Genomic DNA, 144,179 nt, shown 5'->3' with positions numbered 1-144,179 from the left:
GAACACCTAGAGGTAAGTGCAATCGCTACACTCTGTTTGTTGCCCAGTTACGATGTGTAGAGTAGGCCAGGGAGATTCTGACAGAAAGTAATCAGCAAGACAAGTCAAAAAAACCAAAAACGTCAGAGATGGTGCATGTGTTAGTTACTAGTGTCAAAATGTGCCTCTCGATCTCAGCAGAGTATGGATGAGTGCTTAGATTCTGAGACATTCAATTCTTAGTGTAAAAAATGAGCGGCAACAAAGCAACGAAAATTGGATGAGTATTCAAGCAACCCATACAAATAATGTTATTTTGGTCTACATTTGTATATACCGTTAAGTGGCTAGCCGACAATTTTTAAAACGGGAAGCTAAACCTCATTCCGCACGTACGCTCCTGGAAATGGAAAAAAGAACACATTGACACCGGTGTGTCAGGCCCACCATACTTGCTCCGGACACTGCGAGAGGGCTGTACAAGCAATGATCACACGCACAGCACAGCGGACACACCAGGAACCGCGGTGTTGGCCGTCGAATGTCGCTAGCTGCGCAGCATTTGTGCACCGCCGCCGTCAGTGTCAGCCAGTTTGCCGTGGCATACGGAGCTCCATCGCAGTCTTTAACACTGGTAGCATGCCGCGACAGCGTGGACGTGAACCGTATGTGCAGTTGACGGACTTTGAGCGAGGGCGTATAGTGGGCGTGCGGGAGGCCGGGTGGACGTACCGCCGAATTGCTCAACACGTGGGGCGTGAGGTCTCCACAGTACATCGATGTTGTCGCCAGTGGTCGGCGGAAGGTGCACGTGCCCGACGACCTGGGACCGGACCGCAGCGACGCACGAATGCACGCCAAGACCGTAGGATCCTACGCAGTGCCGTAGGGGACCGCACCGCCACTTCCCAGCAAATTAGGGACACTGTTGCTCCTGGGGTATCGGCGAGGACCATTCGCAACCGTCTCCATGAAGCTGGGCTACGGTCCCGCACACCGTTAGGCCGTCTTCCGCTCACGCCCCAACATCGTGCAGCCCGCCTCCAGTGGTGTCGCGACAGGCGTGAATGGAGGGACGAATGGAGACGAGTCGTCTTCAGCGTGAGAGTCGCTTCTGCCTTGGTGCCAATGATGGTCGTATGCGTGTTTGGTGCCGTGCAGGTGAGCGCCTCAATCAGGACTGCATACGACCGAGGCACACAGGGCCAACACCCGGCATCATGGTGTGGGGAGCGATCTCCTACATTGGCCGTACACCTCTGGTGATCGTCGAGGGGACACTGAATAGTGCACGGTACATCCAAACCGTCATCGAACCCATCGTTCTACCATTCCTAGACCGGCGAGGGAACTTGCTGTTCCAACAGTACAATGCACGTCCGCATGTATTCCGTGCCACCCAACGTGCTCTAGAAGGTGTAAGTCAACTACCCCGGCCAGCAAGATCTCCGGATCTGTCCCCCATTGAGCATGTTTGGGACTGGATGAAGCATCGTCTCACGCGGTCTGCATGTCCAGCATGAACGCTGGTCCAACTGAGGCGCCAGGTGGAAATGGCATGGCAAGCCGTTCCACAGGACTACATCCAGCATCTTTACGATCGTCTCCATGGGAGAATAGCAGCCTGCATTGGTGCGAAAGGTGGATATACACTGTACTAGTGCCGACATTGTGCATGCTCTGTTGCCTGTGTCTATGTGCCTGTGGTTCTGTCAGTGTGATCATGTGATTTATCTGACCCCAGGAATGTGTCAATAAAGTTTCCCCTTACTGGGACAATGAATTCACGGTGTTCTTATTTCAATTTCCAGGGGTGTATTTTGCAGCATTAACATAAGGTACAAGCGCTTTATATTTCGACACTACATACGATTCAGAAACAAAGAAATTAGTTTAGGTTGTTTATTCCACTTCATTACCGAATACCGAAATCATATTTTGGAGGAACTCAATTTACAGAGGTAACAGTATCAGAATACAGAAGCGTGTCGACAGAATTGTATGTGGATCTATATGTACTATGTTCTACAGAACTTCAGATCCCTGTAGCACAGTAGCTCTCAAACATAAATGTTTAGATTCCTAAATCCACAACCACTGTGGACATACTTATCTTTAGGATGCCATAGTTTTTGTCCATAAGTGCAGAATCGAAGCTTCTTTTGTTGTTTGCCATACATGTGCATTACGAATGAACAGAATAATGTGAAATTTGTTTTTTTTATTCACTTGCAGCTCACAAACATCTAAAAGATTAAAACACACACACACACACACACACACACACACACACACACACACACACACACACACACATACACACACACACAAACACGAATAGTAGAGGGAAACTGGTGGTACGTACACAATCAATCGTCTAAGGCCAAGGTCAAGAATCACAGTCCTGAGAGCTGTCCTCCTTATCTTCAAGGTTGTGGGTCAAAATCGTGAGGCAGTTGTCCTCCTTTAAGGTCATGGGTCAGTTTTCTGTCTGGGTTGACAGGTCCATTATTCTCTACGTGTCAGCCACTTGCCCTCATCACTTTTACTAATGTCCTCTCATAATGCATATATTGTCCAATTGGTGAAACTAAAGACATATCACTTTTATAAGCATTACTGATGACCTGTCACTTTCATCTGCATTAATAATGACCCAGCACTTTCTCACTTATTACTTGACATCGATTTATAATGATTTATTACACAAAATAATGATTTTTATGCACCAGTGCAGCCATCAGAGTGACTTGCCACCTGAGTTCTGTATGCAGTTCTGAGAGCATCATACTGACGCCTACTCATCTACACCACACTTATGTAGTTTGGTTTTTTTTTCAGTCTGCAGTGCCCAATGACATTCCTGCAAGCACTTATCGAACAGTCTTTCTCAATCGATATCTCCAGTTCTGGAATTATTTGTTACATATTTACTAATTTTCCAAAACATCAGAGCTTGTTAGTAAATGTTTAATAAACAACACCGTGCGTTATTGAAAACATTTACAAATTTAAATAATTCACAGTCTCGTATGGTTTTGGAAGTTAATACTTAACTGCAATTTCGTGTAAATTAACAAAATGCTTAGTAGAGTGCAAAAAAGGATAAATGAAATAAGACCAATGATCCTCACGCTAACAACATCTTCAAGAGAAGTGTAGAATTATTATGTACTTGTAAATAACGGTGGGAATAACAACCTTTCTACAGCGATGTCACACATACACACACGCACAAAGTACATATCTTTTACTATTGGGATAAGTATGAAGGAGGAGGTATGCACTGTTTAAAATGTCTTTTATTACATGCTTGACATTTACATTATGGGTCGTTGTAAGGTAGGAAGGGTACAAAGTTCTTATTGCGTAGACCAGCTGCCGATCCGGTCAGTGTTCTGCATACCTCTGCAGTTGGAGACGCACTGAGCGATTACGCCAAACGCCACTGAATGGTTCCGCCAAAGAGGATGGCTGAGGCAGATAGCTTTCTGCCCCAATTAATGCCCACCAGCAAGATAGACTTTTCTCTGCACTTCCCACCAGGAGCTTCTCCGTCCACTGACTAGACTGTGTACGAACTAGCCGGACCTACACCACAACTGCCCCCGCTTCCTATGCTCTCCAACAATGTGCTGATGTCACAATAGATCATGGCTCCCATCCAGAATAGATCGCCCATAGTGATGGAGACGATAACTATAGATTCGTCATTGCTCTTAAACCTATGAAACTAATTATTGGAGTGAATTTGTTGCACTTTTAGTGGTGTGCAAACTATATTCTGACAACAAGAATCTGATCACCTGCTATAAATGCTACCATTATTGTAGCGGTCGGAAATACAGCGTACCTCTCACAAAGGTACGAAATGAGGGTTACTATACTTGCAGATACCTAGTTTCCTCTTCATTTCAAGGCCATCGAACTAGATATCAGTTAACATCTTGTCAAGATCGTCATCCAAGGACGCATGTAGATAATCTTAATTACGGGACTTTAATGTTTCACCAACATCTGGCGTGGTTATAGTAAGAAGAATAGATAGACGTCTGTTGGGAGTTTGTTATTTGCACTTCTGGAATTTAAACGTTCTGTGTATGTTTCAGAAGGTAAGCGCGACAATTTTGAATCGCTTATTTTTCGCGCTCAGTCTTTGGTAAAAGTAGCAGTGTCGCTAGAAATGTGGCAGTTTCCTCATTGCTGCTTGGCAGCGGGATGCGCAGGAACTCTATCGCTAGATTATTGGCGACACCGACGCCGAGCAGATGACTCGTGGCAATGTAGACATAAAGTTAAGTGCACCTGTGTTTAAGTAAAATGATTCGTGTTTGAATATTGTGAATCAGAGGAGAAAGATTTCATTAGTGATTTAGAATGAAATGAGATTTAATGAGTGTAGAAAGGAGTATGAAGAGGAATGAAGGTAATATTTTTTATTTAGTGGCACTGCAGTCATGCCTAGATAAGAATCATTGTTGAATCAGACATCCATATGAGGGAACTTAAGATTTATCATTAAAGATCGAGTAGTTTTCGCTGTAAAGATTTTTTTATGTCTAATAATGATTTGTCTAACATTTGTGAGAGTAAGATTTTTGTACCAATCTTGCCTTTTCTCAATGTTAGTAAGTGTTGTAACATGAGTTATTTCACTTAAGAGAATTGTCCACATCCTCGATTCAAATCATTTTTATATAAAGGAATGTCTCTCTCAATAATGTGTATGAAATAGTTAACATCTTGTCTCGAATATTGCACTAAGCTCTCAGCAAATCTAGTTACTAATTTGCAGCTGGAGCACAGTGAGCAGCAAGCACCATGTTTCCAAGCAGTTACACTATGACATACGATATTTTCATTTCAGGATCAGTTTGGTCTGAAAATTACCAATGCACATGGACCATATCATGAACAGCACTAGCAGATAGATCATTCAAGCTAAGCAACCACTTTCCTTAATTAAAGAGATTAATAGTAAACTTCAGGATATAATCAGTTGCACATTTTGTTACAAATATTGTAAAATAGGACCAAATTCATGTTGTATTCCCGGCAGACAGAGAAATTCGGTTTCTATAGCACTGAAATGCACAAATTCACCTAAAGCGACAGAAAAGCAAAGTTGCAACCAACTTACCAGGCCAGTAAGAGTTCAAAAATCAAATCAAACAGAAATTTATTTTTAAAAGAAGCTTTCGCTAGTTTCCTCTACATTTCAAGGTCATCAACCTAGAGACTCAACAAAGTTTTTCGACATCAATTAACATTTGGTCAACATCGTCATCCAAGAATGAATGTAGATAATCTTAATTACGGAACTTCTAACGTAGCAGACTATAGTAATAGTTCAGGAACGTTACTTATCTAAAACAAAACACAGATCGAACGCATACCACTCCACTGCTCAAACGCTGACAGGAGCGTCCTTGTTGGCTGGACGGCACCAGTTTAGATACCTCACCCCATTTCTGATGGCCACCGCTACTAACTGAATTCGTTATTACGAGACATTGTGATGTCGGGCATGCTTGCCAGTTCTGCCTGCAGCGGGAGCATTATTGTATTACTGTCGTTCGACGAGCCAACAGCTGCCAGTTTAATTAGAAAACTTATTTGACAGAGCAAGTGCCTTTTTTTTAGGTCATCAGTCATTTGACTGGTTTGATGTGGCCCGCCAGGAATTCCTATTCTGCGCCAACCTCTTCATCTCAGGGTAGAACTTGCAACCTATGTCCTCTATTATTTGCTGGAATTATTCCCAAATCTGTTTTCCTCCACTGTTTTTGCTCTCTACAGCTCCATCTAGTTACATTCAAGACATTCCCTCATGTCTTAACACATTTCCTATCATGCTGTCTCTTATCCTTACCAGTGTTTTCCACATATTCCTTTGCTCACCAATTCTGCGCAGAGCCTCCTCATTCCTTATCTTATCTGTCCATCTGATTTTCAACATTCTTCTCCAGCACCATGTCTCAAACGCTTCGATTCTCTACTGTTCCGGTTTTACCACAATCCATGCTGCAGTCCAAACGTGTGTTCTCAGAAATTTCTTCTTGAAATTAAGACCTATGTCTGACACGAGTAGACTTCCTTTAACCGGGAATGCCCTTTTTGCCATTGCTAGTCTGCTTTTTATGTCCTCCTTGCTCCTTCCGTCATTGGTTATTTTTCTGCCTAAGGAGCAGAATTTTACTACTTGTTGACCATCAACCCTGGTGTTAAGTTTCTCACTGTTCTCATTTCTGCTATATTTCATTGCTGTAGTCTTTCTTCGATTTACTTTCATCATCCATATTCTGTACTCATTACATTATTGATTCCATTCAGCAGGTCATGTAATTCTTCACTTTCAGACAGCATAGCAATGTCATCAGCGAATCGTATCATTGATATCCTTTCACCTTGAATTTTAATTCCATTCCTGAATCTTTCGTTTATTTCCATCACTGCTTCTTCGATGTAACGATTGAACAGTAGGGGTGAAAGACTAGATCCCTATCTTACACCCTTTTCAATCCAAGCACTTCGCTTTTGGTCGTCCACTCTTGTTATTCCCTCTTGGCTCTTGTACATACTGTATATTACCCGTCTCTCCCTGTAGCTTAGACTAATTTTTCTCAGAATTTCGAACATCTGGCACCATTTTACATTGCGGAATGGTTTTTGCATGCCGACAAATCCTGTAGTCTTGCTTCCATTATTAACCGGAACGTCAGAACTACTTCTGTCGTGCGTTTAAATTTTCTAAATCTAAACTGATGGTTATCTAGCGTATCCTCAGTTTTCTATTCCATTCTTCCGTATAGCTCTGAACCTGATTGTGTAATAATTCTCGCACTTGACGGCTCTTGTAGCCCTACGGAAATATGTGGACGGCATTTTTCAAAAAGCCAATGGTATGTTGACCGACTCATACGTTCCACACACCAACGCGAATAGCCGTTCTGTCGCCACTTTCCCCAATGACTTTAGAAATTATGAGGGAACGTTATCTATCTCTGCTGCCTTATTTGATCTTAAGTCTCCAAAGCTTCTTCAAATTCTTCTAAATCGACTCCTGTTCCTTCTTCTATCACATCAGGCAAATCTTCCTCCTCATAGAAGCTTTCGGCCTATTCTTTCCACCTATCCGTTTTCTCCTCTGCATTTAACAGTGGAATTCCCATTGCACTCTTAATGATACAACCCTTGCCTTTAATGTCACCGAAGGTTGTTTAGACTTTCCTGTATGCTGAGTCTGTCCTTCTAACAACCATTTCTTTTTCTATTTCTTCACGATTTTCTTAGCTTCCCTACACTTCCTGTTTATTTCATTTCTTAGCACCTTGTATTTTTGTACTCAAGATGGTTCAAATGGCTCTTAGCACTATGGGATTTAACATCTGAGGTCATCAGTAGCCTAGACTTAGAACTACTTAAACCTAACTAACCTAGGGATATTCATGCCCGAGGCAGGATTCGAATCTACGACCGTAGCAGCAGCATGGTTCCGGACTAAGGTGACTTGAACCGCTCGGCCACAGTGGCCGGTGTGTATTTCTCAACTCGTGAATTGCCCTGAACATATTTAGTCTTCCTTCCTTCATCGATCAACTGAAGTGATTCTTCTGTTACTCATAGCTATCTTCTTTGTACCTACGTTTTTGTTTTCAGCTTCTATGATTGCCCTTTTTGAAGATGTCCATTCCTCTCCAACTGTACTGCCTACTGAGCTATTACTTATTGCTGTATTCATAACCATTAGAGAACTTCAAGCGTGTCTCGTCATTCCTTAGTACTTCCGTATCCCACTTCTATGCCTATTGATTCTTCCAGACTAATGTCTTAAACTTCAGCCCACTAGTCATAATTACTTTTTTGTGATTTGAGTCTATACTGTTCCTGGATATGCCTCACAGTCCGATCCTGATTTCGGAATTTCTGCCTGACCATGATGTAGTCTAAATGAAATCTTTCTGTATCACTCGGACCTTTCCAAGTATATCTCCTACTCCTATAGTGATTTTTAACAGAGTATTCGATATTACCACCTGAAATTTTTTAAAAAACTCAATTAGTTTTTCTCCTCTCTCATTCCTTGTCCAAAGCCGATATTGTCCTGTAACCTTTTCTTCTACTACTTCCCCTACAACTGCATTCCAGTCCCGAAAGACTATTAAATTTTCATCTCCCTATACGTACTGTACTACCCTTTCAATATCCTCATATAATTCCTGTATCTCTTCATCTTCAGCTTGCGACGTCGGCTTGTATACTTGAACTACTGGTTTCGGCGTTAGGTTGCTGTCGATTCTGATTAGAACAACCCTATAACTGAACGGTTCACAGTAACACACCCTCTGCCCTACCTTCCTATTCATAACAAATTTTACTCCTGTTATACCACTTTCTGCTGCTGTTGATATTACCCTATAGACATCTGACCAGAAATCCTTGTCTTCTTTCCTCTTCACTTCACTGACCCCTACTATATCTAGACTGAGCCTTTGCATTTGCCTTTTGAGATTTTCTAGTTTCCCTACCACGTTCTAGGTTCTGACATTCCATGCCCCGACTCGTAGAACGTTATTCTTTTGTTGATTATTCATTGTTTTCTCATGGCAACCACCCCCTTGGCAGTGCCCTCCCGGAGGTCCGAATGGCGGACTATTCAGGAATCTTTTGCCAATGGAGAGATCATCATGACACTTTTTCAGTTACTGGCCACATGATCTGAGGGTACAAGTTATGTGTCTTTAATGCATTGGTTTCCATGCCTTCAGCATCCCCATGCCGTTGATCATTGCTGATTCTTCGGCCTTTAGGTGCTGTTTCCTACCCCTAGGACAAGAGATTGCCCTGAGCCTCTGTCCGCTCCTCCGTCCTCTTTGACAAGGCCGTTGGCAGAATGAGGGTGACTTCTTATGCCGAAAGTCTTCGGACGCCATTGCTGATTATTAATCAAATCTTAATCGGTGTCGGGTTTCGAACCAGAAACTGAAGACGTTTTGGTTACTAATCAATGGCGCTGTCCCTCTTTTCTTTATCTCATTTTACACAGGTTTTTTTTTATTACAGAGGGCAGCTAACTCTCCGATCGAACACACTGAACTACCGTGCCGGTCCCCTAGACTACGTTTGCCCTCAGTGATGTGTAATCTACATTTTGCACATGCTTCCCAGTTAAACTGTCCCACCCTACACCACGCGACTGCCGTGCCTACCAACTGCACCAACATTGTCTCTCCAGATGTGCGATAACACTAACAACACCACCTCCCTCTCCCAGTCTACCGAGCAGCACACAAGTGGAGAAAGAACGGACTGCCAACTCCCCTCTCACAGCACACCCCGACTTGAACAGCAGCCAACGTTTCCCTAGGTGTTAGTATCACATTTATATGAAATTCCGGTTCCAATAGTCCCCAGCCAAATCACAGTCTGTGCTAATTCTCTTAGAATATGATCACATTGTGATAGCACTGTTCCAGTTGATAGAAGACTGTCCAGTCCTGTTCCTATGACTGATTATGTAAAGAACCATGACAACAAGAAAAAATAGTGCACTAACATCCAGAAAAAATTCACGACCATGAGCGATTTCCTGTCACAGATCCATAAACCTAAAGTAAATGAAAACAAAAGGGGGTCAGATCCCACAACTTTTTTGGTTCTTGGCAGCAATACTTCTTACTATATTTAAGAATACATATATTTAAGAATATATATAAGAAGAATGGGTAGCTCTGAGGGATGAAGTAGTGAAGGCAGCGGAGGATCAAGCAGGTAGAAAGACGAGGGCTAGTAGAAATCCTTGGGTAACAGAAGAGATACTGAATTTAACTGATACAAGGAGAAAATATAAAAATGCAGTAAATGAAGCAGGCAAAAAGGAATGCAAACGTCTCAAAAATGAGATCGACAGGAAGTTCAAAACGGCTAAGCAGGGATGCCTAGAGGACAAATGTAAGGATGTAGAGACTTATCTCACTACGGGTAAGATAGATACTGCCTACAGGAAAATTAAAGAGACCTTTGGAGATAAGAGAACCACTTGTATGAACATCAAGAGCTCAGATGGAAACCCAGTTCTACGCAAAGAAGGGAAAGCAGAAAGGTGGAAGGAGTATATAGAGGGTCTATACAAGGGCGATGTAATTGAGGACAATATTATGGAAATGGAGGAGGAAGTGGATGAGGATGAGATGGGAGATGCGATACTGCGTGAAGAGTTTGACAGAGCATTGAAAGACCTGAGTTGAAACAAGGCCCCCGGAGTACACAACATTCCATTGGAACTACTGACAGCCTTGGGAGAGCCAGTCCTGACAAAACTCTACCGTCTGGTGAGCAGGGTGTATGAAACAGGCAAAATACCCTCAGACTTCAAGAAGAATATAATAATTCCAATCCCAAAGAAAGCAGGTGTTGACAGATGTGAAAATTATCAAACAATCGGTCTAATAAGCCACAGCTGCAAAATACTAACACGAATTCTTTACAGACGCATGGAAAAACTAGTAGAAGCTGACCTCGGGGAAGATCAGTTTGGATTCCGTAGAAAAATTGGAACACGTGAGGCGATACTGACCTTAGGACTTATCTTAGAAGAAAGATTAAGAAAAGGCAAACCTACGTATCTAGCATTTGTAGACTTAGAGAAAGCTTTTGACAATGTTGACTGGACTACTCTCTTTCAAATTCTAAAGGTGGCAGGGGTAAAATACAGGGAGCGAAAGACTATTTACAATTTGTACAGAAACCAAATGGCAGTTATAAGAGTAGAGGGACATGAAAGGGAAGCAGTTGTTGGGAAGGGAGTAAGACTGGATTGTAGCCCCTCCCCGATGTTATTCAATCTGTATATTGAGCAAGCAGTAAAGGAAACAGAAGAAAAATTCGGAGTAGGTACTAAAATCCATGGAGAAGAAATAAAAACTTTGAGGTTCGTCGATGACATTGTAATTCTGTCAGAGATAGCAAAGGACTTGGAAGAACAGATGAACGGAATGGACAGTGTCTTGAAAGGAGGATATAAGATGAACATCAACAAAAGCGAATCGAGGATAATGGAATGTATTCGAATTAACTCAAGTGATGCTGAGGGAATTAAGAAATGGGACACTTAAAGTAGTAATGGAGTTTTGCTATTTGGGGAGCAAAATAACTAATGATGATCGGAGTAGAGAGGATATGTAGACTAGCAATGGCAAGGAAAGCGTTTCTGAAGAAGAGAAAATTGTTAACATCGAGTATAGATTTAAGTGTCAGGAAGTCGTTTCTGAAAGTATTTGTATGGAGTGTAGCCATGTATGGAAGTGAAACATGGACAATAAATAGTTTGGACAAGAAGAGAATAGAAGCTTTCGAAATGTAGTGCTTCAGAAGAATGCTGGAGATTAGATGGGTAGATCACATAACTAACGAGGAGGTATTGAATAGGATTGGGGAGAAGAGAAGCTTGTGGCACAACTTGACCAGAAGAAGGGATCGGTTGGTAGGACATGTTCTGAGGCATCAAGGGATCACCAATTTAGTATTGGAGGGCAGCGTGGAGGGTAAAAACCGTAGAGGGAGACCAAGAGATGAATACACTAAGCAGATTCAGAAGGATGTAGGTTGCAGTAGGTACTGGGAGATGAAGAAGCTTGCACAGGATAGAGTAGCATGGAGAGCTGCATCAAACCAGTCTCAGGACTGAAGACCACAACAACACATATTTTATCATAGAGAAATTTCTACCCCTTTTAACAAATCAATGGCTGTTAAACGTTATACGCCATTCGGCAGTACCCACCATAATAAAGACTTACGTAGCAGGGAGGGGTGTGTCATAACTGTAGTGATGATTCTAGATGCCCATAACTAAATTACAAATTTGTGTTACTTCTCTCGGAACCCCACCACGCTGTGACAGCACTCTTTCAATTAAATGGGCCTCTACCCATCAGTGGGTACGTAGAGATCTACCACAATGAAACAAATGGATTACTAATATACATAAATCAATAAAGAATGATATCATAGGGTGAAAAAAGAAATATTTCCTTAGTGCACACAAGTGATCTTCATTGCCGTATTTTTTACACTCCTGCTAATAAACCATTGGCTGTTAAATGTAAAACACCATCTGGCATTTTATATTATATTAGTGGCATTTATGGCTGCGAGTGAGGGTAAGGTTTGGATTGTAGTGTGAAGAAATTAATATCATCTCCGTAGAGTGATACAGATTTCTTAAGTCAGGAGACCCATATCGGAGCATTTTATAAGATCAGTAAAATGATTACATGGTGGTAAATGTATAAGTCTTCATTTCTCCATTTTTCCTTTAAAGACATGTACTGTGTTACTACCAGTGTGAGTGGTAGGTAGGGTAGAGAAGTGGGTTGGTGTTTTATTACAGTATTTAGAAGTCTTAGTTCAGTTACGCAAATGTCGACAGACTGCTAAGACATCGACAGTACCTTGCACAAACGCTGCACCAAGTGCCACACCCGCTATTACACCACACTGATATGTACTTCTATTCATCTGTCAACCATTACAGCTGCCAGGTCCAGCACCAAGAGTTGCAGCAGCTTTTTCTACGTCTTTGGGTAAGCGGAATGTTACTTCCTTGTGACACCAATGCAAATTAGCAGGGAGTGCACGGTAAAAACATGTTGGCTGTATAGGATCAATTACTGTACCTATAAAACCATAGCCCCCAAACTGGTAACACAAAGTTCTTTAGTCAACAAGACATATACGAGGGCACTTTGTAAGACTTTGGTAAGTTAACCACAAACTCGTAAATAGTAGGTCGTTTTAGAATTTTGGTACAGCAGTGAATAAGAAATCAAACGTTATTGTAAAAAAATCTTTATTACTTTTTCACATACACACTGCACCCAGAAAAACACTTTTATTTATTTTTGGTACATATAACTTATAATGGTCGCCCAGTAGTAGATATTTCTATAATCGCACTCTTTCACTCCCAATTACGGAGCTTGTTACCACTTGATGTTAGGTTGGCGCCATTAAAATGCATTGTGGTAATCGCGGCTGCTTGCTGGATCGCTGCTGTGTCTCGATGCAAATGCTGGCTCTAAATCTAGTTGTCTATGGGTAAAAAAGATGAAGTCCCGTGTTTTTGATGTGCTTTTGATGATAAATAATGAGCGAAACCAACAAATATTTAAACCTCAAATACTTATTACTCTGGTGGCCATCTTGATTCCACTGTTCACTGAAGACAATGACATAACACAAAGCAGCGCTTCGTTTACATGTTCTTTGCAATGTTTATCCACCTCGAACGATAACAGACCTATACATTCAGACTCCGCTTTACACTCAGGCTCCGCTCACAACCCTTTTTGCTGCTTGTATTTTTAACCTTGTCAAAAACTACTAAAAAGAGATATAGTTTATAAGTCACATGTACATCTGTTATCGTAATTTGTGCAGAAAAGTTATTAATTTATATCGAATGACATAATTTAACAGGTTATTAAAATGACAGACTGATTTGTTGACTTGACAGAATAATTCTTTGTTACAAAAAGGCCGTTTTTTAGAAGTTTCTCAATTGACTTCTCTAATTTGCATAAATAAGTAAATAACATGAATTATTAAGAATTTCATTGGAGTGTTTACGTGAATACTGAGTGAAAACGGTCCTGGTGAACAAATTGGTTTCACTGGGTGATTTTCATTTAAGGAGAACCAAAATAAATTGGCCACTGTTTTTCGTACTTCACATTAATTATTTTAGATGAACTTAGTGTTTTTACATGATGACGTTTGCTGTATCAGTGATCAAGTGGTATTAACTTTTGTGTGGCTCAGTTGTTCAGTAGAATTTAATTGGTTGACAGTTTATGGAGACATGTTATGCAATCAATGTTAACACACACAATAACTTTTCTATAATCATAAATACTCGTTAAACTGGTTGAATTTGGAGGGTATCGCATACTTCGGTAAAGTAAAGCCTTTAATAGGTTCTGTTACAAACTATAATAGTATTTGCCTCAATTCCTAATTTATAATTTAAGCCAACGTCTAAACCATTTCCTTGAATTTCTAACCAGTAATTTAACAAATAGAATTCTAATATGTATATGATTTCTTTCCTGTAAATTCTTTTATCTTTTCATGATTCAACTCTGTTCCTCCTAGCAGTTGTTCTAGCAGAGAGCATTTGAGAAATTCAATTTAGCCCCTTATCTCCTGGATTACACTACTGTTAACATGTTCCACATCTCACTGGGTCTTTGCAGACAACTCTTATGCTCCACATTTTTGCGGAATTTCTGTATAGAACTTTCAATTTACAGCTTTTGCAAACAAATTACTGTGATGGATTTAATGTCTGTCAATTGATGTTGTGCTGCTAGGTACACAACACCGAGTCCATCACATTTAGATTCGATGTATCCATCTTTCAAGCAGACGTAAGTGCGAATGGAGGTTTATATATAGATTTATGATGCTTTCTGCAACATAATAAACGTTCTCTAATTCATGGTTCTATTCTGCTAGTACTCCTACTTATTACTATTTACAGTAAATCTTAATATTTTACATTCTCTACTCGTATCCTAATTTTTCTATACGCTGTGTTTAAAGTTATTTGCAAGCTATGCCTACACATCTGGAATGGGTGCTTGTTTTCGTCCATTAGGTTATATTCCTCCATTATGCCAACTAAATCCACCATATACTCCTACAGTAGAACCCCTCTAATCCGTCACCTTCAGGACCGGGACCATGGTCTGAACGAGAAAAAGGTCGGATTATCCGAAAAACATAATATTTATTGCAAAAAAAATATAAAAAGACATATAGTACAAAAATTAAACGATTTAAGAAACGACAAACAAATTTTAGTACTGTGTTGTACATAATAACGTATAAACGAGATATATACTGTAAACTAAAAAATTTTTTACAAAGGAATAAACTACTGTATGTATAAACTAAGAAATGATTATACTGTATGCATTGTTTTTACAGCAAAAAGTAAACAAATTACTTGGAAAAAAAGTCTGGGATACATTTTTGACGAGTTTTCCAAGGATCAATGCAGCTTTTACTGGCAGCAAATTTATTTTCGGCTTCCAGTTTTTTGTGCAAAACTATCGCTTTTTCTTTGACATTTGCCCCGGATATTGGAGTTCCTTTCCTTCTGTCTTGACAAAACCACATCCACAATGCGTTATCATGCAGTTCAAGTTTAGGCTTTTTTCATGTTTTGCGATTCTTCAGAGTGTTTTCAACATCAACCGTAACTATATAGGAGTCAATGTCTTTCCGATTCTTCCTCCAATCCTTAATTGTCGTAATACCTACATTCAGCTTCTTTGCAATTTTTTGGAGCGAATCTCCTTCGTCCAGTCTTTGTAGCACTGCTAATTTTTCATTTTGTCAAAGAGCCACGTGTTTACGTTCGAAGCCAGACATGTTGAAAAACAGACAACTGTGCACCCAGTGAATCTACAGTAATCAGTACGGTAGAGAACACGGAATAAATCAAACAACTAAATTTTTGAATCCGAACAAAGGCTAAAACTGCACACTAACGTACAGTATAACAATATGCACCCCTCTAGGCACCGCAACAATGGCCCGACAGGCGTCCAGTCAGTGACAAGTCGGCACAGGCTCGCGAGCCTCATCATGGTCGGACTAACCGGACCATGCAAGGTCGGATTAGAGGGGTTCTACTGTAGTTTTTTTGACATCATTCTCTTGTATTTCCAGTTTTCTTTTGTGCACATGTAACACATTAACTGCATTAAAAGGAGTAATTTCTTTACTAGGAAATTGATTAAGTCTTTGCAAAATTTTAATCTGTTTCTTAAGACCTGTGAAATACTGTTAATTATGGAAACAGCTCCTAATTTGGTAATATGGGTATTTGTTGATATTATGAAGAATAATGCACCAGACTGAGAAATATGTATCTCCCTCGCTTTGATATAACACTTCGGTGTTATAGGTATTTCGACTTCGTTGAGGTCTCTGTTAAGAATCTCCATATATCCTGCAAGTAAATATTCAGAACTAGAGGCAGACAAAACATAGTTTATGATATTTTCTTGGTCTTCATTGTCTGGACGTTTTACTTGTACACCAGTCAATTGTTAGGTATTCATATTATTCCAGTATACAAACTTCTCAGCACTGTTAAACAACAGACAGCAACTGTTCTGCAAACTGTTCGCTGGTTTATACCTCATGGAAGCGTTTACCACAGAGTACAGTGTACCACATTCTTAAGTACTGTTTACTGGTGCTTAATACACTCATACAGTCTTCCATGAGTTCAGACACACAATAGATTTAATTGATATAAATTGAAGTTTCCAATCTGTTAAAAACACATTGTTTAATCAAGGAAAAGAACAAAGTTTCTCGTAGTCGCAAGTCTCGGCATTTCATGAAATCAGTTAAATGATTACCGATATCTTTATTCACACCAGAGCTTGTGATTTGACATAAATTTGATACTTGTCTATTCTACAACTGGAGTTTCTCCACGCCAAACAGCCTATTCCATCTGGATTATTCTTGTCTACAATCACATTACTGTTCCCTTGGTATTATCCTTTCACACAAGGGTAGTTGTTTGATGTTAGGTAATCACACATCATTTTGTTAAAAATCCCAGAAGAATAATTTGTATCCAGATCCACAAGGTGTAGTCATCTACACTGAGTAGCTGAAACATTCCAGTTAGTTGAATAATCAGAAGGTCTATTTTGGCGTCAGCCGAATCCTATATAGGGTATAGGCACAAAATTTTTATATATCTCCTACATCCTCTACATTCCTTCCTTGCCAATTTCTTCCATTACTCAGCTTGCCGTAGGATTTTAAATGACATTTTTGCTTCGATACAATGTCTCACGTAGATACACTTTCAGAATTTACTGTGTAGATACAATTAAATGAGCCGCACATCTCCTTCTTTAATACTATAAACCGTCCCTTCCTAATATTCCTGGCAGTACACTTGGTAAGACGTATTATCTACCGTAATATTGTCTCAAAACTTTTATTTCGTGGGTATAAGAGCATTTAAATTTTAGTTGCTAAGGAGCGAGCCATTTTTAGTGTAATACTACCAAGGTCAGCGACAAGATTGTGAAGTTCCCTAATAATAGACATAAACCGATGTTTTCGTCATCTAGGCTTGTATGTGTCCCAAGAAGTCGAGGGACATTAAAAGACACTTCTATTTACTACACAAGACTGATCAGTTGCGGCTATCAACCCTTCGTTTACACACTAAAATCTTAGAGTTTGTGGTACTTTTGGTCATATGATCATAAAGTCAGTTCTTGTCACACCTCCTAAGTTTGCCTTTAATTGCTTACCAATTGTTAACTTATAGCCCAAATGCATTATTTTGTATGTGACGGGATGTCTGTGGAAGCAAACGAATTGTCGTTAAATGTTCTTATTCCGTCAGTTTTAAACTCCACAAACAGGTTTTCAACTTGTAGATGAACAATGTTACGAACCACCACATGATACAAAGTAACGACCATTTTTAAGGAGATCTCTAGAGGAATGGAAGTTTATAAACTGATATTTTTTGCATATGTACTCTAATGTGGTAAACAAGAATTAAAATCATTTATGTTTGTATACTTTTAAGACAGTCTTTCATGGAGTCCAACATACTGGAGTGTAAAAATGAAATGTATGAACTGAAAAGAAAGGGAAATGATGGGTGGGAAACTGAGACGACCGCTCACAAAGCTGATTGTGATAACGGAATAGCAAAATTTGAAAATTTGTGTCACACGGGACTCGAATGAGGATTTTCCACCTCTGAAGAACTGTCAGTGTGCGATAAGTTGGAAATCTGAGTGGGTCAGGGACTGTGTCCGGATTGTTGTAGCGTTTAAGGGAACCGTTTATGAAAAGAAGTAAAGCTGGGTTCGAGTGTCAGCTGTGGCATCACGGGTGATGTCTGTTCTGTCGGACAAGTCTGAGAGAACAGGCAACACTCAGATGTATACCTACTGGAGTGTTGCGGGGAAGGAAGTTGCAATGAATGGAGGAAGGAGAGGTAAGGAATTGGGCTCTAGAAAGTGATAGTCTTACAGAAAAAAATTTGTTTTATACACTAGATGCCACCACAAAAGCAGTTTGACGGAATTTAAAAGAATGAATTTCGGATAAAAGTTAACAGCAGTTTAAAAAAAAAAGCAAGGCCCCTTTAAAATTAAGACAGTTTGAGTCAAAGAAGTTTCAATGAACGTATTATACTTACAGGACAGACTGCGAGGAAATTTGACAAAATTTAAAAGGAAACCAATTTGCAGTTGATAATCAAAGCTACTTTATGATTAGCACAATGGACGGACAGAATGACCCTTCAGAGTTTGAAAGTAATAACTGAATCAGAATCTGCTCGTCTGTAGTAAGCCCACTGATTCAACACATCGATCAAGGTTGGCTCCTTAGAGGTCAGCGTGTTATTTATAATTTCCAAAGCCCACTCCTAGCAATCAGCCACTTTATTACAACATAAGGAAAACAGAACTATATTCATACCACACATTTAATTGCATAAAAGAATACACCGAAGAGTGAGCTCTGGAAATCGACGTCTGCGATAAAAATAATTACAGGCTAAGCAATACTCGACACGCCATTGCACATGAAAACCATAACATTTATTTGTTACTGATAACCACACAAGAAACGTGACGTAACACCACAGACAGGACTTGACCTTAAAAATAATGAGTTTCTGGAGAAATTGGCACCATATGGAAAACACCTTATTATACCCTTGATAATGTTTAAAATTTTACTCTATTTCACCAAAGCACAGGAAGAGATATTACAGTAAATTGGGTCTCCAAATACAAAACCATTGCTTCAGATTTATGAATTGAAGTCTCAGGAGATTCAACAAAGTCCAGTTGTGGTCCACCACAGTCTAACCCACATAGAGTATCAACACTGAGTACGATCCAACCATCAAGCCATCAACATCAGCCTGCATACAGAGCAAGACAGTCTAGCACAGGCGCGTCTGGCGCTAAATTTTCCTAGCCACCCATTCGCATTCCCCCTAGAAGAACGACATGAAATATGTCACAAAATGACGAAGTTATAAAGTTTCCGCCACCACTCGTAACTCATTGGTATGACCTGGTGCACGGCTCAACCTCCCGACCTTAATCTGATATCAAGGGAGGGCGTACCTATGGGCTTCTTCTGAACCTGAAATAGTTATATCTTTCATTTCACTCAAATAGGATCTCATTACCTTGCATAAAACCGTGCTCTGTACCTGAAAAGGTCTTTAAAAATTTACAAGAACCCACAAAATGTGGCAACAGTGCTCCCAAAATTGTTTCTACCGCTTTACTGTGGGAACGCATATTTTTACAAATATTAAAGCGCCAAATCAACGCGGCATGGCGTGTTTCCAGGTTTTACCTCCTAGCGTCTCTCTGGTGTATGAGCCGAATATTTATCAGTGCCATGGACCAATTTCTCTTAACCATCTTGGGATTCATTTTCTCAGACACTATAGGTGAATTTATCTGATAAGCTGGTATCAGTTTTTTTCAGAATAGTGGAACAATGATGTGAGCCTACCCGTAACCAATCTCTGCGGCGGATTAATGGCCGTGGGCTGATAGAACGGCCAGCTTGAGTGTGGTTTTTAGGCAGTTTCTCACGCATTTTTAGGCAAATACTGAATTGTTACCGAAATTCCGCTGCAGCAGATACAATTCACAGACAGTTAAAATATAGCATACAGAACAACGAACCCACGACCGCTGACAGACGGCGCACACGACTCTCTCCTTCACTTTACGTTGACGACTGTGGTGACAGTAAGCTCATACAGCCACAAAGATAAATAATAATAAAAAATAAACAAATCCTGATAAAGCGATCCCTGAGCTAGGCAAGATAGACACTAGAAAGCAGTAGAATGAAGAAGAAGAAGATGTTAAGAAAAACTGGTGGAAAGGAAACCAAATGCGAAAATTCGAATCATACAATGAAAAAATAGTAGATCTAAGTGAATCGTTTTGACAAGGAAACTTATGTACGGGGTGTTTGACAATTCATGTTACACAATTATAGAAGTTCTAGAGATTGTACATCAAGTTTCACATACGAACCCTTGTCCTGAAACGGTTCGTTTCCATGTTACAAAGAAAACTAGATGTACAGATTTCACTCATATCTACTGTGATATTACAACAGCTGTTCGATATGACGGCCACCACGTTCGGTGCACACACTGTACGTGCGCAGTGAGTTCGCATATACTCTGTCCAGAATGTGTGGTGTATGGTTAATCACTTCTACTGCACCGAACTTCCTCAGACTGGATGGGGATCTCGTAAACAAGACTCTTCATATGGCCGCACAAGAAAAGGCCCAAAGGCGTTAAACTGGGGATCTTGTTGGAACACCTCGACCAGTCCACCTTTCCCTGAACACTATGTTCAGATCGTTTCGGACGCGAAGTACAAAAGTACTGCTGCATAATCATGCGTAAACTACAATTGTCCAATGGCACATCATCCAAAACTTCCCCAGCATTTGTTGCAAGAATATCAAGTACCTGGTACCCGTTAGGTGGGGAGGAAGACGTACGGTCTAATCATACGACCATCGCAGGTACCTGTTCCTGCATTGACACACAAGTTTGTAAGCTTTCCATGAAAAAAGGTGTCTGTATGTGAAAAAAACTAAATAACCAACATTGATTTCAGAAGCTTTCTCCTCCTACAATGCTTACTTTAGGTACCGTGTTCAGTGGCTGAGAAAAACTGTTTGATGGCCCTGTGTTGAACAAGTGAACACTGTCGTGAAATAAAACTTTAAATTTCATGTAACGCAACATTTGAAACAAAGGAAATAAACACAATTAAATGTTAAAAGAAATTAATAGTGGTAATGTAATGGTTGAACCGTGTAAGCATTCACTTGAGCACGAACAACTGCTACAATTCCGCACTGCACTGATAATGACCTGCCACAAGTCGAAATCCTGCGTTGTGACTATAGATGTCATATTAAAGCAACTTAATTCTACGACTGATTGCTGCTCTATCTAACCCAATATAACCACAGTAGTTGCATGCACCCACCCCATGGAGGGCAACCTGATGAATTAATAGTGTGCTATATGACTAAAACTGAATACCGAAGTATGTTATGAACGTTGTGTGACATAAAGTGCCATACATGGCTTGGACTATCCACAAAAATAAATACTCGTAACAAAATAACTATTTGAAATTACCAACACTGTTCACTAAAATTCAGTTTGCTTGCTACCACGACCCCTACAATCCAGACTATACACAGTTTGCTAAAGAATGCGAGGTAAGATCAGAACTAAAATATAAAGTGGCTAATCTCTTGTTCATCATGTTGTTTTTGTGTCTGGAGTGCTGACGTTCTCGAAAGCAAATACAATTCAACAGCTAAAGGAAAAGAAACTACTCACTACCAGTTCCATTCTTTTGGCTTAGCAGAAACAATCTGTGACTATCGAGTGGCGTCAAGTGCGATGCACAGGCGACAAAATATTAAAAACTTTACAATGAATCATGCAGGTGGGCTTTCCCTTAGAGAAAATTGTTCTTGCGAAATCAAATTCTGATTATTGACAAAAAGATTGTATAACATAAGAAGACTAACAACTACCAAATTCTCTCATTACATAAAAACTACAAATATATCAATCAGATGAGCTATTTGTGACGCGATAAAGCAGAAAGATATTAAATTAACACTATTCATGAAAATCATTAGCTACCTGAAAGATAAGGATTTCCCTTAGTTAGTACTTCTGACAAACAATCATTTCATTTTTATGCATGCCATCGTTATGGTTAAAGTTCCTCGAAAATCTACTCCATAAAAATAAAGAACTGAAAGTATTACAAATAAGTTTTCGTCTCCATAATGAAGTATTCGAGATAGCTTCCCCCAGACTTCTCAGTCTCCGGAAAACCAAACTGCTCGCTAAAAGCCTCAAATAAGAATGCTCCAGGGCTGCATAACTAACAGACTAGCATGTCAACTACGGATAAAACTAAATATGGAGTCAATGATCTTATTCATTACTCATGCAGTGTGCTCATTGATCTTTGCCTCAATACAGTAAAGCTAAATTATTTACAATAGTAGAAAACACACAAAACCTTTCAAGGTGTGCTGAAATCTTGGTGTACAACTGGATTTGGAGTTTTCAAATTCCAAGATGTGGCTATTTCGATCATTGAAAACACCTTCCCTGTTAAAATATGCTTTTTAGGTTAACAAAATTCACCTTTGAAACTGAATAAAATCTACACAACGTTGCAAAAACCAAATACGGAAATTGACGCGTGTCACAAAATTCTCAGAGGGAATTCTGAGGATGATACGGGTGGATCTGTGTTCATGCAGAACACGTCAGGCAGGTTAATGAGACACATGCATGACACGTGCAATGCCTCGAGTATTCGTCGATGGTTTCTCTTCATCTTGATAGCATTTCCTCTTCCAATGCAACAGTGCGCGCCTTCTTGGAGCACCACCGTTTTGTTCTATAGCTTGTGAATTTCCTACTTTCCCACAGCCGTTGCTCTCCTCTGGAAAACATGGGATGAGATGGAGTCACATGATTAGGAAAGTACTCGTCGAAGAGACGCTGAGGTTCTCTTCCACTACGGCGAGCATCACCGTAAATGAACAACGTATTGGAATACTCTGCCAACGTGTACACAGGCCTCCAATTACTGCAGTATTAGTCACTGTAATGTCAACTGACGCATCACCAGGAAAATTTGGAAATTTGTAGTAAGGACAATGGGACCAAAACTACTGAGGTCCTCGGTCCCTAGGCCTATACACTAATTAAATTAACTTTAACTTACACCAATGACAACACACAAACCCATGCCCGAGGAAGAACTCGAACCTCTGAAGGGGGGAGAGGCACAAACTGTAACAAGACGCATCAGACCGCACCGCGCATCACTAGGAAGTATGGAAACAAGACAGATGGAAACAGAGGACATCAAGTGACTTCGGGTCATCGTAACTATGATGAATGTGGGTAGCCTACCATAACAGGGGAACTGTGTAGGAAGCATTTAGCACGCGACTGAGTAGCTCTTGTTTTCCTTGTAACATTGAAAAAAACCGTTTCTGGACGTGAGTTCCTGTGTAAAGCTTGATATATTAAGTCCCCTCTGCAACCTCTAGAAGTGTGTAACATGAATTGTTCACCACCCTGTGTAATATCAAACAAATTTATGTTGCAGAAGAAAGTGTCGATACGTTATATTAAACATAAAGTGGTAATTTAGTATGAACAAAAACTTCCAGTCTGATGTAATTAATTAGATGTCGTGTTAGTGCCTAGAGTCGATGTAATTGAAGGATGGATTAATTCAACAGATCTGTATAGCAGACCTCTCTATAGGACTTGAGATTCCGGCAACTTTTTCGCAATGCGGTAAGTCACTTATCATTACCAATATCTCTTTTTACAAAAAAAGAAAAAAATCGAATTATCCACACAAAATCAGTATCAAAGAGAACCTCTACAAAGATATCATGGGTTTGCTATAAGTACAGAAGGGAGCCAGATAGTACATATAAATTTAAACCAACTACCTGAGTCTATAGTGGTTATTGTGGATAATGAGGTGGAATTTAATACTCTAGTAACGCATTCTATCTGGAGCAACTCACACTACTCTACTGAAAGATACCTTTCCAACCATTGTTTAATTTATTGTGTTAGGTTATGCTGTAATTAACATTATGCAGAAAACTTTGTAAGCAGGCTGTTTACGTTTTCTTATTGGTAACGCCACCGCCATGTAGCGCTCTGTGTAAAAATCACTGGCTGTGCCCTGTGCAGTCTGTGGCTGGTTTGCATTGTTGTCTGCCATTGTAGTGTTGGGCAGCGGCAGCTGGATGCTAACAGCGCGTAGCGTTGCGCAGTTGGAGGTGAGCCGCCAGCAGTGGTGGACGTGAGGAGAGAGATGGCGGAGTTTTGAAATTTGTAAGAATTGGTGTCACGAACTGATATATATATTATGACTATTAAGGTAAATACATTGTTTGTTCTCTATTAAAATCTTTCATTTGCTAACTATACCTATCAGTAGTTAGTGCCTTCCGTAGTTTGAATCTTTTATTTAGCAGGCAGTAGTGGCGCTCGCTGTATTGCAGTAGCTTGAGTAATGAAGATTTTTGTGAGGTTAGTGATTCGTGAAACGTATAGGTTAATGTTAGTCAGGGCCATTCTTTCGTAGGGATTTTTGGAAGTCAGATTGCGTTGCGCTAAAAATATTGTGAGTCAGTTTAAGCACAGTCTTGTATAAATTTTTCTAAGGGGATGTTTCATATATCGACCCTTAGCCAAGGATACCTCACTGGAATATTCAGATTTTTTCTTGTAGTTTGTGTAATTAATGTAGATTTTGTTTATTGCTAGCGCGTAATTGTAGAGAGAATCTCCTTTGTAGTTGTAGTCTTCCATTGTTGTACAGTACAACAGTTGTAACATGCATGTAGAGTTGCAACAAGTATTTCGCAGCTGCGCTTGCAGTTAACTAGATATTATTTTCTATGTTAATGTATTCTCGTATTTTTGCTCTTCAAATTGTTTTTTTTTTCTGTGTTGTGTGAAATATTGTGACAATAATGGCGTGTGAAAAACGTAATACTAGGCTCCAAAGTAAACTGAGAAATGGCAGTGAAGACGAAAGCAGTGTGTTAGCGCCACCGAGTAATGAATTAACTAATGTTCAAAGTAGTAATTTGGTAATTGTTCTTAGGGAAATGGAGCGGGCTGCAAACAATGCTGTAGACAGTGAAATAAGTAGTGAACAGGGAACAATTATCGATCGATCAGTCAGCAACAGCTCGCCTCAGGATTCCGAAATGACAGGAGACATTCTTGCAAATACTGTAGAATCAGGTTTTGCGTCCTCACCGCTTCCTCAAATAAGTCAAGACACATTTTCTGTTTTTCAAACTGCGAATATTGCCGGTTCAAATGCATTGCCGAATAGCACTAAGGAACATGTTTCAGACACCAGTGCATTGTTATTACAATTAATGCAACAAATGGCACAAAAGCTTCAAAAGTTAGACACAATGGAACAAAATCAGAGACAAACACAGCAAAAGCTTCAAAAGTTAGACACAATGCAACAAAATCTTCAAAATATAGACACAATAGAATAAAATCAGAGACAAACACAGCAAAAGCTTCAAAAGTTAGACACAATGGAACAAAATCAGAGACAAACACAGCAAAAGTTAGACGCAATGGAGCAAAAGCTTCAAAAGTTAGACTCAGTGGAACATACGCTTGAACAAACACGTGAAGATTTAACTACTGAATTACATAAAATCGAATCGAAATGTCAAAAAGTCTGTAATGACGTAAAAACACAAATTTGTGAGCATTTCCAACCTATTTTTTCGCGGCATGAAAATGCATTACAGAATCACGAAGCAGCCATAAAAGAACTGCAAACAATTGTTCATGAAAATCATGAGACCTTGCAAGCTAAAATTGACTCTGTTGCATCTACCGATTCGGTTACGCAACTTGCAAAAACTCAAGAAAACTTAAAGGACATAGTAGATACTCTGAAAATTGGTTCAGAAAGACACATGGAGGACATTAGTTCATTATCAGAGAAAGTAGTTGAACTTTCGGATCAGCTAAATAATTTATCTACGAAGGTAGATGATAATCTGAATGACACAAAACCGGTAGTCTTTAATGACACAGAGGAGTTCGAACATATTAGGAAATTCAAACAAAATCAGAATCAAATTAATACGCAACACCAAAGAGAAATCCGGGAAGTACAAGATCAGCTGACACAGGTAATATAAGAATTACGTATTTCAGAGGACACTCGCACTCCAATACGGGAAGAGGGACATAAAAATACGGAACTGCCACAAAATAACAACACAGGGCACTTTGGAGATTATGAAAGAAATTGGCAAGGTACACCGAATTTTGAGATGGAACCGCCGAAACGACGTAACAATGACCGATATGCGACCCGCCGACACGATGATTTTGACTATAAGCTGTTCATTACTACACGTAAATTCAAAACATTTAAGAATTCTGGCAACGACATTCATCCACAAGCGTGGCTCCATCAATTCTCTCATTGTTTTCCTCCCAACTGGTCACTAGCGCACAGATTAGAATTTATGTGTGGCTACTTAGAGAATGAACCAGCTGTAAGAATGCGATCGGTCATTCACGATTGCCACAGTGAAGGAGAATTTTACCATGCCTTCCTCTCAGCATATTGGTCTCAAGCTACACAAGACCGAGTAAAACATAGCATAATGATGATGAAACACTTTGAACAATCTGAATTTTCCAGTTTTGTCAAATATTTTGAAGACATGTTGCATAAGAACTAATATCTTTCAAACCCTTATAGCCCTTCAGAACTCATCCGCATTTGCATAATGAAATTGCCTGAACATTTAAGGAATATTATTTTGGCAGGGCGTTGCAAAGACGACACTGAAGCTTTTCAGGGACTCTTACAAGAATTAGAAATTGACACTGACAATCGCGGAACGCGAAAACAGGAACACAACAATTACAGGTCACATCCGTCGCAATTCCGCGATGAAAGAAATAATAACTGGACACGACAAGGCTATTCTCACAATACAAATCCTGACCAAAACAGACACCACCCGTATGACAACCACTGGCACAGTAATAGTTACAGAGAAAGACCGCATTTCCATAGTAATCACTAACACAGAGACAACCATAGAAGCAGACAATATCGTAACCAGAACTATTATTATCAAGGGAGACAGAATAATTTCAGACACAACAGTTCAGCGCGCAGTTACGATTCCGGGAGAAATTCCCCACCACATGACCGACAATCAAGAAACTATGTAAACTACCGACAAAACGACAGAGCTGAATTCCATCAGAGCTGGCGAGCTTCAAACAGGTCAGGGCCTTCTCGTCAAGGTGAATTTGTAGAAGTTAAGTCTCCTAATCCCAATAACGGCGCGCGCCAACAAAGAGACAGACAATGACTCCCACCGCTGGCAGCCGCGTGCGCCGGCGGGCTCAGAGAAAAATAACATAAGCTAACCTTGAGAAAAATTCCAGTGTTCCTTACCGACGTAACCACATGATAATTGCTTTTCAGTTGACAGTCTGCGTACTAGGAAGAGTAAAGGTTTACACCACATTTTACATGTAAAACCGTTTATTAAGAGATAATCTGCTTTTTAAGTTTGTCTTTCCTATAAAAAATTTCACTTAAAATTTCTAGTACAATTTGTCAGACTTAGAATCTGTTAACATGCAACCATATTTGAAGTTAAATATCCAGTCAAGAACCAAGAGAACTTATTTAAACAGAAATTACGAATGCATTGTTATTGTGAACAGACAACACAGTGTTGTTATTTGTACATTCTTGCTTGTTAGTTGCACGATTACGTAACGACTATAAGGCTCACATACTTAGAACATTTACCAGTATTGCTAATGAGATTTTAATCCAACATTTTGGTTTATTTGAAAATACATTCTGGATTTAAAGTACTTTCTGTGAGATACCAGATGACACAGTGGCTAGTTTATGTGACAGCTACACGATTTTATCACGACGCTACTAATGAGTGACAATTTACAATGTTGCTTTTGCAGTTTATCTGTTTTATATCTGCACAGTTTTTCTGAATTATTCTGGAAAGTAAAACATGTTTTAGTAGTAACTTGGTGGTATAGCTACAATGAGACAGCCTTTTCTGTAGCACAACAATACGTTACAGTACAGTACTTACTTCATCACGGCAATAAGCGTAGTAACTAAGATATCTATACGCAAAGCATTTCAATTTCGTTTATCATGAGGTAAGTACGAGGGTCAGTCAAAAAGTAATGCCTCCTATTTTTTTTCTACGTTTAATTGTCAGGAAATTTAAATGCAATTACATAGGTTGAAAACCACAACATTGAGGATCATTTTGTCATTTTTCAATGTAATCTCCGCCCATCTCTACAGTTTTGGTCCATCTTTGAACAAGGGCATGTATCCCAGCACGGTAAAAATCACAGCTCTGCTTCCTAAGCCATTGACGCATGGATGTTTTGACGGCCTCCTCATCTTCAAAATGAATCCCACAATGAGCTTCTTTTAGTGGCCCGAACAGATGGAAGTCTGATGGTGCCAGGTCAGGGCTGTATGGGGGATGAGGCAAAACTTCCCATCCAATTTTGACAATCTCGTCAGAGGTGTGACGACTGGTGTGTGGTCTTGCATTGTCATGCAAAAGAAGAACATCTGCCATTGATTTTGTTGGGCGAACTCGCTGAAGACGTGCTTTAAGTTTTTTGAGGGTTGTGACGTATTGAACAGAATTTATTGTGCATCCCTGCTCCAAAAAATCAACCTGAATCACACCCTCTGTATCCCAGAAAACTGTTGCCATCACTTTCCCTGCCGATCGCACAGTTTTGAATTTTTTCTTCCTCGGCGAGCTTGTGTGACGCCACTCCATTGACTGCCTCTTTGATTCGGGTTCAAAAAAATGCACCCATGTTTCGTCCCCGGTCACAATTTTTTTCAGAAACTCATCTCCCTCCAAACGGAAGCGCTGCAAGTGTTGGGAGGCTATTGTTTTCCTTGCCTCTTTATTCTGATCGGTTAACATTCTTGGAACCCACCGTGCACAAACTTTTGAGTACCCCAATTGTTTAATAATCGTGATCACACCGCCTTTACTAAGAGAAATAATGCGACACACTTCATCTGCAGTCACCCGACGGTCACCACGAATGATGTCATCAACTTGCTGAATGTTGTGTGGAGTCACTGCACTCACCGGCCTGCCGCTCCGCTTTTCGTCAGTCAACAGTGTTTGCCCTTCAGCTTCCTTACAACGATGAACCCATCGTCTAACAGTGCTGACATCCACTGTCACAACATCATACACCTTCTTCAGTCTTTCATGAATGCGTATGGGCGTTTCACCTTCTGCATTCAAGAACTCAATCACACAACGCTGTCTCAAACGAACATCGATGTCGGCCATCTTACAAACTTCTGCTGTGCTGCCACCTGTTGACACAGAAAGTTACTACTGCAGTGGATTGCAGAAGAAGGTTTGAGGAATGGCGCCAAATTCAAATTTTTCACTTAACTTAATTTTTTTCAGTAGAAAAAAATGGGAGGCATTACTTTTTGACCGACCCTCGTACATTGACTTCTGCAGAACTTAGCTTTCGGAGGACAATAACTACGACACTCCCACAGAGATTGCCTTACAGCAAGACGCAAGACGCACATTTAGCGCTACAGGACACGCATTAAACTATTTATTTTTCAACATATTTGAATTACAAAGAAAGTTTTCCGTGATACATTTCATTCCATTGCTGTAATTTGTAACACCTGAGGATACAATTACATTAATCCTCAGGGAGGTACACGTCTACTTTGTGTACCATGTGTTTGGCAAGCACAAGGAGCCCTGGCTAATATGGTATTTGCTTATACAACTTTACACATCGGTACCATATTTCTCTAACACATAAATTACACAGCTATCTGATCATTTAACTGAGGAACAAACATTTTTTTTACTGCACCAGTGACAGATGTTTACGTAATTACACAGTTGGATAACTTCACACTTACGAAATTGTATTTTGTCTGTAATTTGAGAACTGTTCATATTTTTTCAGAACCATTGTGATACTATAGGTGCTTTGAATGACATATTTGGTATGAGATCATGATTTTTAAAGTACGTTTGAGGTAGATGACACTTTTGACATGAGCAGAGATTTTTTTTAGGTTTTGAAATTATTGGAGGAAGTTATGACGATTTTGAGAATTGACTGAGGTGTTATGATGTTATTTTTACGACGACGATGTGTATTATGCTGCTGAGGTATGTTAAAGCTGATGCTATATGAGTTATTCGGTTATGCTACGTATCTGTTATGATGAAATATTGAAGAATTGTCGACGAATATGTTTTTGTGTAATAAGGTAAGGAATAATGAGTAGTGATTAGCGACTCTGGTTTGTGAAAAAGGATGTTGGAAACCGAGAATCGTACTTTAAGAGTTATGAAATGTGTGTAAATGCGTGATTGTATTACAATGCCGACGAATATTTTTTGGACACTTATATCAATTGGATTTTGTTTCTACAGATTTGTAACGCAAATTCTTGACCTGTGAATTTTTTTTGTATAAGACTTTCACTGTAGCGGAAACTGGTGTCGTAAATATTTCTGTAAGGAAGTTAAATGACCACCTGCAGGTAATGCGTCGTGGTCGCCCAGCTGGGCGACAGCCACCAGGAAACAAGCCATTAGTGTGTGGCTTTCAGAGGCACAAGAAAAAAAAAGGGAGGCCATTATCCTCGCTATTGACATTCCTTTGTAGAAAGCATCGCAAAAACGACACGCTCATTACTTGGAATGATACTTTCTTACATCTGCACACCTGATAATGACAAGCGTCTTTCTACGAGAATTGAGAGAATTTCTATTAACTTATGAAATGCCACATCACTATTGAATGATATTTTTATTCTTTTTACATAAATGCTTATTTCATTTGATATCTGTTTTCCAGCTGTGTTGCAGCATTGGTTTTATAAAATCAAAGTAAATGCATTTGCTAATGTGAAAACTTTCTGTCAACAGATCTGTTAAATAATAATTTTATGATCCACATTCTTCAAAAAAAAAAAAAAAAAAGGAGCACTTGGAAAGGAAAGAACAGTAAGAAGGGACTAGTAACAGGAACTGCATACATAATTTTCTTTTCAAGTACTTGGTAATTTGTTGTAGCATTAATTTTTGTGGTGCACCACTTTAATTATATAGAAATTAAGATGTGAATATACATTTCCCTTATCTGCATTGTTGTCTTTAGTGTAATATTTTTTCTGCTTGAGCTATGTCATGTTTAGATATATGTTGTTGCATTTTCTGCTGCTGTTTGCTAGGCATAGTCCTACTAAATTTCACTTTGCATTACTCTGTTAAGCCAGTTTTACTACTGATTTATTTTTTCTTGTTTGCTGCGCATTGCCTTATATTAGTTGTAATATTGCTGCCTTTTTTTTGCCAATTTCCATTTTTTTTCATTGCTGTTTGTATTAATTGTTTTGTGCTGCTACATTGCCTCGTCCCTTAGTTAAGCATCTGAGCTCAGTAGATTTAAGTTAGCTTAAGAGGGGGTAGCCTATATAAGAGAATGCGATGAATTTGAAGAAATGCACTCTGAGGTTATATGAGAAAAGTACAGAGAGCAGGTATAGATAGGACTTTTTGGAAATAATGAAGAACGAAGGGAGATCTCCGAGAAGTAAAGAAAGTTTTGTTTGCAAAATACTGCAGTAAAACAAAGCCTGCCCTTTCCTTGTGTTATCGCACTATGTGTTTGTGTACCCTTGTGTATTTATGTTCTTCCTGTCTTTATATGTTCATCTGATAAGACTTATGTTGTAGAATTTTCTAATATTCAGCTACATTCACTATGATGAGGAATACTGTTATCCTCAAATATAATTTACATCGATAATATGTTATTTACTGTGTAGAGATGTTTACACATTATTTATTCTGTTTTGTTCTAATGCTCACGTGTGAAGTTGATGTTTAAAAAGTTATTCTGATCTTTTATGTATGTACTTTCGTCGTAATTTTTGTAACACTGATGTATTTGCTATTTCGATTCTTTTGTAAAGCCTGTACTACTGCAAATGTTATCTGTATTGTTATGTTCTTTAAAGATGTATTTTGTACCTTTGTTATTGCATTCTTATGTTATAAAATTGTAACTGACACCAGTTCATCAAATTAAGTAACTTGTAAATTACATTTCACTGCACACATTTCTGTTGGTCATAGTATATGGACAATATGTGAGAATTATGGACTGATAGTGTTTGCATGTGTGTTAATAATTCAGTAAGGGACTGGATAACAGCATTGCTGGTTGTAAGGACATTTCAAAAACAATTTTTCTGAGTGCACAAGTGGTTGTTATGGACTTGTTATATTATCCGCAAGACTCTTCAATGGTGATTGTGCGCCTGCACAGTCAAACAGATGGCTGCTGGCCATCTCTACAAGGACTACAGTGGGTCTACACCTTTGATGACCCACCAATACCATTATTTCTACAAGAACTGCAGTGGGTCTGCATCTCTGGTGGCCCACGAATAGTAATCTGTACCAGGACTACAGTGGGTCTGCTCTGTGTTGACCTACCTACCGATAGTCTTCAACGTTGACTGACTCTGCTGTGGCCCATTACCTGTCTGCATGTCAAGAGTCAGCACTATACGTCCGTTGGAAGGACAACACTACTTCTTCCAGACTGCATGGAAATCCACTACTTCCGTGTGCATTTTCTTTTACTACTCAGACTGAGAAAAACACTGCAATTTTACTTTGATGAACGATCAGGACTGTCTTTATGGACTGTGAGAATATTTTAGCTTTTGACCAACATTGTATCGATAAGTATGTGCAATTCATTTCTTTGTTATTGTAATTATGAAAAAAAATTTCAAATCTGTATTGGCCACTGCCCAAAACAATATGTAAATTTTTTGGTGGGGAGCATGGGGGCTATGTAAGCAGGCTGTTTACGTTTTCTTATTGGTAACGCCACCGCCATGTAGCGCTCTGTGTAAAACTCACTGGCTGTGCCCTTTGCAGTCTGTGGCTGGTTTGCATTGTTGTCTGCCATTGTAGTGTTGGGCAGCGGCAGCTGGATGCTAACAGCGCGTAGCGTTGCGCAGTTGGAGGTGAGCCGCCAGCAGTGGTGGACGTGGGGAGAGAGATGGCGGAGTTTTGAAATTTGTAAGAATTGGTGTCACGAACTGATATATATATTATGACTATTAAGGTAAATACATTGTTTGTTCTCTATTAAAATCTTTCATTTGCTAACTATACCTATCAGTAGTTAGTGCGTTCCGTAGTTTGAATCTTTTATTTAGCTGGCAGTAGTGGCGCTCGCTGTATTGAAGTAGCTTGAGTAACGAAGATTTTTGTGAGGTAAGTGATTTGTGAAACGTATAGGTTAATGTTAGTCAGGGCCATTCTTTCGTAGAGATTTTTGGAAGTCAGATTGCGTTGGGCTAAAAATATTGTGAGTCAGTTTAAGCACAGTCTTGTATAAATTTTTCTAAGGGGACGTTTGAACTTTTGCAGTCAGGGCTGCCACAGGCAGGACGTATCATTCTGAAGATAAGACTTCTTTAGCTGTAAGTACTTCATTTACGAGCCACGAACGGTTTAGCGGCATTTTAACTGCATCATCAGGCGCAAAAAATGAGGTCATGTTCTGATCGAGAAAAAAGAGCTTGATGGGCTGTTCCAGAGTTCATAGTAGGCAATTTTTAGGTAAATAGCTATTTTATAAGTGACGTCCGCTACACAGAGAAAAATTGCTCACCATGAGCGTTGGGTCACTCGATGGCCTCATGATACAGCTGAAATGCTTCAAAAACCGGTCGTTCTTGTAAATGAAGTACTTACAGCTGAAGCAGTGTTGCCTTAGAAAGCTTAACACCAATTATGAAATACCCATCCCTCATAATAATATGTCTTTTCAGTGTATTGTATTTAAATAAAATGCCAGATACGTCTCTCTGCGTATTGCAAGGAATACGATTCATGTAATGTAATGAAACTTCCAATCAGAGTCTTCGGTCAGTCAAATAGCGCGATAGGATGACTGTACCGCTGTGGAATAGTTGTAGTGATACTTTTATGCAACCCTACTCGGAGCATATAGTGTTTCACTTACTTGAAACAAAATATTTTTTTGTGCATCTCCTAATAAACAAGTACTGTGACATTTATCAATTATGAGAATGAAAATTTCCGTAAAGAAAGCCGGGGAACAAATTAAAAAGTAAACAGATGTACTACATAAAAATTTGCGTCCACTATTCTGAATGTTTTCTTAGTCCCCATGATAACTGTAGTAACCAATAATGCGCAGTTTAAGGAGAGATTTTTTTACTCCGTCGACGAATGCTTTATCGGATCCCTTTGTTGCATGTATTATTAATAACATTGTATCACCTGCGTTATATCCATTGCTCATCATCGGCAGTAATACGTTCGGTATAAAGAAAAATCGTAAAACAAAAATTATTTAGTTTTTGTTTGTTTAGAGCTGTTCAGAAGTGGATATTTATGGCAAGTGTAGTACTAACACGAAAGAACGAAGTTCTTTATCTTTGTTTTAATTAGGAACTGAGGAAACAGTATTAAATCAGAGGCTCCTGATTCTTGTGCGAAATATTTATATTGTATGACGATTGTCTTATTTGTTCCACATTTTCCATAGTATTTACATTGTTCGTTTGTAAGTGAAATTTTGAAACTAATATGATGGAATCCATTGACATCAATGACACTTTCCGCAGACAGTGTGTTACGTGCATCCAGCGGACCTCGCTCAAGCTCGGAACGACTCCAGGCACTGCGTGGACAACGATGGGGCTGTTGCCTCCGCAGACACTTGTGTTGCTGTCTGTCGTCGTGTTTTCTGCCACAGGCGTGGGAGCTTCCAGAAGGCCGTACAGAGACGCTCGAAGTTACGACTTCGTGGTGGTGGGTGCGGGATCCGCTGGGGCCACTCTAGCCAGCAGATTGAGCGAGAACCCTAACTGGACGGTAAGATTCACCACGACTTATTCAGTAATCACATAAGTTTGTGTGTGTGTGTGTGTGTGTGTGTGTGTGTGTGTGTGTGTGTGTGAATGAGAGAGAGAGAGCGAGAGAGAGAGAGAGAGAGAGAGGGAGAGAGAGAGAGAGAGAGAATATTCTCTATAGATACAACGCACGATGTAAGTTACAAGACTAACACATTTAAAAAAATTATTAGAATCTATGGAATGTCTAAAACACACAAATAAATTTTCCGACCGCTGAGCTATCAGATTGATAAGTCTTTGACTGGGCATTTGGGCCGATCCTACCCTAATATTAATGATTTGCCGCGAGCTTTTAAAAATCTAATCGGCTGTCACTCGGAATGGGTAGTCAGTATGGAACATATGTCACATTTGAAACTCCTTTATTACTTCCCAGGTACACTACTGGCCATTAAAATTGCTACACCAAAAAGAAATGCAGATGATAAAAGGGCATTCAATGGACAACTATATTATACTAGAACTGACATGTGATTATACACTCCTGGAAATGGAAAAAAGAACACATTGACACCGGTGTGTCAGACCCACCATACTTGCTCCGGACACTGCGAGAGGGCTGTACAAGCAATGATCACACGCACGGCACAGCGGACACACCAGGAACCGCGGTGTTGGCCGTCGAATGGCGCTAGCTGCGCAGCATTTGTGCACCGCCGCCGTCAGTGTCAGCCAGTTTGCCGTGGCATACGGAGCTCCATCGCAGTCTTTAACACTGGTAGCATGCCGCGACAGCGTGGACGTGAACCGTAAGTGCAGTTGACGGACTTTGAGCGAGGGCGTATAGTGGGCATGCGGGAGGCCGGGTGGACGTACCACCGAATTGCTCAACAAGTGGGGCGTAAGGTCTCCACAGTACATCGATGTTGTCGCCAGTGGTCGGCGAAGGTGCACGTGCCCGTCGACCTGGGACCGGACCGCAGCGACGCACGGATGCACGCCAAGACCGTAGGATCCTACGCAGTGCCGTAGGGGACCGCACCGCCACTTCCCAGCAAATTAGGGACACTGTTGCTCCTGGGGTATCGGCGAGGACCATTCGCAACCGTCTCCATGAAGCTGGGCTACGGTCCCGCACACCGTTAGGCCGTCTTCCGCTCACGCCCCAACATCGTGCAGCCCGCCTCCAGTGGTGTCGCGACAGGCGTGAATGGAGGGACGAATGGAGAAGTGTCGTCTTCAGCGATGAGAGTCGCTTCTGCCTTAGTGCTAATGATGGTCGTATGCGTGTTTGGCGCGATGCACGTGAGCGCCACAATCAGGACTGCATACGACCGAGGCACACAGGGCCAACAGCCGGCATCATGGTGTGGAGAGCGATCTCCTACACTGGCCGTACACCTCTGGTGATCGTCGAGGGGACACTGAATAGTGCATGGTACATCCAAACCGTCATCGAACCCATCGTTCTACCATTCCTAGACCGGCAAGGTAACTTGCTGTTCCAACAGGACAATGCACGTCCGCATGTATCCCGTGCCACCCAACGTGCTCTAGAAGGTGTAAGTCAACTACCCTGGCCAGCAAGATCTCCGGATCTGTCCCCCATTGAGCATGTTTGGGACTGGATGAAGCGTCGTCTCAACGCGGTCTGCACGTCCAGCACGAACGCTGGTCCAGCTGAAGCGCCAGGTGGAAATGGCATGGCAAGCCGTTCCACAGGACTACATCCAGCATCTCTACAATCGTCTCCATGGGAGAATAGCAACCTGCATTTCTGCGAAAGGTGGATATACACTGCACTAGTGCCGACATTGTGCATGCTCTGTTGCCTGTGTCTATGTTCCTGTGGTTCTGTCAGTGTGATCATGTGATGTATCTGACCCCAGGAATGTGTCAATAAAGTTTCCCCTTCCTGGGACAATGAATTCACAGTGTTCTTATTTCAATTTCCAGGAGTGTATTTGCAAACAATTTTGGTGCATAGCTCGTGAGAAATCAGTTCCCAGAACAACCGCCTCTGGCTGAAGTAACGGCCTTGATACGTCAGGGCATTGAGTCATACAGTGCTTGCATTGCGTGTACAGGTAAAGCTGCCCATGTAGCTTCAGCACGATACCACAGTTCATCGAGAGTAGTGACTGGCGTATTGTGAAGAGCCAGTTGCTTGCCCACCATTGACCAGACGTTTTCAGTTGGTGGGAGATCAGGAGAATGTGCTGGCCAGGGCAGCAGTCGAACTTTTTCTGTATTCAGAAAGGCCCGTACAGGACCTGCAAAATGCGGTCGTGCATTATCCTGCTGAAATGTAGGGTTTCGCAAGGATCGAATGAAGGGTAGAGCCACGGGTCGTAACACATCTGAAATGTAACAGCCACTGTTCAAAGTGCCGTCAATGCGAACAAGAGGTGACCGAGACGTGTAACCAATGGCATCTAATACCATCACGCTGGGTGATACGCCAGTATGCCGATGACGAATACACACGTTTCCAATGTGCGTTCACCCCGATGTCACCAAACACGGATGTTACCATCGTGATGCTGTAAACAGAACCTGGATTCATCCAAAAAAATTACGTTTCGCCATTCGTGCACCCAGGTTCGTCGTTGAGTACACCATCGCAGGTGCTCCTGTCTGTGACGCAGCGTCAAGGGTAACCGCAGCCATGGTCTCCTAGCTCATAGTCTATGCTGCTGCAAACGTCGTCGAATAGTTCGTGCATATGGTTATTGTCTTCAAACTTACTCCATCTGTTGACTCAGGGATCTAGACGTGGCTGCACGATCCGTTAAAGCCATGAGGATGAGATCCCTGTCATCTGGACTCCTAGTGATACGAGGCCTTTGGTATCCAGCTTGGCGTTCCGTATTACCCTCCTGAACCCACCGATTTCATATTCTGCAAACAGTCATTGGATCTCGACCAACGCGAGCAGCAATGTCGCGAAACGATAAACCGCAATCGCGATAGGCAACAGTCCGACATTTATCAAAGTCGGAAACGTGATGGTACGCATTTCTCCTCCTTACACGAGGCATGACAACAACGTTTCACAGGCAACGCCGGTCAACTGAAGTTTGTGTATGAGAAATTGGTTGGAAACTTTCCTCCTGTCAGCCCGCTGTAGGTGTCGCCACCGGCGCCAAACTTGTGTTAATGCTCTGAAAATTTAATCATTTGCATATCACAGCATCTCTCTGTAAAATTTCGCGTCTGTAGCACGTCATCTTCGTGGTGTAGCGAATTTTAATGGACCAGTAGTGTATAAATTGCTTCGGCTGTAACAACATCTCCAGCGTAATGATACTAAATGGCAAGTGGGGTAGTCTTACAACTGATTCACATGTTACTGAGATTCAATGTAGTGTCTAAATTTACCGTCGTTGCGCCGAATGAGGATTTTGCAACAGTTGTATTAAAAGCAGATATTGTTGAAAACAATTTGGGTCCTTACTTATTTCATAGTCATTCAACACCCTGTGTCACCGTTGAGTAATTTTCTGAAGATAATTACAAAAAAAGATTTTAGTGCAGGAAAAATATCATGTGCTTCCCTTCCAGCAAGTCTTCTTTGAAGTAATTAATGCAGAAGCACTTTGTCTTGAAGACGTTACACCTAAGCTGATTTAGATGCAATGCGTTTTAGGCAAACAACGACAGACGACTTTAATGAAGTTTTGTAGAAACTGAAGGAAATTAGTTTAGTTTAATGATTTCGCACGAAAAGATGATATAATGATAGTGCAGTTGACTGCAAGTGAGTTACGGGTAAATGTTGGTACAGTTAGCTTGGTTATATTAATTTTATGTTTCTTTCAGTGAATGACGAAAGGAACCGAAAATAAATGTGTTGGGGAGAGGGGTGGGGAAAGGGGAGAGGCAGTGTAAATATGTATGAAATTACCTTCTTAATGTTGTACTCATAATATAGAATTCCTTTACTTTTGATTATGAAGTAAATATTCTGTTATTATTTTTACTATGACTATTATTATTATTATCATCATCACCTTGGAGTGTGGTGCGTCAAAGCAGGAAAGAGAATGCCTTGTGTTTTCATGCCCTATGTGTTTCACATTCGTTTATTTACGAAGCAGTGTGTTAGGGAATGACATTTCCTGTCTGAATGCCAAGAACATGTAAGGAATTTATAAGTATGAAGCAGCCTATCTGCATTTACTGCACACCTAACAGAGCATAAACATGAACCAATTAGCAAGGAACAAGATACTAAAGCCTTCATAATGGACATTCGAAACAGAAGATTCGTAACTTTACAGGAAAGTTTTCACATGTATAGAGCCCTTGTAATGAGAGATAACTTAGTAAATATCCATATTAATATATCAGCTCACTGGGAATGTGAGCCTCCAAACCAATAACAAGCCGAGATTCAGAGATAAACAAAACTCTAACTCGTTCAGTCTGCCGTCCAGAGATATTTCCATCAAAAAATACAAAAAAGAATAATTCCACGCAATGTCACGCACCTATACGTATAACAAACAAACTTCATACAGTCACCGCTGAGTAAACAAAAGGCAAATCGAAAAAATACAGCAGCAGTTGGTAGCACTGTAAACAGTAAACACAAATGACACATGTTTTAAATAAAATCACACATCAAAAGTGAAGTTTTAAATTGAAATGTGCTCTCAAGCGCTGAAAATCGGTCATCCTGATGCTTACGCAGATACAAGTCCATGGCAAATAGGTGATAATAAGCTCACGAAAATCCGTAATTGGAAACAAACAATAATTTGACCTTTCGAAGTTTGCGCTCCAAAAAGTTATTTCTTACCTAACGATACAAGAATAACTTAAAACTATAGTACAACAACATAGCTGGAAACATTATGAAACATTAAGGTGTTTGTCATATACGTACAACAAATATGTACCACCGGCCACTTCGTGAGTATTAGAAAGCGAAACGTATGTAGAATAAACATAAACAGACTTGTATTTAATTGCTGTTAACAACCACATCTCCAAGAATAGTAATAGTATAGAAGCAACTAAGAAATTCTTTATGTAATTTAAGTAACAAATAATAATTCCGGCAAGTAAGGAATACCCTTAGGTTTGGTATGAGGCTTGTTGAATAAATAATATCGAAATTTGTTTTGAAGATGTAGGTCGATACCGTAAAACAAATTTGAAGACGAGGTACAAATAGGGTTACGTACGAAAATCATTCACTGATGACGATGTCAGTGGAGACAAAGCACAAGCTCGAACAATACACTGATTGAGAAGGATGTCTGCTGTATCCTCTTGACAGAAACCGTCACGGTATTCACCCTAATCGATTTAGGAACGATATAGAAACATAAGTCCGTAAATAGCAGCAGGGACTTGAATCCCACTCTTTCCGGTGCCTGTCTGTTGTGCTAAACACTGCACCACCTCGCTAGGTGCCTTCAGTACGACGGCAATAGGGAAATCATTCTGAACATCTACCGCAATTAACAGAATCCATGCAAATGTGTTCCACTACAAATAGTTCTTAGTCGTTCAATGAATACTATGCTATGATTTTTCTCCCAGACGATATTTATTTTTAAGAATTGGAGTCTGGTGATTTGTATCAATCAACCTTTGACATGCAGTATTTTCATACATAGTCTCCATCAAGTTCCATGGTCTTAAGGCAGCTTTGTGTTAGAGTGTGTGTTCTCTGTTGGTAAAAGCTAAAAGGTAATGTACCAAAGTTTCGTCACCTACCACGATCCACCACAGAAAGGCATCTCCATTGGTCTCAAACGGTGTCAACATTTCGGATGAAATGACTTTTCTTTGAATCTTGTGGTTTTTGTGAGCATTCGTGTAATCTGTCTTGCGGGTACCTTTGATTATCTAGGAGTCTCAGTCATTGCACAGACACTGCAATGGTTATCGCCTGCTGTACACCAGTTAGTAGAGTTGTGATGCGTTAGAGTGGAGAGCAGCTACGAAGGCGGGTCAGGTTCGATTGCTCAGGAGCATGAAGAAGTGTACCATGTGACTCACAGCCAATCACATACCAGTGACAGTTTTATCTTCGTTCTATGTAGGTCGTTGTGTGTTCTGAAGTTCTGTTTATTCCAGTCATAGTGTTCCGTGCTGAGTGCTGACTGCCTTCATAGTGTTCATTATGAGTGATGGTAAGCAATCACGCTAAATGCTACACAAACAGGCAAGAGGGATAGCGTTCCATATCTACCAATACTTAAAGAGATAATCTTCCGCTGAATCCACCCGACAGAAGACGCGTGTCGCGCCGATGCTAAATGTCAGGCGCAGACAGCTGAAGCGTGTTTTGTTGCTTTGAGGACCGTTCAGAGAATATCCAGCGAAGCTACGACGTCTACGGAGGCCGGCGGCTCAGCTGTTTCCAAATCGTGGAAAACAAGTGGGTGAGATAGACGTATTGTGGTGCATAGTGTTCAGCATGTATGCTCAAGGCGAGTTGCCAACAGCAGAGAATCTAGTTTCGCGTATGAAAGAAGTTCAAAATTTTAACACAATAATACGGATCATGTTGAGGGCACTGAAAGACATGGGGTTCAGGTATTAGGAAACGAACGATGGTAGGAAATTATTAATGGAACGAAGCAATACTGTAGCTGCAAGGAGTGTGTTTCTAAGAACAATGCAGGTGATCAGAGAAGCTTGCACATCTCGAATTTATTACTTACATGAAACTTTTGTTAATCAGAACCATGCAAGTGCTGTTTGCTGGAAAACGAGCGATCCTATTGGCAAGGGTAACAGAATTATAGTGCTTCATGTCGGATCAGCAGATACTGGCTTTATTCCCCAGGGGTTAAGCTGATTTTTAAGGCGGCAAAGGCTACGAATTCTGAAGATTATCACTCTGAAATGACGTACAATGTCTTCAAAAGGTAGTTCACACTACAATTATTGTCACATATTCCTGCGTCTTCAGTTAGAGTCGTGGACAATGCGAGCGTCCACTCAGTGCAAGTGAACAAAGCTCCAAATACGAACTCCAAAACGGCAGACACTACTGCATGGTTGTCATCTAACGGAATACGTCGTAACTCGTCGCATACCAGAGCAGAATTGCTGGTTCTTGTCAATCAACACAAGTCTGCATATAGAGTTTATGAGATATATGAAATTGCAAAGCAGTATGGACACCGTATCGTTAGATTACCCCCATACGATTGCCATTACAACCCATTCGAGCTGATATGGGCTAAAGTGAAAGCATATATTGCGAAAACAATAATACATTCAAAACTGCAGATGTTGAGAGACAAGTGGGTGAGCTAGACGTATTGTGGCGCATAGACAGCATCTCAACATCTGTATGGGCAGCTTGCCTAAGACACACAGAAAAACTACAAGATGAAGATTACAACAGCGAAATTGGCAGGGAAACAGTTATGGAAGCATTCGTCATAAATCTTGCCGAGTCCGATTCACCTACGTCGGACAGCGAAGCGATTTCGTGGATTTTTTGCTGTGAAGTATGTATATACCAATTACTGCTATTTACGACTATTTTTCGGGTTTTCCTGTAGCAGCATAAAAAATTATTAGTAGCTCAAGTTTCATCTTTGACCTCGTAACAATGCCGGTTTCCTCATAAAACATATTTCGGTCAATGAAGTACACATACTATAACGCCGTAGCAGGTTGCACAATGAAAGAGAATTAGGTTTTACTAACACATTAAGAGATCTCTTTCTGATATCCTTATGGTCACAAATTATTAAAACTTAAAAATGCTTTAAATTTATTGGATCACTGTGGGTTCCTAGTGTAAGCAATGCCAAAATTCGTTTGATTAACGAAACAAATCGTTGCTGTTCAAAAGACGGAACGTTAAACATTGACAGAATTTGAAGAAAGAATTAAGCTACAGCATGACTACTGACTAAATAGTGCGTGTATCGTTTTGATGTTAAAGCTCTTCCGTCTGTGTTTGCTTTACAAATAAACATCTCTTTTGGAAGGGATTGTCTTGAGAAAAACACACCTGTTTCTTCTTGTGCTATCACTCAAAGACGTTTTGTTAAGATTTCAGCATCATCGCTGGGCTTTCATTTGCATTCTGTTATGCAGTAGGAAAAATATTCGTTAGAGTTTGTAAGGAAGCTTTTACAAATCTGAAAACAGCATATAGTTTTGTATGTATACATTGTTACCAGAAGCAGTAGTTTTCCCGTTTTTTTACGTTTTTCTATAAAGCTCTTTTGCTTTCAGAGTCTATCGTCTTCGACCATATAGCACCTAATATAGGGAAATAATTTATCTACATGTTTTATACGACTGCGAATGTTGTGACGGAGTTCAACATTAATTAATTGTATGTGGAAAGTTGGATTCTCTTCTATGCTGCTCTCTACATCTGGCAACGACGGTCAAGATTCCACATTTCGGTCTCTGCCGATATTCGTTATTCGTGATACGCTGTCTTACAAAAAATTAAAGCAAATTCACAATTTAATTTTTCTTTCATCACTTGATAAAAAAAAGAGCCAACCATACTACATCGGAAACAAGTAAACGTGCGGCTCTTTAAATCACTCCCGAGTATACAAATTATTTTTAATTGTAAAAACCACTTTCGCTGCCAGATGGCACAAGGCAATATTACTAAAAGAAGAAGCGTAAGAAAAGTTTTGGTTGTCGCTAAAACTTTTAAAAAATTTTAAACTTCCATAATAATTTAAGTACTTTAGTTTGTGTAGTTGAAAGAGTGAGGGACAAGTCAGTGACTCGGAGATATAATAATATCGGTGAAACTATCAAAAACTGCAGTAAATTTTAGTGCCTTCTGTTTTTCGATGCTTTACTTTGTCCATTATATTTTCTAGTTTCGGTCTTTTCATTTACTTCAGATTTTAACTTGTATGAGGCTATCTATTTTAATTTGTCTTTCAAGGTGTGTCTCTCTAGATAAAACTCGGGGGCAGCATTTCCATCGAAAAGCCGGTTTTTTGTCAGTCTCTCATACCTATAGTATACAAAGTGAATCACCTAACGCTACCACAGATAATGTTACTCATCCGTGAGATAAGTAATTAATGTGCTACTTATTAAAGTGATTCACTTGAATGATAGGTTCCGTCAAGGTAATTTCACACTTCAATAACTGAGTTAATGTCATTATCTTGCTTTTGTTTTAAAAACGAAGGCCGAAAATGTGTTAAAAGTTTTACTGCGACAAATGCCGAGCGGGACGTCCTCAACTACCTTCACAGAAGTTATAACTCAACATTTTATCCTTCACACCTGGGATATTTGTCCACAAACAGGATAATTAGCGATACGAGTAAACCGTCAGTAGTTCTAGGGAAAAGTGAATTTTTAAAACGCATTTGTAGCTTTAAATGTGTGCGTGCGTAAGAAATTAAATAATAATATGAACCTGTGAATAGCGGAACCTAACTAGTTATCTAATGACGACATAACTGTCGATAATCTGTCAGTTATAAACAAATGTTAATGGAAGAAAGTTGCTTTTAACCTTTAGAAACTAAACTTTTCTGTCAATGAAGACTTTCATGAAAAATTTTCTTGTTTTTGAGGAAGAAAAAATATTTTTTGTTTTCTGTTGGTACTATTTATTTATGCATTTGATTATAAATGATTAAGTGATACAGTATGTATTATAAAACGGCAGGTGCATTTAGCCTATTTTACAGTATTTAGAAAGTTATCTTAATTTTTAAGCAGCCTTTCATGGAAGAACGTTGCGATCCACTAAAAGTACACTGTGAAAAGTACATAGCAAAACATCCGCTCACCCAAACACCGAACCCTCCCCCCCAAACACGCACACAGGTTGCTTATTGCAATAGCGGCTATAATAATTACAGATTTCTTGTCACGAAAAAAATAATAATTTCTCAAAATACGTAAGATTTCGGCACAAAATACATGCAGCACTAATCTCATAATTTAATTTTTGTATAACATAGGTTTCATATTGGCACTCCCCATAAAATTGTACGATATTCACTACTTGTTGATGAGCAAAGAATGATATCTGTACTGCACTTTGCAGATGCAATAAACTCTTAAATTATATATTTACACACCTAAATCGTCTGTATTACTCATCAGATCCAGAGGGCTCACATATACGCAGTAGTTAAGTAAATTGTACGTTATGTGACGATTTAGACCGCATTAATTGTGGAACTTTCTTGGCATTCCAGTCCATTAGATTGTTTCAATGATGTGTGTGAATGAAATTTCGATCCTTTCTACAGCATCCCGCACTGAGTATGAAACTCCACTCTGATCTATACTGGCCGCCCGGGATTAGCCGAGCGGTCTCAGGCGCTGCAGTCCTGGACTGTGCGGCTGGCCCCGGTGGAGGTTCGAGTCCTCCCTCGGGCTGGGTGTGTGTGTTTGTCCTTAGGATGATTTAGGTTAAGTAGTGTGTAAGCTTAGGGACTGATGACCTTAATGGTTAAGTCCCATAAGATTTCACACACACTTGATTTTTTCTGATCTATACTCTTTCGATCTGTTCCACTCCAGTCTATTCCGTTCTGATCTGTTCCGTTATCGTTTACATTGGAATTCAGTTAGACTGGAAAATGGTTTCGGTGAAGAATTCTGTCATTGGAAAGGTTTCAACTTGAAAACAAACACACAGGAAATTATTTACACTGGGAGATGGTTGTATTGGAGAATTGTTACACTGTGCAGCAGTCCTCATTCGCTGACGCCCATAGGACATGTAGATTGCCAGCTACTTGAGACATTTCCCTTATCCTCGCGTGGTAAGATTAACGCGCGCACTGAATTTAACGATAGTGTAGGCAGTAAACAATTAGAATATAATGACCGAATCTGAGAGAAAGTAAAACGAAACCTAACTGACGACGTTCTGTTGGACTTAGCGCACTCTGCTGATACTGACCTACCAACGAGTATTGCGTCCTTGAAGGCTACTTGCATATCTACAATGTGTCAAATTCACCTGACCTTACCTCCGTTGCTGCGATCAACACACTGGGCTGCAATAAGTGAAATGTGAATGCAGGATTTCTCGGCGAATCTTGATGATAAAATCTTCTCGGGTTGACAGCCGAGTCAATGCGTTGCCCTCCAGCAACGTTTCAGCAAGTTTCTTACTTGTCATCTTCAGGCGAAGTGTCGGGTTCACGTCTCGTCCGGGCATCTCTGCATCCTTGGCGCGGGTCGGGCCAATCAGGCGCGAGCGGAATCGGCGCGGCGGCGCGTGGTTGGGGGGGGGGGGGGGGGGGGGAGCCGCGGGCGCCGGCTCCTGGCGTCTCGTCTCGGTGCGGCCTGTTTATTCCATACGCCGCCACCGACCTACCTCCATCGGAGCGCTTTCGTCTCATTCGTGATAATGTATTCCACGCGCTGCTGAGTTGGAAGCCACTGTCCCGATTGGCCAGGTTGTCACTAACCCGTATCTCTACTGCCTCTTTAATAACTGAGTCCCAGAAACCTTTCGCTCTACACAGTCTCTTGGTTTCTTCAAACTGGAACGTGTGTTCTTCACTGAGGCTGTGCTCCGCTACCGCTGATTTTTCTTTTTGTCGGAGGCGGGCACTTCTCACATGTTCAGAGATGCGTTGCGTTATGCAACGCTGCGTCTGCCCAATATATTATTTCCCACATTCACAGGAAATACTGTAGACACCAGGAGTTCTTAGACCCAAGTTGTCCTTCATTGAGCCCAGCATATTTCTGATTTTTGTTGGAGGATGGAAGATGGTTTTTATCTTGTTCTCCTCCAGTATCCTGGCAATCTTGACCGTGGGTGGTCCTGTGTACGGGAGGAACGCCAAACCTTTGTTGTTCGCATCTTCCTGAAGGTTCTTCTCCTTCTTCTTCTTGTTCATATGGAGAGCGCGTCTAATCTGCGTTTCGGAGTATCCATTCATCTAGAAGGTTTTCTTCAGGTGCTGAATCACAGCAGATAAACTGTCGTAGTCGCTTATGTCGTGAGCTCTGCGGACCAGGGTAGTGAGCACGGATTTCCGTTGTGCTGGGTGATGGCAGCTGTTGGCGTTGAGGTACAGGTCTGTGTGCGTTTCCTTTCGGTAGACCGAGTGTCCCTGTGTGACGTCTGTTTTCTTCTTTATAAGGATATCGAGCAAGGGTAGGCGGCCATTTTCTTCCATGGAAACTTCCCTTCATTAAAAGCCGAAACATATGTAATCAACGCTAGGAAGATTCAATTAATGCTCTTTGCGAGTAGGACTTGCCACACTTTGCTAGGATAGTTAGGCAATGCTGGAACAAATTAGTTATTCTCCAAACTGAAGAAATTCCACTAAATTACGAGTCACGACCAAACAGTCGTCAGCGACGACACTATGACAACACGTGAATAGTTAAGAACTTGCACGAACTTAGCGCGAAACCTACATACATACCTGGGAGTGATGCATCGCACTTAACGTAAGCTTCCCTCACTAACTGCCTGCGCCTAAGCCTCAACAGTTTGTCACCAGCAGAATTCTACTTAAATGTCAGCGTCCCAACATGAACGATAGGAAAGCTTACTGTGCAACCAAGTGGTAGCCACACTCGTCACACAACTGTCCTGTTGGTCTCCGAGCGGCGTCTCTCTAAACAATGTCGTGTCGCTCCATTGCTGAAGATTCTTGGTGGCAATGACGTCAAACAATACGGTACACCAAACATTAACTAAACTTGTAATTACATCATTCGCTATAGTTGACTGACAAAGAAAGAAAATCTAAACGGTAATTTAATAAACGCTGCAAGGTCTCTACTGTCCCTATGAACAGATTTTAACGAGGACAATTTTTTCCCTAGGCTCGGTTAAACTTACGGACTTATCCACAAGATCCAAAGTGAAGGGGTGTCTGCTCCTGGAAATTGGTCTTAGCTTTTACTTCAGATTATTTTTCAGTATACCTGAGGCTCGTCCTACACTTTCCAGACCGCACTGGGTTCACCTGCCATTCTGACAGACAACTGGGGGCAGCCGGTTGAGTCTATACCAGAACACAGTCTTGCCTCGTTGCGTTTCAGCCGCCTCCATGTAAATTCTGGGAAGCCCGCTGAATACAAACTCAGATACCTCAACCATACATACTCCATTCATTATTCTCTTTTACCATTGTTATTTTAATAAAATACGGCATTAGGTAACATGTTTTTTATCGAACTACTTTTCTTAGCGACTGTGTCAGATTGTGTAATTTTTTTATGAATTTCATTTCGCACAGTGTCATGACAGTACTCTGGTACGTCTCATACGGGCGCTGAAACACAGTTTTAAGATCCAGTAGCCGACATTCACTGACAAGGCATGGCACATACGCTGTTAAATTACGGCACATACACCTGAGCTTCTAGATTAGGATACTGCTTCACTACTGAATGCCTATTCGTGTCAAATATCACTTCACGGCATGCTTGGTTTTGTAGTACCCACCGTGTGATAGTATGAGTTAGTGATATCAGCAGAAGACGTGCTCTACTCCAAGATAAAGTTAATACCCTAACAAGGGGTCGCTATAATGTTGATTGGTTTCGTAACTGGGTGACTGAAAACACAATGCTCGCTCCATAACTACACTCCTGGAAACTGAAATAAGAACAACGTGAATTCATTGTCCCAGGAAGGGGAAACTTTATTCACACATTCCTGGGGTCAGATACATCACATGATCACACTGACAGAACCACAGGCACATAGACACAGGCAACAGAGCATGCACAAAGTCGGTACTAGTACAGCGTATATCCACCTTTCGCAGCAATGCAGGCTGCTACTCTCCCATGTAGACGGTCGTAGAGATGCTGGATGTAGTCCTGTGGAACGGCTTGCCATGCCATTTCCACCTGGCGCCTCAGTTGGACCAGCGTTCGTGCTGGACGTGCAGACCGCGTGAGACGACGCTTCATCCAGTCCCAAACATGCTCAATGGGGGACAGATCCGGAGATCTTGCTGGGCAGGGTAGTTGACTTACACCTTCTAGAGCACGTTGGGTGGCACGGGATACATGCGGACGCGCATTGTCCTGTTGGAACAGCAAGTTCCCTTGCCGGTCTAGGAATGGTAGAACGATGGGTTCGATGACGTTTTGGATGTACCGTGCACTATTCAGTGTCCCCTCGACGATCACCAGAGGTGTACGGCCAGTGTAGGAGATCGCTCCCCACACCATGATGCCGGGTGTTGGCCCTGTGTGCCTCGGTCGTATGCAGTCCTGATTGTGGCGCTCACCTGCACGGCGCCAAACACGCATACGACCATCATTAGCACCAAGGCAGAAGCGACTCTCATCGCTGAAGACGACACGTCTCCATTCGTCCCTCCATTCACGCCTGTCGCGACACCACTGGAGGCGGGCTGCACGATGTTGGGGCGTGAACGGAAGACGGCCTAACGGTGTGCGGGACCGTAGCCCAGCTTCATGGAGACGGTTGCGAATGGTCCTCGCCGATACCCCAGGAGCAACAGTGTCCCTAATTTGCTGGGAAGTGGCGGTGCGGTCCCCTACGGCACTGCGTAGGATCCTACGGTCTTGGCGTGCATCCGTGCGTCGGTGCGATCCGGTCCCTGGTCAACGGGCACGTGCACCTCCCGCCGACCACTGGCGACAACATCGATGTACTGTGGAGACCTCACGCCCCACGTGTTGAGCAATTCGGCGGTACGTCCACCCGGCCTCCCGCATGCCCACTATACGCCCTCGCTCAAAGTCCGTCAACTGCACATACGGTTCACGTCCACGCTGTCGCGGCATGCTACCAGTGTTAAAGACTGCGATGGAGCTCCGTATGCCACGGCAAACTGGCTGACACTGACGGCGGCGGTGCACAAATGCTGCGCAGCTAGCGCCATTCGACGGCCAGCACCGCGGTTCCTGGTGTGTCTGCTGTGCCGTGCGTGTGATCATTGCTTGTACAGCCCTCTCGCAGTGTCCGGAGCAAGTATGGTGGGTCTGACACACCGGTGTCAATGTGTTCTTTTTTCCATTTCCAGGAGTGTATATAAATGTGTAGTACCATTATTCAACATGCTATTTGTGAAACCCGTTTCAACAGCTCCACCTTCCCAGAGGTTTTTGATACTAATAAAAGAAAATGGACAATTGCTGTTATACATATCAGCGAAAAAAATGTTGCTCTGCTAAATGCATTCCAGATATGAAAAGACGTACAGATGTATGGTGGGGTAACTGAAGCTGAAATAGCGGGCATGAGACATTGTCAACACCAACATCGTAATTACTTTAGCAATTCAAGGCGAAACAAATGCGCTTTAAGCTTTGAGTGAGATCACCAGTAGTATCCATGCGCAGTTTTCACTTTATTATTTTTAGGTGCTTCGATTAATTTTGTATGTGTTACAAAGACCGCAGGACGCTCGTAGCATAACACACAATTTATTTCGGTTGCGCCAGTAAACAAAGGGAACAGAAAAAGGAAGAAGTGACACTGGTATGTAAAGCACGCTCCGCCACACATCGGAAGGCTGGTTTCAGAGTATACATGTAGATGAAGATGTGTGTATTTTAATGAGTAATAAAGGTAATTTAGATGTAAAAATATTCAATTTGTTGGTCCATTGTGTCTGCAAAGCATAGTGTAGATAACGAACAAGCGCAGCTCAAATTACAAATTTTATCAGTTTTGCCATTATAAAAACCATTTGCATTTTAATATCTAATACAACAATTAAATTATGACAGCTGTGCCTCATGTGGTTTGTGGTCGAAGATGTACATATCTGGAGAAATAACTTTAATTTTGGTGAAAAATTCGAATTTTAAGACAATCTGAGATGTGCAGTTATAGTTGCATAATCATTCCTGTAAGTTACATGTGCCTGTATGTGTGTGTGTCCTTGTACTCAAAGTTTTCACTTATTTTGATTTATAATTTTATTTACATTCAAAAATCGTTTTTTTGGAGATACATCTACATCTACATGACTACTCTGCAATTCACATTTAAGTGTTTGGCAGAGGGTTCATCGAACCACAATCATACTATCTCTTTACTATTCCACTCCCGAACAGCGAGCGGGAAAAACGAACACCTAAACCTTTCTGTTCGAGCTCTGATTTCTCTTATTTTATTTTGATGATCATTCCTACCTATGTAGGTTGCTCTCAACAAAATATTTTCGCATTCGGAAGAGAAAGTTGGTGACTGAAATTTCGTAAAAAGGTCTCGCCGCGACGAAAAACGTCTATGCTGTCTTGTCCAACCATTGTCTTTGTCAACGTTTCATCTCCCTACACTGTCTTCTGCAATGTTGTGTTGTACGTAAAGGTTTCGCATTATGAAATTTTGCTTGCGAAGTCCCAAGGTACGTAGTTTAATCGAGAAATCGCAATAAATATCAAGTCAAAATATTTTATTGCCAGACTGTAACGCAGCTTGGCCATTTCGTTTGGCCGTTGTGTGTTTTTATATGTCATACTATGGCGCATTAGGAATAAATTTTTGGTTTTATTAGTAATCATGGGAAATACAGATTTGGACATCAGTGACATCATAGTTCCAATGAGTAAATGTTGCCTTCTTTTAAAGTTGTTTCGTACATAAACTCGAATAGGCCAATATCATTGTTAATAAAAAGCTATAACACCCTGTAAAATTTATGTATTGTAGTCCTCTAGTGTACGAAATAAGGCCTCAGATCGAATATAAAAAACATTTAACATATCTTCGGCACAGCGTTTGCATAGTAACACTTCACAAAATCCTTTTGTTTGGTGTGTGTGTGTGTGGGGGGGGGGGGGGGGTTGGGTGGGTGTGTCTGTTCTGCTGCTGTATTTTAGATGTGGAAAAACTGCAAATTACTCGTGCATCAACAGTTACGTAATTTTCGAAATAACTACTATCGTACATTGTGCAGTAAATTTAGATCACTTGTGTCGTTCAGAGCACAGCCAAAAGACTGCTCTGGGGCCCCATTTTGATTGACTGTTCCGTTTTAAGTACTGCTGAAATAGTGCACTGTGACTGGAGGAAAGGAGATATGACTTTCTGCAGTCTTCATATGTGACGTAAATAAATAGAGACATGGCGTGCCCCAAAATAGATAAGTGGGGTACGGCTTGTGATGTGTGACGGACGTGATATCCACGTGCCTACCTTCATGATCTTCAGCGAACGTTTAGAGGTCAAAATATGCTGGAACCTCCACATGATACTCATGTATGAATAATATTTAAAATTTGTAACAGCATTCATTTGAGTAGATACCTAACAGTTATTTTAAGTGTCGAAAGACATGGAAGCGATAGGTCAGGAGGTAGTAATAAAAGATTGTAGCCTTTCGTCGATGTTATCTGTCATACTGAAGAAGCAGAATAGAAAACCAAGGAGGAATTCGGAAAGGGAATCACAGGTGAGGAAGAAGAAAAAAAGTTTGAAGTATACTAATGCAATATTAAATATGAAAAGGTAACGGTTTGAAAAGGGTTTGTGGAATGAATAACAATAAACGTAAAACAGAAGTAATGGATGGTAGTCTCATTAAGTTAGGTGTTGGTGAGAGAATAAGATCAGGAAGTAAGCAATGTCATTGGTTGAGACCTGTTATTTGGCATGCAAGATAATTTATAATGACCATAGTAGGGAGTATACAGAGGGTGTTACAAAAAGGTACGGCCAAACTTTCAGGAAACATTCCTCACACACAAATAAAGAAAAGATGTTATGTGGACATGTGTCCGGAAACGCTTAATTTCCATGTTAGAGCTCCTTTTATTACTTCTCTTCAAATCACATTAATCATGGAATGAAAACACACAGCAACAGAACGTAGCAGCGTGACTTGAAACACTTTGTTACAGGAAACGTTCAAAATGTCCTCCGTTAGCGTGGATACATGCATCCACCCTCCGTCGCATGGAATCCCTGATGCGCTGATGCAGCCCTCGACAATGGCGTATTGTATCACAGCCGTCCACAATACGAGCACGAAGAGTCTCTACATTTGGTACCGAGGTTGCGTAGACAAGAGCTTTCAAATGCCCCCATAAATGAAAGTCAAGAGGGTTGAGGTCAGGAGAGCTTCGAGGCCATGGAATTGGTCCGCCTCTACCAATCCATCGGTCACCGTATCTATTGTTGAGAAGCGTACGAACACTTCATCTGAAATGTGGAGGAGCTCCAGCGGGCATGAACCACATGTTGTGTCGTGTTTGTAAAGGCACATGTTCTAGCAGCACAGGTAGAGTATCCCGTATGAAATCATGATAACGTGCTCCATTGAGCGTAGGTGCAAGACCATGGGGCCCAGTCAAGACCTCACCAACAATGCCTGCCCAAACGTTCACAGAAAATCTGTGTTGATGACGTGATTGCACAATTGCGTGCGGATTCTCGTCAGCCCACACATGTTGATTGTGAAAATTTACAATTTGATCACGTTAGGATGAAGCCTCATCCGTATAATGCAGACTGAAAGAGCAAGGAAATAGTTTCAGAAAAAGAGAGATTTATTGATATGGAATATAAATTTAAGTGATTCTTGAAGTTTTCGCGGCGGACATAATGTTCCATCATCATTCGGGAGTGCACTCGGGATTGTCGCTGTCCCGAGTGCACGCCCGAAAGATGATGGAACATAAATTTGTGTGTTGGAATGTCTCTTCCGAAGTCTTTTTGTATGGTGTGTAGCCTTGTACAACGTGTAATGCGAACGATAAGCAGTTCAGAGAAGAAGAGAGTAGAAGCTTTAGAGAGAAAGTGCTTTAGTATAATATTACATGGGCAGATTGCATAAGTAATGAAATCCTGAACTCAACTAGGGAATAAAAATTCAATTGCGACTGAAGTTGACTAAAAGAAGAAATCGTCTGATAGGGCAGGTACTGGGGCATCAAGGAATTGTCAGTTGGATGATGCAAGTGTGGGATGACAGCTAAGATAGAGACCAAAGGTTGACTAGTCAGCACGTTGGACATGGTGTTCAGTAGTTGTGCAGAGTTGAAGAGGACTGCGTGAGGAGGGAGGGAGTAAGATGGGGGGAAGCATTATGGAAATCTGCATCAAACCATCACAACAAGAGTATACTTCATCGATAGCAAAGTGTTGCCATGTATATTTTTAAACGTTTGTGTTCCACTAACTTCGCAAAATACGTCTGTAATTACGCTTAAGATGGTGAAAAGCTTTACGAAGGCCTTTCCAGGTGTTGCTGCTGGAGGCGGGGTCCGAGCTTCCGCACTGGACCCAGGTGCCCGGCCTGACGGGCCTCTCGGTGGCCCCGCCGCACATCTGGGAGTTCCGCACGCAGCCCCAGACCAGCGCCTGCCGCGGGGAGAAGCACGACCGCTGCCACATCGCCACGGGACGCGCCGTGGGCGGCACCAGCGCCATCAACAACATGATCTACATGCGCGGACACAGGTCAGCAGGCGAGAAGCCTCTATTCCAACGGAACATAGAGCGATGACTCTAGAAATTCTGCATCTACATATATACTCCGCAATGCACCATGCGGTACGTGGCGGAGGGTACCTCGTACCACAACTAGCATCTTCTCTCCATGTTCCACTCCCAAACAGAATGAGGGAAAAATGACTGCCCATATGCCTCTGTACGACCCCTAATGTCTCTTATCTTATCTTTGTGCTCTTTCAACGAAATATAAGTTGGCGGCAGTAAATTGTACTGCAGTCAGCCTCAAATGCTGGTTCTCTAAATTTACTCAGAAGCGATTCACGAAAAGAACGCCTCCTTTCGTTTAGAGACTCCCACCCTGGTTCCTGAAGCATTTACGTAACACTCGCGTGTGGATCAAACCTACCACTAACAAATCTAGCAGCCCGCCTCTGAATTGCCTCTATGTCCTCCCTCAATCCGATCTGACAGGGATCCCAAACGCTCGAGCAGTACTCAAGAATAGGTCGTACTAGTGTTTTATAAGCGGTCTCCTTTACAGATCAACCACATCTTTCCAAAATTCTACCAATGAACCGAAGACGATTATCCGCCTTCCCCACAACTGCCATTACATGCTTGACCCACTTCATATCGCTCTGCAATGTTACGCCAAAATATTTAAGCGACGTGACTGTGTTAAGCGCTACACTACTAATTGAGTATTCAAACATTACAGTATTCTTTTTCCTATTCATCTGCATTAATTTACATTTATCTATATTTAGAGTTAGCTGCCATTCTTTACACCAATCACAAATCCTGTCCAAGTCAATCAACGACGACACCTTCCCGTACACCACATCATCATCAGCAAACAGCCGCACATTGCTATCCACCCTACCCAAAAGTTCATTTATGTAGATAGAAAACAACAGCGGACCTACCACACTTCCCTGGGGCACTCCGGATGATACCGTCACCTCCGATGAACACTCACCATCGATGAAAACGTACTGGGTTCTATTACTTGAGAAGTAACAATTCTGTAATTGTTCAGGACCCGCTCCCACAATGACTTTTACCCTGCGCTTTGTCGCTTACAATGAAACGTGTTTCTGCGAGCACTATACGAGACCCTAGCACAATAGAAGTAATATCCGCGCTGTGGCAAGTATAGTCATTAGCAGTTTACAACCACGTTTAGTCCTGATAGCGATGGCGTGACGTCGGAGCCTTAACGATAACTAAAAGTATTTGGTAGCCAGCCTGATCCATTGTCGCTGAACATCTGTCCGCAACTATCGGAGGTTGCCAGAGGCTGAGTATAACAGACATTGTTTCAGAACACGGCCGTGGTGTCTGTGGAGTGTTACTCAAAACATTTTGACCTAATTCGGAACGATAGGGTGGCCTTCAGGCTTGCTTAAGTTAGAGGTTGCCTGTTAGATTATATGGGAGTACATGTACATCGATTGGCCGACCTCGATTTTCTAGATTTTCCTTACAAAACATTTCTAGCTTCTCTATACCCCACATTTTCGTTGAGAGAGGACAACAATTGTATTGAAATTTGCAATAGTTTTAATTTTCGGTTTCAAATGGCTCTAAGCACTATGTGACTTAACATCTGTGGTCATCAGTCCCCTAGACTTACAACTACTTAAACCTAACTAACCTAAGGACATCACACACATCCATGCCCGACGCAGGATTCGAACCTGCGACCGGAGAAGCATGGCGGTTCCGAACTGAAGAGCCTAGAACAGCTCGGCCACAGCGGCCTGCTTTCCGGTTTCGATCTCCATCATCTTCAGACCTACGTAGTTGCGTCTTACCTGTATCCCAACCTCACATAAGAATACTGTGTTCTGATGTGTGATTCTGATACTGACAACAACGTGCTGACGTAACTACTTAGCTCTGAAGATGATCAGCGGGCCGGAAATACGGACGTGGTATGAATAATGAACGACACATTATAATTGTTTTAGGCTTTTCTATTCTTTTATTGTATTCGTTAGTAGCTGGAGGGAGCGCATAGTGGTTTGTACTCGTAAGGTAAATAACTAAACTGTCACTAATAGCGATTCCTTTATGCTTACTTAAGTTCTATATTTATTTATAAGTCGAGTGGAAACTAACAAATAATGAATCATAGTTTTTAATAATAATAGCTCTCTTTAGTTGATACATATAATTGATATGCTTCTTCTTTAAACAAAAAATATATGCCTCAATAATCTGTTCAATCTCTAGAAATGAACAAATTACTTTATTTTCGTTAACGTGCTTTGCAGTTTTGTGCCAAACGTAAATGCACTATGAATACTGACATTTTCGGCGGTCGTGGTAGACTAGTGCTGCATTTCTCCAGCTTTTTCTTTATCTGGGGCACAACAAAGTTCGTTTGAAACTTCTGCAACACCTCCGCATGTGGCTTTTTGCTGGATCCAAAAATGAAAACACATAAAAGTTTTAGAGTTGAATGCAAATAACATATAATTATTATGATAGGATACACTTTTAAATGCGTGCAATCACGTACAGTGGTGAGCGATTTCTCGTAAGGTGGGTTACATCAAGAGACGATGTGCTGACAATGCTTTTGAGTTCTGAACGTTTCATCTGAGGAAGATTAGAAGTCATTAAAAATCTCACGACACGCCCGACACGTATTCGTGACCCACTAATGTGTCGTGACACGAGGGTTGAGAAATGGTCGTCTGATGGGTAGAGCACTAGACTCCGAACTTTAAAGTACCGTGTCCAATCCTGGAGAGGGGTGACGATTTTTCTCATTCCAGCCTCTCCATTGTGGTCCCAGGTCCACTCATCCTGGACTCAAAGGAGTACCGGGGATCATTCCCAATGAGGCGAAGGTAATGGGCTAGCTACTGGCCCCCTACTAGCGCCGCGGTGAAGGAAGGCTGTACTCCACCTGCAGGGAGGCCAATAGCCCGGTCGCTGGCTGTTGCCATCTGTCTTTTTTACCCACAATTTCATGAGAAGATGAACTAGAAGTAAAACGATATTTCTTTTGCTAAACAAAAATATATATGAATATTTGTTAAACAACAGTTCTACCTGCTTTTAAATATAGAATTTAAAGAAAAATATAGTTGTGAGCATCGAGAACCACATTCCATCCTTTATAAACATCTGAATATCCCTAACCAGAGAATAACTCTAACCGGCGTGAATATTGTCCTGTTGTTTTGTCTCATATGATTAACAATGTACTTATTTCATGCAAAGGCTGTGTAACAAGTACTCATCAGTCACGGTTCCTAATCCTAGCTTCGAATAAGGAACGGTGTCACAGCGCCCATGCCCATGTTGATCTCTTCACTATTTGTCATATGTAAACGGGCGAGGGGTGGGGGGGGGGGGGGGGAGGTGAGAGGGGAGGATCACTTGTGTGACAGTGGCACCTGTATCCCACAGCGAAGTGGTAATTTCAAATGGCTTTGTTGTTCAACTGTTATTGCTTTCCAGCAGTGAACTGGCGAGTGACCGCTCTGCCGTTTTTTATTCGTTGATGCGAACTCCGGTAGTCAAGGACTATACCCGTCATCAACAGGTATTTCCCATGACGGCGACTGTGTTTGCTCTGTCAAAGTCTCTCCGCCTTTGAGAAAAATTAATGATACAGAGATGCTGCTTCAAGTAGCGTATGTACTGCGTTAGAGCACTGTAACACTCGCAATTCTAAAAACATTTCCTAGGTGCAGATATCACAACATTGTGACTGTAACTGATTTGGTGAGGCCCCAGTGATATTAATATAGAGCGCAACACAATTGTAGGGTCGGTTTTTTGAAACTCTGCAAATGTCTACCAATGCGACGCAAAAGTTTGAAATCGATTTTGTTGTTAATAAATCATCAACATTATGGCCAATGCTGACCTTCCTTGTAATTTTACTGATGTTTTACTTGATGACTTTCCGTCAGTTACTACGAACTGGATCTCACGACTCCAGTCGCACAACTGAGAAACGATACCCCATAAGCACATAACTTGATTAGAAGTCTTTGTGAGGAACGGTGTCAAAAACCTTCTAGAAATCTAAAAAAATTGAGTTGATTTGACATATGCTGTCGATAGCACTCACTACTTCGTGACAATGAAGAGCTAGTTGTGTTTCATAATAACGATTTTTTCTGAATTCTTATCGTTCCAACACAGCAAATTTTCCATTATCATATAAAAGTCGGCGTTAGTAATATGGGTCTGTAATTCAGTGGGATACTCTGAAACGTCCCCTTAGAAAAGTTATACATGACTGTGCTTAAACTGAGACTCAATATTTTTTAGCTCGACGCAGTCTGACTTTCTATGATCGCTACAAAAGAATGGCCCTGACTAACATTAATATTTGTATCATTCTACTTCAAATATCTTTAAAAATAAATGTTTTAAGTACAAAATTAATCACTAAAATACGTGTACTGTAGCGCTAAACTGTGCTTCTTTTTGTAAGACAATCTCTGTGGAAGTGTCGTAGTTATCGTCCTCTGAAAGCTAAGTTCTGCAGCAGTCAATGTACTTACCTCATGATAAACAAAAGTGAAATGCTTTGCGTATAGATATGTTAGTTATTACTCTTATTGCCGTGATGAAGAAATTACTGTGCTGTAACGTATTGTGCTAGAGAAAAGGCTGTCTCATTGTAGCTATTCCACAAAAGTTACTACTAAAACATTTTTTACAGAAAAACTGTGTAGGTATAAAACAGAAACACCGAAAAGCAACATTGTGAATTGTCACTCATTAGTAGCATCGTGATAAAATCGTGTATCTGTCACATAAACTAACCACTGTGTCATCTGGTATCCCACAGAAAGTACTTTAAATCCAGAATGTATTTTCAAGTAAACCAAATGTTGCATTAAAATCTCATTAGCAGTACTGGTAAATGTTCTAAGTATGTGAGTCTTGTAGTCGTTAAGTAATCGTGCAACTAACAAGCAAGAACGTACACACACACAATAACACTGTGTCGTCTGTTCACAATAACAATTCATTCGTAATATATGTTTAAATAAGTTCTCTTTGTTCTTGATTGGATATTTAACTTCAAACATTGTTGCATGTTAACAGATCTAAGTCTGACAAAGCATACTAGTAAAGTGAAAAGTTATATGGCAAAGACAAAGTTAAAAAGCAGATTATCTTTCAATAAACTGTTTTATGTGTGAAATGTAGTGTAAGCTCTTTCTAGTACGCAGAGTTTCAACTTCAACGCAATTATCATGTGGTATACGTCGGATTCTGTAAGGTCCATTGTAAACTAGAAAGAATTTGTGACTCAACTGTTTCTTCTTATGTGACAATGAATGAGCTTTATTGAGAACTTTCTGACCAATATATAATTTATTTCCATTTGCTTTACCGTGTAGTTTTCTCCTTTTGTCTGCTGCAGAATTTATATTTTTAATAGCCAAATCAGTTATGTCTTTGTGTCGAAGTTTATGTGTATTCGGAAAAGGTACAAGCTCTCTGATTCTGTTCGGTGGTTCTTCATTCTTCAGTACAAGAATAGGTGGTAAAGCAGTGGAGTCATGAGGCATTTCATTCAGCACATTTGAAATAAGTGTAAATGTCTGTCCCAATGCTGTATGTAAGTAGGCTGTTTAGATTATTTTTTATTTGTAACGCCACGTAGCGCTCTGTATGAAAATCACTGGCTGTGCTGTGTGCAGTCTGTGGCTGGTTTGCATTGTTGTTCGCTATTGTAGTGTTGGCAGCTGGATGTTAACAACGCGTAGCGTTGCGCAGTTGGAGGTGAGCCGCCAGCAGTGGTGGATGTGGGGAGAGAGATGGCGGAGCTTGGGAATTTGTAAGACTGGATGTTATGAACTGCTATATACATTATGACTTTTGAACACTATTGAGGTAAATACATTGTTTGTTCACGTGTGGTGTCTAACGTCCGAATATTTTGTTCCATTGTGTCTAACTTTTGAAGCGTTTGTTGTGTTTGTCTCTGATTTTGTTCCATTGTGTCTAACTGTTGCTGTGTTTGTCTCTGGTGTTGTTCCATTGTGTCTAACTTTTGAAGATTTGGTTCCATTGTGCATTACGTTTGAAGCTTTTGTCCCATTTGTTGCATTAATTGTAATAACAATGCACTGGTGTCTGAAACATGTTCCTTAGTGCTATTCAGCAATGCATTTGAACTAGCAATATTCGCATATTGAAAAGCAGAAAATGTGTCTTGACTTATTTGAGAAAACGGCGAGGACGCAAAACATGAATCTACAGTATCTGCATGATTGTTTCCAGTCATTTCGGATTCCTGAGGCAAGCTGTTGCCAACCGATCGATCGATAATGCTTCCCAGCTCACTAATTGTTTCACTGCCTGCACCATTATTTGCAGCCCGCTCCATTGCCCTATGCACAATTACCAAATAACTACTTTGAACATTAGTTAATTCACTCGGCGGCGCTAACACACGGCTTTCGTCTTCACTGTCATATCTCAGTTTACTTTGGAGCCTAGTATTACGTTTTTCACACGCCATTATTGTCACAATATTTCACAAGACAACTCAGAAAAACACAATTTGAAGATGAAAACAAGAAAACACATTAACATAAAATTGAAAATAATATCTCGTTAATTGGAAGCGCTGCTGCGAAATACTTGGTGCAAACCTACATGCATGCCACAACTGTTTTACTGTACAAGAATGAAAAACTACAAATACAAAGGAAATTCTCTCTACAATTACGCGCTAGCAATAAACAAAGGCTCCACTAATTGCACAAACTACAAGAAAAAACCAGAAGATTCAAGTGAGGTATCTTCGGCTAAGTGTCGACATATGAAACGTCCCCTTAGAAAAATTATACATGACTGTGCTTAAACTGACACACAATAGTTTTTAGCGCAACGCAATCTGACTTTCAATAATCCCTACAAAAGAATGGCCCTGACTAACAAAAACCTATACGTTTCACAAATCACTTGCTTCACAAAAATCTTCGTTACTCGCACTACTGCAATACAGCGAGCACCACTACTGCCAGCTAAATAAAAGATTCAAACTACGGAAGGCACTGACTACTGATAGGTATAGTTAGCAAATGAAAGATTTGGATAGAGAACAAACAATGTATTTACCTCAATAGTGTTCAAAAGTCATAATGTATATAGCAGTTCATGACATCCAGTCTTACAAATTTCAAAACTCCGCCATCTCTCTCCCCACATCCACCACTGCTGGCGGCTCACCTCCAACTGCGCAACGCAACGTGCTGTTAACATCCAGCTGCCAACACTACAATAGCGAACAAAAATGCAAACCAGCCACAGACTGCACACAGCACAACCAGTGATTTTTATACTGAGCGCTACGTTGCGTTACCAATTTAAAAAATCTAAACAGCTTACATACAACTCCAATTTCCTTTTCTTGGTATTGGTATGACCTGTGCAAGTTGCGAACCTTTAGGTACTGATCTTTCGATTACCAAGCAGTTGTATTTGATTGCTAAATATGGAGCCATTGTATCCGCATACTCCGAAAGGATCCTGACTTGTATACAATCTGGACCGGAGGCCTTGCTTTTATTAAGTGATGATTGATGTAGCTGTTCCGCTACATCAAAGATACCTACTTCTAATTAACATATCGGCAGTTGTTCTTGATTCGAATTCTGAAGTGTTACAGAAATAAAAGCAATACCCTGTATGAAACAGGTTGAAAGGTAAATGTCCATCCGTCACGACAATTAAGAGTAGTCTGCAGAGTGTAGAAGTACGTACACGAAATAGTAGGGACACTAAGCGGGTAATTACTTCCACCACAAACACATATATTGGGAAAGGTAGATGTAGAACGCTAGTAGGATAATAGTTTAAGGTTATCACGATTTAAGATTCATGATATCTAAGAGATCACCCCACAAAAACTATTTACAGTTTATATGGACCCACAGCCCTTCAGAATTTGAGGAACGACATGTTCCACTTGTTTTGCTGAATTTATTTGAGAGCGCGATTTCAACATGTGTGCCATTTTCAAGTGGTAACTGTAACCACATACAAGTACTGAAAGGCAGATCAATTATGTGAATACGTTCCCTTCGTAAAAACTTACGAAAGTCTAATTACATTTTTTTAAAAGTTTTACCAATCTCTGCTTCATTCTGAAATACGGCAATGTATATCTTGACTGTTAAAGTGACGTCATGTGCAACCGTATTCACATACTTTCGGATACGATGTGAAATATGTAAATTTGGTTGGAAATGAGATGAATGTTCTCATGAATCGTCTAATACAGCGAGGTGCCAAAGTCATTGAATAGCGATATGCACATCGCGCACACTAGGTATAAAATGGCAGTGCTCTGGTGGAGCTGTCATTTGTGCTCAGACGATTCGCGTGAAAGTTTTCCGACGTGATTATGACCGCACGACAAGAAATACAGACTTCGACCTCGGAATGGTAGTTGGAGCTAGACGCGTCGGACGTTCCGTTTCGGAAACCGCCAGGGAATTCAGTGTTCCGAGATCCAGAGTGTTAAGAATGTGCCGAAAATACCGAATAATCAGGCATTACTTCCCACCACGGACAACGCAGTGGCCGACGGCCTTTACTTAACAATGGCATTTGTACTGAGTTGTCTGCGCTAACAGATGAGCGCCACGGCGTGAAATAACCGCCGAAATCAATGTGAGACGTACGACGAACGTATACGTCAGGAGAGGCTGCGGAGTTTGGCGTTAATGGGCGATGGCAGCGGACGACCGATGCGAGTGCCTTTGCTAGTAGAACGACATCGTCCTGGGCTCGTGACCATATCGGTTGGGCCTGTTTCAGATGGCAAGAGCTGATGGTAGGGTTCGAGTGTGTCCGGGACCACACGAACCCATTGACCAGGTTGTCAACAAGGTATCGTGCAAGTTGGTGGTGGCTCCATAGTGGTGAGGCCTGTGTTTACATGGAATGGACTGGATCCTCTGGTACAAGGCATTTGCTGCCTTTCGACAATGGAATTTTAGTGGATGACAGTGAGCCGTGTCACTGGGCTACAAGAGTTCGCGACTGGTTCGAAGAACATTCGGGATAGTTCGCGCGATTTGATTTAGCCACAAGATTGCCCGACATGAACCCTATCGAAAATTTATGGGACATAATGAAGAGGACAGTTCGTACACGAATGCCTGCATCGGCAGTTCTTCCGCTATTATGCGTGGCTATAGGGGCAGCGTGGCTGAGTATTTCTGCAGGCCTCTTCCAGTGACTTGCCGAGTTCCTTCTTTGTACAGGTGCTGCACTACTGCGGGCAAAAGGAAGTCCGACAAGATAATAAGCTGTATCCCTTGACTTCTGTCACCTCATTGTAGATAATGGTGCCGTCGTGACGGTAAAGCAATAAATTGTAATGTGATAGTTAGGAGGGAAATGTTTTCACTTACAAGAATATCTACATCTACATCTACATTTATACTCCGCAAGCCACCCAATGGTATGTGGCGGAGGGCACTTTACGTGCCACTGTCATTAACTCCGTTTCTTGTTCCAGTCGCGTATGGTTCGCGGGAAGAACGACTGCCGGAAGGCCTCCGTGCGCACTCGAATCTCTCTAATTTTAGATTCGTTATCTCCTCGCGAGGTATAAGTAGGGGGAAGCAATATATTCGATACCTCATCCAGAAACGCACCCTCTCGAAGCCTGAACAGAAAGCTACACCGCGATGCAGAGCGCCTTTCTTGCAGGGTCTGCCACTTGAGTTAGCTAAACATCTCCGTAACGCTATCACGCTTACCAAATAACCCTGTGAATAAACGCGCCGCTCTTCTTTGGATCTCTTCTGTCTCCTCTGTCAACCCGACCTGCTACGGATCCCACACTCATGAACAATACTCAAGTATAGATCGAACGAGTGTTCTGTAAGCCACCTCCTTAGTTGATGGACTACATTTTCTAAGGACTCTCTCAATGAATCTCAATCTGGCACCCGCCTTACCAACAATTAATTTTGTATGATCATTCCACTTCAAATCGTTCCGTAGAAATACTCCCAGATATTTTACAGAAGTAACTACTACCAATGTATGTTCCGCTATCATGTAATCGTACAATAAAGGATCCTTCTTTCTATGTATTCCCAATACATTACATTTGTGTATGTTAAGGGTCAGTTGCCACTCCCTGCACCATATACCTATCCGCCGCAGATCTTCCTGCGTTTCCCTCCAATTTTCTAATGCTGCAACTTCTCTGTATACTAGAGCATCATTCGTGAAAAGCCGCATGGAACTTCCGACAGTATCTAATAGGTCATTTATATATACTGTGAAAAGCAATGGTCCCATAACACTCCCCTGTGGTACACCAGAGGTTACTTTACCGTCTGTAGAAGTATTTCACTTTGAGTAAGCAAAAAGTAATTTGTGACATTTGACTTAGCACACTTTCGTTTAACCACGGAAAAAAAAGGAGTTCATGTCCAGCTGCCTCCAACATCATCCGCTCCCGGTTTTGCAACAGAACTCTCCTAGAACAGGGTCACTTCCTAACTGTAAATCATAAGGACGCTCTGACTGCTCCTGGCTCAAAGATCAATTATTCGTTCGTACGACACGTGAACTGCAAAGATACCAAGATTGACAATAATAAATAGAATCGAACGACAGCTCTTCCGTTCACTTGTATCTCACACACACACTAAGGTTACCGTGATTTTCCTAAATCGTTTCAGGCAAATGCCGGGATGGTTCCTTTGAAAGGGCACGGCCGATTTCTTTCCCAATCCTTCCCTAACCCGAGCTTGCACTCCGTCTCTAATGACCTCGTTGTCGACGGGACGTTAAACACTAACCACCACCACAGACTAAGATTACGGCGCACACAGGGATAAAGTGATAACACCAAATACATGCCGACGTTAATATAGGACACATTAACTACGAAAAAGTACACACCAATATAAAATTAAAAGTGAAGCTCTTTTATTAATTTCACTAAAATCCGACTCGACACCTTCACTCACAAGGAAGCGTTAGGCTTAGCTAAGTCTTGGTAATACCCTTAGAAACTTTGAGTCGTCCCTGGCAACTGTAACCCGAAACTATACATCTTCCCGTCTTCTACCGAATAGATGTCCTTTCTGCCACTCTCCCCACCCCTCACCCCCCTCCCCGCGGCCGACTTGAGTGGCTGAGCGGTTCTAGGCGCTACAGTCTGGAGCCGCGCGATCGCTGCAGTCGAAGGTTCGAATCCTGCCTCGGGCTTGGATGTGTGTGATGTCCTTAGGTTAGTTAGGTTTAAGTAGTTCAAGTTCTAGGGGACTGATGACCTCAGCAGTTAAGTCTCATAGTGCTCAGAGCCATTTGAACCATTTATTCCCCCCCCCTCCCCTCCATCTTTCCAATCGTAAATTAATTACAGTGAGTTCCATTCTGTGAATTATTTTGCACTTTGAAAATGGAGTCTCTTCATTTTACACTGATTCACTTAGAATTCCCAACCACTTCCTTCGGGGGAATTGTTCACTGCGTTTACGCTACGCCACCGCAGTGAGCATTCACTGTTTCCCTTCGGTCCGGCCACGTCAGTAACACTCACTGTCAACGCTACTTACCTGCTCCCGTACGATTTTGATTGGCTATCTCACAAAAACCGTTTTAACCTAGCTCCCATTGACCATTCGGCTCAGTTCTGCGCCAGAGCCGTGATAGATCCGCCACATGAGTTTACGCCAAGGCTCTAGACCAAAAACGGCAGTTACTACTTTTCAAAACAAACCAAAACCTTTCAGCTAGCGCCCCATATACGTTTTTGGCGTTCACAAATTGCCTCGGGCCTCGAAATTCCCGGATCTGCTATGGCTTCATAACTACTGCAGGTGTGGCATAGCCTTCACATGAAATATTGACGTCGACGAGGTTACTCTGCTGTAACTGACATTTCCTCTCTTGCTGTAATCAAGCGCATGCATAACCCTGCCTTCTGGTTTTACGATATCGTTGCGCAATACGCACCTCTTTCACCGGCGACCGTTAGCCAGAGCGATGTTGTTTTCCTGGCAACAGAGGTGCGGCCGCTGTCCATAGCTTTCTTCATTCACCTTTACATCTACATCTACATCTACATGACTACTCTGCAATTCACATTTAAGTGCTTGGCATAGGGTTCATCGAACCACAATCATACTATTCCACTCCCGAACAGCGCGCGTGAAAAATGAACACTTAAACCTTTCTGTTCGAGCTCTGATTTCTCTTATTTTATTTTGATGATCATTCCTACCTATGTAGGTTGGGCTCAACAAAATATTTTCGCATTCGGAAGAGAAAGTCGGTGACTGAAATTTCGTGAAAAGGTCTCGCCGCGACGAAAAACGTCTTTGCTGTAATGACTTCCATCCCAACTCGCGTATCATATCTGCCACACTCTCTCCCCTATTACGTGAGCTGCCCTTTTTTGCACCCTTTCGATGTCCTCCGTCAGTCTCACCTGGTAAGGATCCCACACCGCGCAGCAATATTCTAACAGGAACCTTTAAAGGAAGAATTATGGATACTGAGTTAAAACGCAGCGTCCGATTAAGATCCTATAGTTCTTAACGCACTTCGTGGTCGTCATTGCAAGTTGTAGCAGTTAACACTCCAAAACTGTACAAATTCGTAAGTATCCTTCGTGGAATTAATAATTCCCGTAACCGTCTCAATGGAATACGTCGTGGGTTATGAAATTCTGCTCACATTTCTCTGCCAATGGAAATATGAGCTTCCTGATTTATGGGAAACTAAGCACTCGGAATGAAATTAGTCATTAGCTGTGCGCCGGTGGATAATTACCAGTGGCACATTAAGCTCTCGAAACAGAGCCAAGAAATAACGTGAAACCTCGTTTAGCAATCTACATTACTGGCCATTAAAAATGCTACACCACGAAGACGACATGCCACAGACGCGAAATTTAACCGACAGGAAGAACATGCTGTGATATGCAAATGATTAGTTTTCAGCGCATTCACAAAAGGTTGGCGCCGGTGGCGACATCTACAACCTGCTGTCATGAGAAAAGTTTCCAACTGATTTCTCAAACACAACCAGCAGTTGACCGGCGTTGCCTGGTGAGACGTTGTTGTGATGCCTCATGTAAGGAGGAGAAATGCGTACCATCGCGTTTCCGACTTTGATAAAGGTCGGATTGTAGCCTCTAACGATTGAGGTTTACCGTATCGCGACATTGCTGCTCGGGTTGGACGAGATCCAATGACTGTTAGCAGAATATAGAATTGGTGGGTTCAGGAGGGTAATACGGAACGCCGTGCTGGATCCCAACGGCCTCGTATCACTGGCAGTAGAGATGACGGGCATCTTATCCGCATGTCTGTAACGGATCGTTCAGCTACGTCTCGATCCCTGAGTCAACAGATGGGGACGTTTGCAAGACAACAACCATCTGCACGAACAGTTCGACCACGATTGCAGCAGTATTGACTATCAGCTCGGAGACCTAGGCTGCGGGGACCCTTGACGCTGCATCACAGACAGTAGCGCCTGCGATGGTATACTCAACGACGAACCTGGGTGCACGAATGGCAGAACGTCATTTTTTCGGAAGAATCCAGATTCTGTTTACAGCATCATGATGGTCGCATCCGTGTTTGGCGACATCGAGGTGAACGCACATTCGAAGCGTAAATTCGTCATCACCCGGCGTGATGGTATGGGGTGCCATTGGTTACACGTCTCGGTCACCTCATGTTCGCATTGACGCTACTTTGAACAGTAGACGTTACATTTCAGATGTGTTACAACCCGTAGCTCTACCCTTCATTCCATTCCAGCGAAACCCGACATTTCAGCAGGATAATTCCTGACCGTTTGTTGCAGGTCCTGTACGGGCCTTTCTCGATACAGAAAATGTTCCATTGCTGCCCTGGCCAGCACATTCTCCAGATCTCTCACCAATTGAAGACGTTGGTTCAATAGTGGCTGAGCAACTGGCTCGTCACAATACGCCAGTCACTACTCTTGATGAACTGTGGTATCGTGTGGAAGCTGCATCGGCAGCTGTACCTGTACACGCCATTCGACCTCTGTTTGACTCAATACCGAGGCGTATAAAGGCCGTTATTACGGGCAGAGGTGGCTGTTGTGGGTACTAATTTCTCAGGATCTATGCACCTAAACTGCGTGAAAATGTAATCACATATCAGTTGTAGTATTGTATATGTGTCCAATGAATACTCGTTTATCATCTGCATTTCTTCTTGGTGTTGCAATTTTAATGGGCAGTAGAGTACCTCGTTGAAGATACTCTACATTCTCCAAAATATCTCTTCTGATACTGTGCTTTGGAAGAAATGACACATTGGTAGTTCGATTTAACAACAGCTTCAAAGATATACGGGGTGAACATGAATAAAACTGACAAACTGGAGTTACCGATTCCTGATTGTAAATGCAGGAAAAAAGGCCCTACGAACATATTTAAAGAAATGGACTGTGTGCATGCAACGACAAGAGATCGTCCCAGAACACAGAACAGTGTTGCATCGTATGAACGTCACAACCGATGCTCAAAGTGGTCTCCATGTGATGTAATGCTCGCGTTCACGCATTACATCGTGGATTTCCGCACTCTTTAGTAGGTTCCGGCCGCTCTCCGAATAACTTGACAGGCGTCGTGAACACCCTGTTGAGGCGTCTACACACCAGGAAGTGGTCCAGCATACACGAACGCTTTTCAGATGCCCCAAGAGGTAAATATTCAGGGGTTTCAGTCAGGTGATCTAGTAGGCCTTGCTACTGGACCTCCATGTCCCATCCAAAGTGCGGAGAAGATGTTGCTGAGGTGTCAGCATACTGTAAAGCTCCGTCATGCAGAAACCACATGACCTGTCCTATGGCCAAAGGCACATTCTCATGCGGCCGAGGCAAAGTATTCTGCAGGAAGTACAGATACGTACCTCCTTTCAGGCGATGTGGAATAATATCCAGTCCAATTACGTAATCGCCAAGAATACCTGCCAATACACGATAGTTGAGGCGATGTGATAAGACGCCCTAAATATTCCCCAAGGACTGTCTGTAGCCCAAAGATGGCGATTGAGCAGATCGATAATGCCACTTCTGGTAAAAGTTGCTTCGTGGGTAAAAGGAATTGCTGTAAGAAATCCCATAATTGTGATGGTCGGGTGCAAAAAGCATCGACAAAATCCTTCCGGAATATCATCGACAAAACCCTTCCCTTAGAGGGAGATCCGCTGTTGATAATCTTTGCACTCTTTGAAGGTGATACAGATGGTAGCGATAGTCGTACAGGATACACGTAACTGTGCTTTCTCTTACACCATATTGGCGAGTAACTTGGCTGGAGTTTATTCAAGGGTTCGTCTCAGTATCCTGCAGAACCCGGTCCTCCAAGTCTGGTGCACCCACAGTCGTCCACCTCCATGCACACTCGTCTGATTGAAAGAAGGGCTTGAAATGTTGTGTGGTGTTGTTGGTGTCTGTCAGGGTACTTGTTTTGGTATATCAGTGCTGCCTCTCGACCGATTCCATCAGCTTGGTCGTACACAAATACCACCTCGGCTTATTCCCGATATGAATACCCAACCATGCCGCTGCTTAAAGTAGGCTGCGTCAATCACACAACCTGCAGTATACGCGGATCACACGACACGTGGTCAGAAGAACATTCATTTGCGAGCGTCTAGCATGCCGACGATGCATTTGCGGGCAAATGTTCATAGGACCGTTTTTCCCCCATTTCCAATCAGGATGTCACGCATCATCTAACAATCGTCAGTGTTCATACTGTAGCCGACCGGTGTGGCTGAGCGGTTGTGGGCGCTACAGTCTGGAACCGCGCGACCACTACGGTCGCAGGTTCGAATCCTGCCTCGGGCATGGATGTGTGTGATGTCCTTAGGTTAGTTAGGTTTAAGAAGTTCTAACTTCTAGGGGACTGATGACCTCAGATGTTATGTCCCACAGTGCTCAGAGCCATCTGAACCCATCCATTATCCTGTATATTTGCTCCACTTCAGTGTTCAAAAATGTCATCTCACAAAAATACTTACAAAATGTGAAAAATAACTCTGTGTTGGCCTAAGCGGATAAATCCATAACAATATATAGCATATGTGTAACACAAAAATACCTGTGCAGGGATGATTTCGAGAACTGGGCGGCTATGGGAAACAAAGGACGGTCGTATGACGAAGCGCTGCCCTTCTTCAAAAAATCGGAGGATCTGCGCTCGGAAGCCATCTGGCGGCTTCCAGATGCAGCAAAGTATCACAACCGCGGCGGACCGCTCACAGTCAGCTCCCTGGAGTACCGTTTTCCAGCACTGCAGGCATTGCAGCAAGGTAAGGCGGTCAGTCACTGTTGCCAACACTCGCTTTCAGTGTAGCAAAAGCCAGTAGTAGTAGCAGACACAAGTCTACCCACCTAAATAAGTGGTTAGAGTGACATCTCCAGAGTGGACTCCAGATGGATTACTAGTATGTCAATCACATTTGATTAGCTATTGATTGGATTTTTGGCACATATAGGGCTGGAAAAACAAAACTGGAAAGAAAAATACTTAATGCAATTTGTGCTTGACAGTCCTACTTACATCATCAGCCTCAGGTGTTGATGATGCAAACTGGGTTGCCTGTTTTAAGTTGCATGAATTATTTTTCGGGCCAGCTTTATTTTGCAAACCCTGTATAAGAAAAATTTTGAAATTTGTGGTAAGGTGTTACGGGACCAAACTGCTGAGGTCATCGATCCCTAAGCTTACACGCTATTTAATATAATTTAAACTAACTTGCCGTAAGAACGACACACACACCCATGCCCGAGGCATTAATCGAACCTCCGACAGTGGGAGCCTCTGCAGCTCCAGGTATAACCGAAGTTAATCCCTGATGACTTCACAGATTTAAGGAAGGATACGAACACAGCAATCCCTTTGGTTGAAACTTCCTGACAGATTAAAATTGTGTGCCCGACCGAGACTCGAACTCGCTGTATTGCAGTAGTTCGAGTAACGAAGATTTTTGTGAGGTAAGTGATTCATGAAAGGTATAGGATATTGTTAGTCAGGCCCATTTTTTTGTAGGGATTATTGAAAGTCAGACTGCGTTGCGCTAAAAAAAGACACTAACTACTGATAGGCATAGTTGGCAAATGAAAGATTTTGATAGAGAACAAACAATGTATTTACTTTAACAGTGTTCAAAAGTCAAAATATATATCAGTTCATGACATCCAGTCTTACAAATTTTCTTTTTCTGACGGACACACGTCCAGATCGTCCGCTCTCAAAACTCTCCCCTCTTCTACGACTGCTGGCGGCTCACCTGCAACTGCGCAACGCCACGGGCTGCTCATATCCTACTGCCCAACGCTACAATAGCAAATATTCCAACAATGAGTCCAACCAGCTACAGACTGTACACAGCACATTCAGTGATTTTCTTACAGAGCGCTACGTAGCGTTACCTAAATAAAAACTTAGATGGCATACTTACATTCGTTACGTTCAACATATCCTGTAATTCTTCTTCACTTTCACTAAAGATATGCCATCAGCGACTCGTATCATGGATAATCTTTCATCTTGAACTTTAATCCCAGTCTTAAAACTTTTTTTTTTAATTCCATCGTTGTTACTTCAATAAATAGATGGAACAGTAAGGGCGAAAGACTGTGTCCTTGTCTTACACCATTTCTAGTTAGTGTATTTCGTTCTTCGTTTCCCAGTCTTATTTTTCCCTCTTGGCTCTTGTACATATCGCACATCACCCGTTTTTCCCTATAGTCTACTCCTAATTTTCTCAGCATTTCGAACAACTTGCACCATTTCACATCGTCGAATGCTTTTTGCAGCTCTGAAAATCCTGTGACTGATGGAAAGAGGCAGTCGAATGACAAATGCCAAGAAATTTTTTCTTATGATGTAAGTTAGTTATTTCGGTTTTTCCTCTTTACTTATACTATGACAGCCTTGTTCTTGCCAAATGTCAAACCCCAGACCAACGGGACATACCCAATAGGTATGGATGAGAGAGTTAGTGAGTATACGTATGTGTAACATAAATTGACGTATCATTTCATTCCACCGACTTATAAGCTCAGTTTTTAGCACCAGAAAGGGATTATACACCTTATTATGCGATGTTTCTAGGTCAGTGGGAAGTTCCTGTAGATTCTGATGAGTGAGTTTTCAGGTATCATAAAGAGCCCTCTCTTCCGATTTCATTGACTTAAAAACTTTAATTTTTAACGCCGCCAAAGGAACTAAGGCCTCAGTACGTACTTGATACAACTGCCCGTTCCTGAGAAAAAGGGTTTTTAACAGTCGGACAGACAGATGACAGGCGTACAACAAAGCGATCATGTAAGGGTTCCGTTCTTAGCGATTGAGGCACGGAATCTTAAAAGTTGTGTAATCGATCAAGTGAACTAAAACTGATCAAAAAAAAAGTGAATGAATTATCCAATAAAAATATATTAATCTAATACAGCTGAACGCCAATGAGAGTGGCTCACACCAAAATAGGTAGCCAAAAGTGGGGCGGCAGAGAAAAATCACAGACAGTTGGAAGTAAACTGAGGACACTACTTGCATAAGTGGCCGATGATGGTACAACTTAACTCCTGCTATATTAGGTTCATTCTGTTTTTTCCTTGGTGGCGATAGTATGTCGGTAAGGGATGGTTCACAGAGAGAACACGTTTCTTATGAAACCCGTCCATGTTGCCTGAAACAAAAACGTACCTCTTTTCTGACCCAAGCACGCTAACATTGGCTGTTAATATGAAATCCATTTTTACACTTACGTTTGCCATTGTTGAATTGTTTTTCTAAAGTAAGCGATAAGTCTATAACAGTTCGCTGTAACCTTAATAACTGTTCAAATAACACTGTAGCATGCCAATGGATGCGACAGTACTGATTTGTCGAATGATTTTCTTTGTGATTTCGGACACCGGGGTGAATTCTGACAGTATGGCTTATTTGCTCTTTTCAACTGCATAGAAACAAAGAGTTACTTATTTTAATGTCCGTGCGCCAGTTATTTTAAACGCAAGAATGCTCTTATCACTTTCCACAACTTTTATTTTGCGTCACTTGTTTCCCTAGGTGAATAATTGACGAACAGTCTCAGTGTTCAGAATCCATGCGTTATCGTAAAGGTGAAAATTTCTATTGTTGCACCGAGCAGGAAGTTATTGTAACCGTAATTGTCGATGCACTCGGTAGCTAACAGCAATGAGACGATTTCTGTACGCGTTTGTCGAGTTTCTCTTGCAAGGTTACAAAATAACGACGGTTTTTGTAAACTGTGAACTGTGCGGGGTGATTTCGGACAATGGCAAGAATGTGTAAGTGCAGGAGTGGTGCTACAGTATGGTGTAATTATGACGCAGAACTTTTAGATAAAGCGGTTCGTCATGTTCAGAGTGGTAAATTGTCGTATTGAAAAGCGAGTGATTTGTATGGTATACCTAAAGCAGGCCTACAAAATAAAGTGCAGGAAGCACATCCCAATAAGTGGAAGGACAGCCAGTGCTAAATAAAGAAGAAGGCGAATTGTTGAAGCAAGGTATCTCCAGGGCTGCACATTGGGGATTTCCCTTCACTTAATTGGATATTAGATATTTATTTAAAGGATACCTTGATAAACCTGGCCGAGAAGAGAAGGAATTCCGTAATAATCTGCCAGGAGAAGAATGGGTGCATTTATTCCGCAAACGACAGTCAGAAAAGCTTTCCGTTCGCTTAAGCGAAAATATTAAACGAGCTCGTGCAAAAGTAAACAAAGAGACGGTTAAGATGTTTTTCTCCAATATCAAGGGAAAGCTGGAAAATCCCCCACCATGTGCAAAATGTCACCAAAATCAAATAAAAAGAATTAGGAAAAGGTAGTTACTGTGCGTATTCGCCCTCTATATACTGTAACTTCGGACAGAGGTTTAAAAAAGCACATGTGTCCGAAATCACCCCAATCCATGGGGCGACTTCGGACACTTTACTTAACTGCCTCAGATAAATATACCTGCACATACACTTCTGGTTATGGGATTTTTATGCGTTACACATATACCTACTTCCATAAAAATCAATTTCATCTAACAACATATACGAAAGTTACAATCAAAATAACGACAAAATCATCCCATTTGACTGTACGTCCAACTTCAATGAATAAACCTGTAAGACACTCGCTGTTGCCGTACCATTCGACAGAAAACTCTCAAACACATATTTTATCGACGTTTGTCAACTGTTCACATATTTTTGTGGGGACTCAACTGCATACGACCGTCCATACAAACCTGAACCGTAACTCTCTCCTCGCATGTAGGTGACAATTTATTTAGTTTAAGAATATGAACAATGAATTCACGGTGTTCGTATTTCAATTTCCAGGAGTGTATTTAAAATAACATCGTCCTGGAAAATTTAAGCGTAATACGGTAGGTTGGTCGGAAACGGTCTCGAAAGCTTGTAAGTATGATGAAGGGGAGGCCGTGCTGGGAAAATAACTGTTAAGAAAAATGTCGATACGTTGCGGCGTTTCCGAGTTATTTAGCATTGAAGTTTGAGGATCGGGTAATCGAGCGCGCAAACTCAAGCACCTGCACGTTCCAAAATGCGGTAACGCACAAACATCTGCGGGTTTGTGGGTCACCACTTATTGAAATGCTCATTACGAGTTAAAATGAGCCTTTTCCGGATGCGAAAAATTTAAGCTACGTAAGCAAAAGCTGCATGTGTTCGGTCTGAGGCAACCAAACGAAGAACACGTGGCTACGTTCAAAGCAAAATAACTAGGAATTACTGGTACCGACTGTCAAGCGCTAATCTGAAGTAGTATATGGTTACATTTATCTTCATTCTTTTCAGAATCATGTTTCAAAGGCTTCGATTCCCTTCTGTTCGGGTATTCCAGACACCATAGATTCCTACCACGCAATTCTGCGCTAGAAAAGTACATTCTCAGAAACTTCTCCCTCTGTTTAAGGCTTGTGTTTGATATAAATAGACTTCTTTTAGCCAGGAATGACTTATGTTCCTGTGATGGTCACCTTTTCATGTCCTTCTTGTTTCGTCCGTCATGGGTTACCTTGTGTCTGAAGTAACAGAATTACGTAACTTGATCTACTTTGTGATCACCAATTTTGATGTTAAGTTTCTCGCTATTTTAATTTCTGTTACTTCTCATTGCTTTACTCTCATTCAGTTCAATGGGTCCTGCAATTCTTCTTCACTTTTACTCAGAGCAGCTATGCCATCAGCGAATCTTATTATTGACATCCGTTCACCTTGAATTTTAATTACACTCTTTAACCTTTCCTTTATTTTCGTCATTGCTTTATCAATGTATGGGTTTGAGTGTAGGCACAAAAGACTGCATCCCTGTCTCACCCCTTTTCCATCCGAGCACTTCGTTCTAGGTCTTCCAGTATTATTGTTCCTTCTTGGTTCTTCTGTAAATTCTACAGGGATTGAACAAAAACATGGAAACACCAAAAACACAATACGTTACTACGCCTAATACAATGCAGTATCCAGTCGTCTCGAAATGGAGAAATACAGATTCCGTAGGATTTTCTCCTTTCCAAAATAAACCACAAAGTCTCAATAATGCTGAGATCTTGTGACGGTGTTGGCCAGGGGAGTTATGAAAATTTACCCTCGTGTTGAGAAAACCAGTACTGGACTACGTGAGCTGTGTGAATAGCGGCAATATTGTCTTGGGACACAGAATCACCACTGGGGTACAAACATTGTACCATGGAATAGACCTGATAGGCCATAATTATCACGCAGTTCCTTCACAGTAATTCGACCTTGTACAGTAACCAAGGAGCCCGTGGAATGCCTAGATAGTGGTGCCCAAATCCTCGCCGAACCCCCACTATGTGTCCCGCTGCAGTTCTAGGGTTAGGATAGGCCCGACGTGTTACTGCCTGTCATAAGAGACGACTAAAAGGAATCTCACACGCTTCGGCTTTTATATGATGGTTCCTATAGAGATTGGCCTAAGTTTTTGAAAATTTTCCCGAAGAGCAAGCCAGTTGGGGAAGGGCGCCTTAAATGGTGCATAGTGTCCATCGTGTGCTGAGACCTGTTGCATCCTTCGTCGACGTCGATCTGCACTTCTGCTCATTCCCCAACCGTTGGGCGAGGCCACCCTTCTGGGTGTGTATTTTTCCACCAGCTGTGCAGTATCGTTTTCTACACTCATACGAGGATACGATGATACTGGACTTGTTTGCTTGGTTGCGTCTGATATGCAGCACGGTAGCCAGTCCATTGTGGTGGGGCCGCAATGTACCCTGCTGGTTGTAGCCGCTGACCATACAGAGATCGCTATGCTGATGCCTACGCCATGAACTCCCCACGAGGATTAGATGCCGATCACCCTAGGGCATCGGAACTCCCGTTAATGTTCATCCTGCCAGGTAACCTTTTCTATGGCTGGGTGGCGCCCGTCGTGAGAGCCCCTGGTAAGAGTGGGTAGCATCAGGGTGAATGACACTGGATGAAGCGTAGTACATCATCTCTTGTTGGTGGTCAAACACCAGCAGTCTCTAAGCGTTTATGGGGTCAGTTCAACACACAGAAGTGCAACCCTAATCGTTCCCATCCCTAGCCACACCATGGGAGGAACATCAGGCTAAGGTTGGCAGCAGCTCTTATTCACCCCAGTACCTAGTATATTCGAGAGCTGATGGGGAATCTTACATGATAATGAAGCCTTAGTTTTTTGTCGAATATTTAGAGGACAAGTTTGGGGAGGTGGAGGACTTGTCCGATATGGGATCTTGACCAGTCTTGATCAAAACAGCTTCCGCTGCCCAGTCACGGACGTTACTCTCTTGTGACAAGCTGGGCGAAGTTTCTGTAACCATCACGCCCCACATCATATTAAATATGGTCCATGAAATCATGTATCACAGGGACCTTCTTTTGCAATCTGACGATAAGCTGCGCGCCAATTTAGAGCAGTGAGGTGTACATTTCATTCGGTGGTCCACCAGGGTCCGTGAGATAATCAGGTTGCCTCCTTTTCCTCCAACTTGGCCTTCGAGGGTGATACATTATCGAAGATGGTTAATGTAATGGTCTACTGCTCTGATGTAGAGCCCTATATCTGTCCCCCAATGTGGTGCTTTAAATGCAGGAGGTTTGCCCATATGTCTTCCTGCCCTACTTCCAGTTTCACATGTTGAGATTACCCATCACATCCCAATACTCAATGTACCCCACCACCCATCTATGTCAACTGCAGAGAGCACCATTCGCCTTGGTCGCCTTATTGCCGGATTCTCCAGAAATAAAGGAAAATCATGGAGTACAAGACCCTGGAGGACTGACCTACACTGAGGCTAAGAGGAAATTTAACGCCTACATCCTGTACGTATCACATCATCTTATGCCGCCGCTACAACAGTTCTAGAGCCATCAGCTCTGCCAACCCCAGTCACTTCTCAGAGCCAGAAGACTACACCTGCACCATCTACTTTGGGAGCAACACCCTCAACCATCGGGAATATCAGTCCCCATTTCTCAGCCAGAGAATTGTGTCTTCTTAACCTCCTCTCGCTAGGAAAGGGTCCCTTGGGTCACTCCCTTCCCAGGTTTCTGACAGTGGGAAAGATGACACCCACTAGAGGCTGAAGAGCCAAGAAGCAGCTGGTTGTAGGGTTTCACACTCATCCTCAGTCCTGGAGAATGAATCAGTGAAGTTCTCCCAGCCATTGGAACCCAAGGGGCAACGAGAGAAATCCAAAAAAAAGATCCCCAAGACCAAGTGAATTGCGGTGGCACCCACACCACCGCTGCCTACAAGCTCTGCATCTGCAGATGAGGTGGAGATTCTGATATCCATTGAGGTGAGGACCTAGATCTCTTCAAACCCACAGACACAAATGATATAAACTGCTAAGTCAGTAAGTCGGTGGCAGCAAGTGACCCAGAGGCGTAAACTGCGTCATTGAATGTTCCATGCCTACCCAATCTCACGATGACATCATCCTCCAGTGGAATTGCGGCGGTTTTTTTCACCACCTGGCTGAGCTACAGCAACTGTTAAGCTTTACACCTGTTTTCTGTATTGCTCTCCAGGAAACGTTTTTTCCGGCAATGAGGACCCCTGCCCTCTGCAGTTATAAGGGATATTACTAGAACCGTAGCGACTATTATGGAGTATCAGGTAGAGTTTGCTTCTATGTCCTAAACTCAGTCTGCAGTGAAACTGTGCCTTTTGAGACCCCTCTTGAAGCTGTAGCTGTCAGAATAAGAATGACGCAGGAAATAACTGTCTGCAATGTATATCTTCCTCCAGATGGTGCAGTACCTCTGAATGTATTAGCTGCACTGATTGATCTCGTCATCTTTAACCTGATCTGGGGCGATGGCGTCTTTCCATCGCAATGTCAGAATAAGAATGACGCAGGAAATAACTGTCTGCAATGTATATCTTCCTCCAGATGGTGCAGTACCTCTGAATGTATTAGCTGCACTGATTGATCTCGTCATCTTTAACCTGATCTGGGGCGATGGCGTCTTTCCATCGCAATGGCGGGACAGCACCATCGTTCCGGTGCAGAAGCCCGGTAAAAACACGCTTGATGTCGATAGCTACCAGCCCATCACCCACACCAACGATCTTTGTAAGCTGCTGGAACGTATGCTGTCTCGGCAGATAGGTTGGCTCCTGGAGTCATGTGGCCTACTAGCTCCATGCCTGGGTGGTTTCCGCCAGGTTCTCTCTACCATGAATAATCTTCTATCCATCGAGTCTGCCATCTGACAGCGTTTTCCAGACGCCAACACCTGGTTGCCATCTTGATTTACGAAAAGCCTATGACACGACCTAGCAACATCATATCCTTGCCACATTATACGAGTGCAGTCTCTGATGACCGCTCTGGATTTTTGTCCTAAATTTCCTGTTGCTACGTACTTTCCGTGTACAATTTGGTGCCTCCCATAGTTCCCCCGCATTTCCAGGAGTATGTTCCCACAGGATTCCGTATTGAGTTTATCTCCATTTTTGTGGCTATTAATCGTCTAACGGCTGTCCATCTCACCTTCTCTGTATGTAGACAACTTCTGCATTTCATACTGCTCCACCAGTTCTGGTGTTGCTGAGCTGCGCCTACAGGGAGCCATCCACAAGGCGCAGTCATCGTCTCTAGCCCATGGTTTTCAGTTTTCGGCCGCAAAGTCGTGTGTTATGCACTTCTGTCGGCGTCATACTCATCGGGAACCAGTACTTTACCTTCATGACGACCCACACCCTATAGTGAAGACATATCTATTCTTAGGACGGGTTTCCGATGCCCATTTGACTTGGTTTCCTCACCTTAGTCAGCTTAAGCAGAAGTGCTGGCAGCACCCTAGTTCCCTCCGCTGCCTGAGCAACACCAACTGAGGTGCAAATTGCTCTACACTGTGCAGCTCTACAGAGTTCAATCCCGCGTTGACCATGGGAGTCTGGTTTATTGTTTGGCAGCGCCCTCAGCGTTGCGTTTACTCAACCCATTGCACCACTTTGGCATTCGCCTAACGACAGAAGGTTTTAGGACGAGTCTGATGACCAGTGTCCTGGTGAAGGCCAGAGTGTCTCCATTGCAGGCTAGACGTGCCCAACTCCTGGCCAGTTACATTGCACGCTTTCCTAGTTCTCCTGTGCATCTCAATTGCCTTTTCCCACACCCACGGTGATTCATCTCCCGCATCGGCGGCCCAGGTCAGGGCTTCCAATGGCAGTTTTGTGTCCTATGCCTTTTTTCCGAACTGGAGTCCTTGCCTTCACCACGTATACTTGATGTCCATTCACATACACCTCCATGATGTACATCTAGGCCGCGGCTTCGCCTTGATAGTTCACATGGGGATAAGGACTCAGTTAATCCCGCAGCTCTTCGCTGCCACTTCCTCTCGGTTCTTGACATGTACCGACTCCATGAATTGGTTTACACCGTCGACTCGATGGATGACGATCACGTCGGCTTCGCGTATGTCCATGGAGGACACAGTGAACAGCATTCCTTGCCCAATGGCTGCAGTGTTTTCACTGCCGGGCTGGTGATTATATCTCGTGCTGTTGAGCACATCCGTTCATGCCCTGGGGAGTCGTTTCTTGTGTGTACTGACTCCTTGAGCAGCATACAAGCTATCGACCAGTGCTACTCTTCTCATTCTTTGGTAGCGACCATCTAGGAGTTCATCTATGCCTTGGAACGGTCCAGTCGTTCAGTGGCGTTTGTCTGGACCTCAGGTCACGTCGGAATCCCAGGCAACGAACTTGCCGACAGGCTCGCCAAACAGGCTATGCGGAAACCGCTAATAGAGATCGGTTTCTCAGCGACTGACTTGCGTTCAGTACTATGCCGCAAGGTTTTGCGTCTTTGGGAGACGGAATGGGAGCACCTCAGTACGCACAACAATCTGTGTGCCATTAAGGAGACTACGAATGTGTGGAAGACCTCCACGCGTGCCTCTCGCAGGGACTCTGTGACTCTCTGTCAGCTCCGCATTGGCCACGCTTGGCTGAAACACGGCTACCTCCTGCGCCTTGATGATGCACCTCAATGTCGGTGCGGCGTCCGGCTGATAGTGGCCCGTATCTTGGTGAGCTGTTCCTCTTTGGCTGCTCTGAGACGAAGTTTTCAGTTACCGGACTCGTAGCCATTAATTGTAGCTGGCAACTCCTTCTCGGCTAATTTAGTTATATACACTCCTGAAAATGGGAAAAAGAACACATTGACACCGGTGTGTGAGACCCACCATACTTGCTCCGGACACTGCGAGAGGGCTGTACAAGCAATGATCACACGCACGGCACAGCGGACACACCAGGAACCGCGGTGTTGGCCGTCGAATGGCGCTAGCTGCGCAGCATTTGTGCACCGCCGCCGTTAGTGTCAGCCAGTTTGCCGTGGCATACGGAGCTCCATCGCAGTCTTTAACACTGGTAGCATGCCGCGACAGCGTGGGCGCGAACCGTATGTGCAATTGACGGACTTTGAGCGAGGGCGTATAGTGGGCATGCGGGAGGCCGGGTGGACGTACCGCCGAATTGCTCAACACGTGGGGCGTGAGGTCTCCACAGTACATCGATGTTGTCGCCAGTGGTCGGCGGACGGTGCACGTGCCCGTCGACCTGGGACCGGACGGCAGCGACGCACGGATGCACGCCAAGACCGTAGGATCCTAAGCAGTGCCGTACGGGACCGCACCGCCACTTCCCAGCAAATTAGGGACACTGTTGCTCCTGGGGTATCGGCGAGGACCATTCGCAACCGTCTCCATGAAGCTGGGCTACGGTCCCGCACACCGTTAGGCCGTCTTCCGCTCACGCCCCAACATCGTGCAGCCCGCCTCCAGTGGTGTCGCGACAGGCGTGAATGGAGGGACGAATGGAGACGTGTCGTCTTCAGCGATGAGAGTCGCTTCTGCCTTGGTGCCAATGATGGTCGTATGCGTGTTTGGCGCCGTGCAGGTGAGCGCCACAATCAGGACTGCCTACGACCGAGGCACACAGGGCCAACACCCGGCATCATGGTGTGGGGAGCGATCACCTACACTGGCCGTACACCTCTGGTGATCGTAGAGGGAACACTGAATAGTGCACGGTACATCCAAACCGTCATCGAACCCACCGTTCTACCATTCCTAGACCGGCAAGGGAACTTGCTGTTCCAACAGGACAATGCACGTCCGCATGTATCCCGTGCCACCCAACGTGCTCTAGGAGGTGTACGTCAACTACCCTGGCCAGCTAGATCTCCGGATCTGTCCCCCATTGAGCATGTTTGGGACTGGATGAAGCGTCGTCTCACGCGGTCTGCACGTCCAGCACGAACGCTGGTCCAGCTGAGGCGCCAGGTGGAAATGGCATGGCAAGCCGCTCCACAGGACTACATCCAGCATCTCTACGATCGTCTCCATGGGAGAATAGCAGCCTGCATTGCTGCGAAAGGTGGATATACACTGTACTAGTGCCGACATTGTGCATGCTCTGTTGCCTGTGTCTCTGTGCCTGTGGTTCTGTCAGTGTGATCATGTGATGTATCTAACTCCAGGAATGTGTCAATAAAGTTTCCCCTTCCTGAGACAATGAATTCACGGTGTTCTTATTTCAATTTCCAGGAGTGTATTTTATAAATGACGGTGGGTTTTATCATTCTATATGTTTCAGCGCATGTCCTTTGTCCCTTTATGTTCTCCACTCTAATGTTTTTAGGCTGGATGTTTTAATGTGTCACAGAGTGGCTGGCTTTTCCTTTTTATTATCGTGGCCGGCCAGCCACGGTCATCGGCTCTCCTGCTTTTATCCCTTCTACCTGTTTCTTGCTTCTCTCTGTGGTTTTCTTTCCTGTTTTGTCCATAGTAGCGTTGGTTGTCCTTCTGTCACTCTTCTGGTTCCTTGATTCTCTTGTTATTGTGCTGTGGGTCTCCATTCTTTTCTTCTTTCCCCTGTGTAATTATTTTACAGCGGACAAGGGACCGATGACCTCACAGTTTGGTCCCTCCCCCCCCCCCCCCTTTACACCAACAAACCAACCACCATGTGGGATGTAATCTCGGTCAGAATTTGGAAACAATGTGAAACAAGTCTCATTCGACTAAATAACATTCTTCCATTGTTCCATAGTCCAGGTTTTATGGCTTCATCGCCACATTTTCCTGTAGCAAACATTTCCATCACAGATGAGTGCTTTCGGATTTCCAGCTCGCTCTGCATATCCCAGCTTATGGATACGTGCTGTTGTTTTTGTGCTGGTAGGCTGCTCCACTGCAACATTCATTTCTGGTGTGAATTTTACAGTTTAGCTTGAAGACAACAAAAAACCTACACCATGACAATACACAGATTAATAAACAATATGGATTCAAGTTTTGTGTTAGAACATGCTAATAAGTAAACTGTACTTAAAGGGTAGAATTATAAGGATTCCTACAGATTAGTATAGGGCAACATACACCATTAAATAAAAAGGAGCAAAACACTATTTACGATGTATGGTAAGTCATCATTTAACGTTGAAATCTGAGAAAATACTATTTCAATTATGTGTGGGTGGTAATACGCATGAACATATAAGAACGATGGTTAGGATATTGCAATTCGTATGGCAGCATTTGCATTACTAAAGTGGTAACAGCGCCTATTTAGTACGATTTTGTTTCTATAGGTCACTGAGATCACATGTGGACAATTGGAAAAAGGGTTTGTTGGTTGAGGAAGTAAGTTTGGCATAAACGTATTCAGATAGGGACCGGATTCCCTCCGAAATAATATGTATTTTTAAATTATTGTGAACCGTTGTGTTTCTTACGAATTATGGAGCATTCAATGTGATTCTCAATGCCTTATTTCGAATAACCTGAAGTTTGTTAAGGTGTGTAGACGGTCTGTGTCTGTATATAGGGGCTTGATATTAGGAGTCATTACCCCGTTTTTGGAGAAGACCATCCGTTCATTAAAGGATATAAGGCCGCTAATATACTGTTTACTTTTTACGCTAAGTCGGTTATACCTTGCTTAAAGGTAAAACGTCGATCCCGGTAAACTCCAAGGTACCTGGCGGAGTCAGTCGAAGGAATACCTCCATTCAGTAGCAGCAGTGGGGTGTGTAAATCCTGTCTTTATCTGGTGTAAAATGTAGCTTCACATTTGCCCAAGTTTATTTTGACCCAACATGACGTCAACCACTTTTCAAGCAATAGTAGAGATCGTTGGAGTTTGTTATAAGTGTTCAATACGTTTTTGTAGGTGTAATACACCGCTGTATCATGAGCTGTATCATGACAGATAGATATATGTTTAGTGATAAATAATAATTTTTGCAGGCAAGGTCATGTGTTGAAATACTTTTATTTCCTAAGTGGGCGGCTTCGACAGGTCTAGCTGCATTCTTCAGATCTTCTGGGAACAGTGTTACTCTGCATAAAATATCAACATGTGAAACTTAAAAGTATGTTAAACAGTGTCTGTATTGTGGTTCTTAGGTGTTTGTAATGTACTCGTAGATATCAGAAGCTGAGTCACGAACGAATACGCTAAAAGTACGGTCTTTAAGGTAATTACTAATTAATTTGACAACACACAGTGCGCCTATCAATTTTATTACCTTGTACAATAAACTATTATACCATATTTTATCGAAGACTTGAGCAATATCCTGGTATATAATTGCCGTGGATTTAGCGTCAATGTAACCATTTGTAACTGCATCTTCAAGCCGCAGCAACTGTGATGGAGCCGGCCAGAGAGGCCGAGCGGTTCTAGACGCTACAGTCGCACGTTCGAATCCTGCCTCGGGCATGGATGTGTGTGATATCCTTAGGTTAGTTAGGTTTAAGTAGTTCTATGTTCTAGGGGACTGATGACCTCAGGAGTTAAGTCCCATAGTGCTCAGAGCCAATTGAACTGTAATGGAGCTTAAGGTGTTGGACGAAATCCTAGCTGGATATTTGGTAGAAATTATTTCTCGTTAAATTTTTTGTAGAGTATAATAAGTATGATCCGTTCAGCTATTATAGAAATAATTGGCAAGAGACTACATCAATCACAGTTCCCAGTTAATATTCCTGAGTGTCTGTATTGTATCTTTTGTTGGTTATCTATCTCCAACAATGCTACTAACGGGTTATGATCAAAAGTATGGTGCAAAGAATACCTACACCTATAAGGGCTGGCAGATTTTTATAATGGACGGCATCAAGAATGTCCGGTAAGAACGCAGTATTTGTAGGGTGGTAAGATCTTCATTCAATGAAGACGTTAATAGGTTCACACTAATTGCTTCCAATTAACGGTTTGCGGGAGAAACACTACCAAGTGCTGCATGTTTTGCTGCACTGGAATGACAGTACCGCCGCCTCATCAGAGCTGTCTATCAGTGCGATAACATTTAAATAATGAAATGTTGAAAGTTTTTGAAGGTCCCAAGTTGTACTGAGACGGGTAAGTCCTCAGGCACGGACAGACAAATTCGATCGAATTCGCAGGTCGCTTATGCGCAGCCTAAAATAAAAGACTCGAAGACATTCTGGTTCACCAGACCCGCTTGTTTGAGAACCACACCTAAATTGAGTGAGTCACAATCGGCTCATAATTGACGAAATCTACAGATAATAGTAAACTGCGCATTTTTCATCATATATGGCGCCAGAAAGCACATATATTCCTAGAAATACAGGAGAGAAACTTTTAGAAGTGCTGCATATACAGGATGTTCGGAAATTCCCATTACAGGCTCCTTGGGGTGGTACATAAATTTTGAATAGGAACCCATGTCCGGAAAAGTAACGTTTAAGTGCTACAGCCGTTTGAAAACTTGTTTGCAAGGTAGGTAAAAACGTTAGTCACGGTGGTATTTGGTTAAGATGGTCCGGCGGATGTGATTTCACGTCTTTCTTACTTCTCCGACCCGTGCCGAGCCTCATTCACGTGCCGGTGAGTGTTGGAGTAACATGGTTGAGTACACGTTTGCAGAATACACCGATACGATTAATCTGAATGGCGAAGCTCATCGTAATGGAAGAGCTGCTCGTTGCCTTTAACGAGCTCGTTACGCACAACGTTGGATTCTATCGCATGCCATTTGCACCATAATTACGCAACAGCTTCGAGTAACAGGTACCTTCACCGTCAGCAGGCGTGACTGTGGTCCTCCAAGCAGACGCCGCGCACCCGGAATGGAAGAGGCCGAACTGCGTCACGTTGGAGAGAACTCGTCAGTACACTAGCAAATTCTTCCGCTGTTAATGAGACATTTATAAGACAAGTGATGTTCTGAGTGATGCCCAATCAATTACCTGTAAAAGAGGTCGCTTTACTAACATGTTTTCTAATCTTTGTATCGCGGAAACAGTACGTTTTCGGACAACTTTTCCAATTCAAAATGTTACCTACTCACTCCTCTCTACAGGTCCTAGAAGTATGTAACGAGAGTTTCCAAGCACGCTGTATGGACTCAAGGTGAACGCTAATCCGTGAAAGTGCTCCTTGCGTAGGCTTAGATGCAAGTGGTTCAAATGGCTCTGAGCCCTATAGGACTTAACGTCTACGGTCATCAGTCCCCTAGAACTTAGAACTACTGAAACCTAACTAACCTAAGGACATCACATAACAACCAGCCATCACGAGGCAGAGAAAATGCCTGACCCCGCCGGGAATCGAACTCGGGATCCCGGGCGTGGGAAGCGAGAACGCTACCGCACGACCACGAGCTGCGGGGTCGCAGGCGTAGAAGCGGAGAACCCGAGCTCAATTCCCAATCACATTCGACAGCTTGTTGATTTGTTTTTATTTCCAGGTAGAAACTGGTGACAACAGTAGAGTGTAATAAGCTGAAGAAATCAATAAGGTAGCCAAATAAATTCAATAAGGTAGGCAAAGACCAGTAACAAATTAAAATGTTTATTCTAATTGTACGAAAACAATTTCGAGTAAGACCGATGCGAATTCTTCGCAAGCAGTCACACAAACTAACGGGCGAAACTAGACTACATTAAGGTGCGGAACAGATTTCTGTGTCGCTGTTTCAGAACTGCAGTGTGCTTCAGGAAATCCAACGAGAATATCCCAGCCACATGAAAACAGTAACAATTCGTAGCGTAACTCACTATCAGCTGGCAGCACCGATTTTTCTGGGAGATGCTGTCGTATGTGCCGGACACACCAAAATTAATTTCCGGAAAAGAAATATTTAACACGTAAACCAAATTTGTTCTCTGCCGAATCCTCGAAAGGACCAATGTAATTGGGCGAAGATACTTTTGATTAGATGTTGTTCCTTGCTCTAGTATATTTACTTCGAATTTTTATATAACTAGTAACACACCGGTGGTTGCCGGAAGGAAAGTATGAACACTTAACAGAATGAGCTGTAAGTGGGCCAGAATTAAAATTTTATTTCTTTACTAACCAAAGTCGATCGAGAAATTTATTTGCCTATCTTGTTACAATTTCGTATTGTTTCTTTTATCTTATAAATCTTCCTACTCCTATCAAATTCGTTGCGAAAAAACTTCAAACAAAAGACACAGCAAAATTTATTAGGGAGTCGAAAACGGGTTTGCTGAATGGCTTGATCTCAACATTAGCGGAGCTTTGGTTGAGCCGCGCTTACCTTGTGGGTACATAACGGGCAGTCGCAAAATCATGTTCAAATGCAACATCCCTAATATACAATTGCATCAAAATTTCAGTCTTAATCGGTTTACTAAAGGCACCAGTAGCACCTACTACTATCACTAACGTAACAGGCAATTCACCCACATCAGTCACCGTTATATTTCGCTCACAGAAAGACTGTGACACAACACTGACTTCCACTATCAGTTAACGCCTGAGTTTCCATTCCGTATTCACTAATAAGTATCGTAATTTGATCACATCGCTTCTGTTCATTACACTTCTCTTCCTATAACAGGGCTAGTTCCAGTCGCAAATCACTCCACAAGGCGTCATTCCGTCTACATAACTTATCCGAGGGTTTCTTCCGTCTTCCCCTGTTTATTTCTTCCATCTGACACAAAAACATACGTGAATACATCCTTACTTAACTGATCGGTAGGCTCACTTCATCGTTATCATCGCCTTCGCGAATCACATCTGGAATCACATCTGCTTTGACATCGTATAGTTTACAACCACCTGTTTCGCTCATTAATTTTATTCGGCTGTCGTAATCTACGTATTCAAGCTGCACACCACTGTTTCCGGTTGCTAGATCAAATATGCCAAATTCGACTGAGTCGGGAATGGCATCTACAAAACATCTACTCATCTGCACATCACGTGCACCCTCAAAAATGGTTCAAATGGCTCTGATCACTATGGGACTTAACTTCTGAGGTCATCAGTCCCCTAGAATTTAGAACTATTTAAACCTAACTAACCTAAAGACATCACAAACATCCATGCCCGAGGCAGGATTCGAACCTGCGACCGTAGCGGTGGCGTGCTCGCTCCCACCGTTATACACACTTTATAATTATTGTCGTCCACCACACTGATTCCGTTTCGCACCAGGACTTACTGTCATATTTCTTTTCGACTCCTCTGTCCCTCACACATTTCGACAACTGCTTCAGCCATTCCCTATCATTGCCTACTGTTCAGACTTAGTTAACGGCAGTAACTTGCGTCTCCACCACCAGACACTGTTGCCTTATCGGCGCCGCTGTATCACTTGTACGCGCCATACCCGAAGTCGCTTCGCCATCCCAATTAATTTCATTTGCTATCGCTTCTGATATGTCCTGTACACGAAGTTCATTGCCCTTGCATTGTTTCCTAGCAGTCTTCCGAGCAGTAATTTTCGCAAACTCGGCCGTTAAGACTACTTCTTCCGCGACCGCCACCTCTTCCTCCTCTCCTACCTACAGTTATGTGAGCGCGTCTTATATCATCTCACGTCGAACTCATTGTGAAGCTTACTGTTTTGGGTATTGTTGAAATTGTCTCTGTTCTTATTACTGTTTCCACCGTGGTACCCAGTGTCACTGTCGCGGCGCCACGCGTCATCGTCATCTGCTTCCTGCAGGAAGATGTATCACCGTTTTCGTCCATAAGATAGCCTCGGACACATCACGTTAATTTTCCGCGAAGTACCGTTAACACATTCTTCTTTGACGTCTGAACCATCACATATTCAACTTCTTTAGTACATTCTCGCAATCTTTACTAGGTCGGTATAGAAAAGCTTGCATAAATTCCTGGAAAACATGTCCTGTTCATCACCAGACCAGTTTTTTTCCTCAAATTTGCTGAATCATTCCTTCAAATTTCAGCAGTCGTCAGTGACACCCACTACCCAGCTAATTGTGTTCCCTATTATCTCCGTCCCTGCTATTCTCATTCGATCCTCTTCAGGCAATGCTAAAGGGGTTATCTTTCTGCATGCGTTCATGAAAATGACGGGGTTGATCCCTGGCTTTGAATCGAAGTTTCCAATTTCGAAACTACGATGACTAGGATATGCCCCTCCTAACTTGAACGTAGTAGCCAAATTCTTTACCCTTTCTAGATTTTTTATCTATTCTTCGATTTTATTAGTTTTAGATCTCAAACTCTCTACTTCCTTAGTTTTGAACTCCCCAAGTTTGTGGTGTAGCTGAGCTTCTAACGAATGAGTTTTATTCCGAACATCAGTAGCAATCGCCTCTACGGTTTCTTTTAATTTCTATTCTGTTTCTCTCTGAATCCTTCCGATTTGTCGCTTCCAAGTTCTTACAGATAGATCCAATTCACTATGGATTTTCGTCTGCTCCTTACTCAGTGTTTTAATTTCCTGATTTACTTTAATCTCTAAATCCCTAAGAATCGAATTGACATCTTCAGTTAGTTTTATACTCGCTGTATCGTTAAAATCCCCTTTTGCTTTTTATTTCATTGCTTATAGATTTCTTTAGAGCCACCATTTCATCATCAAACTTGTCACCTAACTCACGTACTTCCTCTGTTATATTATCCTCCAAATCTTTGCATACTGAAGAAGATATTTCACTTTTAACAAACCCGTATAAGTTCTTAAACCACTCTCTCCAAACTCATTCTATCTTCCATTGAACCCATATTAGTTTTCAACAAAGTCTTCATCGAACTCATCCTGTCATTTACTGAGCTTATATCCGCTTTCATTGAACTCATCATTTGAGATAACTTACTTCAATTGTCGAAGTTCAAACGGCATGCCTGATTTAGTAATGGCTCCACTTTTGTTTCTGTCTGTCTCCTGTAAATAATTCTCACTCTCCTGAAGATTTCTCCGGAATTCTCCTGATAATGATCATAAATCTCTTGCTTTGTAGCTACATGGTTTACGTCTTCCATATTTATTGAGACACCAACCCAATGTCGTTACTCAGCTCACCGTTCAACAATCCCAAGCTCGGCCCATACGTTTGTGGCTGCCGCCCCGCCGGCATTGTCGAGTTCAACATTTATGCTTTTATATGATTTAACTAAAAATCCACCAACTAATATTAATTTTAAAATCAAATTAGCAAGTTTCAGGGCAATGGATAATCACAAGATTGAAATCGTCGTGTCATGCAGCGCCCTGTATAACACCCCTGGGTGGTAGACTAATTAAAGAACCAGCGTCTTGTTAATGGTTTGATATTAATTTAGAGTAACGCATCGAATCCAAAGTGACAGTATTACCCAGAAGAAGTCTAGTGCAGTCATAACTTGACCGTTATAGTGCGGTTTACTTTGCGCAAGAATATCGGCGGAAATAAAGAATACACAAAAGAATACGAAAACTTGTTAGTGAAATTTTGGTACGAAATGATGAATTAATTTTAACTCTGTTTGGAAATTACTGCGAATGAGCAGTCGCCGGCTCACTTAGTATCAGTGAAATCAATGAAAACCCTTGACTTTGAAATTAAATCTCGATGCTATTGTAGCTTATTGGCACGCGTGGACAATCTCAAAGGCACTGACTCGCGCTCAATACCAAAACAATAATCACCCAGAAAAATTCCAGTCAATGACAAAAGCAAACTTGTAACTACTTCATGAAATTAATTACTAGTTCTTTACACTAGCAGTTACGTAACAAATTAACTGCATTTCTCACTGTAACTCTGTCCATCCCTGGAAGCTGAGTGGTCAGCGCGATGAAATGTTATGCCTAACGGCCCGGGTTCGATTCCCTACTGGGTCAGAGATTTTCTCCGCTCTGGGACTGGGTGCTGTGTTGTCCTTATCATCACCCTTTCATCCCCATCGAAACGCAAGTCGCCGAAGTGGCGTCAACTCGAAAGACTTACACCAGGCGAACGGTCTACCCGACGGGAGGCCCTAGCCACACATCATCATTATCAACACTAATTCTAACAGGTGTTTAACTATTTTGTAAAAGTTAAACTTTGCTAAAAGAATAATTTTAGCATTTAAATAGATTGTTCTACAACAATACCTGGTTTTTAAAATGATTACAAAGATCACTACTTTGACTTATTGTTAGATAAATTACTTCTCATACAAAATTGCCTAAACATGAAGTACTGTTAAATATACTGCGTTGTCAAATAACTTGTCAATAATCAGCAATTAATTAACATATTTAGAAAACTAACTTTTTGTTACATAACATACTTCTCACACAAAACTGCATGAAGATGAAATATTGTAAACTATATTTCCCTGTCGAATTATCTGTCAATAATCCGCACTTAATTAGCAACTACAAGAAAACTAACTTTCTTTTTTCACATTCATTTAAACTATTAATCGATTCGATGAACTTCACTCTTCTTATCATTTACTTTTCACATTTTCCATATAGCCATCTCGTACTAGTTCCCCTACACTTCCTGTTTATTTCATTCCTAAGTGACTTGAGTTTCTGTACCTCAAAAGCTTTGTACTGTCTTCTTTCGTCAATGAACTGATGTATTTCTTCTGTTACATGTGGTTTCTTCGCAGTACCTATGCTTTTCTCTGTAGCTTGTGTGATTAGCCTCCTTTGGAGATATTCATTCCTGTTCGACTGAACTGCCTACTGACCTCTCTATTGTCACAGTATCTATAGCCTCAAAGAATTTCAAGTGGAACTCTTCATCTGTTAATACTTCCGTATCCCACCTCCTTCTGTCCAGTCTCTAGGTTGATAATGAGATCGGTGTCCCGTTCCCTAGATGTGTTGGTATACAGAAGATGTGACAACATTCTAGGACACAGTGTGCATAGAACGGCTACTAACACAAATAGGTATTTAGATGCCACTTTGCACCAGTACCCAGCTCAGAATAAAGCAGTGTTAAACACTCTGACTATCCTGTGCTTCCCGTATCAGAGACGACAACAGCTTGGAATAGGAACTGCATTTTTAAAGAAGACAATGAAGGCCAATGGCTGAAAAAGATTGCCCTTAAACATGCATTTTAAGAGTAATATTTATTACGCGAATAGGGAGGATGGGAACCACCTTCTTACTCTGTTAAGTTACCCTTTGTTATGGGTCACTGACCACATATGCAAAATTTTAAGAAAAAAATAGCATTCAGACTATTTTGGCCAGTCAAAACGAAGAGAAAGACGTTTTCCGACGGAAAACAGATGCACCTGATTGCTTCACACTCCGGGTGTCTTTGAAATGACGTGAGGCTGCGGAAAAGTGTATACATGCGAAACGGGAAGGACTGTTAAAGAACATATTACGTAATACGAACGCTACGCGTGACTCAGACAAAGTATCAAATCGGCGGTAGCGGGGCATCACGAGACCTGTGGGACCATGACATCGATTTCAATAGCATGTGTGTGATGGTTAAGACCCCAAAAATTTATAGAAGAAAAGTCCGAGAAGCGACTGAAATTTCTAAGAACGAGTGTAGCTTCAATAGAGAGAACGCTTGAGAGGCATCCGGCATGGTGGCTGCCTGCCTTCAAGAAAGTGAATACTCGGTCGTGGCGTGCGAGCAATACAAACAATGCCTTGGGAGCCACCTCCGTGGACAGTAATATTTTGGATTAACACTCCCCCCTCTCCTGCTCTGTCGGTGTCGCTTCTAGCCAGTGGTACGGACACGCCATTATCAGCATGAGGAATGTTAACCAATAACTCCTCTTCTGGGCATTGACGTTGGCCCATGGATGATGGCTTTAGCACTTTGAGCCACTAGCCCCCTTCTTCGGCATCAGTGTGGGGAAACTTCTCTTACTATCGAATGACGCAGGAAAATCCCCTTTACAAGAGAAAGTGACACTGGTCTCTGACAATGTCCAGTCTACTGTGCACTCCACAAGATCCTGAAGATCCCAGGAGGGAGGGTGCAAAGTCGATTGTATGAAGAAATATGTCGCGGCCTAACAAACGAGAAGATTTTTACTTTAGCCTCTTCAACTTCAGCCTATCCATCGTCTTTACATGAAATTATGATCTGAATCGATATCTACTCGTGGGTCTACCTTATAATCACATATCTGAGTCCCGAACATCTGTCTGCTCATCGTGTAATCAAATTGGAACCTTCTCGCATATCTCGACTTTTGGCAAGAAGAATATCTAATCATCTAATCCTTGAAGAGGGTATTCGATATTATCAGCTGAAATTTATTGCAGAACTGAATGCCTTTCCCTTCTCTCGTGACCGCAGATCGTTGTCGTGCGGTAGCGTTCTCGCTTCCCACGCCCGGGTTCCATTCCCAGCGGGGTCAGGGATTTTCTCTGCCTCGTGATGACTGGGTGTTGTGTGTTGTCCTTAGGTTAGTTAGTTTTACGTAGTTCTAAGTTCTAGGGGACTGATGACCACAGATGTTAAGTCCCATAGTGCTCAGAGCCATTTGAACCGATGAAAGGTGTACCCATAGGTAAACAAGAAAATGGCGGGGAAGTCAGCATCCCGTGCAACACGTCGCAGAAACCCCACGGCAAAACACTAGCCTGACTTCTTAACTAATAGAACGCAGTACGTTGTCCTCGATGGTAAGTATTCATCGGAGGTGAGGGTATCCTCTGGAGTGCCCCAGGGTAGTGTGGTAGGTCCGCTGTTGTTTTCTATCTACAGAAACTATCTTTTGGATAGGGTGGACAGCAATTTGCGGCTGTTTGCTGATGGTTCTGTGGTGTACGGGAAGGTGTCGTCGTTGAGTGACTGTAGGAGGATACAAGATGACTTGGACAGGATTTGTGATTGGTGTAAAGAATGGCAGCTAACTCTAAATATAGATAAATGTAAATTAATGCAAATGAATAGGAAAAAGAATCCTGCAATGTTTGAATACTCCATTAGTAGTGTAGCGCTTGACACAGTCAGGTCGTTTAAATATTTGGGCGTAACATTGCAGAGCGATATGAAGTGCGACAAGCATGTAATGGCAGTTGCGGGGAAGGCGGATAGTCGTCTTCGGTTCATTGGTAGAATTTTGGGAAGATGTGGTTCATCTGTAAAGAAGACCGGTTATAAAACACTAATATGACCTATTCTTGAGTACTGCTCGAGCGTTTGGGATCCCCACCAGGTCGGAATGAGGGAGACATAGAAGCAATTCAGAGGCGGGCTGCTAGATTTGTTACTGGTAGGTTTGATCACCACGCGAGTTTACGGAAATGCTTCAGGAACTCGTATGGGAGTCTCTGGAGGAAAGGAGGCGTTCTTTTCGTGAATCGCTACTGAGGAAATTTAGAGAACCAGCATTTGAGGCTGACTGCAGTACAATTTTACAGCCGTCAACTTACGTTTCGCGGAAAGACCACGAAAATAAGATAAGAGAGATTAGGGCTCGAACAGAGGCATATAGACAGTTATTTTTCCCTCGTTCTGTTTAGGAGTGGAACAGGGAGAGAAGACGCAAGTTGTGGTAAGAGGTACCCTCCGCCACGCACCGTGTGGTGAACTGCGGACTGTGTATATAGATGTAAATATAGAATTTCTAGAGCCTTGCACGGGATGGGAAGTAAAAGGATGCTGGCCGTCATCCCTGAAAACCTCCCAAACTAACCGATGAGTGACCCCCATGCTGTGTCCAACCGTTCGAGTACTTGTCGTAAGTACTTCCTCGAAGCGCTCGAGAACCGTCTCTTCAATGCAGCATTCCGTCCTGTTTGAGGTCTACCAGCATCACCATGATATCTCTCTAACGAGCCTGTTTTACCAAGTCACCGGTGAATTGCTGTAAATGTTTTTAGGTGTGGATGGCGTCTTGCTGGGTATCTTTCCTCATATAATCGCCGAGCTTCATGCGCATTATCGTCGGCTAGCCCATAAACAAAAACCATATTTCGAATACTATGCCGCCATGTACACTAAATTGCAGGTGAGGTGTGTATTCTACGAAGCGAAGCTTACGTGTGAATGCCAATGACGTGGGGTGGAGACAAACAGGAAAACCTATTCGACACTAGTGCGTATCACGTTGGGACAGTGATAGGGCGAGGGACGTCTGTATGTGGGAACCGACAACCATAGCGTTGCCCGTCAACCGACGAACGGCAACAGGGTAATCCCATGGCCAATCGCTCCGCGTGGCGCCAAGTTTCCGTAGTTTAAAAATGATGCTTTCTTGACCTACACAATATTAGTAATTTTTGTTCCTATTGGCATCAGGTATCCAGGGTTAAAGACTCGTGACATAGTTTTTTCCACCCTGTATAGTGGCACCTCAAAACATATTGCAGTATTAAATAAACGAAGCAAGTTAATACAATAATGTCATTGGGAGAGGTTTTCGGAAAAAAAAGGGTTCATTAATTTTAACGAACAATCGAGGTTGAATTATGAACAGTTTGACTTCAAACGATTACGTTTCACATCCTGTGGAAAATATGTTTTTCAAGTTCTTGGAGGAGGGAATGGGGGAAGTGAAGGGGAGCATAGTGGAAAACGGATGTCTTTCTGCGTATGGCGACGATACAAACCTGCACCCAAGTCTTCTCCGTTTCCAGATGTGGTATTGGGATAGCTTCGAGAAGAACAGCAGGCGAATGTCACCCGAAATCAGAACGAATTCTTTTATCATCGGATACAAAATTTTAATTAAATTTCTTGGTTTTTCGCCCTTCGGTTTTCTGAAAATAGATCATCATTTATCTTGACTATGTTAGTATTCATATATTCTGGTGTGGTTCTTAAAACTGCAAAGAAGTTATCTCACAATGTGAATGGTAGTAAGCAAAAAATTGCTTTGCTGGTTTAGCAACAAGTTGTTAATGTATCTGGCTCTTTTTAACTACGGTAACAACCAGATGTTGCATTGTAATTTTTAGTAGAACTTCAACTTACAATTCTAAAATTAATACAAGTTTTACCAAATAACTATGAGTAGAAATAATTAGAATCTCAGTAACTGAATTAAACAAGCCGTTTGTTCTCTTATACCCACATAACAGCACTGCTTGTTTTTACAATTCGTCTGAAACTCTAGGAGACGATCACAGATATTGCTGAGCGAAAGCTCTTCAAATTAAGCGTCAGTTGAACGTGAAGCAAACTCGTTCACCAAGAACCACACACATATGGCGTAAATCACTTGCAGTGTGGGCCAAAGTTTAATAAAATGAATCGTGTATAAGAGGAATCATCTTAAGAACCTCTTAAATTGTCCATGAATAGCACGCTTCCAAGAATACGGTGTGGAGATTACTGATGTAGCAACAACTACACGAATATCTTTAACAACGTATACAAACAGGGGCGTCTAACTATTATGAAAACAGAACTCAATCCAGTCCATGAACGCATACTGCCCACTCTTACGTCGGCTGTTGCTATGGGGTAATGTTGTTCCTGTAAGGTGTTAGTGGTTTATGTCAATCAAAATCTATGTATTAAATTCCCATCACTAGTTTCTTTTCTAATACCATTCAGTTTTCGATTGTTTAGCGTTGATACACATTTTTCGCTAACCGTATTGGGTATCCAGATTCCAAACATGAAAACCTTCAAGAAAAGGTAATTTTGGGAAACTTGTGTTTTTCTGTGGACTCTCACTTCTCATAACGGTTTTTGGTGGTCTCTCTAGATTTTTTAATTTTTTACTTGTGCTAGACAAAAAAATCTGTACTGAGTTCATTGGTGGTCTCTTTCTTTCATATGTAATTTGCTCAGTAAATATGACTGTTAAGAGGAGATAAATATGATCACCAACGTAACATAAAACAATGGATACAAGAGCATCATAGCAAACAAGCTGCAGAAGACCTTTAAATACAATACACAAAGAGAAAGCTGTAAAAATAAAGAAACCCCAGGTATACTCGTACCAAAACATAATAGTAACATACAAGCTACACAAGACCTTTAAATACAATACACAAAGAGAAAGCTGTAAAAATAAAGACACCCCAGGTATACTCGTACCAAAACATAATAGTAACATACAACGCACCAGAAAACTCATCCCATATCAAGAACAGAAAATGGTATCCCTTGAAATACCGTAAATCGCTGACACACAAAAATATAAACACCTTCAAAAACACAACTATCAATATCTTCCAAGACAAGTAGCACTATACAAACTAAATTAGAATCTAGGACACAAGAATATAATTTCAATATATGAGGATGCATATGTAAACTATAATGTAATAGCTGCAATTCAAAATATATTGGGGAGACTACAAGAAACTGTATCAGGTATAAAGGCGTGGAGTGGTACTGAATAGTGAATGTATCCAATCAACATACAGCATAAAAGAAGAAAATCACAACCACACTGGTGCAGTATTATTCCATTGTAAAAGAAGAACCAGAATACTCACGATCCATGAAAAGTATTTCATACGTAGTGTCACAAAGAAAAAGGAAAATACGTTGAATGATCAATAAAGCCACGATAGGACAGTATTCGAACACTACACAGCTTACCAGAAAAAAAACTGTTTAAACTACAAAAAATTATTTTACAAAAATAATACAAAATAATCACATACATGTCACAAACACGTGCTCGCGACACACACACACACACACACACACACACACACACACACACACACAAACCTGCGCACGCAAGTACGCATGCACGCACGCATACCTGCCCTCAATATAACGCCACTCACCCTCCGCTGCCTCAATCGCCCTCTCCACTGCCACCCTCCATAGCCCCCTTGACCTCTCAGACAACCCTACACCAAGGTCAAGTGCAATGTGTAGCAAGAAAGTTTATGTCGAGTGAAATACGTAATTGTGACACACTGTGAATTGGAAACCCGTTGTGATCACGAAAAGAGGAGAACAAATAAATTTAAGAAATAATCGTAAACCCAATTTTTGTAAATTATAAGACAGTTCCAATGTGCTGTTACGAAACACTTCATGTCAAATAACAAAATTTGTATAGATGAATCTTTTCTTTTATAGGCTTCTGATTATGTCCATTCAGAATAGGTGAAACACGCTAAGTTAAAAATAAAATAAACAATCAGTTGCCAAAAATGGGTAGCATGTGTTCTTCTCTAGACGATAAAAACAATTTTAATAATTTTACCTAAAACAACTCTCGATAATGCAACGGAATGAAAATATACTTCTTACGACACTACGGAACTGTCAAAAACATTTTTACAACACTAAATTAAAATTGTTTACTAATACAGAATTTTAGGTGCCTCAGATCTCTAAAAGCAGTTGGGTTGTTAGGTCACTTACCTATGAATTCATCGAGGGCAGCTTATAAACTACAGATTCATCGCTATGTGCTACAAAGGATAAAAGAACCAATTAAGGCAACACACTGTAAATCTCAATAGAATAAGCCAAATGAGCTGAAAGAAAGGAAAAATATCTTCATACGCTAATGTACCGTGGCTAACGTCGTTAAATATAGAAACCGTGACTGTTTGAAACATTTATTTGTATTGTACTAGTACCAAATTTATAATTATTTTCCGTGTAATTTCACTTACAGTTACGTGGTTTGAGCAAAGATGTCTATGTATATATGTACGCCCGCATAAAGAAGAACACAAAATGCTCAAAAATTTGTAACAGTGAAATACAAAAAATTCCTTTATCTTGTATATTTGGCTGTGAGGATACCTTTTGCACTGCGAAATTCTGGTCACTTGCCATTCTATACAATATACGTGATCATCACAAAACTACGTAGCGAGAATCATTGAGTGGCACGTAGGTCATACGAGTAATGTGAGAGCTCTGTAGTATTTAAGTCTTAGCCGACGAGTTATATTCACCTGCTAATTTGTCCATATTGTTCAGACACATATCATTACAGTCAATACAATTTATTTAAATTATTTGTTTATGTCTTCGTAAATTAGGATGTACATGTCATCATATGATTTCTTGCAAAACTGTTTTCCAAAGAACGCGATGTGTTTTAGGAAAGTAAGTACTTTGCACATAGAATTTTTGACACATTCTTTACTTCAGTGAAATATTGCATCTGTATTTCCAGATCCTTATTAAGTACCAATTATCGTCTGGTTTACTTTTCCAGGAGTAATTCTCTCCAACATGAGTGTTGTAACTGACTTTACCGACAACACAATGGTAGGTTATGGATATTGCCATGGAACAGTGAGAGCGGGACGACGTTGCAGCACTGCAAAAGCATTTCTCGAGCCGGCGAGCAGACGAACGAATCTACATATAAAGCAGAGAGCTTTGGTAACCAGGGTACTGATAGACGTCAGCACCAAGGCGGCCTACGGGGTGCAATATGTGGAGCACGGCAGAACGAAAGTAGTCAGAGTATCTCGCGAAATCATTCTGTCTGCTGGGGCGTTCGGTTCACCAAAGATACTCATGCACTCTGGAGTTGGAAGGCAGGAAATTTTAAAGCCGCTGGGGATTCCCGTTATCCAGAACTCTAGCGTTGGCTGTAACTACCACGATCACATCCTCTACGAGGGCCTCGCGTATGTCTTCGACTGCAGAAATTTCGGAAGGGAGAGTCTGCTGAAGGACACGCTCAGGTACTACCGGAACAAAACCGGGCCATTTTCTAACATCCTCTGCAATGGATTTATGGGCTTCTTGCAGACGAAGAATGAGACCTCCAAGGGAAACAGGCCGAGCATGCAAGTGTATCACCAGTGCGCAGCACTAGGGATCCCCGTGGGCGATACTGTCCCAGTCATCATATCAGCAACGACGAAAATTGGTCGGCAGGCAGAGTGGATACAAGTGTTAACGGAAACCGGGTGCATGGTTACGCCAGTGTTGTTGCTTCTGCAGCCGCGCAGTAGGGGTTGCGTCGAGCTGCGAAGCGCGAACCCGCACGATGATCTGATCGTCAGCGCCAACTACATGACGCAACCCGAGGACATGGAGACGTTACTGGAAGGCCTCCAGCAGGTGGTAGACGTCGGCCTGCGGACTCCTGGTGTACGAGGTGTTCGCCACGTACCACTGCAGCAGTGCTCCCACTACGGCGCACTCACTAAGGACTACTGGCGCTGCGCCATGCCTTTCGTGACGTCATCGGCTATGCACCCGGTCGGCACTTGTGCCATGGGCACCGGAAGTGACGCAGTCGTCGACCCGCAGCTGCGGGTGCGGGGTATCTCTGCGCTGCGCGTCGTCGACGCCTCGGTCATGCCAGCTATCGTCAGCGGTAACACCAACGCACCAACAATTATGATCGGCGAAAAGGCTGCAGATATGATTGCTGAGACATGGCGCGGACGAAACTGACTTCTCCATGATTAACACTAGACACGTAGAAACCATCCTCCTGGTATGAAAATTGGTTCAGGTATGAAAGGTGTGTGACATGTATCTGCATGTGTGAGTGAACACATGTGTTTGTTTCTATGAGAAAAGTGTCTGTGACGCGAGGAATGTAGAGTGAATCGTGGTATGATGCCCTTGTCGAGACAGAACGGCACTCAGTGGTCCAGAGCTTCCTTCAGCCTAAGTCTCGAGAGCAAGCAATAGCTGCGGTTGTAACGGATATTTTTCGTCTTTGGGATCAAAAATACTGTCTCACGTATTAAATTTTACTTTGTAAAATAATCCCAGATGCATTTAAAAACAATAGCAGTGATGTCTATACATTTTTATCAGTGTTAGGCCAGTTACTTCCCGTTTGATGCCATACTGTGGCACATATTTCAACTCGCAGCTCACTACGATATCTCAGAAATACGCCACCTTTTCTGTGAGTTACAGTGGGCTCTCTATCTTTAAGATTACGCTTTAGTTCATTATTTTATATTTTGATTTTATAATTATTTAAGGTTTTGCATCAAGATTCTTGATTTAATTTGATAATATTTGTAACAATGATAGAAATAATGTATTTATTTGTATAAAAATTTTACATTGACTCAATTACAACTATGACAAGAAATTATGTAAGAACCACAACTAGAGGCCAGTGGAGTGAAGGAAGACTCCAGACAGCAATGGAGCACGTAAATTTGGTGGCGTGACCTTTCCAAAAGGATGTGATCTCATATGGGACATGTATGACTGTGCTGCAAAACAATAAACATGAGACATAAAATGGTCACTAATTGCAAAAGACACTTTTGTTTCACAGCGTTTAATAATTAAATATGTAGTGTCATTGGTGATGGTATCAAGTTTGTTTTGTCATCTTGCCCCTGGCTTCGGGTGAGATGCTTGACTGTCCAAGCCGTAAAAAAATGTTACTACCGAACATAAAAATTACGTAAATCTTCATGCTTGCCCGGCGATCTGTTGACATCTTAGATATTCGGGAATCCAGCCGGATGTTCGCGTCGTTCTCGCACGATATTTCAACAGCATGCCTCGCTGTCTTCTTTAGGTGCTACCTGAGACTGGTCCTTGGGTCGATTGAGTCAAGTATTTATGCCTGGGAGGAGCTGGGCGTTCCCTAATAGGTCCGCTCCGAGTCGAGTGATCCATCTGTGGTCCGCGCCCGCCAGACTCGGCTTCAACGGACCCCTCCAGTCGCGGATGTTCCGACTGCCCATTTTGGCCGTCCTCAACGGTTGTGGTTGTCATTTGAGGTGTTTCAGACCTGATCTGAGATGTTGGGTACTCTATCTCATGACTGTTACTACGGTTTCCACTTCTGTTGCGTGCTGGGCGCTCCCTAATCGGTCGGCGCCGCGTCGTGTGTTCCATCTGAGGTCCGCGCCCGTCAGACGCGGCTACACTGTCCCTCTCTGGTCACCGGTGTTTCTTCCGCCGTCCGCGCCCGGCCTGGCCGTCTTCTGAAGTCGAGTTCATGATCAGGGGTGTGTCATATCTGGTCTCTAATATCCAACACCTTGTCTCACAGCTGTTCCCTCGGTCTCCACTTATATTTCTTGCAGAATCCCGGAGTGTCCTGCGTTGAGTTTTCACAAGCTCAAGCGCACGATTCCAGGCAGTGCTGATTTGGTATCCTGAGTCACAGTTGATTAGATTGTCTGTGACCTTAATCTCAATTGCTTCTTTAATGACACTGTCCCAAAATCTTGAGGTCTGTGTCACAATCTTGGTGTCATTGTAATCCATTGAATGACCAAGTTCCAGACAATGCTCTGCTATGGCTGATTTAGTTGCCTGCCTGAGGCTGGTATGTCTCTGGTGTTCTTTACACCTGGTGTCCACAGTTCTGGTGGTCTGGCCAATGTATGACATCCCAGATTGGCATGGTATATTGTAAATAACTGGCTTGCGTAGTCCCAGGTTATCTTTTACACTCTCCAGCATAGCCCCAATTTTGGTGGGTCGGCAAAATATGCTCTTGATGTCATATTTCTGGAGTATCCTGCTGATCTTGGTAGAGATAGGTCCGGCATATGGCAAGTATGCCATCTTCTTTGCCTCTTCTGGTTCTTCTTCTAGATCCTTTGGCCGGTTGGCAGGTTGAAGTGCCTTCTGGATATCTCTAGAGGAGTAACCATTCCTGCTGAACACTGATTGAAGTGTTCTATTTCTGTGGCCAGACTATCAGGATCCGACAGAGTTTGTGCTCTGTGGGCCAGTGTTTTCAGCACTCCATTCTTCTGTGCCGGATGGTGGTAACTGCTGGCTTGAAGGTATAAGTCAGTGTGCGTAGGTTTGCGGTACACACTGTGTCCAAATGTGCCATCTCCCTTTCTCTTCACCAGAACATCGAAGAATGGAAGTATTCCATCCTTCTCCATTTCCATTGTGAACTTAATGTTCGGATGGCAAGAGTTCAGATGTAGCAGGAACTCATCTAACTTCCCTCTACCATGGGGCCAGATGACAAAGGTATCATCCACATACCTAAAAAAGCACTTGGGTTGATATCTGGCTGTTGAGAGTGCTGCCTCTTCAAACCTTTTCATAAATAGGTTGGCCACCACTGGTGATAGAGGGCTGCCCATCGCCACCCCTTCTGTTTGTTCATAAAATTGACCCCCATATAGGAAGTACGTCGATGTCAGTACATGCCTTAACAGGTTAAGGAGAGCCCCATCGGACTTCTCTCCAATAAGCTCAAGTGACTCCTTCAGTGGTACATGTGTAAAGAGAGACACCTCATCGAAACTAACCATGATGTCTGTGTCTATGATGTGTTGCTGGCCCAGTCGTTGTAGGAAATAATCTGAGTTCCGGATGTGATGTGCACATTTACCCACATATGGTGTCAACATCTTCTTCAGGTATTTCGCAGTAGGGTAAGTTGCTGCACCAATATTGCTGACAATAGGTCGCAGTGGGACCCCATCCTTGTGAATCTTGGGGAGTCCATAAAGTTTAGGTGGTGTTGGCGCTTTGGGACGCAGCTTCTTGATGACTTGTTCAGGCAGGCCTGTCTCCTTTAACAGAGCCCTGGTCTTTTTGTCCACTTTCTCTGTAGGGTCGCTAGCTATTGACCTGTATGCAGGATCCTCCAGAAGTTGTTGCACCTTTCTGTCATATTCTGTTTTTTGTAGGATGTCTGTGGAGTTCCCCTTGACAAGGGGCTGGCTCAGCGAAAAACCATATAGACGCTAACGTTGAGAAAAATTTTATCATTTCTTACCGACGTATACAACATGATAATTGCTTTGCAGTTTAAACTCTGTCCACTAGGAAGAGTAAAAGATTGCACCACATTTCACATTTATACCCGTTTATTGAGAAATAATCTGCTTTTTAACTTTGTCTTTGCCATAAATCATTTCACTTCACGTTTCTAGTATGCTTTGTCACACTGAGAAACTGTTAACATGCAAGAAACAATGTTTTGAAGTTAACTATCCAGTCTAGAACCTAGGGAACATTTTTAAACAGAAATTACGAATGCATTGTTATAGTGAACAGACGACACAGTGTTGTTATTTGTACATTCTTGCTTGTTAGTTGCGCGATTACATAACGACTATAAGGATTACATACTTAGAACACATACTGTTAATGAGATTTCAGTGCAACATTTTGGTTTATTTGAAAATACATTCGGGATTTAAAGTACTTTCTGTGAGATACCAGATGTCACAGTGGTTACTTTATGTGACGGCTACACGATTTTATCATGACGCTACTAATGAGTGACAATTTACAATGTTGCTTTTGGGGTGTTTCTGTTTTATATCTGCACAGCTTCTCTGAATTATTCTGGAAATTAAAACATGTTTTAGCAGTAACTTTGTGGTATAGCTACAATGAGACAGCCTTTTCTGTAGCACAACAATACGTTACAGTACAGCAGCACTTACTTCATCGCGGCAATAAGCGTAGTAACTACGATATCTATACGCAAAGCATTTCACTTTTGTTTATCATGAGGTAAGTACATTGACTTCTGCAAAACTTTGCTTTCGGAGCACGATAACTACGACACTTCCACAGAGGTTATCTTACAACAAGACGCACAGTTTAGCGCTTCAGTACACGTATTTGAGTGATTAATTTTGTACTTAAAACATTTATATTTAAAGATATTTGAAGTACAATGATACAAAGGTTTTCCGTGATACATTTCATTCCATTGCTGTAATCTGTAACACCTGAGGATATATTTACATTAATCCTCAGAGGGGTACACGCTTGCTTTGTGTACCATGTGTGTGGCAAGCACAAGGAGCCCTAGCTAATATGGAATTTGCTTATACAACTTTACACATTGGTACCATATTTCTCTACCACAGAATTACACAGCTATGTGATCATTTAACTGAGAGAGACAAATATTTATTTTACTACATCAGTGACAGATGTTTACGTAATTACACAGTTGGATAACTTCAGACTTATGAAATTGTATTTTGTCTGTACTTTTTGAAATGTTCATATTTTTTCGGAACCATTGTGATACTATGAGAGCTTCGAATGTCGTATTTTGTATAGGATCATGATTTTTAAAGTACGTTTGAGGTATATGACACTTTTGACATGAGCACAGAACTTTTTTTTAGGTTTTGAAATTATTGCAGGAAACTAAGACGATTTTAAGATTCGGCTGAAGTTTTATGATGTTATGATGACAATGTGTATTATGCTGTTGCGGTATGTATATGATCAATAAGCTGATGCTATATGAGTATCTGTTATGATGAAATATGGAAGAAGTCTCGACGAATAAGGTAAGGAATAATGAGTAGTGGTTAGGGACTCTGGTTTGTGAAAAATGCTGTTGGAAACCAAGAATCGTACTTTGAGTTATGAAATGTATTACAATGTTCAACGAAAATTTTTTGGACGCTGTTATATTTATAGGATTTTATTTTCTACACATTTGTAACGCAAATTCTCAACCTGTGTAAATATTTTTATATGAGTCTGTCACTGTAGTGGAAACTGTGTCGTAAATTTTTCAGTAAGAAAGTTAAGTGACCACGTGCACGTAATGCGTCGTGGGCACCCAGCTGCATGACAGACGCCTGAAAAAAAAGCCATTAGTGTGTGCCTTTCAGAGGCACAGGTGGAGAAAAAAAGAGGCCATTATACTCGCTATTGACATTCCTTTGTAGAAAGCATCGTAAATACGACACCCTCAAACTTGAAAACATGATTACACTGTAGAGTTCTTCATTTATGATATTTACTGAAACGAAATGATGAGAAACATTTCATATCTATTGTCTTGCTAGTTGGAAGATTGTTTACAGCATTATGAAATGCCTTATGGTTAGCGAATGATGTTTCACGCCTTGATTTGCCTATTTTGCTTAATATCTAATTTCTAGCTGCACTGCAGCATTGGTTAAAATAAAATTTAATAGATGTACTAATATAGTTATTTTATGCCTACAGATCCATAAAAAAATTATGATCTACTTCCAAGAAAGCGAGGGAACATAAATAGACATTTCCCTTCACAGGAACTGCATAAATATTTTTTTTTTTTACAATTTGGTAACTTGTCTGCTAGAGTAAGTTCTCGTGATGCATCACCCTAGTGTTAAGATTTTACATAGGTATTAAACATGGCCATTTTTACTGTAATATTTTTTCTGATTGAGCTACGTGATGTTTAGATATAACTTATTGCATTTGCTGCGGCTGTTTGCCAGGCATAGCGCTACTAAATTTCACTTTGCATTACTGTGTTAAGCCAGTTTTACTACTGATTTATTTTTCTTGTTTGCTGCTCATTGCCTTATATTAGTTGTAATATTGCTGCTTGCTTTGCCAATTTGAATTTTTGTCATCGCTGTTTGTGTTAACTATTTTGTGCTGCTGTATTGTCTCGTTCCTTAGTTTAGCATCTGAGCGCAGTAGATTTAAGTTAGCTTATAATGGGATTGGCCATATAAGATAACAAGTTATGACGAATTGGAAGAAATGCATTGAAAAGCTATAAGAAAATGGTTCGGCCAAAAAAGTTGTGTACAGTGGAGAAAAACTATTTTTGAAAGAGGATGTGAGCAGAATACAGAAAGCAATCTTAGATAGGACTTTTTGGGAATAATGATGAACGAAGGGAGATCTCTATGCAAAATACTGCAGTAAAACAAACCCTGTCCTTTCCTTTTGTGTTATCCCTCTAGGTGTTTGTGTACCCTCGGGTATTTGTATTTTTCCTGTCTTTGTGTGTTTATTCTGATACGAGTTATGTTGTAGAATTTTTCTAATACTATGGTATTTACCTTGTAAAGATGCTTAGACATTATTTGTTCTGTTTTGTTTTAATGTTCATGTGTGAAGATGATGTTTCAAAAGTTATTCTCATCGTTTATGTATTTACTTATGTCATAATTCCTGTAACACTGATGTATATGTTAATTTCTATTATTTTGTAAAGCCTGTATTACTACAAATGTTATCTGTTTTGTTATGTTCTTTAATGATGTATTTTGTACCTTTGTTATTGTATTCTTATATTACAAAATTGTAATGGACGCCAGTTCATCAAATTAAGTAACTTGTAAGTTACATTTCACTGCACACAATTCTGTTGGTTACTGTATATGGACAATATGTGAGGCGTAGGGACTGATTGTATTTACACGTGTGTTACTAATTCAGCAAGGGACTGCTTAACAGCATTGCTGGTTCTAAGGACAATTAGAAAAAAAACTTTGTGCGTGCACAAGTGGTGGTTTATGGACTTGCTATATTGTCCGCAAGACTTTGCTTTATTGTCTGCAAGACTCTTCAATGGTGATTGTGCACCAGCACAGTTGCAACAAGTGGCTGCTGGCCGTCTCTACAAGAGCTACTGTGGGTCTGCATCTTTGATGGCCCACCAACACCATTATCTCTAAAAGGACAGCAGTGGGTCTGCACCTTTGATGACCCACCAATACCAGTATTTCTACATGGACTACAATGGGTTTGCACCTCTGGTAGCCCACCAATACCATACTCTCTACCAGGACTATAGTGGGTCTGCTCTGCAATGAGCTACCTACCAATATTCTTCAAAACTTCGAATGACTCTGCTGTGGGTTTGCTCTGTTATGTACCATTACTTGTCTGCAAGTCAAGAGTCAGTACTGTCTTTCCGTTGAAAGGACAACACTACTTGTTGAAGACTGCATGGAAATCCACTACTTCCGTGTGCATTTTCTTTTACTACTCAGACTATGAGAAAAACACTGCAATTTTACTGTGATGAACGATCAGGACTGTCTTTATGGACTGGGAGAAAGTTTTAGCTTTTGACCAATATTGTATCGAGAAGTGTGTGCATTTCATTTCTTTGTTATTGTGATTACGAAAATTTTTTTCAAATCTGTATTGGCCAGTGCCCAAAACAATTTATAATTTTTTTGTGGGGAGCATGGGGGCTATGTAAGTAGGCTGTTTAGGTTTTTTATATTGGTAACGCCACGTAGCACTCTGTATGAAAATCACTGGCTGTGCTGTGTGCTGTCAGTGGCTGGTTGGCATTGTTGTGATACTCGCCATTGTAGTGTTGGGCAGCTGGACGTTAACAGCGCATAGCGTTGCGCAGTTGGGGGTGAGCCGCCAGCAGTGGTGGATGTGGGGAGAGAGATGGCGGAGTTTTGAAATTTGTAAGAATGGATGTCATGAACTGCTAGATATATTATGACTGTTAAGGTAAATACATTGTTTGTTCACTAATAAAATCTTTCATTTGCCAACTATGCCTATCAGTAGTTAGTGCCTTCCGTTGTTTTAATCTTTTATTTAGCTGGCAGTAGTGGTGCTCGCTGTATTGCAGTAGTTCGAGTAACCAAGATTTTTGTGAGATAAGTGATATGTGAAACGTATAGGTTAGTGTTAGTCAGGGCCATTCTTTTGTAGGGATTTTTGAAAGTCAGATTGTGTTGCGCTAAAAAAATATTGTGTGTCAGTTTAAGCACAGTCTTGTATAATTGTTCAAAGGGGAAGGGGACGTTTCAACAGGACATTGTCGTTTGGTAACATGAAGTCCATAAATGACTGCAGTGGTCTTCACGTAGCCGAACTCTAATGTTTCCAGTCGATGTTCAGTTGAGTTAGGTTAGAGGACCCAGTCATTTCCGTGTAAACACAGCCTACACCGTTATAGGTCCACCACCAGCTCGCATTGCGCCTAGTGGGCAACTTGGGTCTTTGGTTTGGTGACGTCTGCACCACACTCGAACCTGTCATCATCTCTTTCCAACTGAATTCGGGACTCATCTGCCGAGGCCATGGCTTCCCAGTCATCTAGAGTAAAACTAATACGGTCACGAGCCCAGGGGAGTCACTGCAGGCGATATCTTGTTGTTCGCAAAGGCATTCGCACCGCTCATCTGTTGCCACAGGCCTTTAAAGCCTCAAGGATACAATCTTCATACGTCCCGCATTAATTTCTGCGGTTGTTTCAGGCAGTGTGGTGCGTCTATTAGCACTGACAACTCTACGCATACGCCGCTGCTTACTGTCGTTAAGCGAAGTCGTCGCCCACTACGCTGTACTTGAGGAGAGGTACTGCCTGAAATTTGGAATTTTCAACACTGAATCTCCGAATACTGACACAGTTAACCATTTCCGAAATGGAATGTTCCATGCCTCTAGCTGCAACTACCATTTCGCTTTCAGAGTCTGTTAATTCTGCGGCCGTAATTACGTCGGAAACTTTTCTCATGGATCACCTGGGTAAGAATGACAGCTCCGTCAATGAACTGTCCTTTTATATCTTGTGTACTCGATACTACCGCCATCTGTATATGTGCATACCGCTATCACATGATCTTTGTCGCCTTAGTTTACGTCGATATAAGAGACTTGTTGTCTCTTATGGTTCAATGCAGAATAACGTCATTGTGGTTCATTCGATTAGTTAAAAGGCTGTAGTGTGCAATCATCATGACATAGAAGTATACAGTTTCTTGTCTGCGCCTACTTACAGATTGAAAATTAGTGTGATTTGTTTCTTGCAACGAACTGCTCCGCGTAGAGTCCTAGAGCCATTTTCCCACTGCATACAGTGAGTCGATACACTAGCTGCATTTGGTCAGCTGTTAATCAGTAAACCTATCAATGCTGTTGTTATCACTGTTAACGCACGACAAAAAAATCGGAAAAAAACTACAGGCATAATTGGGTAGTAATGAGTGCAAGCTTGATCGTTAGGTGTAAAGGGGTACTACTTTTGTCAATAGCAACTACTGAGAGTGAATGGAACATATATATCCAAGCAAGACACACAGTAGTATCGTCGAGTCAACATCCGTAATTGTTGGGAAGACACTTTCAGTGCGACGTACATACATACAAAGAAAACTGACAGTGAACTATGAAACGAAAGGAAATTAGTCTATATCGAACTTCAGCAGCTCTCTTATAGCAAATTACCCGGAACACATCCCTCAACAACCTACGAAATTCGATCGATGAACTTCGGGTTCACCTTCTATATATGACGAAAAAGAAGTATTTTACAATCGATGGGGGTTGACTCCGCATACAAAAACGAGGAAATAAAACGCTTGTTCCAACTGCGCCCCATTTTTTTTACATAAACGCTGTCATATTAGAATGACACAGCTGTCGACGCGCCTTTTATACAGTAAGCATATTAGGACGTAACAAAATGCATATTGAGTCTTGAATATCTAGAATACTGTCTCAGTTATTCCACTGATCGGTAAATCATACTGTTTACTACAAATCAACTAAAACTTTACTGTAATTTACCATTAATTCTGGAAAGACATTATAAGGACATGATTCAGAAACGTGGCTGTCGAATGAACATCACCGGGAAAGAGAGTATACAAAACAAAAAGGTCTTTACAATGAAATGAATGACAGAGCAAAATCAATCAAGCTTCTGAAAGGTCTTTCCATGATATTTTGAATGGATAAAACTATTTAAACATATTATGTTCCCAGAACGCCGTCCGCAGAGGCCTTGAAAGCAGAACGGCAATGACCGACAACCGTGTCAGTTTCGACTCATAGGCGTCACTGGACGCGGTTGTGGGGTATATAGTCAGCACACTGCTCTCCCGGCTCAAGTCAGTTTCCGAGACCGCAGACGTCACTTCTAAATCTAGTAGCTCTTCAATTTGCATTACAATGGCTGAGTGCACCACGCTTGCTGACAGCTCTCGGCAGGCCCGGATGGTCACCAGTCAAAGAGGTAGCCAACTCCGACAGCGCGTGACTTCGGCTATCTGACGGCAGCTAGTATTACCACTGTGGCAAGGCCGTTGCCACCCACATATTACACGGGATTACAATTTCAGGTCTCCAGCAATACGAGGCTTACCAACAGGCAGAGGATTCGACGAGAGCGGGCGGCGGCATGTTGGCAGAGAGTGGGAGCGGTCCACTGCCTACAGGAAGAACCGTGGCGCTGTTTGCAGCGAAGCATTAACACAGTGGCTTTGGCAGAGATTGGCATAACTATCACTGCAGAGCAGCAGCAGCTAGTGAACGCACCAAGATTCAAACAGAACAGCCTTCTGTGTGCAGAGTGTCCTCCTCCAAGACTCCAATCAAACTGATCTATCTCATACGATTTTCTCCCGCACTAACTCTCTTTTCCCAATGATTACCCAAGTTAGTTCGTTGATTACATGCTCTCCCGCCAGTGGGGGGCGTTATTGCGTTACAATAAAAAATTAAATTTGTGGTAAGGTCCTATGGGACCAAACTGCTGAGGTCATCAATCCCTTGTGGCCGAGCGGTTCTTGGCGCTTCAGACTGGCACCGCGCGACTGTTACGGTGGCAGGTTCGAGTCCTGCCTAGGGGATGGATGTGTGTGAAGTCCTTGGGTTGGATAGGTTTAAGTAGTTCTAAGTTCGAGGGGACTGATACCATAGATGTTCGGTCCCATAATGCTCAAGCCATTTGAACCATTTTTTTCATCCATCCCTAAGTTCACGCACTACTTAACCTAACTCAAACTAACTTACGCTAAGTCCAACAAGCACACCCATCCTCAAGGGAGGACTCGAACCTCCGAGGAAGGGAGCCGTGCGAACCGTGACAAGACAGCCCAGACAGCGCGGCTACCTCGTGCGGCAGTGGCGTTACAAACATACGAGTTACTCGAGGGCAAAACGTCAGATGAGGCCAACCGATTCGACTCATATTTCGCAGGTCTCTTATGTACAATCTAAATCTGCAGGAGGTTTGGCTTAACACCTCCTAGGTTCCGAGAAACCCACCCCTAAAGTTCATGATGTGTAATCGTTAGTTAAAGGGCAGTTAGCATTGTTCATCAGTTAGCGAACGCAGATTTTTCTAGATATAAAATATTTGAGATCCTAATGAGGAGCTTCTACTAAAGTCTTTAGGACTGCGTCTTCAACGGTGGAAACCATTTTTGAGGTGAAATATAATCCGTTTGTGCGATGTACTATTTAAGGTATACGCTTTTGTTTGGCTTCTCTTTAACGGAAATGTGTGTAGTGCTTTTATCTATAATTTATATCGGCGTAAATATACTTCGAGATACATAACAACAAGCAAAACTGAGATACTACTTCCAGTGGGTCACCTTCTACACTTACTATTTTCAGTATAGATCTATTTCCACTTTTTAATATTTGGAATTACCTTGTTAAATGACTGACTAAATGAATCATATGCTTCTCCAAGTAACAACTTAGTAATCGATATTAAGTTTCGCGAAAATTTTTGTGTTACTATTTCGTTCTACACGTCGGTATGGACTATTTTCTCATCTCATTTTGATGTGCACAATCGGCAATTATACACAGCACTTCTATAACTAACCATTGTTCATGAATGTTTCTTCCACTTCCACCGCTCCTAATACCATCCTCTGTAGAGATCATAGTGACCATTCACGTTCTAGGAAAATCAGACACTGGGCCACATGAATCTGCGGTAATACCAAAACCATCTGAAAGTGATATAACTAGAGGATAATTCGATGTGAATGAATTACAGTAAGCCGGCCGCTGTGACCGAGTGGTTATAGGCGCTTCAGTCCGGTGCCGCGCTGCTGCCACGGTCGCAGGTTCGAATCCTGCCTCGGGCATGGATGTGTGTGATGTCCTTAGTTTAGTTAGGTTTATGTAGTTCTAAGTCTAGGGGACTGATGACCTCAGATGTTAAGTCCCATAGTGCTTAGAGCCTTTTGAACCATTTGAATTACAGTAAACTGTTTCGAACCGGGATTATTCTCATCAGACTGGAAACGAAATTAATACCAAAAACAGTCCTGAAATCACAAGGAGAAATCAGAGGAGATACACTGAGGTGACAAAAGTCATGAGATACCTCCTAATATCGTGCGGGACACCACTTTGTCCGTCTTAGTGGAGCAATTCGACGTGGCATGGACTCAGCAAGTCGTTGGAAGTCCGCTGCAGAATGACTGAGCTTTACAGCGTCTATAGCCGTCCACAATTGCGAAATTGTTGCCGGCGTAGGATTTTTCGCACTAACTGACCTCTCGTTTATGTGCCATAAATGTTCGATGACACTCATGTCAGGTGATCTGGGTCGTCAAATCACTCTCGAACTGTCCTAATCTCGAACAACTGTAGCCCATCAGCATGGTGAACTGTAATCCACAAAAATCGCATCGTTCTTTGGGGACATCAGCTTCATGAATGGTGGCAAATAGTGTCCAGGTATCCGAACACAACCGAGGACCCAGTTGATTCCATGTAAACACGGCTCACCGTTATGGAGCCACCACCAGCTCGCAAAGTGCCTTGTCGGCAGCTTCGATCCATGGTTTTCGTGGGGTTTGTTTCACACTCGAACTCTACCATCAGCTCTTACCAGCTGAAATCGAGACTAATTTCCAGTCGTCTATGTTGTAACTGATATGGTCACGAGCCCAGGACAGGCGCAGCAGGAATTGTCGTGCTGTTAGCAAAGGTAGTCGCCTCGTCCTTCTACTGAAAATAGCCCATTAACGCCAAATTCTGCCTCAGTGTCGCAAAGGATACATTCGTCGTACGTCCCAGATTTATTTCTGCGGTTATTCATTCAGTGTTGGTTGTCTGTTAGTACTGACAACTCTACACAAATGCCATAGCACTCGGTCGTTAAATGAAGGACAGGTAATGCAAGGAATTTGATGTTCTATAGACTCGACACTGTGAATTCCCTAACGATCTCCGAAATGGAATGTGCCACTCGTCTAGCTCCAACTACCATTCGGTGTTCAGACTCTGTTACTTCCCGTCTTGCGGTCATAATCACGTCTGAAACCTTTTCATTTGGATCACATGACTGCAAATGATAGCTCCGCTGATATAGTGTCCTTTCATACCTTGTGTACACGATATGACCGCCATCTGTATATGTGCATACCGCTATCCCATGAGTTCATCACCTCAGTGTATGTGGAGATTGCATTGGAGAAGCAGTATGTAACGGGGATGAAATTTTAATAATAATGGCTGATTGGAGCGTTACAGTGGGAAAAGGAGAAACAATGGTACGGGAGAAAAGAGATTTAGGAACATAAATTAGAGGAGTATAGTTATTTCCATCAAGTAACAAATTTCGGCAAGAGGCAGACTATAAACTACGATATGTTAACAAAACAGCAGAAGAAAGAATGATATTCCTAGAGGTATGTACGCTAACAGTTGTACCTAAATACAGAATATTTTGTACAGTGGTGTGTGCCTGGCTAGCTGTCGTGGTATGGTTGGACGACGTAGGTCAAACCTGACGTTGGGCAGAGCACCCAGGCAATGGCTGCGAACCGTGAGCGTTCTTGGAAGTCGCTCTGATGGTTACAGCGGCTCAGCGACTTCAACACGCAAAAGTGGTAGGTGCAGTGTGTGCCGCCCCGTGATTGAGGACGCGAGACATGATGGCGAAGGAGCTGACTGTGTTAGACCTAATGTATTCACAGAAAACACTAAAACTATTAAACTGCCTGGCAGATTAAAACTGTGTGCCGGACCGAGACTCGAACTTGGACCTTAGCCCTTCGCGGGCAAGTGCTCTACCACTTTTTTTTTTTTTTTTTTTTATTATCAGATTGACTTGGTATATTTCACGAGAATTCAGACAACCATAGTCAAATCATCATTTAATATTAGCTGCAAAAAGAAAATCAACAAATTAGGTGAAACACAAATAAAACATTTCTTCTGAAGGGGAAGACCAACCCGTTACCCCACCCGTATGAATTTTGGGTGTATATATATACATGCAAAAGAGAGAGAGAAAAAAAAATTACGAAAAAATACAACAAGGGGGGGGATTCGAGCTCAGGGAAGAAAACAGGAATCACAGGGGAACTTAACCAACCCCTTGACGGTTAAACACAAGAAAAAGCATATTCGCAAAAAGCGTTCGGTACTGTGGTAACCGCTGCCATTTCCAATGCGCAGTTGACAAATAATGGTGAAAAACGCGGGGATCTGGGTCATTACCGCCTTCAATGACGTAATGGACATAGTAACCCAAGAGCCAAACAATCGTGTTCGTTTTCGTCTGAGGAAAATAAGAGATGTCCGGATGTAAGAAGATGTCGTCTGGGAATGCGGTTTCAGGCCCTCTAGTAAGAAAAGCTAATTGACGGCGGACCCAGAGCCAATGATCCCGTCCGCAAGCAACTAGCCTGTGAAGTAAGGTGTCAGTTTGATGACATTCCTCACACTGGTCAGTCGGACGAAGGCCAATACGAAAAAGACGATCACCAGTAGGTATCAGACGGTAAATGACCTTATACCACGTTGAAACAATCTCCATCGGCAAAATGGGAAGACTAAGATGAGACCAGACCGTTTTCCATGACGTTGACGGGGAAGCAAGTTCAACAGAAGAAGGGAAACATGCTGTACCCCAACGGATTTGTAGCATGTTGGTAGTTATATGCGTCATAGAAAGTATATCAGCACCCAGAATACCGACAAGTACAAAGTATTCACGAATGTGCCGCAATTTAGGATTAATCCGTCCAACATCAACAGGAGGGGTCAGACTGGCCGGCCGGAGGCGGGAAAGTAAACGAGAGGTTACTGAATGCGGAGCCCGCGCACAGGTTAAAACATTGCGGCGGGCAAATAAGATGGACGTCTTCACTTTGATATCTGAAAGACCCAATCCTCCAAGCTTCCGAGGCCTGGCCACAACTTCATATCGGACACGGAAGACATGGCGGCGCCACAGAAATCGACTAGACAGCTGTTTCAGCCTGCGGGCCATCATCGCGGGAAGCGGGAAGACCTGCGCAACGTAGTATATTTTACTGAAGACATAGGTCTCTAAAACCCGTGCCTTGTGAAGGAGGCTAAGGGAACGGCGGTCATGTTCAAGGATCGCCCCGTGAACACGACTCGTAACCTCACGCCAATTTAGTGCCGCCATTTTGATCGGATTACGATCCACTATGATCCCCAAGGTCTTATGGCGATCGACAACCGTCGCCCAAGGAATGACGACATGATCAAAGCCTCTCAACGGCAGGAACGTGCATTTGCGATCATTAATGCGAGCACCAGCAAGACCACAAAATGAATCCAAGGTATCCTTAAGCCGCGGTATATCCTCGGCATGTCGTACTAAAACCATGACGTCATCGGCGTATGCACGGACTGCAAAAATTTCCCCCAATATATTCCAGCCACGTAAGTGCATGGTGAGATGGCGAAGTAAGGGCTCTAAGGATAGAACAAAAAGTGACATGGATAAGGGGCTTCCCTGGGGTAACCCCCGTCTGATCGATATCCGGGGGGTAGGGTGACCGTTCACAATCACCGAGACACTGATACCGGTAAAAAGATTAGTTAATACTTGTCGAGCATCATTATTAAAGCCGACAGCGGTGAGCACTCTCGATAAAAAATCATGGCTGACGCGATCGAACGCTTTTTGGAAATCAAGAAAAAGCAAAGCCCCTGGGATATTAGCGGCAGCCGCCACCGAGATTACATCGCGACATTCGAGAACGGAAGTCAGTATCGTGCGTCCAGGCACACAGCTTTGGTGGGCGGCAATAATGGTATCGAGCAGCTTAGAGAGACGGATATTAATTGCTCGAGCGACAAGTTTATAATCAAAGTTAAGGAGAGTAATAGGACGGAGGGAATCAATTGCAGGTCGACCTGTGGATTTCGGGAGGAGGACCATTCTGCCTTCCTGAAAAAGAGCAGGAAGTGAGACTCCCCGCATCACTTCATTTACCATTGACGTTAAGGTGTCACCAATGAGCGGCCAAAATTGAACATAGAACTCCTTAGGAATACCATCTAATCCAGGCGACTTGCGGGACTGCGATCCTGCAACAACATCATATATGTCATCCTTCTGAAAGGGACGCAGAAAGGCGTCGTTTAATTGAGGAGTGACGACGCGAGGCAGCAAGGAGGTAAAGTCGTCAAGAGAGGTTTCCGCCGGGACATGAGTATCGTACAGATCAGTAAAATAGGTGTAAACGAAGTCAGAAATGTCACGGTGAGAGGTGAACACGCGGCCGTCAGCGGTTGTGAGGGAGGCAAGGCACCCACGTTTCCGGCGCGACCGTAAACGGACTAGATGGTAGAGTGACGTCAGTTCCTCTTGTAGAAGGGAACGTGGTTGAGACCTCGTCCGCAGGCCCTCCATTTGAATGCGTTTGAGCTGCAGCAATTTGGCTTTGATGCGCTGTATATCAGTAACCCGGAGGGGAGCATGCGTAGCACTATCGTACAGTTGACGTAAGACAGAATAGTAAAATTCTTGCGTTCGTCGATCTTCTGCCACCTTCGCAGCCCCAAAACGCATGAGAGCCCTACGGATGTGAGGTTTTGCATACAGTGTCCACCATGCCACGATAGACGGGTACCGGTCCATAGTACGAGAACAACGTGTCCAAATGTCCTCCAGGACGATACCAAGGGAGGTATCTTGCAAATACGCGATATTGAGCATCCAAGGAGGACGAAACAATTTTACCGGTTGTCGCTCGTAATTAAACGTAACGGCTACAGCGCAATGATCAGTAAAACAGGCTGGTATCACATCAACAGCCAGAAGTTGCCCACACAAGGAATCGGAAAGGTAAAAGCGATCGAGGCGACTGCTAGACGTGGGAGTAAAGTAGGTATGTCGCACAAGTGTAGGATTGCGAGAAACCCACACGTCACGCAGGTGCAAGGAGCGCACAAGGTCGTCGAGTTCTTTACTGAAATTAAAATTAGGAGACTGATCTACCGGCCGTAGAACACAATTGAAGTCCCCACCTAAAATTATCTTTGTCGGGGATTTACGAAGCAGGTAAATGACTTCTTCTTTATAGAAACTCGAGCGTGCGGTAGTACAACCCGAACCAGAAGGGGCATAAAGAAGGAGTAAACTGAGATCATAAAACGTGCACCCGATCCCCCTTCCACTGTCAAGTACTTCGAAATTCATCAACGGAATGCCTTCTCTATAAAACAAGGCAGTGCCCGTAGAAAGTTCGGAAGCGACATTAAAAAACGTCGAGAACCCAGGAATGGAAAACTGGTCGAATAGGACTTCCTGTAAAAAAACAACATCTGCCCCAGACTGATAGATAAACTGTCGCAAAGCGGCGAGCCGAAGCTCAGAACATATTCTGTTAATATTCAGAGTAAGAAATGTATATGCTTGCATGGAACTTCAACCTACAAAGAAAAACAAAGATCGGTAGAGAGCCGTCAGCTGACGGAGCAGCATACAAGTAATCATACCAGAAACAAGCGCTGAACCACAGAGAGAAAAACTACGAAACAGAACCCTCATCTTCCCACTGCTTTTTCTTCGGCCGTGACGCGGCTCTCCGTGGCTGTTTACGGATTCGACTGCGGCTCCGCGGTGCCGACGCTGCAGCGTTCGGCTGCGTAGGAGCATCATGTAGACATTCCGTGTCAGATTGCGAGAGAGAGGCCTCTACATCCCACTCGTCCGCAGACATGGGTTCACGGTGGGACAGTTGGTGAATAACAACGGGATCCACTGGCTCTGGAGAATCAATCAGTTGTTTGATGGGAGGAGGCTGTGACCCAGAGGGGGCGACAGAAATTCCAGAAGGGGGATGCGAAACAGAGTCAATAGGAGAAGTGTCAGAGAGCACCGGAGAAGACACGTGGCAACCAGAAGCAGGTTCCGTCACGGGCGTCTCCGAAGAGGCTGCCGCGGTAGCAGGAACAACGTCAGATAAGGTGTCAGGGAGCTTCTGCAAAGGCGTGATAGCACCTGTGGCTTCCTCATCCACGATTTCCGACTGAGAAAGAGAGTCCTTTACCGGAGGCCCATCGGAAGGGCGAGCCAGTAAGGAAGATTCATCAGCCGCATCATCCTGTGTTCGCCGACGCTTGTTGTGAGAAATCAGCGCGGGAACATCGGAATTATGGGCAGCAACATCCCTACTCAAGGACAACGGGGGAAAATCACGGCCGTTGTCGGGTAACGGATCACTGCGTCCCTCAGTAACAGTGAGCGATTCAGTCCGAGATCCTTGCGGGAGAAGATCAGCTAAAGTCAATTTTTTACGTTGTTCGTATGTAGGTTTTAATACCACCACACGCCGCGGACAATTAGTACGGAAATGACCAGTTTCATTACAATAATAACATGTTCCTTCCTGGCCACTGTACGTGATATGGACCCTATAACCACATACCTGTAGGTGAGAAGGAATAGGTTTTTTGACCACCATTTCCACCGACCGAATACCACTATATACCTGTAAGCGGTGCTGAGCAGACCAGCGTTCCTTTCGAATATGGCGTACGTCCCCATAAGGAAGCAAAACGGACTTCAGAAAAGAGTCGTCAACCTCGGGCGGAAGGTTAAATACCCGAACATTCGTATATACCACTTCTGCATTGGCCAAGAGAACCATACTAGTGGAACCATCACGGTGCGTAAAGGGTACCTGAGAACCATGACGAGAAAGTAGCCTATCAACCTGGAGCGGGTCAAGAAACTTAACAAAAAACACATATAATTCGCTGTCGAAATATGCGGTATGCACCTGATCAGTAGTGACCTTAACTGTATCGACTAACCAGTCATGTATCTCCAAAGAACCGGGCTGGACGTGACGCGTGGATTTGTCGAAGGTAAAACTGACTGTACCTGTACGCGGAACTTTCGTGGGAACCATGGTGGACATCACGGCGAGAGACGACGCCGCGACAGGAAGGGCCGCACGAACACCAAACACCAGCCGACAACCAGCGATGCGACGCGCACGGAGACCAACACGGCACTAAACTGACAGGAGGAAAACACGCTGCGCTACGGTAGAGGCGGAACTAAGAGCACGACCTAGTCGACCGACGCGCGAAGCGAGAATGAGAAACCACTGAGCTAACCAAGCACGACTCACGGCCTCTCCTCACAACTTTGCTTCTGCCAGTACCTCGTCTCCTACCTTCCAAACTTTACAGAAGCTCTCCTTTCTTTCAGGAGTGCTAGTTCTGTAGGTTTCGCAGGAGAGCTTTTGTAAAGTTTGGAAGGTAGGAGACGAGGTAGTGGCAGAAGTAAAGTTGTGAGGACTGGGCGTGAGTCGTGCTTGGTTAGCTCAGTGGGAGAGCACGTGCTCGCGAAAGGCAAAGGTCCCGAGTTCGAGTCTCGGTCCGGCACACTCTTTTAATCTGTCAGGAAGTTTCATATGAGCGCACACTGCATTGCAGAGTGAAAATCTCATTCTACTAAAACTATTCTCAAAATCGCAAACAGCCTAAGATGTATATTGCAAGATATTGCAGACGCAAAGAGTTTATTTCAAGCTTTTGTAGTTTGAACAGTTGAAAGCGCAGACTATGGTGCCTGTTCGTTGGCAAAACTGGAAGGTGGCGGGAAATTAGTTTTGGGGAACAAAATGCATTGGATTGAAAGGATGCCACGGTGTGATCGAGTATGGCCGTTCATGTAGTTACAACAAACGTAAATTGCCGACTATGACGTCTCCTATGAGGTTCTTGCGCAGGTTCCTCGACCTCCTACAAGAGGTGGGGATGTTTTGTCATCAGAAAAATGTTAGCTGCAACCTGATCGAGGGTCAGGTCATGATGAGAAATGTCCTTTTTTGTAAAATATTTGAAATGTGCTTGCTTGGAAGCAGTAAAAAATACGAATCAAGTGGTAGATCATGACTTCTTGCTAGTGTATGGCAGCCATTGCAGTAATAATGTTGGAGCACGATGGTTATAATATTGAACCTAAGATCAATATTGGTTTAAATGCATGCGCATTGTTAATAACAGCTATTTCGTATCTTACTTGTGTAATACTTTTAATTAAAAAAAATGTATGAAGTGGAACAGAGTTCAGTACTCTGTACATCCGTTACAGATGGACAAACCATAACAACGATCTATCTTCGTGGTTTTTGATGTCATCTATGACCTGTTCAGTAAGTAATAGGCACCACATACCTCGTCACGAACATATATATATATATATATATATATATATACTTTTAAAGATTAACGAAATAATTGGCTCCGCAGGAGTGAGTCTGACATTTTCTATATTTTATAATCTTAACTGTTTATTGTGGCAGTAAGTCAGTGCAGCAACAACAGTAATTTTACTTCTATTTAATTTCATTTTATCCATATACCTATAGAGATCACAACTGATTTACTAAGTAGGTTGTGTATTGTGTAGTTCATACAGAGGGCGCCACACAGCCATCCGACACCTTCTCTTAGAAGTCTACCTGCATTACATAGTAGTCTTCAGTGGACTATGACAGGAGCCTGAAAAACAGGTGTAGAATACTATGAAATGTATAAAAACTCCGAAGTAATAGTATGTAATTTAATGTACAAGCGATATACGTAGGTTATGTTCAATTCTTTAAATGCTCTATGTACTTCTTGTAATTTTAGCATTGATAATAGCTATTTACCAGCTGAAATATGGGTCTTCTGCAATAAAGATAGAACGGAAACGACGATGCTGCTGGTACGGGCTGCTCTGGGGAGAAGAATGTTTATTCATATGGAATTACGAACAGTCAATAAATTAAGACTTTTATGATTCTTGAAAGATCTAACGTACAGAAAAAGCATTTACTCTTGCGTAGTTGTATTAAAAAACAATATCGATATATTATGTGTGTTACTCTTTATTCTGTGTTAACAATATTATTTAACTTCACTGTCATGTTAACTTATCTGCGAAGATTAACAGTAGTTTTCATTAAATTCTTAAATTCTATCTTCTATCTCAGCTACGTAGATTCACAGAAATTAACGTACTCCGAAATGATTGGAGATCAATATGCCACACAATAATATTTCTCTACGTGAACCCATGACAACAGTATTAATTTCAATGCAAATGCAATGCAAAAAAAACCTGAGATATTGTATTAAGACACGAGCTGGTACAGTGCTTCACACCGCTCTTTACGTGTTTCATATTGCGGATATTACACCTTCAAATAATATTTCCATAAAAAAGATAGTATAACTTGCCCGTGGTAGATTGTGTTGTCACTTTAGTGTGTGTTACGTCATTTTATGTGTAACTATACGTGTACGTGCATAAAAATCACACTGTTTCATGAACTACACATGTACACGCAATTAAAGCACACCACTTGACGTACAGAATAGAACAGAACATCAATATTGAAATGAACCTATGCTCTTTACCATTTTGAACGTTGTATTAACGTCGTGGTGCGCATTTAACTTTCCTAACGGGCGGTAAAATTCCACGAAAGATTAAGAAAAGTGAGAAATTACCACGTCTATAAACACAGTAGCTCACAAATCTGGCATTTCCCGGATATTCACCTTGCCAGTTTTCTGTTAGAAACGAAAGCAAAAACCATGAAGTGTTTTTAGTAAAGTACTGAAAAAAAAAACATTTCAGTGAATTCACGAAAACACCTTTGAAATTATGAAGCAGGCGCACAAAGAGATACGCATAATGTACGAATAAATGTACTAAAACGTCTTGCATGCTGTGGCAATTTTTTCCACATCTTAGTGTTTATAAGTAATATCTCTTATAGCATGTGTCATACAATGACGTACACTCCTGGAAATTGAAATAAGAACACCGTGAATTCATTGTCCCAGGAAGGGGAAACTTTATTGACACATTCCTGGGGTCAGATACATCACATGATCACACTGACAGAACCACAGGCACATAGACACAGGCAACAGAGAATGCACACTGTCGGCACTAGTACAGTGTATATCCAACTTTCGCAGCAATGCAGGGTGATATTCTCCCACGGAGGCGATCGCAGAGATGCTGGATGTAGTCCTGTGGAACGGCTTGCCATGCCATTTCCACCTGGCGCCTCAGTTGGACCAGCGTTCGGGCTGGACGTGCAGACCGCGTAAGACGACGCTTCATCCAGTCCCAAACATGCTCAATGGGGGACAGATCCGGAGATCTTGCTGGCCAGGGTAGTTAAATTACACCTTCTAGAGCACGTTGGGTGGCATGGGATACATGCGGATGTGCATTGTCCTGTTGGAACAGCAAGTTCCCTTGCCGGTCTAGGAAAGGTAGAACGATGGGTTCGATGACGGTTTGGATGTACCGTGCACTATTCAGTGTCCCCTCGACGATCACCAGAGGTGTACGGCCAGTGTAGGAGATCGCTCCCCACACCATGATGCCGGGTGTTGGCCCTGTGTGCCTCGGTCGTACGCAGTCCTGATTGTGGCGCTCACCTGCACGGCGCCAAACACGCATACGACCATCATTGGCACCAAGGCAGAAGCGACTCTCATCGCTGAAGACGACACGTCTCCATTCGTCCCTCCATTCACGCCTGTCGCCACAACACTGGAGGCTGGCTGCACGATGTTGGGGCGTGAGCGGAAGATGGCCTAACGGTGTGCGGGACCGTAGCCCAGCTTCATGGAGACGGTTGCGAATGGTCCTCGCCGATACCCCAGGAGAAACAGTGTCCCTAATTTGCTGGGAAGTGGCGGTGCGGTCCCCTACGGCACTGCGTAGGATCCTACGGTCTTGGCGTGCATCCGTGCGTCGCTGCGGTCCGGTCCCAGGTCGACGGGCACGTGCACCTTCCGCCGACCACTGGCGACAACATCGATGTACTGTGGAGACCTCAGGCCCCACGTGTTGAGCAATTCGGTGGTACGTCGACCCGGCCTCCCGCATGCCCACTATACGCCCTCGCTCAAAGTCCGTTAACTGCACATACGGTTCACGTCCACGCTGTCGCGGCATGCTACCAGTGTTAAAGACTGCGATGGAGCTCCGAATGCCACGGCAAACTGGCTGACACTGACGTTGGCGGTGCACAAGTGCTGCGCAGCTAGCGCCATTCGACGGCCAACACCGCGGTTCCTGGTGTGTCCGCTGTGCCGTGCGTGTGATCATTGCTTGTACAGCCCTCTCGCAGTGTCCGGAGCAAGTATGGTGGGTCTCACACACCGGTGTCAATGTGTTCTTTTTTCCATTTCCAGGAGTGTATTTGTGAAGATATATACGGCAGCATTTTTGGATAGTGTCAGTGAAATACGTAGCGACTATAATTAGTAGCAAATAAGTAATTAACGTAAGCACCATGCATGATCCGGCAGTTTTCCACGTATCTCAGAGCTTATGACGTCATATCTCCTGAAATATATATGGCGCCGTGATATACGTTTAAGTGTTCACTTAGCGGAATATGTGGATACTACCTGCAGAATTTACTGCGAATACCGTTAATAACATATAAATAATATATTTAAACATCATGCATGATAAGGCAGTTTTTCACGCATCTCATTGTTTATGACATATCTCTTGAATTGTGACAGGTAGGTCGTTCTCACCCCCACAGCGACTCTTGCTTGACAGTAAGGAATATGTGTACAAAGTTTCGTTGTAGTAAGTCCGATGGTTTAGGAAGATATGTGGAGCACACACACACATACATACATATTCATAATTTTAGAATTTGTCTGGATTATTAACAAATTTATTACCGTTTATATTATAGATGTTTATAAAGTAAATAACAAGTGGTACAGACATGAGACATTTGCATGAAGAACACAGTTATGTTAATGTCGGATAGGGAATGACCATATTTCTGTTATAGTTACAGAAAAACAAAAATATTTATATATTATTTATTGAATAATCTGCTGGAGGATGAAAAGGAATGATTTTTCTTCATTACATAAAACGATTATTTCCAACACGAGAGGGTTATTTCATTATCCAGTCATTCTGTTTTTTATGTTTATTTAATGACATATTGGTAACTTAGTAGAATTAAGATTGTCCTTTGACTGAAGTAGCCCTGTAGCGCCAATGTGAATAAAGTTACCAATTTGAATGAGTGTTCTGTAGTTCCGTCTGTGACGTGTATAATTGAAAAAAGCCAGTATATATGACACATTTACAACTTAATAATGTGATATGAGGTACCTAAATATTCAAGACTACTTGGTACCTAATAATCCAAGACTATTTGGTACCTAATTATCCAAGACTATTTGTTGTGTATATTGGAAACTGTGACGTTGGATTTGGTAAGGTTTTGTGCAACCAGAGAGTCGGTTAGGCTTAAGTTTTATTGGCACATAAAAATATTTCGATGTGCTTCAGTTTGGGACTTGGAAGCACTTTGGAACTCTGAGTGCTAATGGACATAATCTCATAGACGCGCAGATAGTGATTGTATATTCCCACTTAGGTGAATTTGTTACAGTATGCCGCTGTTAAATTTCGAGATTTCACTACTGTTTTATTGATTTGCTCCTCGCCTCTATGTTTTTGGCTCACATTTGTTACCGCCTGCGAACGCTCCCCGTGTACTGCAAAATTATTCAGTTCATGTTATCTTGAATCACTATTACGTTCAACAACAGTTTTTGTGAGAAATCTGTTGATTGTAGTCCACATTTCTATCCTACCATGTCATATTAGTAATGTCTCCCTTTTGACAATTGTAATCCATATATTGATATGTTTAATTATATTACTATTTTGTCAGTGCGATTCGAGGTGCCTCATAACGATCAATGCTTTTGTAAATACTGAAGGGAACGGTGCACTACCGAGCCCCTCTTAATTAGATCTACAAGACGCTCCGCAAGCCACCGCCTGGTGCATGGCGAGGGTACCTTGGACGAGCACTACTCACTTTCTTACCTGTTCCACACGCCAGCTGAGCAAGGGGAAACCGATTATCTATGTGCCTCCATCCAAGCTTTAAATTATCTTATCTTTGTGGTCTTAAGCTAAATATACATTGGTGACAGCAGTATCATTCCGCAGTCAGCCTAAAATACTGCTACTCTAAATTTTCTGAATAGTACCTCGCGGAAAGATCGTCGTCTTTCCTCCAGGAACTACCATTTGAGTTGACGAAGCATCTCCGTAACATCTGTGTGCTAATATAACATACCGTTAAGAATCTAGCAGCACGATTTGCTTCGATGTCATCTTTTAATCCGACCTGGTTTGGATCCCTCACACTCGGCAGTACTCAAGGATGTGTCGTACTAGTATTTTATACGCGGTCTCCTTTATGCTCTGACAGAAAAAAGTGCAACATCACAACATTATTAATGTAGAGTGATGAAATTTGGGGAATACATTTGTCTAGGACACAGCTTTAAGTGATTAAGATTAAAACATCATCGGGTTAATCCAAGCGTGAGACAAACCATTGTAAAAGCGAACCGTTGGTACATTAATAAGCGATCTAACGGCCAGAATGTTGAACGAAAACATGCAAAAAGCTTGCATTATGTTGCACAGAAGTTGTCATTCTATGATGTTCCATACGTGCTCGACTGTAGATAGGTCTGGTGATCGAGCAGGTCAAGGCAATGTGTCGGCACTCAGTAGAAGATGTTGACGTACAACAGCAGTATGTGGGCGAGCGTTATTGTGTTGGAAAGCGCGTGCCGGAATGCTGTTCATGTTTGGCACCACAACAGGTCAAATTACCAGACTGACGTATAAATTTGCAGTCAGGATGAGTGGGATAACCACGATAATGCTCTTATTGTTACACGAAATACACCCTAGACGATAACTCCTGGTATAGACCCTGTGTGTCTAGCACTTAGGTTAGTTGCACTCTGTCAACTGGCTTCCATCTAACCAACACACGGCCATCACTGGCACCAAGGCAGAAACAACTTTCATCAGTAAACACATCAGATATCCATCCTGCCCTCCAGTGAGCTCTTACTTGACATCACTGAAGTCCCAAGTGGCCGTTGTTAGGGTGCACACTACAGGGCTTCTAGTTTGAAGCTGTTCTTGAATTAACCTATATGTAACCGTTCGTCGTCTCTCTGTGGTGCTAGCTGCTGTTTATACTGCTACTACCGATGCAATACGATGCGCCAGAGCCATATGCCGAACACGGTGTTCTTCTGTCTCGGTAGTACCATATGGCTACTCGGGCCCCTATCTTCTTGTGACCATGACCAGCGCTGCCAGCAGTCACGTGCAATGGCTACATTCCTGCCAAGTCATTATGCTTCATGACAGCAGGAACATCCAGCTTCTAGTAAGACTAATACATTACCTCGTTCAAACTCTGTAAGGCATTGATAACAGCACCACTGTCGCCTTAAAGGCATTCTTGTCTAACATTAACTAACCAAGTTCTGTCTCGAAGGTAAGTAACGTTCACGACCCTTAGAGCGTGTGTTTAAAGCGAACGTGATTTCCATCCTCATAGTGGCACCACTGGCGTCACTCTTATGGGACTGGGGCGAAATTTGAAAAGACAATATCTTTCAGCTGTAGAAACACATCTGCCAACTTTCTTTTATGTCGTACGCCCCTTCTTGGTCTTGGGTATCTTTTTAACGTCACTGTAGACAAAGAACACATTCTTAAAAAAAGATTTCTATTAAACCAAAATCGACCATTCGTCTTCGTCACTCAACACGGCATATTCGAATATAATGTTGTGCAGTCACCCTCTGGTGCTTAGATAGTGCTGAATTGGTGTTGACTGGCTATGATTTTCGCATTATTGCTTCCGAGACCAAGTGAAGCAGCAACATGAAAATACTAGCGGGATTCTAACATGGTGAAACAGTATCATCACTCACATATCGGACTGAAAGTCTCATTAAGGAACTGCTATAGCCTTATATCACAATTTAGTAATGATTATGTGTAGGTTGAAATTCATGAGCATCGCCGGCGAAATCAAAGTAGCAGGAAGTTTGATACTAAAGTGTTGATGATTGGTGATGTTCATTAGATAATCTCCATGTATGTAGATCGATAATGAATACAACAGTAGGCAGTTAATTTGAAGTGGAATTTACTGCTCTACAAATGGCAACGAATAAGTTGCTTGGACAGAAATATAGAGGAGCACGGTAAGTGTGAAGAAGCCTTGGCTAAATAAGACACAATGCAAATGATCGACGGAAGAAGGAAATACTAATACTTACTAGTTTTTCCATGTTGGGATTCTAAACATTCATGGTGGTGTCTGTTTGTTCTATATCGTGTCTCCCTACCACTGTCGCCCAACGACGCTCTGAGCGAGTTTTTTAGGGAATTGGCTAATTTGAACCTGGGACCTGTTGCTGGTAAGGAGACGCCAGACCACACATGACATGTAGAGTTCAGAAGAGTTCAGTCAGACTAGCGATGATATAATCAAATACTTAATGATTTCAGCGTCAGCTCCGCTGCGCTCCCTGTAAAAGAATCTTAATACTAATTACATTTAGTAGAAGGGGTTCAAGGCTTTCCTATTTTTAGTTAGTTGGTAAAATAACGTCGAAAAAGCAGTTAAGTTTACCATTGGAAATTTTATTGTACTCACAAAACATTGCTTATAAATTGCACTATGGATAAAAGGAAATATTTTAATACAGGATGACAAAAACAAACTGCGTTCAACATAAATGTGAACGAATATACCCTGAATGGGTTTCCAAGTTCTACAATGGATCGAAGGATGACCTATGCCATATCACATCTATAATCTAGATTGAAGTTAAGTTTCATAAAAGAGAAAACTGTCAAAATGGTCTACAGTGACCCTCAATTATCTTTAATTACTTCTCTAACTTGTTGTAAATTACAGTGGCTGATGTGGCTTCTCAATAATTTTATAACAGAAAAATCATCGCGTTTTAGATTTTTACTTCAAGTAGCAAATGTGAACACCATGAGATTTAATTGACGATCGGCACTAGTATTACGTAGAAAAGGGATGTAACAGATGAGACTTCTGCAGTTCTGAGTGAAGCTTTATGCGCTCAAAAATGCGAGATCGCGTGCGTTCATTACCTTGTCTGTGTTGAGGCAGCATCAGGAGCGGCGGGCGGCGCAGCTCCACACAGCTCGTCGTCTCGCTAGCAACAATCTCCTAACTTTTCCTTTCTACCATTTACCGAGGTTGGTTTTAGAAAAGCGATCCGGCTGTGTTTTCAACTGACCAATCAGGGTCTCAATGTTAACCTTAAGCTCCGCCTACAAAACTTCTGTCTATCCAACGAGAAACGTTTTGATTTTTATGGTGGGGCAATGTTTTTAAAGTTTGCAACGTAACGGAGACGCGAAAAAGTCTCACGCTAAAACTTCTACATCTACATTTATACTCCGCCACCCACCCAAAGGTGTGTGGCGGAGGGCACTTTACGTGCCCTGTCATTACCTCCCTTTCCTGTTCCAGTCGCGTATGGTTCGCGGGAAGAACGACTGTCTGACCGCTTCCGTGTGCGCTCTAATCTCTCTAATTTTACATTCGTGATCTCCTCGGGAGGTATAAGTAGGGGGAAGCAATATATTCGATACCTCATCCAGAAACGCACCCTCTCGAAAACTGGCGAGCAAGCTACATCGCGTTGCGGAGCTCCTCTCTTGCAGAGTCTGCCGCTTGAGTTTGTTAAACATCTCCGTAACGCTATCACGCTTATAAAATAACCCTTGTGACGAAACTCGCCGCTGTTCTTTGGATCTTCTCTATCTCCTCCGTCAACCCGATCTGGTACGGATCCCACACTGATGAGCAATACTCAAGTATAGGTCGAACGAGTGTTTTGTAAGCCACCTGCTTTGTTGATGGACTACATTTTCTAAGGATTCTCCCAAGGAATCTCAACCTGGTACGCGCCTTACCAACAATTAATTTTACATGATCATCCCACTTCAAATCGTTCGGCACGCATAGCCTCAGATATTTTGCAGAAGTAGCTGCTACCAGTGTTTGTTCCGCTATCATACGATCATACAGTAAAGGATCATTCTTTCTATGTATTCGCAATACATTACATTTGTCTATGTTAAGGGTCAGTTGCCACTCCCTGCACCAAGTGCCTATCCGCTGCAGATCTTCCTGCATTTCGCTACAATTTCCTAATGCTGCAACTTCTCTGTATACCACAGCATCATCCGCGAAAAGCCGCATGGAACTTCCGACACTATCTACTAGGTCATTCATATATATTGTGAAAAGCAATGGTCCCATAACAGTCCCCTGTGGCACGCAAGAGGTTACTTTAACGTCTGTAGACGTCTCTCCATGGATAACAACATGCTGTGTTCTGTTTTCTAAAAACTTTTCAATCCAGCCACACAGCTGGGCTGATGTTCCGTAGGTACTTACTTTGTTTATCAAGCGACAGTGCGGAACTGTATCGAGCGCCTTCCGGAAGTCAAGAAAAGTAGCATCTACCTGCTAGCCTGTATCTAATATTTTCTGGGTCTCATGAACAAATAAAGCGAGTTGGTTCTCACACGATCGCTGTTTCCGGAATCCATGTTGATTCCTACAGAATAGATTCTGGGTTTCCAAAAACGACATGATACTCGAGCAAAAAACATATTCTAAAATTCTACAACAGATCGACGTCAGAGATATAGGTCTATAGTTTTGCGCATCTTCTCGACGACCCTTCTTGAAGACTGCGACTACCTGTGCTCTTTTCCAATCATTTGGAACCTTCCGTTCCTCTAGAGACTTGCGGTACACGGCTGTTAGAAGGGGGGCAAGTTCTTTTGCGTACTCTGTGTAGAAGCGAAGTGGTATCCCGTCAGCTCCAGTGGACTTTCCTCTGTTGAGTGATTCCAGCTGCTTTTCTATTCCTTGGACACCTATTTCGATGTCAGCCATTTTTTTCGTTTGTGCGAGGATTTAGAGAAGGAACTGCAGTGCGGTCTACCTCTGTGAAACTGCTTTGGAAAAAGGTGTTTAGTATTTCAGCTTTACGCGTGTCATCCTCTGTTTCAATGCCTACATCATCCCGGAGTGTCTGGATATGCTGTTTCGAGTCACTTGCTGATTTAACGTAAGACCATAACTTCCTAGGATTTTCTGTCAAGTCGGTACATAGAATTTTACTTTCGAATTCACTGAACGCTTCACGCATAGCCCCCCTTACGCTAACTCTGACATCGTTTAGCTTCTGTTTGTCTGAGAGGTTTTGGCTGCGTTTCAACTTGGAGTGAAGCTCTCTTTGCTTTCGCAGTAGTTTCCTAACTTTGTTGTTGTACCACGGTGGGTTTTCCCCGTCCCTCACAGTTTTACTCGGCACGTACCTGTCTAAAACGCATTTTCCGATTGTCGGAACAGAAATTTTCGTTTTGATCTGTTAGGTAGTCTGAAATCTGCCTTGTATTACTCTTGCTAAACAGATAAACCTTCCTCCTTTTTTATATTACTATTAACTTCCATATTCAGTGATACTGCAACGGCCTTATGACCACTGATTCCCTGTTCTGCACATACAGAGTCGAAAAGTTCGGGTCTGTTTGTTACCAGTAGGTCCAAGATGTTATCTCCACGAGTCGGTTCTCTGTTTAATTGCTCGAGGTAATTTTCGGATAGTGCACTCAGTATAATGTCACTCGATGCTCTGTCCCTACCACCCGTCCTAAACATCTGAGTGTCCCAGTCTATATCTGGTAAATTGAAATCTCCACCTAAGACTATAACATGCTGAGAAACTTTATGTGAAATTTATTCCAAATTTTCTCTTAGTTGTTCTGCCACTTATGCTGCTGAGTCGGGAGGTCGGTAAAATGAGCCAATTGTTAACCTAGCTCGGTTGTTGAGTGTAACCTCCACCCATAATAATTCACAGGAACTATCCACTTCTACTTCACTACAGGATAAACTACTACTAACAGCGACGAACACTCCACCATCGGTTGCATGCAATCTATCCTTTCTAAACACCGTCTGTACCTTTGTAAAAATTTCGGTAGAATTTATCTCTGGCTTCAGCCAGCTTTCTGTACCTATAATGATTTCAGCTCCGCTGCCTTCTATCAGCGCTTGAAGTTCCGGTACTTTACCAACGCAGCTTGGACAGTTTACAATTACAATACCGATTGCTGCTTGGTCCCCGCATGTCCTGACTTTGCCCCGCACCCGTTGAGGCTGTTGCCCTTTCTGGGGTTGCCCAAGGCCATCTAACCTAAAAAACCGCCCAGCCCACGCCACACAACATCTACTACCCGTGTAGCCGCTTGTTGCGTGTAGTGGACTCCTGACCTATCCTGCGGAACCCGAAACCCCACCACCCTATAGCGCAAGTCGAGGAATCTGCAGCCCACACGGTCGCAGAACTGTCTCAGCCTCTGATTCAGACCCTCCACTCGGCTCTGTACCAAAGGTCCGCAGTCAGTCCTGTCGACGATACTGCAGATGGTGAGCTCTGCTTTCATCCTGCTAGCGAGAGTGGCAGTCTTCACCAAATCAGATAGCCGCCAGAGGCCAGAGAGGATTGCCTCCGATCCATAGCGACACACATCATTGGTGCCTACATGAGCGACCACCTGCAGATGGGTGCACCCTGTACCCTTCATGGCATCCGGAAGGAGCCTTTCCACATCTGGAATGACTCCCCCCAGTATGGACATGGAGTGAACATTGGTTTTCTTCCCCTCTCTTGCTGCCATATCCCTAAGGGGCCCCATTACGCGACTGATGTTGGAGCTCCCAACTACCAGTATACCCACTCTCTGCAGCCGCCCGGATCTTGCAGACTTAGGGGCAACCTCTGGAACAGGACAAGCAGCCATGTCAGGCCGAAGATCAGTATCAGCCTGAGACAGAGCCTGAAACCCGTTCGTCAGACAAACTGGAGAGGCCTTCCGTCCAGCCCTCCGGAATGTCTTTCACCCCTGCCACACCTTGAGACAACCTCCCACTCTACCACAGGTGAGGGATCAGCCTCAATGCGGGCAGTATCCCGGGAAACCACAGTCAAGTCCGATCGGGGGATGCGCGGGACGAGCTGGCACCCCAACAAACCCCATCTGGACCTCACACAGTGATGCCCATTGGCAACAGCCTCAAGCTGCGTGACCAAAGCCAAAACTGCCTGCAGCTGTGTGGCCCTTTTAGTGTTATATAAAGATCTATACTGTTATTCTACCTTTTAACATGGACTAGGGGATGGTTTTGGCGGTCGGCTGGCGACATGGGTGTCCGTCCCTTATTGTAGGGCCTCCTAGCCTACACGATTCAGCTCTCGGCTTCTGTTCTCATTTCTCCTCTCAGAACTGCGTCTCTTTCACGGTGGGAAGGTATGACATGTATTTAGGCGTTCTTGTGTTAGTCTGTGGTATTCCATTTGCTCACTCGTTGATCGTATTACTTTGGTTAATTTAATGTCAGGATTTATTTGGAACTATGTGAAATACTGTTGGATTTGCTATCAAGTCAGTGTTTTCATGGAAGGTGTTGGATTTGCCTGACACCTTACAGTACTTGTGACATGGACCTTGGTACTCGTGACAAATTTCTTTGTTTTTCCGTTAGGGATGACCAGGCTTGTTTACACCGACCATTTTGCATCCCATTCGTTCTTGACGTTCGAGGGCCATCATATTTGCTTTCTGTATCTGCTTCTAAAGTTCTCGTAACGGCTTCGTGAAATTTAGCACTGGCTCTCCACTCCATCCTACTCTAGGATTGATAACGTAAAATGGCGGCGGCGTTTTCCGGACACGTACTATTTCATATGTTGACCTACCTTTACTTTTATGCATCTTACTATTATAAACGGCGACAATATATGGCACCATGATACCTCTCATCTTGTGATGGCTGTTTACACATAGCCGTAACATTTTTCATGTTATCTGATTATCTGTCTCCTTTCTACCGTTCGCGTTTTTTTTTTCATCAGTCTACTGACTGGTTTGATGCGACCCGCCACGAATTCCTTTCCTGTGCTAACCTCTTTATCTCAGAGTAACACTTGCAACCTACGTCCTCAATTATTTGCTCGACATATTGCAATCTCTGTCTTCCTCTACAGTTTTCTCCCTCTACAGCTCCATCTAGTACCATGGAAGTGATTCCCTCATGTCTTAGCAGATGTCCTATCATCCTGTCCCTTCTCCTTATCAGTGTTTTCCACATATTCCTTTCCTCTCCGATTCTGCGTAGAACCTCCTCATTCCTTACCTTATCAGTCCACCTAATTTTCAACATTCGTCTATAGCACAACATCTCACATGCTTCTATTCTCTTCTGAGATTAAAACGGAAAAAAGAAGGAGTTGCAACATATGTAAAAGTTGGACACAAAGTCAACAATTAGTTTTTGTGTAGATCAGAACCTACAAGCATCTGGTTGTAAGTTGCTACTGCAAAATAATTCTCTTGTAACTATAACAGTCACAAGTTCCCTTCCAGGAAATTTACACCTATGCATTACTGAGCTACCTGTTGGACACGAATAAACAGTCAGTAGTTTGTGGAGATTTCAGTGTTAATTTTTTAAAAGATACTGACAGATAAAATGAAATGGTCGTTATTACGTGTTTACACCTAATTTCGGTGGTTAAGTAGTCAATTCAAATAGTTCAAATGGCGCTGACCACTATATGACTTAACTTCTCAGGTCATCAGCCCCCGGAACTTAGAACTACTTAAACCTAACTAACCTACGGACGTCACACACATCCATGCCCGAGGCAGGATTCGAACCTGCGACTGTAGCGCCTAGAACCGCTCTGCCACTCCTGCCGGCAAGTAACCAATTCGTGTGCACCAATATAGTGGGATCCGGACTGATAACGTTTCTATTGACAGTGCTGAAGTTGAAGTAATTAACATGCGGCTATCATGAACCAATTACTGCAACGAATCGTCTTGTTTTATTATAAACCGTTTATTTTCAATTAGCGGTTTCGAATCTCCTAGCGATTGGTCATCAGAGAGTGCATATTTAATGCACGTTTGCAATATTGTGAGGTTACATAAATGTAGCAAAATGTTTAAAGGCAACAATTAAACACTGAATGTTGCAAGAACTGTTCACATTATGAAGTCGATTCAGTTTCATTGCTTACAGCTATTAGTATATCTTAATTGGTTCTAACACATGTTTACCAGTGACGTTAATTTTACACAATTTTACCAATTTAGCCACAGATAATAACTTTCACGTGCTTTTTTTTCTTGTTCAGCACTCGCATTGCACATTGGCGACAATAAGAATATATCTCCTTATACTCTGTTTATATTATGTTCATTATTGAAAAAATAACATATATTTATATTACTAATTTGACATGTGCTACACTCCTGGAAATGGAAAAAAGAACACATTGACACCGGTATGTCAGACCCACCATACTTGCTCCGGACACTGCGAGAGGGCTGTACAAGCAATGATCACACGCACGGCACAGCGGACACACCAGGAACCGCGGTGTTAGCCGTCGAATGGCGCTAGCTGCGCAGCATTTGTGCACCGACGCCGTCAGTGTCAGCCAGTTTGCCGTGGCATTTGGAGCTCCATCGCAGTCTTTAACACTGGTAGCATGCCGCGACAGCGTGGACGTGAACCGTATGTGCAGTTGACGGACTTTGAGCGAGGGCGTATAGTGGGCATGCGGGAGGCCGGGTGGACGTACCGCCGAATTGCTCAACACGTGGGGCGTGAGGTCTCCACAGTACATCGATGTTGTCGCCAGTGGTCGGCGGAAGGTGCACGTGCCCGTTGACCTGGGACCGGACCGCAGCGACGCACGGATGCACGCCAAGACCGTAGGATCCTACGCACTGCCGTAGGGGACCCCACCGCCACTTCCCAGCAAATTAGGGACACTGTTGCTCCTGGGGTATCGGCGAGGACCATTCACAACCGTCTCCACGAAGCTGGGCTACGGTCCCGCACACCGATAGTCTGTCTTCCGCTCACGCTCCAACATCGTGCAGCCAGCCTCCAGTGGTGTCGCGACAGGCGTGAATGGAGGGACGAATGGAGACGTGTCGTCTTCAGCGATGAGAGTCGCTTTTGCCTTGGTGCCAATGATGGTCGTATGCGTGTTTGGCGCCGTGCAGGTGAGCCCCACAATCAGGACTGCATACGACCGAGGCACACAGGGCCAACACCCGGCATCATGGTGTGGGGAGCGATCTCCTACACTGGCCGTACACCTCTGGTGATCGTCGAGGGGACACTGAATAGTGCACGGTACATCCAAACCGTCATCGAACCCATCGTTCTACCTTTCCTAGACCGGCAAGGGAACTTGCTGTTCCAACAGGACAATGCACGTCCGCATGTATCCCGTGCCACCCAACGTGCTCTAGAAGGTGTAAGTCAACTACCCTGGCCAGCAAGATCTCCGGATCTGTCCCCCATTGGGCATGTTTGGGACTGGATGAAGCGTCGTCTTACGCGGTCTGCACGTCCAGCCCGAACGCTGGTTCAACTGAGGCGCCAGGTGGAAATAGCATGGCAAGCCGTTTCACAGCACTACATCCAGCATCTCTACGATCGTCTCCATGGGAGAATAGCAGCCTGCATTGCTGCGAAAGGTGGATATACACTGTACTAGTGCCGACATTGTGCATGCTCTGTTGCCTGTGTCTATGTGCCTGTGGTTCTGTCAGTGTGATCATGTTATGTATCTGCCCCCAGGAATGTGTCAATAAATTTTCCCCTTCCTGGGACAATGAATTCACGGTGTTCTTATTTCAATTTCCAGGAGTGTATTTACAATCTCTAGTAAACAATGAGTTTGGATGGAACTTCATTTATAGATTCACTACTGAAATTTTGTTTGACATTATCTTAATATTTAATAAACTTTCATCATTATATTACAGGTCTGCATGATTGTGTGTGTGTGTGTGTGTGTGTGTGTGTGTGTGTGTGTGTGTGTGTGTGTGTGTGTGCACGCACTAGACGAAGAGAGAGAGTGATGAGTATGAGTTCCAATATGGAATGATGTGTTTGTGTGTGTGTGTGTGAGAGAGAAGAGGTTTTTGGGTTTGTTTTCTCTATCATTCATCCTCTTAAACAGGTTCCAGGAACTACTTGGTATTATTCCATCATTAATTTCTTTGTCCCTTCTAAATGTTTCACTTTCTCCCGTGACACAGTTTTGCTGGTAGCTTGCTTATGGACGGGTTTCTAATTCATCCTGTTAAGCTCATCTTCATCTAAAATATCCAAATTGTTGACATACTTACGTCACAAACCTCTTGCTATTTATTTCCTGTATGTGTTGAATGGTTCAAATGGCTCTAAGCACTATGGTACTTAACATCTGAGATCATCAGTCCCCTAGACTTAGAACTACTTAAACCAAACTAACCTAAGAACATCACACAGATTCATGCTCGACGTAGGATTCGAACAGGCGACCGTAGCAGCAGTGCGGTTCCGGACTGAAGCGCCTAGATCCGCTCGGCCACAGTGGCCGGCTATGTGTTAAATAATCCTGCACGCAGAACATCATGATTTACCTAATCCATTTTTTCTCCCAGTGTCTCAAACACACATGATACGTTTAGTAGCAGATCCATTACCACGATTTACATTCTGTGCAAGTTTCAATTGTGTTAAAATTCTCTAGAAGAGCCTATGAGCTGCCACGTATCCTAGTCTGGTGACAATCTCGCCGTGAGTGTACGAAATTTCCGAAAAAATAGCATTTCCTATCAGTGGAAAAAAATTACCTCATTAATTCTGTTCTCAGGTCAATGCATTTATTTAAGATGTTGTAATTCTTGTTGATCCAGAAAAGTCGTCTGGATATTTCGCCTGCACTTTCCTCGACAGAACAAGTGGTAATCCCCGAAAAAACACGTATCACGCCCTGTGGTCTACTTCCTGCGCGAAGGACTCTAATTGTGTCATCGATCTCCGTTCACGCATAAGTACCAGCATATAGCTTTCTTATATAATCCACGAAACTTTCGATGGATTCGCTCTTTCTTTGTTACAGACAATTTGACTGCTCACGATATTACCCACAACTATTTTTCCTGCTATATCGATGTACTAACCATTTCCTAAGCATTTCAAATGTTGCAGTTTTGCTTATATCAACATGTTACAACACAATCGCTTTCACACCGGCTACCAAACACTGTTTGCTTGTATATAATAGCAACTCACCAAACCATCATTCCAGCTTCACGCCTATCAAGCAGTTGCCCACAAATACTAACACTTACTCTCCCGGCTGCCCGAAAAAAGAGAAACCGTCGTGTTGGTACTACCGTCTAGGTACTGATAAACTAGACGAGGCTCTGTCTTTTCTTGACCGTACTAACTGCATATGTCGGTCAGTTCTGTCTGTCCTCTTTGCCCCACTTGATGTAATAAAGACGCGAGCGTTAACTATAATTTCTCCTGATTTACTAAATGCACAGCCTGTGTATATTCATAAAATAGATAGCAGGTGAAACAAAAGGAAACTTCTAATCTTAGAACTTTTGCTATTATTTAATCCTATTTAATCCTTATACCTGAGCACCAATCGCGTGCACTTCTTGCGTTATCTGGCTTGGGGCAAGGTAGCCTACATTTAAGCTTCTTTCCACAAATGAGCACGCTCGTGCGAAACTCACCTTGTCCCTTTCCCGCACGAAATTCTGCGAACCATAAACAAATGGCAACAGGCGGATGCCATCTTCCTAGATTTCCGTAAAGTATTTGACACGGAGCCACCTTGCCAAGTACAATCAACGGCCTAAGTTCCCAGAAATGTGAGTGGCTTGAAGACTTCTTCTGGCCATTAAAATTGCTACACCACGAAGATGATGTGCTACAGACGCGAAAGTTAACCGATAGGAAGAGGATGCTGTGATATGGAAATGATTAGATTTTCACAGCATTCACACAAGGTTGGCGCCGTGGGCGACACCTACAACGTGCTGACATGAGGAACGTTTCTAACCGATTTCTCATACACAACAGCAGTCCACCGACGTTACCTGGTGAAACGTTGTTGTGATACCTCGTGCAAGGAGGAGAAATACGTACCATCACGGTTCCGACTTGGATAAAGGTCGGATTGTAGCTTATCGCGATTGCGGTTTATCGCATAGCGACATTGCTGCTCGCGTTGGTCGAGATCCAATGATTTTTATCAGAATATGGAATCAGGACGGTAATACGGAACGCCGTGCTGGATCCCAACGGCCTCGTATCACTAGCAGTCGAGATGAGAGGCATCTTATCCGCATGTCTGTAACGGATCATGCAGGCACGTCTCGATCCCTGAGTCAACAGATGGGGACGTTTGCAAGACAACAACCGTCTGCACGAACACTTCGACTACGTTTGCAGCAGCATGGACTGTCAGCTCGGAGACCATAGCTGTGGTTACCCTGGACGCTGCATCACAGACAGAAGCGCCTGCGATGGTGTACTCAACGACGAACCTGGGTGCACTAATGGCAAAACGTCATTTTTTCGGATGAATCGAGGTACTGTTTACAGCATCATGACGGTCGCATCCATGTTTGGGGACATCGCGGTGAACGCACATTGGAAGTGTGTATTCCTTATCGCCATACTGGCGTATCACCCGGCGTGATGGTATGGGCTGCCATTGGTTGCACATGTCGGTCACCTCTTGTTCGCCTTGACGGCACTTTGAACAGTGGACATTACATTTCCTATGTGTTACGACCCGTGGCTCTACCCTTCATTCGATCCCTGTGAAACCCTACATTTCAGCAGGATAATGCACGACCGCATGTTGCAGGTCTTGTAAGGGGCCTTTCTGGATACAGAAAATGTTCGACTGCTGCCCTAGCCAGCACAATCTCCATATCTCTCACCAAATGAAAACGTCTGGTCAATGGTGGCCGAGCAACTGGCTCGTCATAATACGCCAGTCACTACTCTTGATGAACTGTGGTATCGTGTTAAAGCTGCATGGGCAGCTGTACCTGTACACGCCATCCAAGCTGTGTTTGACTCAATGGCCAGGCGTACCAAGGCCGTAATTACGGCCAGATGTGATTGTTCTGGGTACTGGTTTCTCAGGATCTATGCACCCAAATTGCGTGAAAATGTAATCAAATGTCAGTTCTAGTATAATATATTTGTCCAATGAATACCCGTTTATCATCGCATTTCTTCTTGGTGTAGCAATTTTAATGGCTAGTAGTGTATGTAAAATAATGCAGATGAGTAGGAAAAAGAAACCAATTATATTCGAGTACAGCATTATTAGTGTCGTGTTTGATACAGTCCCGTCGGTTAAATATCTGTATGTAGCGCTGTAAGGCAGTGTGACGTGGAATGAGAATGTAAGGATTGTAGTAGGTAAGGCGAATGGTCGACTTCGGGAACTCAAATGGGAATTACTAGAGGGAAGGGGACGTTCTTTTCAAGGAGCTTTATTGATTAAAAGAACCGGTATTTGAGGCTGAATGCAGAAAGCTTCTACTGCCACTAGTATATATTTCGTCTAAGAACCATTAAGATAATATTAGAAAGATTAGGGCTCGTTCGGAGGCATATAGATAGTCGTTTTTCCCTCGCTCTGTTTGCGAGTGGAACAGGAAACGTAATGACTGGGAGTGGTACAGGCTATATTCCGATGCACCCCATACTGTGGCTTGTGGTGTATGTATCTGGTTGCAGAATTAGAATAAAAGCTACAAATAAATATTGTGCACAGAGTGCCCCCCAGAATATTACATTCTGTATATACAACTGGGCTCTCTTTTGCATTGGTTCAAAATGGTTCAAATGGCTCTGAGCACTACTGGACTTAACTTCTCAGGTCATCAGTCGCCTTGAACGTAGAACTACTTAAAACTAACTAACCAACGGACATCACACACATCCATGACCGAGGCAGGATTCGAACCTGCTACCGTAGAAGCAGCGAGGTTCCGGACTGAAGCGCCTAGAAACGCTCGGTCACAGCGGCCGGCCGCATTTAGGCACCAGCAGTATCAGCTCTAGGTGGGGTCTGTGGACTAAACCTTAACGACGGTGGCAGCTAGTTGTTGTTGGGGCTGATGACCCATATCAGGCCAGAGGCCACTATTTGTACTTTTGCTCAGCTTGGTTCTATTACGACACAGTCACACAGAGGGGTCAGAATAGTGAAGTGTAAGGTAACGCCACTCACTTTAGCACTGGGCCACCTTAGCATTATTGTATCACAACGAAATGTCAAAGGCAGTACGCTGGTCCACCTGGTCACCGGTTGTAAAGTATGGGTAGAGAGGTGTTGGTGAAATACATTGGCTTGATGTCAATACACCCAAAACAACACGAAGTAATGCATGACACTTGCCAGTTGGGCATCGTATATTAGGTGGGGTAGGGGGGAGGGGGTGGGGGGTGGGAGGTGGTGTAAGTATACACAAATGGAGGATAAATAAAAGGCATGAGATGAGACCTACGGCGCATCAGATACCTTGTCTCACAGAGGAACCATAAAACATTGTGGTTAATTTATTCACCAGTAAGCTAGATTTATGTTCGGCAGGATAATGTGGCAGGCCATCAGCCTCGAATTGTTTGAGAATCGTTGAAAGACCTTCTGTAATCTTATCGAAGGTTATATTCCTCCAGGAAACGTGGTGTCAGTCCTACTGAGCACATGTAGGATGCCAGCGAGTCAAATATTCCCGCCTTGGACATAACTCTTAACGTTGTAGCGTTTCAGTGGTCAGGACGAAGAACGGCTCCCAGATGCCTTCGGTGAATCGTCAACTCCATTCTGCATCTCATCACTACTAAACCGATTGTACTGATGTGCAGGTCTAATCATCACCGCCGATGAATGATGAACTGTGTGCAATTTCGGAACTGATTCTGACAAAAAAATAGTCTGGATGAGGGTAGAGGTACTACACTAAGTGCAAAAATTGCTTCACCAATCAGGAGTTGAGAGAAATAAAATAAAGTTTGTAAGCGTGTTTCTGTATATAAAAATGATTCTTATTCCAATTTCGCTCCAGTCGCATCAGACTGGCGCTAGTAGCGACGCTAGGAGGATGCAAATAATATTTGCTTTAAATAAACGTTGTAACGGTCGTGAGCTTTAGTTACCTCTGAGACTGTACGTCGCATGTTCATTTTCAGAATGGCTTTAAAGTTACAAAGATGCCATTAATAACACGTCACTGAGTTTGAACAAGGTCGGCAGCGAAAAACTTTATGTTCATTCTGCATTACTGCAGGAAGATTAGCAGCAATGTAGCCAAGTACATGATGACTGGCAGCTGTGGACACAAGAATGTACGGTCTCAAGAAGACCGGACTCCGGACGGCCTCGTGGCACTATTGGAGAGGGAAGAACATCATGTTTGGCGTATGGATCTGGTGCGTCTAACTGCATGCGCAGTAGCAATGTGAGGAGCAGTGGGCACCACAGCGACACAATGAGGTGCTACAAATATGTTACTTTAAGGACAGCCTCGAGCCAGACGTCCAGTAGCGTGCATTCCACTGAACAAAAGCCACTGGTATTTACGACTTCAGTGGCGTGAAGCGAGAGGTCATTCACGGGCAGGGTAGAGGTCTGTTATGTTTTCTAATGGAATCTGGTTCTGCCCCAGCGCCAGTGATGGCCGTGTGTTGGTTACAAAGAGGCCATTTGATGGCCTGCCACCAACCTGTTTACGTGTTATACAGATTGGACCTACACCTGGAGTTACTGACTGCAGTGCGATTACGTATGCTAGAAGGAACACTCTCATAGTTATCCCAAGCTCCCTGACTGACTGGCCAAGTGTAACAAGCGTGGAACTCCATCCCTCAAGCTGACATTGGGCACATTTACAACGCAATTCATGCACGTCTGCATGATTGCATTTAACATTCTGGCTGTTATTTTGGTTATTAATGTACCAGCATATCACATTTGAAGTGGCTTATCTAGCGCTTATATTAACCTTTAATCATGCAATGTTAATGACTCAAACATGTTACCTAGGCAAATGTAGTCCCGAAATTTCGTTACTCTACATTAATTATCTTTTGTTGTCGGAATATTTTTTTCCGTCAGTGTATCACTATGTGTTTTGCCACGTGATCTGACGGATAGCACTGAGGTACACATCTGCAATAGCAGTTGTTTGTATATGAACAGGAACTAAACTAAATACACATTTCCATGAACGTCGGAGTATTGTGGAGCAGGGACGATAGTAATGGCACGACCCAACGATGCTGGAGCTAGAGGGCACTGGTGAGCAGTAAGGTGTCGTAACAATACAGTCACACGAGGCAGCGTATTTGTGGGCCACATGCAGATCGTGGGAAGCAGTGCTCTCGGGAATATCTGACAACGATGGCAAGACGACACCATGGTGTAGCAACATTGGCTGGCGTTGGGTCCGTAACGGAAAACCGTGACAGCTGATGATCGCTGGGAGTATGGAGCACAGCCGGCTCCCAAGGTTCAAAGAAATGGCTCTAAGCACTATGGGACTTAACATCTGGGGACTTAGAAGTACTTAAACCTAACTAACCTAAGGACATCAGACACATCCATGTCCGAGGCAGGATTCGAACCTGCGACCGTAGCAGTAGTGCAGTTCTGGACTGAAGCGGCTAGAACCGCTCGGCCTCAGCGGCCGACTGGCTCTCAAGGTGAGGACTAATGTTCGCGTTCGAGAAAGGTCACATGTGAGGTGGAACGTGAACATATGACCGCGCGGACATGAAGATGTACCTGTGACTGCAGCGCTTTTTATCGCGGCCTACACTCCCTCTGACAGTGCGCTGCTGCAGGACGGGTGACAGTAAGCAGCTCAGCATTCTTCAATTAAAAACCAACATCCAAGGTGAGACAGAGGCTGTACCTGTCCCGTGAAGCATATACGTAAGTGTGGTATCCGAGTATGCAGCGTTGTAGCCCTGCAGATACCATACTATCTAATCTCACATCTGTACTCTCTAAAGACGTATTAACTTTTTTTTTTTGTTGGTGTATACAATGATATTGTGAATTTCCTATTAAAAAAACTCTTCATTCATTTTTGACACTTATTCTTAACCTCTGACAAACAACTAACTGAAAGTAGAAAAATGAATTACCCAACGAAACGATTATTCGTTCGTAAGTTACGGTTACCGGAATTAACGTCTAGCAAAAGACTTTCATCTTTCTTTGTAACAAATATGATGATTTTCATACAAGGATTTGCCCATTAATGAAACGATAATAACTTAATTAAATGCTTCCTTAGAGATTACTAACCAGTCTCCTACTTTCCCATATCAAGAGCAATGAATAAATAGCGTTAAAATATTGTTTAAAAACGTTCTGGGCATTTTATTGTGCACAATTAACTAGAAGTATGAGCATTATTCAGGTTAGTTACATAATGAGGAACAAAATTTCTTCACAGTCTAGACGAAGAGACTTTACAGACAGAGACATGTTATGTTACCAGGTAACTTTTAAAATCGTTTATTCAAAGCGTTAACAAAAATACAACTTGTTATGCACTAACGTAACATACTTGTGATATGTTTTTGAACGAAAGTATAATATCTGTATACAAAATATATACGTAATACATTTGTAAGCTACCTACAAAGTGTCAGATTTCACACAGTAATGTGTGAATCTTTCCGAAGAATTATATATGTTCCCAAATGTTTTCGTTTCCAGGATAATGTAAAGCACTTTAATGACAAACTTGGAATCTAGTGTATGTTATCATAATGATTATGATTAGTTTGATTAAGCAGACACATGACTAACAACAATATCTATCTCTGCGAACAGAAGAAATTAAAATTATTTGGCACTGTCTTAGGCGAACATTTAC

The 144,179-nt window shown here is 42.5% G+C and overlaps 1 protein-coding gene across 1 annotated transcript; it reads left to right on the top strand.

The window, feature by feature from the left end:
• Positions 1 to 34,524: 34,524 nt before the first annotated feature.
• LOC126285005 (glucose dehydrogenase [FAD, quinone]-like) lies at positions 34,525 to 100,153 on the top strand. The gene is made up of 4 exons (XM_049984352.1): positions 34,525 to 34,704; positions 53,828 to 54,045; positions 70,171 to 70,373; positions 98,955 to 100,153. The coding sequence occupies exons 1-4, from the start codon at positions 34,525 to 34,527 to the stop codon at positions 100,151 to 100,153; spliced, it is 1,800 nt and encodes a 599-aa protein (XP_049840309.1).
• The last annotated feature ends 44,026 nt before the right edge of the window (positions 100,154 to 144,179 follow it).

The sequence above is a fragment of the Schistocerca gregaria genome, chromosome 1 (genome assembly GCF_023897955.1).
Source record: "Schistocerca gregaria isolate iqSchGreg1 chromosome 1, iqSchGreg1.2, whole genome shotgun sequence".
Lineage (NCBI taxonomy): Eukaryota > Metazoa > Arthropoda > Insecta > Orthoptera > Acrididae > Schistocerca > Schistocerca gregaria.
Note: the sequence above shows the minus strand (reverse complement) of the source record. Positions and strands in the feature narration are given on the sequence as shown.

Bases quoted from the DNA above. Each gene is read 5' to 3' on its own strand.
- LOC126285005 (XM_049984352.1), top strand. From the start codon at position 34,525: ATGGGGCTGTTGCCTCCGCAGACACTTGTGTTGCTGTCTGTCGTCGTG. The intron at 34,705-53,827 runs GTAAGATTCACC...AGGCCTTTCCAG, and splicing joins GCGAGAACCCTAACTGGACG to GTGTTGCTGCTGGAGGCGGG. The intron at 70,374-98,954 runs GTAAGGCGGTCA...TTACTTTTCCAG, and splicing joins ACTGCAGGCATTGCAGCAAG to GAGTAATTCTCTCCAACATG.